The sequence below is a fragment of the Vitis riparia genome, chromosome 15 (genome assembly GCF_004353265.1).
Source record: "Vitis riparia cultivar Riparia Gloire de Montpellier isolate 1030 chromosome 15, EGFV_Vit.rip_1.0, whole genome shotgun sequence".
Lineage (NCBI taxonomy): Eukaryota > Viridiplantae > Streptophyta > Magnoliopsida > Vitales > Vitaceae > Vitis > Vitis riparia.
This window is the reverse complement of record NC_048445.1, coordinates 3149020-3256347: the sequence shown is the minus strand read 5'-3', so window position 1 is coordinate 3256347 and position 107328 is coordinate 3149020. Positions and strand designations below refer to the sequence as shown.

At 31.5% G+C, this 107328-nt stretch overlaps 6 protein-coding genes across 9 annotated transcripts; all 6 read left to right on the top strand.

Moving 5' to 3' along the window:
* Window positions 1-1416: 1416 nt before the first annotated feature.
* Window positions 1417-4832, top strand: LOC117932332 (O-acyltransferase WSD1-like). Its single transcript, XM_034853545.1, has 7 exons — window positions 1417-1740; window positions 1946-2512; window positions 2626-2692; window positions 2790-2899; window positions 3822-4031; window positions 4219-4356; window positions 4494-4832. Exons 1-7 carry the CDS (start codon window positions 1462-1464, stop codon window positions 4650-4652), a joined length of 1530 nt encoding a protein of 509 aa, XP_034709436.1. The 5' UTR covers window positions 1417-1461; the 3' UTR covers window positions 4653-4832.
* A 6761-nt stretch (window positions 4833-11593) lies between these two features.
* On the top strand, window positions 11594-15875 carry LOC117932328 (O-acyltransferase WSD1-like). Its single transcript, XM_034853535.1, has 7 exons — window positions 11594-11926; window positions 12830-13393; window positions 13561-13627; window positions 13801-13910; window positions 14026-14235; window positions 14419-14556; window positions 15521-15875. The coding sequence occupies exons 1-7, from the start codon at window positions 11636-11638 to the stop codon at window positions 15692-15694; spliced, it is 1554 nt and encodes a 517-aa protein (XP_034709426.1). The 5' UTR covers window positions 11594-11635; the 3' UTR covers window positions 15695-15875.
* Window positions 15876-36289: 20414 nt separating this feature from the next.
* LOC117932331 (O-acyltransferase WSD1-like) lies at window positions 36290-86897 on the top strand. Of its 4 annotated transcripts, none has more exons than XM_034853543.1 (7): window positions 36290-36618; window positions 36795-37361; window positions 37733-37799; window positions 37987-38096; window positions 38896-39105; window positions 39283-39420; window positions 86627-86897. In XM_034853543.1, exons 1-7 carry the CDS (start codon window positions 36340-36342, stop codon window positions 86780-86782), a joined length of 1527 nt encoding a protein of 508 aa, XP_034709434.1. In that variant the 5' UTR covers window positions 36290-36339; the 3' UTR covers window positions 86783-86897. The 4 variants fall into 4 exon arrangements, with proteins under 4 accessions (XP_034709434.1, XP_034709433.1, XP_034709432.1 ...); XM_034853542.1 differs by lacking the exon at window positions 86627-86897 and adding an exon at window positions 39930-40244; XM_034853541.1 differs by lacking the exons at window positions 36290-36618; window positions 36795-37361; window positions 37733-37799; ... (1 more) ...; window positions 38896-39105; window positions 39283-39420 and adding exons at window positions 78585-78901; window positions 79078-79644; window positions 80016-80082; ... (1 more) ...; window positions 85506-85715; window positions 85902-86039.
* LOC117932333 (O-acyltransferase WSD1-like) lies at window positions 56991-61054 on the top strand. The gene is made up of 7 exons (XM_034853546.1): window positions 56991-57309; window positions 57486-58052; window positions 58424-58490; window positions 58678-58787; window positions 59580-59789; window positions 59975-60112; window positions 60681-61054. Exons 1-7 carry the CDS (start codon window positions 57031-57033, stop codon window positions 60834-60836), a joined length of 1527 nt encoding a protein of 508 aa, XP_034709437.1. The 5' UTR covers window positions 56991-57030; the 3' UTR covers window positions 60837-61054.
* Window positions 86898-90550: 3653 nt separating the features above from the next.
* On the top strand, window positions 90551-91597 carry LOC117932734 (O-acyltransferase WSD1-like). The gene is made up of 3 exons (XM_034854027.1): window positions 90551-90619; window positions 90749-90886; window positions 91421-91597. Exons 1-3 carry the CDS (start codon window positions 90584-90586, stop codon window positions 91568-91570), a joined length of 324 nt encoding a protein of 107 aa, XP_034709918.1. The 5' UTR covers window positions 90551-90583; the 3' UTR covers window positions 91571-91597.
* Window positions 91598-102903: 11306 nt separating this feature from the next.
* Window positions 102904-106702, top strand: LOC117931731 (O-acyltransferase WSD1-like). Its single transcript, XM_034852772.1, has 7 exons — window positions 102904-103386; window positions 103542-104102; window positions 104661-104727; window positions 104853-104962; window positions 105326-105535; window positions 105665-105802; window positions 106361-106702. The coding sequence occupies exons 1-7, from the start codon at window positions 103054-103056 to the stop codon at window positions 106508-106510; spliced, it is 1569 nt and encodes a 522-aa protein (XP_034708663.1). The 5' UTR covers window positions 102904-103053; the 3' UTR covers window positions 106511-106702.
* Window positions 106703-107328: the final 626 nt, after the last annotated feature.

Sequence of the window (107328 nt, the reverse complement as noted above, 5' to 3'; positions counted from 1 at the left end):
GTAATTCAAACGTAATCGGAGCGTAATCATTTTCTTTCGTTCCTCCCCAGGTGCAACGTTTCTGAAAGAGTATTGATATTGATATACGAGAAGCATGGTGTGAAGACATACAGCTGGGCGGCAGACGATTAATTAAATGCAGGTCTAGATGGTCTCAATATTCAACCGACTGAGAATGAATGAATGATTAAGCATATTGAATTTGAATTCATATTTGGTACATAAACAGTCTGCACGGCAGCCAGCCTGCCACATGCTCTGTGTGGCTACCTTCCACTCCATGTGTGTGTCTGCCGAACTTCATTAATTGGATTCAAATCTATTCCCTCGTCATCAAATCAATCTTTTTATATGAAAATAGACTATTATTATACTCGATGCACAGGCCAATAATATTTTGACGGGTGGCAATCAAGAGTTATTTCTAGATGACGAGGCCTCCATGGAAGAAGCCGTAACCTTGAAGGGCGAAAACAGTGATTAACAATGGTTTTAATGACTTGAAAGGGCTACCTACCTACATAATTAACAAATGGCTTCTTTTGTTTTTTGGGAGGAATGATTTGATTTTCTTAATATTTATCATTAAGCCTTTTAGGGATTATAAGGATTGGTCAGGATGGTGATTAATAAAAAGTTAAGGCAAATTTTGAATCTAAGCATACTAGTTATTTATTTTATTTTGTTTATATCATAGGTAATCTCACGAATCTCGGTATATTCCTTAAACCAAGTGTACGTCTTGTTTGTCTTTTTCTGATTCTACTATTTTGTTTGTTAAATTAAAAGAACCTTCATACATCAAAACCTACATCATTTACGCATGGCTGATAGTAAAAAAGATGATGTACCAAGCTATTTGTAAAAGCTAACTTGGACAACTTTCCCAAAGATCCCAGATGAGAGAACCTTGATCGGGAGGATAAATGACTCCAAGTAGCATTCATGTACGATTTATATTTGATCCCATTGATGATACCTATCATTCTTCATCGGCAGTCTTTGTTACTCAAGTACAAGATGTCTATTAGACAAATAAATGACCCACCTACAAAAGTGAAGCTCTATCAAATGAACCATATCACCTTGAGCCAAATGAAGCATGCATGAATGAATCAGATGATTAATATACAACACATAAATATCACTTGTAGAAGCCTTGGTGAAATTAGTTGAAATAATACCAGCCACCCTCCAATTAATTTATATAGCCTTTTGGACTTCTATGCCTTTCACACATTCTTAAGGTAAAATATTTCAACAGCTGAACTACATCAGACCATTAAAAATCCTATCAAAATTGATGTAAATCATGTCACGGGTGTCCCACATGAAAGACGTGTCCTAGCACTCCAATGACCAGCAATAACCTCCCTATCAATTCATTTAAGTATGTTATGGACTACAATACTTGACATTCCAATATAATTTCAGTCTCATCTACATGCTGAGCTGAGTATCATGGAGCCTGTAGGTGATCTGGATTCAAGACAGCAGGCTCTCAAGCCTATTCAAACAAAGAGATCAGCAGGAAGAGAAGTAGAAGGAGATGGCGAAAAACCCGAGGATATCGAAGAAGAAGAAGAACCTCTGAGTCCAGCTGCTCGAATATTTCATGAACCTTGCTTCAATGTCTATGTCATAGCCATTGTTGGGTGCAAAACCAGAATCAATGTTGATGTTGTTAAAGCCAATTTGGGGCACACTCTCCTTAAGCACCCTCGTTTCTCTAGCTTGCAGGTATGAAAAATATATATAGGATGACTAAATTAATGTTGGTGATGTAGCCATAATTATCAAACAGGTTAAACTTTTTGCTAAATTAATATCTTAGCATGATACTAATCTAAGCTTGTTTTACATAAGGCCTTAATTAGAATTATCCTAATTACCACACCATAATTTGGTTTATTGGTTTGTTTTTTGATACTATTATCTTGATTAGGTGAAGGATATGAAAAAAGATGGAGACATGAAATGGGTTCGAACAAAGGTGGACTTGGACAAGCACGTTATAGTACCAAGACTCCACAACACCATTGATTCACCGGACAAGACGGTGGAAGACTATATTTCAAATCTCAGCAAAACCTCCATAGACTTCTCTAAGCCTCTCTGGGAGCTCCATATTCTCAACCTCAAGACCTCGGATGCCGAGTCCATCGCCGTTTTTCGAATCCACCACTCCCTCGGCGACGGCATGTCCCTCATGTCTCTTGTCCTCGCTTGTACTCGTCAAATCTCCAACCCGGAGGCTCTCCCAACTTTGCCGGTGAAGAAGAGTTCGAATCCTGATCCGGTAAACTCCGGTGGGATTTGGTGGACAATTCAGTTGGTTTGGAATACCATTGTGGATGTTTTGATGTTTGTGGCCACCGCGCTCTTCTTGAAGGACACAGTGACGCCGCTCAGCGGTGGCCAGAAAAAAGGAGATGGGCTTGGGTCCAGAAGGTTTGTTTATCGGACCGTTAGTCTTGATGATATTAAACTGATCAAGAATGGGATGAAAACCGTAAGTTTATTTTGGAAACTGGCATGACCCAATTTTAAAAATACAAAAAACATTATTTAGATAATATCAAATTACATTTTTTTAATAAGTCATGGTGTTTTTGGGCATTGCAGACTATTAACGATGTTGTAATGGGAGTGTCACTTGCTGGTCTTTCTCGATATCTCAATAGAAGATATGGTAAGCTTCCATTGATTCTCTCTTCAATTTCTCTGCCTACCATGCCGTTAAACTTTATGAGTTGAAACTCTCTTAACATGCTTTCCATTAATCGCAGGTGAGGCCAAGGAAGATAAAGGAGCCACCGAAAAGAAAAATAATCTTCCTAAGAATATCCGCCTTAGGGCAACTCTTCTCATGAATATAAGACCATCACCTGGGATTCATGTGAGTGATTTTCTTATTTATTAATTGGTTTAAAAGAATGAAATAGTTCTCATATTTGTAAATTTATTAAATTATTTTTGACATAAATATTATTAACTATTTTAAGTATTTACGATATGTTTTAAAATAAAATTATTTTTATAAGAAAATAATAAGGATATTTTTGTCAAAATGAGACAAAAAAAGTTGAAAAGTTAGATTTCAAAAATTGAGTTTTTAATGAGCTTTTTAATCAACTAATCATTTTTTTTTATTGGATTTGAAAGAAAAATTTGGTTGTTGTGTGGCTAACTTAAAATTTTCAAAGAAATATAAAAAAAGAAAAGAAATAAAGTAGAAGTAGAAGAACAAACAATAGAAAGTTAGATATCAAATATAGGTAAAAAATATAAGTGTATATCTTGTACACTTGAAAATAATTTGTTTAATTTTAAGAAATTTTCAATTCATCAAATTTTTAAAATTTTGATATTTTTTAATACAAGGTAAATATAGGTATACTTTTTGTTCTACCTTTTAAAATCCTAATACATTACTTTGAAGGGCTAGAAACATTTTTTAAACGCTTGAAAAAGTTTTTTTAATACAAAAATTAGACATTTAACAAAGTTACCAGAATTATTTCTAAAAATTTAAAGAATTGCTTGAAGTGGTTTTTGGAGTAACACTTTAGACATTTTTTTTTTCCAAAATTACATTTTTATTATGTATCTTATTATAGAAAATACTTTCAAAACACATTTTCTTTTTAAATTAAAATATTAATTAATTTTCTATAAAAATATCTTCGACATAAGTGTTGCGTCAATGATAAAAATAACCTAAAAATATTTTAACAAGAAGCATTGTTAAATAGATCTTTCATGTGCTAGCTACAAAACAAATTGATTAATTATTCATAATGAAATTTGATGGTAGCTAGGCTTTAGCTGACATGATGGAGAAGGGGTCGAAAGCGAAGTGGGGAAATTGGATTGGATCTGTGCTTCTCCCTTTTGTTATTGCCTTACGCGATGATCCTTTAGACTATGTTCGTCAAGCTAAAGCCATAATCGATCGAAAGAAGCATTCTCGTGAAGCTATATTCACTTTTTTCATTATTAAGATGGTTCTCAAATTATTTGGCATTAAGGTATGAATTTCCTTTTCTTTAATATTGAAATAGATCACATAGAAAATTATTCATTTTCAAACTCATATTCTTTGAAAAGCAACCAAACAATAAAATTATGTAACAATTGTTTTTGTTTCCTTTATACTTCATTTTCTTTGATGCTTATGATCTTACCTTGGAGATCATTTTTTTGCATGACAAGTAGGCTGCAGCATTTTTATACCATAGAGTTCCGAATCACACAACAATGTGCTTCTCAAATATTGTTGGACCTGTAGAAGAAATCGGGTTTTATGGTCATCCAATGGTTTTCCTTGCTCCTAGTGTTTATGGCCAACCCCATGTAAGTACATATATATATTCCTAACAAACCAAAGAAGCTCCTTTGATTTGTTGGCTAAAGATCAAGAACAATAGCATTGATTATACTCGAACTAATTTTTAATTCAATATGCATAATGATCATGGGTCTTGTTGCAGGGATTGATGATTCATTTCCAAAGTTACATCAATAAAATGACACTTGTTCTTTCGGTTAAAGAAGAAATTGTTCCTGATCCTCACCAGCTATGCAATGATCTTGAAGAGTCACTCAAACTCATCAAGGATGCTGTTATAGCAAAAGGGCTTGTCAAATAAAATTCCACAAAATGAGCATGATTATATATGAATATGTACAAATAAACACACAACATGTTACATATTTATGAACTATGAAGATTTGTACTTATATGGTATTGTAGTTTTGTGATTATATGTGTTCTATAGATCTAAAGGAGATCAATTTGAAATAAAGGGTAAATGTGAGTTGTAGTGAAATGGGGTGTTTTTTTTTTTTTTTTTTTAAATATATTTATTTTTTAATAAATTTTGAACTCTCTAATTTTACATATTGTCAAATGCATGTATTGAGAGGCTTGGACATTTTTATATAATAGTAAGACATGTGGGCCAGTCTTGGGCTTGAGCCTAATTGGTTCTTAAATTGGGTTAATTCAAATGCTATGAAAACAATATTATAACAAATATATAGTTGAATGTATTTAAGGATATAAAAAATATGATGGTACACATGTGACTATTTTTTGTTTTAAAATATTTACAAGTTTATACTCTTTTTTTTTTGTTTAATATTAAAAATGTTAATTACAAAAATTATCAAATGGTTTGATAAATTTAGAACATAATTAAAATTTATTTATTTATTTATTAAATTTCGTTAAATCCATTTTTTTCTTCACTTTATTTATTTATTTATTTTTTACTTCTACTTTTACTCTTTATTACAATAAAACCTCTATAAAATAATATTCTTAAGATTAAGAGAAATTATTATCTTAGTGAAATTAAATTATAAAAAATAAAAATAAAAATCCTAAAATGAGAGATGTAATGTTAAAATTTAATACTTTAAAAGATAAAAAGATTCTAAGTTAGTGATAGTTCAAAGAAGTGATCCAGAAAAACAGAAATTAGAAAAAATAACACAATACTATATATATACTTGATGACTTATTAATTTATATTTGCTTAACCTTTTAAGGATTTCTATCTTTTGTATCTAGCGATGTTTTTAATTAAATACACTAGTATGTGTTGATATATAAATATATCCTTCATTGATTATTCATTTATATTTGCTTAGTGTCTAAGGATTTCTAAAAATATTATTGTCTTCTACATGTAGTGAGGTTCTTAATTAAATACACTAGCCTGTGTTGAGATTTAAAAATTTTATTATTTAAAGAAAAATATTAATTTATTAAATATTCTTTTATTGAGGCTTTACCATGTCTTTCCCTCATATTTTTTTTGGGGAAACTTGTGTTTGGGCTGGTAATATTATTAGATTGAAAACCCAACTTTTCATTTTTTAATATAACTATTCTAATCCCAAAAATAATATAGCCTTCATGCACTTTGGCTGAACTATTTTTTAATACCTAATATGCCCTCCTCTTTCTGCCGGGTACCCTCCATGTGGAAAAGAAAAAACAAAAACCAAAAATAAAAAAAACAACTTAATAGCAGCTAGACCTTCTTCCACCTTCTTCCATCTGAGCGTGCTCTAGCACCACCTCCACCATAACTCCTCCCAAACTTCTTCACCTCCATCCGCGGACTCCCCATTGTCGGGTGAACTGCTCTTCTCCCACCACGTGCCGCCAGATCCTCCGCCCACCTCACCATCCTCTCAATGTGCCGTGTCATGCTCCGATGCTACAGCCTCGTCGGCGTCACTATCAACGACGTCGTTTCATCGCAATCACCGCCGCGACTCATCACCAGCGGCGGCCGAGGGAGCCTCGACTCTATGTATTGCATCAGCGTCTCCCCCGAGTCGAGGTTCCCTCGGTCGCGGCGGTGACTGCTATGAAACGACGTCGTTGATAGTGACGCCGACGAGGCTGCAGCACCGGAGCATGACGCCACACATTAAGAGGATGATGAGGTGGACGGAGGATCTGGCGGCACTTGGTGGGAGAGGAGCAGTTCACCCGACAGTGGGGAGTCCGCGGATGGAGGTGAAGAAGTTTGGGAGGAATTATGGTGGAGGTGATGCTGGAGCACGCTCAGATGGAAGAAGGTGGAAGAAGGTCCGGCTTCTATTAAGTTGTTGTTTTTATTTTTGGTTTTTGTTTTTTTTCCACGTGGAGGTTGACCTGGTAGAAAGAGGAGGGCATATTGGGTATTAAAAAACAACTCAATCAAAGTGCATGAAGGCTATATTATTTTTGGGATTAGAATAGTTATATTAAAAAAAGAAAAATTGGGTTTTGAATCTAATAATATTGTGATATTACCAGCCCAAACACAAGTTTCTCCTATTTTTTGGCCAACCAAACTTATCATAAATAATTCATCATGTTCCTTTCCAATCTTTGGCTCTCGTAACAAGTCAGGTCATTTTTCTCAAGTCTTAAAGATGGACACAAGGACAGACAAAAATATGTGGACGCTAACACGAAGAAACCTGATAAAGATCAAGAAACTAACAACATCAACAGCTCCTCAACAAACTGATGTATTGATGAGTTAGATATGATACGTATCCCAATAATGGAGGGGGCAAGTCTCTTCTTACACTGTTCATTTGTTGACATTAAAAAAATATTGCATAAGAAAAATGGTGATGGTGGGACTAAAGGCCATCTTCCTTTATCAAAAATTTAATTTATGTATCATTTAATTGGCATTAAAATTAATCATTTCTCAAAAAACCAATAGAAAAATTTTCAAACAAGAGAAAAATACGAAAAAATATATTAAAAAAAATATTTTTTTCATATTTAGTTTTATTGTAAAAATATAAAAAAAAAGTCAAATATAATTAAAATTTATAAAAAAAACTTTTATATTTGAAATTAATTAATCTTTATATAAAAAAATTCAAATTAGTGAAATAAATTTGAAATAGGATATGAAAATAATTTCTTATTTTTTTAATTTTCTTAACTCTTTTACTTCAACTTTTCATTATTATTTTTGTTCTCCCTCATTTTCTCCTTAACTTTATCCCGAATTTTATGAAACCAAACATAACTTAATAATGATTTTTTTAATTTATTTATTTTTGCCTTCTTCTCAATTTATATCAGTGTGGACCCTGTAATTTGCTCGATGTGTTCCCACTCGATTGCGAAACTCGCCTTTTATTTTATTTGATGAAAATTTGATTTTTAGAAAAAAAACTTGGAGTCGTCACTTATTTTTGTTTTATTTTTTTAAGGAAAAAATCAAATAAGAAAGAAAACTCTAAGTGTGACTCCTGAAGGAAAAAAACGGGTCTATGAAAAACCAAGTCTATGTCCGAGGGTCAGGTTACTTATTAGGAAGGTAAGGTGGTGAACCGTAATACCTCTCTAAGCCCACATACGTACGACCTCTACTAAATGAATTGAGGAAATTGTGGCAATTAATTAATTAATTATGGATACCAAGAAAAATAATCAATATACAAGTCATGGTGATAATTAATATGCACAAAAACAATGATGAAATCTAATTATAAAAATACACAAAATAAATCATAAGAGAATTATGCAAAATGATTTATTGAATTAAATAAATAAAAGATATTAAAAAAAAGTTTTAAAGAAATTTCAAAGGATTTTATTAAAAATGATTTTGAATTAATGATTTCCATTTATTTACTTATAAAAAGAAACAATTTATTTTCTCAATTTCAGTTGTATTTAATTTTTTTTTTTTAAAAAACTATTTACACTTATTGTATCAAAAGAATTCATTACAAAATTTCAATTTGAGCAAAAAAATTATTTTTTACTTGCTTTTACTAAAAAATAATGAATTTTTACAATTTTATTTACAAAAGTATTTACATTCATTTTCATTTAAAAGAGTGATTTTTATAAATTATTTAAAATGATATAACTTTATTTGCAAAAGAAATTTTAATTAAAAAGAAAAACAAAGATTTAAATTCTCTATTTCTAAAACACCTTTAATCTCATTTTAATTAAGGAAAAAAAAAAATTCATTTGAAAAAAATATTTTTAGACAATTTTATTAAAAATTAATTTTTGAAACAACTTTATTTACAAAACAATTTTTGGACAATTTTTATTAAACAAAGAAATTTTTTTAATAACATCATTAAAAACAATTTTTCGAATTCTATTAAAAACAATTTTTTTGGATTTTTCTAATGCATTTTTCTGAATTTTTATAAATAATGAAAAAAAACTTTCTTTTATTAAAAAGAATATTTTAAAATTAGTATTTTATTAGAACATATTTATTGAATTCTTCCTTTCATTTAAATAAAATTTCTAATTTGTTCGATGTTCAATTCTGTACACACTCAATAAATACATACGAAGGAATATTTACACAAACTAATAAAAATAAAATCAAATATAAGTGGGAAATAAAATATGTGCCCAAATAAACTTACAACAAGCTCTACGTGTCATCAATTCGTATTCAGCCAACGAGATTGCAGAGTGGGTCCATGTAAAAACAAGAATAACATAAATGTAAATATCTAGATATGTATAAAATCCCAAACAAATATTCAAACCCAAATTTCAATTTCAAATTAGTCTGATAAATTTCGTCAATTAAAATGAGCTCAAATTACTATAGGTCTTAACTCAGAACATCCTAATTAATAACAAAAAATACAAACACAATCAACAAAACCTAAAATTGGATAAATTAAAATAAATTCTACTAGACCTAAATTTAATATTTCATAATCTGAGCCTAGTTTAATATACATTCAAATAATTCAACAAATCCCACCCACATTATGGGTCCCAAAATTCACATCAATTAACAAGATCACATAAAAAAAAGAAAAAAAAATACATGGTCAAGAGAAATAATATTTCAAGTCCAATTCAATAAGCCCAAACAAATAACAACTTGACAATAGACCCAAGTCCAAATAAACAATATGCAATTAATATAATCCAAATATCCCCAAATTAATCACCAAATACAATATACCCACAAACCCAAATTAACAAATTTCAAATTAATTCACTAACAATAAATTAAATCAAATTACGTATTAATCTACCCACAACAAATTAACCCAAAATTTCATATTAATTCAACAATCCAAATTTCACAAACAATAATTACTATTAAAATAAAATAAAATAACAATAATAACAATAATAATAATAACAATAATAATAATAATAATAATAATAATAATAATGGAAAATGAGTGATACTGGAAGTGAGATAATGAGAGAAAAGGGAGGAGGTCGCCAGCCGACGGCGCCCGGTCGGTGATCTCGTTGGCAATAGTGGATGGTTTTTTTGGGAATCACAAATAAAATAAAATAAAATAAATTGAAATAAAAATAATAAAATAAAAAATAAAAATGGAAGAGGAATGGGGGAGCTGGCTGTTGGGTGTTTTTGGGGGAAGAAGAAAAAGGAAAAAATAAAAAATAAAAATGGGGGTCGGCTCTCTTGGGAAAACAGGAGGAGAAAAACTAAAAAAGAAAAAAGAATGGAGAATGAAGGAGAAAGGGAAGAAAATTACAACATATACAAAAAATAAAAACAGTTAAATTATTTGGTAAACTAATATCTTAACATGATAATTCTTATGTAAAATGTAAAAAATTTTGTACAAAAACTATAAACTTAGTTTATATCATTAAAAATTAATTTTTTATAAACTTAGTTAATCTACTTAAAAATTATTTTCAAAACTTATAAAATTAAGGAAATAATTAGTATTTAAAAATGGTTACATTTTCAAACTAAAGCTGTATTTTTATATAAAAATTATTATTATTTTTGATTTAAAAAATAAAAAACAAAGAAAAACCAAATTTATTTATTTATTTAGGTGTATTAGAGCTATAGTCAATGCTTTTAAAAGAGTTGATAAATTAACTCTAAAAGTGATTGTCGTTAATGAAAATGTAAGACAAATAAGTTTCGAACTTTTGTAAAAAAATAATTTTACTTGATATAATAATAGATCCATGAAGAATTTATTAAAAAGATTTGTTAGAATAAATATATAAAGAGTTAATTAAATAGATTAGTTAGAGGACATCAATAAATAAAAGCAATGTTACGAGGGTATTATGGGAAAAAAGTCTACAAATATTTATACTTTCATATATACTAACTATAGTAAGAGGACTATGCATGTGAGGGAGGAGTGCAGATAAGTGATGTTTTTCTAAAATTACTTTAATTTTTTTTATTTCAATACGTTTTTTTAATCATTTAAATTATTAATTTTCTATTAATCAATACTTCAAATAAACCCTTTAAATAAAAATTTATTATGATAACCCTAGAAATTGGATTTGAACAATATAAATAATTTAATGTTTGAAAATGATTTTTAATAATAACTAACTAGGTTATCATTAAGGTAAAAGTTGAACCAACGTATGAATTTATTTTTATAGTATTTTTAATTTTTTTAATAATTATTATTTTAAATAAATTCTTTAAATTGAATAAAAGATGAAACAATATATGTATTTGTTATTTTATAGTTACCTAGACGGTTAGTTTTCTGCTAACTACTGCTTTAAATAATTTTCCAATGTAATAATAATTATTAAGAATAAATAAAATGATATTTTAAAGCTTATATTTTACAAAGTCAAGAATGACACTAATACAAAGTAATACGGTACAAATAATTATTAAATATTTAAAATTAATAAATTAATTTTTAGACATTACATTATTAATATTTTATGAATATCATCTTTACTTTTATTATAATTAATTTGATGTAATGATCTACCAACCAACAACCCTCTGATTAATCCATACAGCCTACCAATAACCCCACAATTAATTCATACAGCCTATCAACAACCCCCGAACTGATTCAGACAGCCTTATTTATTTCTACATGTCTTTCACACAACAGCTGGGAGGTCAAATATTTCAATATCTCAAGTTCTCAACCATAAAGCCGGTCGAAAAAATCTTATCAAAATGAATTTAAATCATATCACTGGACGCATGCCATGAATAGTAAAGTAATTAGCAACAACCTTCTTATTCATTCAAGTATGTAGGACAACTACTATATATGTACTTACACAATGCTTTACGTTCCAATATAATTTCAGTCTCATCTACAAGCTAAGCTGAGTGTCATGGAGCCTGTCGATGATCTGGAATCGAGACAGCAAGCTCTCGAGCCTATTCAAACAAAGAGGTCCGCAGCAAGAGAAGTAGAAGGAAATGGCGAAAAACCTGAGGATATAGAAGAATTATTATTAGAAGAAGAAGAAGCTCTGAGTCCAGTTGCTCGAATTTTTCATGAACCTTGCTTGAATGTCTATGTCTTAGCCATTTCTGGGTTCAAAACCAGAATCGATGTTGATGTTGTTAAAGCCAATTTGGGACACACTCTACTTAAGCACCCTCGTTTCTCTAGCTTGCAGGTATGAAAAATAGATATAGGATGACTCAGTTAAGCTTTTGGGTAAATTAATATCATGGCATTATATATATAAAATCGAAGCTTGTTTTACATAAGGTTTTATTTGAATAAATTTCTTATATTTTGCTTTTAAAAAATAAAACCCTCACCTCTTGTACAAAAAAAGTTAAAAAATTTAAGATAGTAAAAAAATTTTAACTTAAAAACTAATACATTTCCGACATAATCATATGAGAGTATGTCTTGTTTTCATGTGTAAAAAAATTACTATTATTTTCTATTTCTATAATAGAAGATAGAAAGTGCATCCAAGAAGATTTTAAAGTTTTTATTTATTCATCCAATCTACAATTCGAAAGAAGGTTCAACATTAGATTAAGGTGATGCTTGTTTTTTTGTTGAATAAAAAAAACTAAAATATTTTATTTTTTTTGTTCAACTAAAAGTAACATATTGATATCAATCAATATAACTAAAATGAACTTGTTATTAATAAGTTTAGTTTAATCATATTGATTGACATCAATAAGTTACTTTCAATTGAATAGAAAAAAATAAAAATATTTTATTTTTTTATTTAGTAAAAAAACAAAAACTACGAGATCTATTAAAGTTATAGTTTGTATGTGTTACTATCTTAAAACTTGTAAATTAATTGGTAACTTAACTCTAAAAGTCATTGTACCTATTTCTTAACTTTTATAGATTTTTTATTTATTAAAAATATAGGCATTGTTATCAAATTAAATTGGAAATTTTTAATATTATTTCATATAAAACTTTAGTAAGTTACAATATCATCAATAATTCTCTACAAATTAGTATTCTTTTGCAACTCATTATATTTTACGAATTTTAGAAGTACGTTTATCAGTTTATTCTTTTATATTATTATCTCGATTAGGTAAAGGACATGAAAAAAGATGGAGAGATGAAATGGGTTCATACAAAGGTGGACTTGGACAAGCATGTGATAGTACCAAGACTCCACACCATTGATTCACCAGACAAGACTGTGGAAGACTACATCTCCAATCTCAGTATAACCTCCATAGACTTCTCTAAGCCTCTTTGGGAGCTTCATATTCTCAACATCAAGACCTCGGATGCCGAGTCTATCATTGTTCTCCGAATCCACCACTCCCTGGGTGACGGCATGTCCCTCATGTCTCTTGTCCTCGCTTGCACCCGTCAAATCTCAAACCCGGAGGCTCTCCCAACTTTGCCAGTAAAGAAGACCTCGAATCCTGATCCGGTAAACTCTGGCAGGATTTGGTGGACAATTCAACTGATTTGGAATACTATTATAGATGTTTTGATGTTTGTGGCCACAACGCTCTTCCTGAAGGATACCAAGACGCCACTCAACAGTGGCCAGAAAAAGGGAGGTGTGGTTGGGCCAAGGAGGTTTGTTTATCGAACCGTTAGCCTTGATGATATTAGACTAATCAAGAATGGGATGAAAACTGTAAGTTGATTCCATAAACTGGTTCGACCCTTTAACTTTCCTTGTATACTTGTGCTTTAATTAGAAATTTGATACAAGATTTATTTTTTAAAAATAAGACATGGAAATATATAACAATGTAAATTTATGTTTTAATAAAGAAGGTTGTGTGTTTTGGGGCATTGCAGACTATTAACGATGTTGTAATGGGAGTGTCACTGGCTGGTCTTTCTCGATATCTCAATAGAAGATATGGTAAGCTTCCATTAATTCTCTGTTCAATTTCCTTGCCTATCGAGCCATTGTATGCAAGCTTACAAGTTTCAGCCAACTATGTATATAATTTTGTACCAATTGGGAATTTTGGAAGAAAGCTATATAAATAATTTTTAAACTATATGAGTAGAAATATTTTCTATTCATTGCAGGTGAGGCCAAGGAAGATAAAGGAGCCACAGAAAAGAAAAATAATCTTCCTAAGAATATTCGCCTTAGGGCAACTCTTATCATGAATGTAAGACCATCATCAGGGATCCATGTGAGTGACTTTCTTATTGAATTTGAAAGAATATTTGTAGGAAAATCTGGCTGTTGTGTAGCCAACTGAAAGATATATTATCGATTTATTCATCATGAAATTTCATGGTAACTAGGGTTTAGCTGAGATGATGGAGAAGGGGTCCAAAGCGAAATGGGGAAATAAGATTGGATTTGTGCTCCTCCCCTTCAACATTGCCTTACGGGATGACCCTTTAGATTATGTTCGCCAAATAAAAGCCACAATCGATCGAAAGAAGCATTCTCATGAAGCTATGCTCACATTTTTCATTATTAAGATGGTTCTCAAATTATTTGGCACTAAGGTATGAATTTCCTTATCATTAATATTGAAATAGATCACCTAGGAAAATATACATTTTCAAACTCTTCTTTGAAAAAAAAAATCAATAAAATCTAACATCTACTTTTTGTTTCCTTTCTTTTCTATTTTCTTCAATGCTTATGATCTTACCTTGGAGATCATTTTTTTTTTGCATGGCAAATAGACTGCAGCATTTTTACTCCACAGAGTTGTGAATCACACAACAACATGCTTCTCAAACATAGTTGGACCTGTTGAAGAAATTAGTTTTTTTGGTTATCCAATGGTTTTCATTGCTCCAACTGTTTATGGTCAACCCCATGTAAGTATACATACATACATAATTCATATATATATATATATATATATATATATATATATATATATATATATATATATATATATATATATATATAGTTATTTGATTAAAAAGATAATTGAAAACCCAAATTCTGAAAAATGACCTTTGTGATTTGAAAACATGAAACATAAACAAAAAATTATATTTGCATTCACCAAATTTTTCTTTACATCCATCTCATTTACACATTTACTTTAAAATACTAACCTTATTAATGCATTGCCTACAAATTTCTAATATCACAAGAATACCCTTCCCATTCTTCTCTTCCACACCTATCTTTTTTTTTTTTTTTCTCTCTCAACTTTATTTTTTTCCCTCTACAATAAACCATAAGAGAAACTATCATTTAAGGCTTATTCTTTATGTAAATTTCGATTAAAAAACTTGTTGTAAAAATAGTTGAAAAACAATTAGGAAGAATTCATAAACGATTGGAAGTGAGAAATTGTGAAAAAGTGCATGAGAAATGAAAAAAAAACTCATTCCAAGGTGTTTAGACCCGAAAGACTGAATACTATGCAACTGTTTACGCTTCGTGTGTTGGACATTGAAGAGGAATTCGAACCTAGAAGGTTGGACACTAAAGAGGGTTATAGACCTGAAAAGTCAAACACCATGTAAATGTTCAACCTTTATGTGCCGAACACGAAGGAGGAAAATGTATGTGTATTTCTCCTTCAGAGTAGTTTGATTATTTTATCAACGGACATTTTTGTTCTAAAAAGTTCATTATTTAGATGGATGTAAGGAGAAATTGAGTGGATGCAAATATAATTTCCCAATATAATCCCCTATATATATAAAACTTATAAACTAAAGAAGTTGCTTTGATTTGTTGGATAACGATCAAGAACTATGGCATTGATCATACTTAGATTGATTTTTGATTCAGAATGCATAATCATCATGTGTTTTGCTGCAGGGATTGATGATTCATTTCCTAAGCTATAACAACAAAATGACACTTGTTTTTTCAATTGATGAAGACACTATTCCTAATCCTCACCAGCTATGCGATGATTTTGAAGCTTCAATTAAGCTCATCAAGGATGTTGTCATAGCAAGAGGGCTTGTTAAGGAAAATTCCACCAAATGAGAATGATTATATATAAATATATAGAAATACACCAAAAACACAATTAAAATTATGTTACATCTGTATGAGTTGTGAAGGTGTGTGTTTCTATGGTCATTTGCGCATTTATGATTACATGTGTTTTATAGATCTAAAGTAGATCAATTTGAAAGAAGACATCTAAATGTAAATTAAGGGTAAATTGTGATTTTTAGTTAATAAGCATAATTTTTTTTTACTAATTAGCAATGTAAACCATACAAACTCACAACATTTCATACATAAGAGTCCTACAGTTTTCATATATTATCAATAAAAGGTGTCTTGACCATTTTATGAGTTTTGCAAGAAAAACAAGGGCAAAAGGTGACTAAAATGAGACACTTTGGAAGGGTTAATAACCTAGAAGGAAAATGGATTAATACCCTATTGATTTCCCTTCAAAAGCCATCAAGAAAATGTAAGAAATATTTGTCTGCTGGGCTACCACTAGCCTAGCCTAGCAAACACTAAGTTCACTAGGGTAAGGGCTTAGCACCATAACAACCTTTTTTTTTTTGTTTTGTTTTGTTTTTTTTTTGTTTGTTTGTTTGTTTTTTTTTTTTTTTTTGCAATTTTATGTTTTTTCATGTTTTTTCAAGCCCAAGTAGCCTTGTAACCTTCCTAAATTTCTCCCTCTTCATTTCTCACTCTCAATTCTTCTCTTTAGTGGAGATTTGAACTTTAAATCTCCAAATCTCACTCACTTCTTGTCATCCTTACCTTTCATCTCTCATTTCTCTTTAAGCAAAGCTCACTAGGACCATTGTCAACGCCTCATGGGTGAATCAAAGTTGTCACACAAGCTCCAACTACCATGGCATGCATAGCTTTTGACAAGCATGGAAGGTCACCTCATTGTTCAATTGTTCAAGATTGGCAAGGTGAAGAGACATTCCATCCGCATTCCCAAATGACTACCTTCTCACATTAGACATTTCATACGAACATGAGGAAAGGTAAGATGAAAATGCCATGAGCTTGAAAGATGAAAAATGGTCGCTATGGAGTAAGGAAGAAAACATACAATCATGGGAAAGAAGGCATGAAGGAAAATTCAACTAATTCACATGACAATTTGGAACTTGGAATTTGACAACAACATATACTCTAGCTTTAAGGTAAAATCTACAGCATTTCTCAAAATCAATTTTGGGTAAGCTATATATTGTTTCAAAGATCAAGAAGTTGAAAGTCCAATGCTTCAAATGGTGTGCGAATTGGAGCTAAAACATGGAAGTTATGCATGTTTTTAAAAGCAAACTAGGCAGAAAAGAATGATGAGTTCAAAATTGATAACTTAAATTTGAAATCGTTTTTGGCCATTTAGTATATGGAATCCCGAATCTCTCTGTTCCCTATCTTGGGACCAAGTTAGAAGAATGAAAATCTTCCTAAGCCTTTAGATCTTATGAAAAGGAAGCAAAAATAACAAATTTAAACATCAAGGATCTAGTATAGTGCTTTAGACAATTCTACCTTTGATTTGGAAGTTCCCAAATCAATTCTATTTGGAGAAAACAAGATTGGCAACCTCTGGAAGTCTTGTATACCCACAATATTCCACCTGATAACTCTCCCTTATTCCTTAGCATATAACTAGTAGGGAAGTTTGTGAAATAAGGGGCTTCATCCAAATGAGGAAGCTTCCTCCTTAAAAGCATGACGTGATGTAATAAATTTTGGAATTTATTATTTATTAATAAAGTTTATATTTCACTTTTATATATCCTCATTTCATGCATTATACTTTGTGATCATTCTAGCATACGTTTCTTATATTGTACGTGACTTGGGTGCACTAAGAGTTGCATGGAAGATTCAAGTTACGGGTTCCTTATAAGTAGATGACTTGTTTACAACCAATTAATTATTAGAGGTTGTAGTACACTACCTCCTAATTGGATGACCGGTCTTGGGCATTAAGATAGATTTTTCATAGTGAGTGCACTATTGTATATGGTTACACATCGAATAGGATCAACGATAATTCATGACATAAGACTATCAAGTAGTCATAACTTTATCAAGTTGTTTCATTGTGTTATCTCTCAACCTTGAGAAAATATTGAACTTGTGTTAAAATTATCAGTGACTATAACTTACGGGTAAGATCCTAAAATGATCATATATTTTCCATGGATTGGGTCATTATTGATGGACGCTAGTAGCAATAAGTATTCTCAATATAGGCACATTGATATTTTATGAGATAGAGACAGTGTTTCCTCTTAGGTGATCCTAAGAAAGTGTGTTTATATAAACTATGACTATAGTAGTTTCTTAAATGGAATTTGAGATAAGCTCTTTGTAAGCTAAGACATGTCAATTGATAATACAATATGAGGATTGTAACTCAAGGATAGTAGTGGTAGTCTTGAACTGTTACTACTTTTCACTTTGTTAAACTACATATACTAATTTATAAGGAGAATAAACGCAATGGATAATAAGTCATGAACCCAAGAACAAAGTATCTTATTATTATTTACATATGATATTGGAGTGTAATTGATTTTTTGTAGTGAAATATTGAATCAACTTCATAATTAGATTTTAAGGGAGCCAATACTGTCTTATGGGTCCTAATAGTCCCCGCTCGAGCTTATATTCCTTGATGATATGCTTTATAAGGGTTTGATGAGTTTTTAATTATCATGTCATTTGCATAATAACTAAATAAAAAATAAATATAAATTAATAAATAAAATTATCAACATTTTAATAAAAAATACTTATGTATGTAACATCATTTCTTCTATGTCATTGAATACATTCAAATTAGATAAATATATATAAAATATGCTTTCAAGTTATAAACATCATTGCTAAATATCATAAATTATATTATACATATATTAACTTCTTCAACAAAACAACCCCACTAAGCCTATCATTATTTCTTGTATCATTTTTGAAGTTTTTCCTAATATTTCCACAAATTTTCATCAATTTTTGCTTTACCAATATTTTGTTTTAAAATTTTCATCGATATTTCTCGATATATTCGTAAAATCAAATGATCGATATATCTATAAAAACTGATATTTTCATCCTTGCACTAAACATCTTCCAAGTTCCCAATTCTTAAGCTTTCGTACGAAACTTTCCATTATTCCAAGACCTATGAGCTTGTGGGAGATGATAGACAGCAAGACCACGTAACAAGTTGCAATTAAAACTTAAATTAAGTTGTTATGTTTTAGTTAGGTTTGTAAGGACTTGTTACTGCAGTTAATCTATTGTACAGAATACTATAAAACAAATAATTGAATGAAAGAGAAGGGCTGGAGGGCAGATTCCACCGATGAAAGAAGCCAGGCCACATAAGACTCTCTAGGAATGGACAGAAGAGGCTACGGGAATGCTTCCACAACCGGAAAGACAGAAACTAGCTTTGGAGAGCTAAGAGACTAGATGGAATGCTTACGATTGATTCCCTTAGGGGCCACTGGGGGAGTTTGAAAAAGCCCTACTAGGACTGGAAAGCTGACAAGGCGGGAAGACTGATAACTAGCCAAAACTCAAGGAAAGCAAATGCGCCAAGCTAGAAAGAAGCATAGGACTACTATCGGTAATGGTCCTCCGAAAGGAAACCCGGCCCCTCGCTTAGAAAGACATAAGAAATGGACTGGTTACGGAATATCAGACTAGACGGAATAGAGAGCTTGTAATGTAGTTTTTCCTGTAGTCAACTTCTTTCTTTTTCGCGATTATTGACATAGGGAATAGAAGCTTGGAGGCGCTGAAGGATCCTCTTCAGATTATTAAGAATTTAGCTGATGAGCAGGGAATCTCAGCAGGGGAGAAGGCTAGGATGTTGGCACTCGAAGAGGAGATTAAGATGATAGTGGGGCAGGTACTTAGTGCGGCGGAAAGCAAAAATGAAATGGATTCTAAGATCCAAACCTTCCTTCAGCAGTCAACCAAGGCCAGGGAGTCCGTTGCGGTATGTGAGAAGATAGAGAATGATCTAGACTCGATGGAGGCCGAGGTTGAGGATTTGAAAAAGCCAAATTATGAAGTTCCAGGAACAGTTGGCAGCCGTTGAGAAGAGGCAGAGTGATGTCACTCGGGACTATGACTCCTTAATGACCGAGTTAGAGCCACTCCATGCCGAGCTTCAGAGCCTGAAAGACACCAACTTAGAGGAGCAGAAGGCCAGGATCGAAGAATCTGAGCAAGCTGCGCTGAAAGCCTGGGAAGATACTAAGAAGGCAGTCGCTGAAATCTTCTGGAAAATGGAAATGATTTAAATTAGACCAGTCTGTACGGCCTTTGATGACGTAGTAGAAAGAAGCACTGTGCGTTAGCACAGGGCTATATAAGGGCATAACCAATATAGCACCGAAGCGAACTAGAACTGGAACGAGAACCTCCATCTAGACCTAAACCTGACACCCGCATACCGCATATGCCAGTGGTTGTGGTACAGGTCGTTCTGTCTGGAATCTGCAGGAGAACTAAATCATGCCGACTTATGGTCAGCAATGTACCGGTCAAATTGATTGTATAGACCCATTTTGCTCGCTTGTTCCCGGTCTGATCAACTTCCTTTTGGCTGTCGTAGAGGTCTTTTTTTTTAGTAAGACCACGGGCAGTACCCGCAGGACAAGCATGCTGCGGTAAGGTAATCCGGCCAACTTATAGATGCAGGGCTCGCTCCCTCCGCAACTAAAGAATGCTCTGCCATTTCTGAGTTTCCTGGAAACCGAAAGCTTAACAACTTTCTTTTGAGGATTAACTAAACCCACCTTTCGACGTCGCTCGAAGGTCTAGTATCTACTCTTATATATAGTAGCCGTCCAATCAACTAATTTCACAGCAAGAAAGCTCTTACCTAGTCAGATAGGTAGGGAAGAACGAAGACAAAAATTTAGCGATAAATCTTGGCTTGTTTAAAAAAAACCTAGATTATGGATAGCTCGGAATTTAGGGAAGACGGACGAATGGTGTTAAAGGGCTTAGAGGGGGCGGTGGAAATGAGAACGGGGAGAAGATTCTTATCAAACCGGGCAGGGAAGCAACCAGCGAAGAGAGCATTGGAGAGGGCGGTAGGCTGGGAGAAGGAAAGGTTTTAATAAAAAGAGTTTGCCTAGCGTCTTTCGCTGTCTGTTATTAGAAGAAGGAAGGGATAGGTGGAGGGCCGGGATGCAGAGAATGACGCTATCCGGAAGAGGAGGCATGCATCGTATAAGAATATGGCATCGAAAGTAAGGATATCCACGCACACAAGAGAATCGCTTGGGAAAAAAGGGCATCGTTCTCAAGCGAGATGGGGGACTTTCGGATATGCCTTCCCTGTCTTATGTTATCGCCGCTGTTGATGGGCTAAAGGAGCTGACATACTTAATTTCTTAATCTACGAACGGGATTTCACCTTACCTTCCTTTCCCAGGACTGAAAGCTGCCTAAACTAGATCAATGTTAATGTCCGAGGAGGTTGAATGCGAGGTTCCATAAAAGAAATAGTCAGGGGGGGGAAGCCTTCTCCCTCTCAGGCTAAAGAGTAAAGATAGCCCTTGCCCTCTAATACATGTCACATTGGATTTGCTAGTATTCCTACGGGGCTTAGTCTTCCGAAGAGTCATCCTAATCCATGTTGCTATGTTGCTATGGAACTTACCTGAGTGTCCATATATTGTCGCGGGAAAAAGGCGCTCAGATGCGCTTACAGTCTTATTACTCTATCCTACCAGAGGACTCGAGGGGCCTTTCGGCGCCAGAGCCATAGCAAGACCAGAGCACTCTTCCAGAGTTTTCTTTCAATCTTATCTAACCATTGATAAGATCTAGACCAAATACGAGATGACACGACGTCGAAAGTAAACCTGACCGGTTTCTCTCCGAAAGGAATCGGAGATACTTTCTTCTTGTCTTGACTTTTCTCTATTTTTTAAGTGAGGTACTTATAAATCTTTTGAGGATGTAACAAGTCCTTCTTTCCAGTCCGCTAGCAGTCCATGCCTAACAGTCTTCGAAGCCGTATCAGGGCCAATTCCCTTTCTTTGAGATTAAGACTCAGGTGAGAAGGAAGGAATTAGGTTGCAGGGGAGCCCCATTCCCGAGCTTCCTCGGTCTTCCTCGTTTTCTAACTGTCCTAGAGGGTTGCGGCTGCTTCTCACTCATCTTACCTGCTCTTCCAGTCATGGAACCCGATGCTGCATGACCAGAATGTTGGAGATCAATAACAGGGCCTGTCATGAAATTTGTCCCCACAATTTCAGTAATCTCCTCTGAATCTGAATCAGCAATGCTTTAATCTGCATCTCCCTTAGTCTTTTCACTTCTACCTAGGATAGTAACAGGTTTAGGATCAAGCCCAACCTCAGCTATGGTCTCCCTGCACACTAGAGACTGTTCTCGATGAGCCGCAACCTCAGCATCAAAGAGGTTCTCACTCCCTTCCAACAAAGTTCAGCTTGATCAGAAATAGACCAAGAATGACCCAAGGGTCCGCCCATAACTTTAAGATATCTTGCTGGCCGACAACCTTTCATCCACAGCATTCACCACCAAAGGTTCAGCAAGAACAGTCCCAGAGTTTACATGGGTCTGCCTAGAGCTGGGATAAGAAAGAGACCCAACAAGATCACCTTGGGACTGCCCAGACCGAGAAGAGATCAAATGCTGTCCAACAATCTAACAGCAGCACTTTCCTCCTCAACTTTATTTTCAGGACTAGAAACTGGAATCTCAGTTGCAGTAATTGGATCAAGCAACCCAGAACCGCAATTTCTACCCCCCCCCCATTATCCTCCTCTTCTAAGCTTTCCAGGACAGCAAACTTATTGGCACCTGATTTCTGCACTTTATCACGATTCCCCGGAAGAATATCAAGGTTGTGAACAACATTAATCTCAGCAAAACTGTTAGGGGAGTCCCCATTACCATTTGGCCTTGTCCGTCCCAACAAGCAAGAAAGAGAAAGAACACCCATAACACTGTGTAATAACTCTGGAAGCAAGCTGTCCGATAGACCTTGACGTGACGCTGTCCTTTATGTAGGGACGGCTTGGACTAACCAGGGTTGTAGACCCTGTGTAGGGCTATATTATAAATAAATAAGAACTAATGAACCTTCCTTTAATGATAGTGATAAGAACTCCCTCCCCATAAGGACTAATATCAAAGACTTAGACCATTAAGCACACCTTAATAAAGACTTTAGTCAGATAAGTTAAGTCAGTCATAAGTAGAAGTAGAAGTCAGACAAGTAAGACAAGCAAGCAACCATGCCCGAAAAAACGGAACCATCAGCCATGAATCAAAGAAGGTATTCTCGACCGCTCACCGATAAAGGGTGGATGAACTTATTCAAGACCAATAAAATAAAGCCGGGATCCTGTGCCGGCATTGCGAATGAATTGACGACCAAATACCAAAAAGGGAGAACCTACCTTGGTGTCATTTCATCCATCCCCTCGTTGTTCCCCGAGACCTTCAAATTCGAATAAGAGCTCGATCAATAGTTAGTGCCCACGGATTAACCCACTAGCCTTTACTTCTCTCCATGGCGAGATGGACTGGAAATGGATATGAAGCGACTAGTACTGCAGCTGGCGCATTTACTGGTTCGACTGAAACGGATTACAGGTAAAAACAGTTTAACCCCCAGCATCTTCATGGGAATGGGTGCTTCAACAGGCTCTGTAATTGAAAGCCAGAACTAGTGAAACTGGTTCACAAGCAACAAGGTTATTGGCTCGGTCAACCGAATCGACGGGTGAAGCTAGCTACCTCAAATAAAGGGTGCTTTTTGTGCTGACCCAAGTCTAGCGATGATAATGCGATGTAATTGAATGAAAGAAACATATATGTTTTAGTTAGTGTTTGGATTATGGACAATGATGTTGTCTTAGAGTTCTAATGAATTTTAGGAGGTCGAATTTGCCAATGAGATTTCTAGGAAAGGGTTTTATTATGGATTTTTGATATTTTTATAGTATATTAAAAATATTATTTGTAAAAATGGTAGTTTTGAAAATATAGAGAGAATTCTGTGATTTGTATAAGCACCACACAACAATTTTAGTATATTTTCTTGAATTGTGTCTTGAAAAGATGATTTCAATGTATTAACGTAAAATCATGTTTTTAACACGTGATTATAATTCAATTATTTTTTAATTGTTATTCACATTTTTTCCTCTTATATATTTTTTTTTATGTATTTATAATTTTAATTTTGTTCTTATCATGTCTTTCAACTTTTATTGTTTTTTATTTTATTTTATTTTTAAAATAATCATTTTATATGGATGAAGTGTAAAAGGTAGTATAAAGGTTGCAATTCGCTTGTAGAAGTTTATTTTAAGGGAATGTTATGTGTTGGATTTAGGTTTTCATAGGATTTAGGTATTCATATATATATATATATATATATATATATATATATAGAGAGAGAGAGAGAGAGAGAGAGAGAGAGAGAGAGAGAGAGAGAGAGAGAGGGTGCATGTTATCTACATTAGGTTTCTCTAGATCTAATGCAATGGAAAAACATGGCGTTAAAACAAAAAAAATAGAGTGGATTTAGAAAGTACAGAAATCATACCTGCAATCTGAATATTCCTAAGTTGATTTCAAGTTGGTGAAGATGTTGGAAACACAGTAGAACTCGTCTACTTGGTATTCTTCAACCTGATCTCTTCTCATGCGGGTCTAAACATGAGAAAAATGTGGACTTTTTTCTTCTTCTTTGAAGGTGGATAGAGTTTCTCTTTGGAGGCTCTTCGGAAGAAAATAGACAAAAATCTAAAACTTTTATAATGCTCTTTGTGCATTTAAGTAATTTGAGTTCTTAGCCTCCCAAGGAACTTCATATTCTCAACATTAAGACTTCGGATGCCGGATTAGTCGTGTTTTCCAAATCCACCACTCCTTTAGCAATGGTATGTCCCTCATGTTTCTTGTCCTCACTTGCACCCACCAAATCTCCAGTCCAAAGGCTCTCCCAACTTTCTTAATGAAGAAAACTTTGAATCCTGATCCGATAAACTCCAGCAAGATTTGGTGGATATTTCAATTGGTTTGGAATATTATTATAGATTTTTGATGTTTGTAGCCACAACGCCTTTCCTAGAGGATACTAAGACGTCACTCAGCAGTGGTCAGAAAAAGGGAGATGGGCTTGTGCCAAGGAGGTTTGTTCACCGAACCATTAATATTGATGATATTAAACTAATTAAGAATGGGATGAAAACTGTAAGTTGATTCCACAAGTTACAGCCAAGCTATGTATATAATATGATTGATCAGTTGGGAAATTTGGAAAAAAAACTAGATAAAATCTTTAAACTATATGAGTGGAAACACTTTAACATATTTTCCATTAATTGCAGGTGAGGCCCAGGAAGATAAAAGGAGCCACCGAAAAGAGAAATAATCTCCCTAAGAATATTCACCTTAGGGCAACTCTTCTCATTGATAGCCAAACAGAATACACTCAAGCTTCAGCTCTTCCAAACCAAATTGATCAAGAACTCAGCTCCCAATTAGTTACAACAACCCAAGGAAGTTAGAACAGCTGTACAGTAGAGTAGTTAGTGTAATAGTTGAATAAACCTTTATAAAAACCATGATGCTGCTATTATATTCAAGATATGAAATGAAAAACACAGTTTCAGTTCAATTTCTAACATGGTATCAGAGCAGAACGATCTCTTGAAAGAAGTCTTCTTGAAAAGATAAGCTTCAAGCTGCACAATATGCTCGTCTCCCAAAATATCATCTGTCTCACTAATGGCAAATTCAACTCAGTATTTTGATTTGCAAACTAGAGTGGCGCCTGTGTCTTCTTCCTCAAATGACATTCTTCCACAAACACAGGTACTTAATCATACACTCTCGATCAAACTTGATAGAAATAACTACATTTTGTGGAAAACCCAAATTGAAAACGTAATATTTGCCAATGGCTTTGAAGACTACATTGATGGTTTGAAGGTGTGTCCTTCAAAAGAAACAAGCACTGGTGTCTTAAACCTAAAATTCATTTTGTGGAGACGTTTTGATCGTATAATCTTGAGTTGGATCTACTCCACTCTTACTCTTGAAATTATGAGACAGATTGTTGGGTTTCAGACTTCTCATGGACTGCATTAGAGAAGATATTCTCAACTTCATCAAAGGCTCGAGTAATGCAACTCCGATTAGAGTTCCAAACAATAAGAAAAGGGTCTTTGTCAATGATGGAATATATCCTCGGGATCAAGAACATTTCTAATAACCTAGCAACAATTGGAGAATCAGTGTCTGAAAGGGACCAAATTCTTTATCTTCTTGCGGGTCTTGGAGCTTATTACAACTCCATAGTAGCTTCCTTATCATCACCAGAAGATGACCTCTCTCTTCACTCAGTTCATAGTATTCTTCTTACTCACGAGCAACGATTATGTCTCCAAAATACAGTACCTAAAAGTGATATTGTTAATGCAAATATTGCAACCACTCAACACAAAAATAATAACAACAAAAGACACAACAACAAATTCAGTTTCTCTCAAAACAAAAATGGCCCTAGACTAGGAAGATATCCATCTGGTGGCAGAGGACAAGGAAACCACATTATCTTTACTGATCGTCCACAATGCCAATTGTGTGGAAAATATGGTCACACCATTCACAAGTGCTATCACAGATTTTATATTAATTTTCAAGGCTATACATTTGCAAATAGTCCTTCTATACATAATACATCTAGTGGCAACAACCAAATGCAAGCTATGGTTGCATCTCCAACTTCGGAAAATAGTGAGACATGGTTCTTTAACATTGGGGTTACTCATCATCGGGCTCAAGATATTGAGACTCTCTCTAATGTTCAAGCATACAAAGGAAATGAGCAAGTTATTGTTGGAAATGGTAAGAAACTTCCAATCCTCCACAGTGATTCAAAATTCTTTCGGTCCACCTTCAAAAAAATTCATTTAAAGAAAGTCTACCATGTTTCCCACCTCACTACTAATCTAATTAGTGTTTTCAAATTCTATACCGATAATAATGTCTTTTTTGAGTTTCATCCAAAGTTCTTTTTTGTTAAAAATAGAGTCTCAAGACAAGTTCTTATTCAAGGACAACTTAAGAATGACTTATATGAATTCCCTCCTTTGACTGATGATGCCCCTGCAGTCTTCTACACTCCTACAACGTCAAACATCACCTCTAGCCTCTGGCATTCCAGGCTTGGTTATCCAGTTGATGAAAGCTCTTAATCTTGTAATATTGCTTATCAAAGAAATAAAACGTGATGTTTGTTCTGCTTGTCCAGTTGCAAAAAGTCACAAATTATCATTTTCTTTGTCAAATTCCAGAGTTTCTCATCCTCTTGCTTTAATTCACACTGATCTATGAGGATCTGCCCCAACTCCATCTACAATTGGTGCTCAATATTTTCTTCTATTTATTGATGACTTTTCCCGATTTTCTTGGATATATTCTCTACATACAAAAGATCAAGCCTTACCGACCTTCATCAAATTTAAAATAATGGTTGAAAATCAATTTTTTTTTTTTTTTCTGTATTCAATGTTTTCAATATGATAATGGTGGAGAATTCAAAACTTTCACTCCTTATCTTACCACTCATGGGATTACACATAGATGTTCTTATCCCTATACTCCTGAACAAAATGACCAAGTTGAACGAAAGACGAGACATTTAGTTGATACTGGTCTTGCCTTATTAGCCACAACTTCTTTACCATTACACTATGGAAACAGGATGCACCTCAGTTAGCACAAATATGTTCAGGATCTTCTTGCACGTACAAATATGTTGGATTCCAAGCTAGCACACACACCTGGAATTCTGGGCAGAACTCTTTCACAACATGATGGTCCTCCATTTTTGGATATCAAGCTCTATCATAGCACCGTCGGTGCTCTTCAATATATCACCTTAACTTGGCCCGACATTGCATTTGTTGTTAACAAAGCGCTTGCCAATTCATGACCAATCCCACAGAAACTCATTGGCTTGTAGTTAAACAGATCCTTTGTTATTTAAAAGTCACCTCCAGTTATGGTCTACAACTACACCAAGCTAAATCTCTTGATCTTTACGGGTATACAAATACAGATTGGGCCTCTTGCCTAGATGACTGTCGGAGTACCAACGAGTATTGTCTCTTTCTTGGACCCAACCTGATATCTTGGTCATCGACCAAACAAAGGTTGGTATCCCGCAACAGTGCAAAATCTGAATATCGGGGTCTAGCTTCTCTAACCTCATAAATCATATGGGTCCAGTCTGTGCTCTAAGAGTTGTCTCTCTCTCTCTTTGCTTCTCCTTCTGTCTGGTGTGATAATCAAAGTGCAGCTTATCTGGCTGCTAATCGAGTTTTTCATGCTCGATCCAAGCACATTAAACTAGATCTTCACTTCATCCGAGATCATGTTCTTCACAAAAATCTCACCTGCCACTACATTCCAACCTATGATCAAATTGCTAACATTTTTACCATGCACTTACCAAACTCTCAGTATCTTGGATTTAGAACAAAGCTCTCCATTGTTCCTCGCCCTGTGAGCTTGAGGAGGGATGATAACCAAACAGAATACACTCAAGCTTCAGCTCTCCCAAACCAAACTAACCAAGAACTTAGCTCCTAGTTAGTTACAACAACCTAGGGAAGTTAGAACAGTTGTACAGTAGAGTAGTTAGTTTAACAGTTGAATAAACTTGTATAAAAACCATGATGATGCTATTATATCCAAGATATGAAATGAAAAACACAGTTTCAATTCAATTTCTAATGAATATAAGACCATTACCAAAGATTCATGTGAGTGATTTTCTTATTGAATTTGAAAGAATATTTGTAGGAAAATCTAGCTACTGTATAGATAACTTAAAGATATATTATAGATTTATTCATCATGAAATTTCATGATAACAAGGCTTTAGTTGAGATGATAGAGAAGGGGTATGTCCAAAGTGAAATGGGGAAATTGGATTGGATTTGAGCTCCTCTCCTTTACCATTGGCTTATACAATGACCCTTTAAACTATATTCGCCAACTAAAGCCACAATTGATGGAAAAAAGTGTTATCATGAAGCTATATTCATATTTTTCATTATTAAGATGGTTCTCAAATTATTTAGCTCTAAGGTATGAATTTCCTTATCCTTAATACTCAAATAGATCATCTAGGATATTATACATTTTCAAACTCCTCTTCTTTGGAAAAAAAAAATCGATAAAATCTAACATCTATTTTTTGTTTCATTTCCTTTCTATTTTCTTCAATGCTCATGATCAGAGATCATTCTTTTTTTCTTTTTGCATGGCAAACAGACTACAATATTTTTATTCCATAGAGTTCTGAATCACACAACAATGTTGTAATGTCCCACATCGGATAGGGGAGAATGTTCCTGGCGCTATATATGTAGAGACTCCTCTTAACCAAGTAGACACGTTTTAAAGCCGTGAGGGCCCCCTTGGGCCCAAAGCGGACAATATCTACATGGTTGGGTGCGGGTCGTTACAAATGGTATCAGAGCCGATCCCCGACCCCGGTGTGGGGGTTTGTTTGGCTCCGTAAGGGGTGTTTGTCTGTTTGGCCCCGCAATCCCATGAGACACAACGAGGACGTTGTGTCTGCATGGGGGGGTGTTTGTAATGTCCCGCATCGGATAGGGGAGAATGTTCCTGGCGCTATATATGTAGAGACTCCTCTTAACCAAGTAGACGCGTTTTAAAGCCGTGAGGGCCCCCTTGGGCCCAAAGCGGACAATATCTACATGGTTGGGTGCGGGTCGTTACAAATGTACTTCTCAAACATGGTTGGACATCTTGAAGAAATAAGTTTTTATGATCATCCAATGGTTTTCCTTACTCCAAGAGTTTTTTACTAACCCCACGTAGGTATGTCTTTGCAGTTAGAAAGCATGAAACGTAATTAGGAAATTATACTTGCATTCACCAAATTTTTCTTTACATCAATCCTATTTACACATTCACTTTAAAATACTAACCTAATTAACACATTACCTACAAAGTTCCAATATCACAAGAACACCATACCCATTCTTCTCTTTTATGTCTATCATCTTTTTTATTTTTCTCTCAACTTTTTTCTTCTCAACAACCAATCCTAAAAAAAACTATCTTTTAAGGCTTAGTCTTTGTGTAAATTTTGATTTAAAAAAAGTTGTTATAAAAAATAACTAGAAAGAATTTATAAATGATTTCAAAGTGAGAAATCATAAACAAAAAAAAAAAAAAATGCAAGAGAAATGAGAAAATAACTCATTTCATGGTGTTTATACCTAAAAAACTGAATTCCATGCAAATGTTTAGGCTTCAACCTAGACATTGAAAAGGAGTCCAAACCTAGAAGGTTGGACACTAAAGAGGGATCCAAACCTAAAAGGCAAACACCGTGCAAATGTTCAACCTTAGTGTGTTGGACACTAAAAAGGAAAATATGTGTATTTCTCCTTCAATGTAGTTCAATTATTTCCCAATATAATCCTTTTAGGTTAAAAATACCCTTTAACAATTTTTTTTTAATCTCTATCTCGCATCAAACTTTTTTTGGATAAAAAAATTATATATATATATATATATATATATATATATATATATATATATATATATATAAAATAACACTTATAAATGAAAGAAGCTACTTTGGTTTGTTGGATAAAACTTAGGAAATATGACAATGATCATACTTAGACTAATTTTTTATTCGAAATGGATAATCATCGTGTGTTTTTCTACAGGGATTGATAATTCATTTTCAAAGTTACATCAACAAAATGAGATTTGTTCTTTCAGTTGATAAAGAAATTGTTCTTGATTCTCACCAGCTATGTGATGATTTTGAAGTGTCAGTCAAGCTCATCAAGGATGTTGTCATAACAAGAGGAAAATTCCACAAGATGAGAATGATTATATGTAAATATACACAAATACATCCACAACACAATTAAAATTATGTTGCATTTGTATGAATTGTGAAGGTGTGTGTGCTTCTATGGTCATTTGTAGTTTTATGATTATATGCGTTTTATAGATTTAAAGTAGATCAATTTAAAAGAAGACATCTAAATGGAAATTAACGACAAATTATGATTTTTAGTTGATAAGCATAAAATTGTTTACAACATATATTTACATATTTAGGCTATTCTTTACCAAATTTATTACATATTTAGGTTTTACTATTTTATTTGCAACATAGATTTGCAGTTAACAAGCCTTTAGATAGCTATACCCAAGCCTCCTTTAGAACCGTTTGGATGAATTGATGGATGAAAACCCTTCTAGTGACACTGGTCATTATCATGGGTCACAATATTTGCACTACAAGGAGACAAGGTAATGAAAGCAATAACTTTTTTTTTTTTAAATTTTCTATTTGATTGAATTTTAGTCTATTGATTACTTATTTTCGCCACTAAGATTTAGATAATCTTGTCCTTTGATTTTTTTTTTTTTTTCAACACACCATAATTTTACTGTTCTTTCTTAAGAATCAACAATAGTATTTCAAATCGCCAAAAGCAGCTCACTATCCACGTGGAAATGATACTCAGATCTCTTTCCAATCGTATTGTAATCATGATTCTTATGCTTCGGAACTTGACTTGTAAACGTTTAATACTTTTTTAGGAAAATACAATGAAATTAATAAACTTTCACTCTCACGCATAACACTTAAAAAAAATCAACAAGCATTATTAAAATGGTTTATATATATATATATATATATATATATATATTTTATTTATTAAATTTTGAACTCTCTAATGTTATAGATATATTATATTGTCACATGCATGTATCAAGAGGCTTGGAAAATTTTATATGATGGTAAGACATGTGGGTCATGCCTTGTTTTGGGCATGGACCCAGCTTGGGCCAGTCTTGGGCTTGAGCCTGATTGGGTCTTAAGTTGGCGTTAATTAGTATTATGAAGTCAAAGATTTACAAAATTGATTGGGCTCCATGATATCTCACATTTTCAAAAGAGAAGTTCCTAACACTTCAAAATTTTTAAACAACAAAGATAAGGAGGCAAGAGGGTAAAATATCTACATAGGTTGTTTGAGAAAAAGTAAGGGATTTTCACAACTCAAATGCTATCAAAATAATATTTTAATCAGGGATGATAATAAGATGGGTTTGGAACGGGTCACCCTAATCCCAATCCTGTCTTGTTTATTTAAACTAATCTCATTCCCATCCCATTAAAAAAATTAAATAGGACGGGGTGGGAAAGAGCAGATGGGACGAGACGGGTATGTGAATTTCCCATACACGCCTGCCCCACTCCATTTAACTTTCTTTTTAAAAATTGTTTTTAACTTTTTTTTTTAAATTTTTTTAATTACATTAAAATAAATATATTTTATAAATAATTAAAATATTATAACTTATTTTATTGAAAAATATTCATTATTATTATTATTATTAAAAATAGGAAAATAAAAATTAAATTAAATTAATTTTATATATAATCGGGGTGGGGTGAGACAAGACAATACCGAAACCCACCTTGAATCCCTTTCGGGTTTTAAAAAAAAATTCTCAAACCCGCTCCTAACCTATTTATTTAAATTTCAAACTCATCATATTAGGAGTCGGGCATGATGAGTACTAAAAAAAACTCGTCCTATTATCATCCCTAATTCTACACTTTTTTTAAAAAAACAAAAACTTAATAATGTTGAAGCTCTTATATAAAAAGTATATGTTTACCTTGTGTCCCTAATTTTTTTAAAAAAATAAAAAAAATTTGAGGTAATAATTTTTTTATTATTATTTTAAGTTTTTCAGTTAGGTTTTAAAAGTTATTATTCCTTTTAATACAAATTTTTTTATTTAAAATAAAATTATTACTATTTACTACTTTAAAAAATAAAGGAATACTAAGATATTTATTATGAAACAAAAATTACTAAAAGATGCATTTATTTTTTGTGGGCGAATGTTATGACTTATATTATTTGTAAGGATAAAAATATTGGAAATATGTATAAAAATATTGTGATTGGATTTTACGAAAATATTGAAAAACCAAAGGAATAAATAAAATGATGAATGTATTTAAGGATATAAAAAATGGTGATTCGGATGTGACTATTTTTTGTTTAAAAATATTTAAAATTTTATTTAGAAGCTTATACTTTTCTTATATTTAATATTGAAAATGCTAATTACAAAAATTATCATGTAGTTTGATAAATTTAAAAAAAAATAATTAAAATTTATTATTCATTAGTTTTTAATATTTCATATCATAATAAATCTATTTTATATCTTTTGTAAATATCAATCAAGTTTGGCTTTGTGCTTTGTGGTTAAGTCACACGGTAGAAGTTAAGAATAAAAGTAAATGATAAATTTCATCCAATTTTTCAAGTATTTAATCATCATTAATTTCAAATTTCATCAAATCAATATTTTCTTTCATTTTCTTTTATTACTTCTACTTCTACTCATTTATTTCCCCAACTCTTATCATCAACCGAACTTATCATAAATATTCCTTCCCAATCTCTATCTCTCTCCTGAAAAGTTTCATCAACCGAACTTATCATAAATATTCCTTCCCAATCTCTATCTCTCTCCTGAAAAGTCTCAAATGGATCCTAAACAAAGGTCATTTTCTCAAGTCTTGAAAATTGACACAAGAACTAACAAAATGTGTGGAAACTAACCTTCGAAATTATGATCAATGGTCAACCACTTACCTTCCCAATATTAAATATTAATGTATGTCAAACACACACGCACACATAAACACACATAAGGTTCATGCTATCACAAAATTGTTTCTAATCTGACTACTTTGACACATATCACAACAATGGAGGGGACAAGTCTCTTCTTATCTTTCACTCTTCATTTGTTGGCACTCAAAAAATGCACATAATACTGTCTCCATGGTTATCGGGATTTTTTCATGCTTAACGTTAAAAAAAGGTGGTGATGTTGCAACTAAAGTTATTAATGTCACATTTTTTTTTTTCATACACTAGGTGCTAAGAATGGTTCTAGGAATGTCACATTTATTTTATCTCAAATCGATCTTATTAGGAGCACATATCTAAAAAAAATATGGACAAAATAAACTAGTAAAAAATCAAAGAATAAAATTTGAAATAAAATAAAAAATATAAAAAAACTGAAAATGAATTTGGAAAAAACTTAAAACAAAATATAAAACTCTTTGCGACTCTTTAATGCAATTTTATGCCCTATACACATAGATCAAGTAGTTTTTATAATTCTATAAAAACATACTACTCCTCTAGAAGGAAGGGCTCTATATAAAGAGACGTGATATTAGATATTAGATCAAAGTCAATTGATCTCACAAAAACATAAATCAATGGGATTTCCTCAACCAAAGATGGTCCAGTTCAATTTTCTTAAAGTATGATCATGAGGCGGTGCATAAATATATTCTTAAAAGATAAGTGGATGTAAAAAGACGTTCCACAAAATCTGTCTAGTTCGAAATAAGTTAGGATAACAAAACTAAGAAATAAAGAAAAATTGAAAGTAAATAAACTCAATGTATTTACAACTAAGTTATGTTTTTTACTCATTTATATTTTTATACATAATCAAGATTATTAAACCAAAAGGTTGAAAACAAATTGAGAAAAATTAAAAAAAAATTAATAAACTTTATTTATTTACATAAAATCATGGCTTTTATCCATTTATAATTTTTTTTTAAATTAGGATAATTAAAAAAGTTTGAAAAAAAATAACTGAAAATAATAAATAAACTCCATAAATTTACAATTAAAATTGTGTGTTTGATCCATTTATAATTTTATGCTAATCATGATAAGTGAACAAAACTTTTAGAAATCACAAAAAGGGAAAATAAATAAACTTCATGTAAAAAAATACATAAAAAAAAAAAAAAAATTGTATCTTGAAAATATGACACTAACATAATATAAAAAAATTTGTGTCTCCAAAACATAATTTTAAAAAACAAAGAAATCATGTATTTTAAGACAAGACTTTAAAGCTTGTTTAGGAACTGTTTTTTTATAAGAAAACAACTTTTTGAGAATTTGTTTGATGTTTTTTAAGAATATATTTTAATTATTTTCAATTCCTTTTATTTATCTTCCATAAGCTATTTAAAAAATAATTGTATAAATAAGAAAAATGATTAAAAATAAAGCATTGAAATAAAAATAATAATTCTTATATTAAAAATATAAAAAATAGTTTGATAACATTCTAAATTTTCAAAAAAAGAAAAACAAATATTCCAAAAAACAAAAAGTAATTTTGAAAACTATTCCCAAAATATAATTTTTTTTAGAATGGGTTTCTAAAATATTCCTAAATATGTCCTTAATATTCTATTAAAACGTCCCCGTAGCAACTATGTGATATAACAGCATAAATTTAGAAATATTTTAAAGTATCATATTTTAAAAAGTATTTTTAAAATTTTCTATATTTGTTTATATTATAAGATCCTTGTATTTATATCTCAAATTACTCAAATATCCTTGGATGGTTTCTATATATTTTAAAAAGTAGTATAACAATTTATTTCTTCTGACAGTGTCTGTCGCTTTGGGCACTTTTTACAATTAAAACATGGCATGAAAGTTTGGTATGGTTGTTGAAATTATCATAAATTTGAAAGGGATGCCCAAGTTCCATCCAAATCTCAAAAACGGCAGTTGGTTCAATTACTATCCATGTGCAAGCCAAATTCTTTCCTGGCAAAACCCTCAAATTCATTTCATGGAAATAAAATTTGTACCGTCTCTATCATTAATCCTAAATTCAATTTGAAATTCCAAACTTCGATATTATGAGTTCGAAATTAATTTCCAATGTGGTCTTATAACTCATATGCCACTGGATTCCAGATAGGAGCAGAACCAACAAGGGTGGAGGCACGCCATCTTTCCATTTCCATTGATGACTTGAAGGGGGCCCTACCTACCTACATACCTATTAGTAAGTGGCTTCGGTTTATTTAGATAATGAACATATACCCAAAAAAAAGACTTTATTAAGAGAAGTATATAAAAAAGATAGAACATTAAGCTATTCGTAAAGACCGATTTGATCGACTTTTCTTGAGATCCTAAATGAGGAAACCTTAGGAAGGGTAAAAGACTCCAAGTAACAGTCACGTACGATATCAGCTTTTCCCCTTTCCTTTGACAGATAAGAGTTACCTACTCAATTGCAGGATGTTTATTAGACAAATAAATGCCCCAGCTACAAAAGTGAAGCTCTATCATGTGAGCTATGTCACCTTGAGCCAAATGAAGCATGCATAAAAAAGAATTAGATGCTTCTTTATATATGTTTGTATATGTATAACACATGATAAGATCATTCATGCATCCTTTTGTATTTCTAAATGTCTTTTACACATCAGTTGAAGGTCAAACATTTCAATATCTCAACTATATCATGCGATTAAAAATCTTATCAAAATTGATGTAAATCATGTTACTGGTGCCCCACACGAAAGACGTGTCCTAGCGCTCCAATAACTAGCAACAACCTTCCTGTCATATCATTTAAGTACGTGGGACTACTACTACATATATGTGTTTGCCCAGTACCCGATACAGTTTCAGTCTCATCCAAAAGCTGAGCTGCCTGTCATGGATCCAGTAGGTGATCTGGATTCAAGACAGCAAGCTCTCAAACCTATTCAAACAAAGAGATCAGGGGCAAGAGAAGTAGGAGATGGCAAAAAACCCGAGGATATCAAAGAAGAAGAAGGAGAAGCTTTGAGTCCAGTTGGTCGAATTTTTCATGAAACTTGCTTCAATGTCTATGTCATAGCCATTGCTGGGTGCAAAACCAGAATCAATGTTGATGTTGTTAAAGCCAATTTGGAGCACAGTCTGCTTAAGCACCCTCGTTTCTCTAGCTTGCAGGTATGAAAAAAGCTTTTTGGTAAATTAATTAATATCTTAGCATGACATATATCTAAACCAAGCTTCTTTTACGTAAGGCTTTATTTGAATGCATGTCCTATTTTTTTGTTTTTAAAAGATAAAAACCTCATCTCCTCTTGGCTTATCAATTCATTTTTTTATATTATCTCGATTAGGTGAAGGACGTGAAAAAGGATGGAGGGATGAAATGGGTTCCAACAAAGGTGGACTTGGACAAGCACATAATAATACCAAGCCTCCACCACACCATTTCTTCACCAGACAAGATGGTGGAAGACTACATCTCCAATCTCAGTAAAACCTACATAGACTACTCTAAGCCTCTTTGGGAGCTCCATATTCTCAACATTAAGACCTCGGATGCCGAGTCTGTCGCCGTTTTCCGAATCCATCATTCCCTGGGTGACGGCATGTCCCTCATGTCTCTTGTCCTTGCTTGCTCCCGTCAAATCTCCAACCCGAAAGCTCTCCCAACTTTGCCAGCGAAAAAGACTTCGAATCCTGATCCGGTAAAGTCCGGCAGGATTTGGTGGACAATTCGACTGGTTTGGAATACTATTATAGATGTTTTGATGTTTCTTGCTACAACTCTCTTCTTAAAGGATACCATGACACCACTCAGCAATGGTTGGAAAAAGGGAGGTGGGCATGTGCCAAGGAGGTTTGTTTACCGAACCGTTAGTCTTGATGATATTAAACAAATCAAGAATGGGATGAAAACAGTAAGTTGATTCCAAAAACTGGCTTGACCCTTTTAAGTTTCCTTGTATACTTGTGATTTAAATAGAAACATAATACAACATTTTTATTTTTAAAAATAAGACAAATTTCAATTAAAAAAATAATAATGATTATTTTTAAAAATAATTTAAAATAAATATAAATTGATTACCTAATTAATGTTTTTCATAAAATTTATTATTACTTTTTTAAAATTTTTATTTAAAAATGAAAAAGCCTACACGTGAAATAACAATGTAAACTTACGGGTTTAATAAATAAGGTTGTTTGAGTTCATTTTTTTTTGTTCAAATTGATAAATAATATAACATTATTTAGACTTAATAAATCTTATTGTTTTGGGGCATTGCAGACTATTAACGATGTTGTAATGGGAGTGTCATTGGCTGGTCTTTCTCGATATCTCAATAGAAGATATGGTAAGCTTTCATTAATTCTCAGTTCAATTTCTCTACCTGCCCAACCATTGTATTCAAGCTTACAAGTCACATTGAAGCTATGTATATAATATGATCAATTGGGAAATTTGGAAGAGAGCTAGATAAAATAATCTTTAAACTATATGAGTAGAAACTCTTTAACATATGTTCCATTTATTAATTGCAGGTGAGACCAAGGAAGATAAAGGAGCCACCGAAAAGAAAAATAATCTTCCGAAGAATATTCGCCTGAGGGCAACTCTTATGATGAATATAAGACCATCACCAGGGCTTCATGTGAGTGATTTTCATATTCAATTTGAAAGAATATTTGTAGGAAAATGTGGCTGCTGTGTGGCCAACTTTAAGATATAATAGGGATTTTGTTTTCAACAGCTTTTAACCTCTGTTTTCAAAGTGTATAGAACAACAACGGTTAAGGTCATGTTTGGATGCATTTCTTACTTTTTATTTTTAAACATAAAAAATAGTATATAAAACATAGGAATTATTAAAGAAAATAAAATAGGAAAAAAAATGAAGGAAAATAAAATTTAGATTCAAAATCAATAATTTATTTTTATACGTTTCTTCAAACTCATTCTACTTAGTTCTTCTATCATATAAAGATCAAATAATTTTTAAATGTATAAATTTTTAACTAATTTTAATTATATTTAATTTTCTTTAAAAAATTTTATGGTGAAGTCAAATATAAGAAAACTATTTTTTTTAGCATTTTTTTTATTTTCTTATTACTTCCCGAAAACCAAACAACCAATATATTACTTTGAAAGGTGTATAAGAGTATGAAGTTATGTTTTAATAGTAACTTTAATGTTTAAAAAGTTCTCTCAACAAGAAGATTATAATATCCATTAAACTCGATACTCTAATTATTAATTGATATAACTATCAAAATGCTTTCAAAACACATTTGCCATTTAAATTAAAATATTAATTAATTTTCTATAGAAATATCTTCAATAAATTGTTAGTGAAAAGAAAATGTTTTAACAACAATCACCTTAAAATCCTTCATGTGCTACAAAACAAATCGATTGGTTTATTCATTATGAAATTTCATGGTAATTAGGCTTTAGCGGAGATGATGGAGAAGGGGTCCAAAGCGAAATGGGGAAATTGGATTGGATCTATGCTCCTCCCTTTTGCTATTGCCTTATATGATGACCCTTTAGACTATGTTCGCCAAACTAAAGCCACAATCGATCGAAAGAAGCATTCTCATGAAGCTATATTTACATGTTTCATTATTAAGACAGTTCTCAAATTATTTGGTGCTAAGGTATGAATTTCCTTATCCTTAATATTGAAATAGATCACCTAGGAAATTATACATTTTCAAACTCCTCCTCTTCCAACAAAAAAAATAAAAATCTAACATCTATTTTTTGTTTTCTTTCCTTTCTATTTTCTTCTTGTGATCTTACCTTGGAGATCTTTTTTTTGGCATGGAAAATAGGTTGCAGCATTTTTATACCGTAGAGTTATGAATCACACAACAATATGCTTCTCAAATGTAGTTGGACCTATGGAAGAAATCGGTTTTTATGGCCATCCAATGGCTTTCCTTGCTCCAAGCGTTTACGGCCAACCACAAGTAAGTATATATATATATATATATATATATATATATATATATATATATATATATATATATATATATATGGTTATTTGATTAAATGGGTCATTGAAAACTCAAATATGAAAAAATGACCTTTGTGGTTTGAAAGTATGAACCATAATTGAAAAATAATATTTGTATTCATCAATTTTTTCTTTACATTTATCATATTTACACATCCACTTTAAAATACTAACCGTATTAATACATCACCTACAAATTTCCAATATCCTAAAACCATCCTTCCCATTCTTCTCTTTTATACCTATCTTTTTTTTTCTTTTTTTTTTCTCTTAACTTTTTTTCTTCTCAATAATAAATTCTAAGAGAAACTATCTTTTAGGGCTTATTCTTCATGTAAATTTTGATTAAAAAAATGTTTTGTAAAAATAGCTGAAAAAAATAAAAATCTTTTTATAAAAATCATGAAAAAATGCAAAAGAAATTATATTATGACTCACTTTTTATTCTGTGTTTTGTCGTAGGGATTGATGATTCATTTCCAAAGTTACATCAATAAAATGACATTTGTTCTTTCAATTGATGAAGAAATAATTCCTGATCCTAATCGATTATGTGATGATCTTGAAGAGTCACTCAAATTTATCAAGGATGCTGTCATTGCAAGAGGTCTTGTCTAGAAAAATTCCATAAAATAAGAAGATTATTACATGTTACATCCATACATGAACTATGGAGATTTATGCTTTTATGGTCATTTGTGGTTTTCATCGTATGTGTTTTATAAATCTAAAGTGAAATGTTTTACTTTCGAATAAATTTTGAGCTTTATAATGTTATATATATGTCACATGCATGTATGCCTGGAAATTTTTATATGAGAATAAGATGTGGGTAATGCCTTGTTTTGGGAATGGGCTGGGCCAGCCTTGGGCTTGAGCCTAATTGGGTCTTAGGTTGGGCTAATTAGTCCGATGAAGTCAAAGACTGCAAAATTTTGGGCTCCATGATATCTCAAATTTTAAAATTGATTAAAGCCACTAATATCGGGCCACAGCAACGGCTAAAGTTACAAGGCGACAACTGCCATCACTTGGCAACTCCCAACCTCTGTTGCTCTAATGGCTAGAGACATTAATCCGCCTGAACCCTAGAAAAAACTCATAGATATATATAGAGAGAGAAAATATATTATACCCAAAAACAAATTTAAAATAATGATTTATATACTCAAAAACAGTTTAATATAATGATTTATTTAGCTAAATATATTTAAGGATATAAAAAAATCATGATACAGATATCACTACTTTTTAATTAGTTAAAAATATTTAAAATTTTATTTTCCAGTTTATACTTTTCTTATATTTAATATTAAAAATGTTAATTTAATTACAAAATAGATTATGTAGTTTGATAACTACCTTTTAATTAGTTAAAAATATTTAAAATTTTATTTTCCAGTTTATACTTTTCTTATATTTAATATTAAAAATGTGAATTTAATTACAAAATAGATTATGTAGTTTGATAAATTTTAAAAAATACTTAAATTTTTTTTATTAGGCTTAATATTTTAGATTATAATAAATCAATTTTATGTGCTTTTATAAATATCAATCAAGTTTAGTTTGGTGTTAATTTTTTTCTTTAGTGATTTTTAAAAATTCTATATTTATTTTTTATTTTCTTTCTCTTGCATTTACTGTGGACCAAACTTGTCCTAAAATACTTTGTCAAGTTCCTTTCTAATCTCTCTCCCCTCTAGCAATCTCAAATGGACCTATGGACTAACAAAATGTATGACATAACATCCCCAATCATGAATAATCAATTGCATGCCTTCCTAATATTAAATATTGGATGTCATGTTAGAAAATTCTTAAAATTGAAAATAATAAAAGTGAAAATTCAACATCATACCTCTAGCTATGATAATCAGATTCACAATTTATGAGAGTAAATAAAAAATAGAAGAAAATTAGGGATTCATGGACTAGTTCTTCCAAAATCTTATGTCCATGCACCCATGAAAACTCATAAACTACTTATTGTGAGTAGAGATTCTCATCGCTAGGAAGTTTTAACGTATAATATAATATTTCTTGATATCTTCTTCCCATAAAAAAAAAAAAAAAAAGATAAAACAGATAATGATGGATAGTTACCATTAAAAAATGTGTCACCATGGTAGTTAGATGTGTCCCACATTTTAGGGAAAATAATGTTTCAAGGGATTTAAATTTAAATGGATCATAAAAATTAAAACATTTATTAAAGTGACATTTTTTATTTTTTATTTCTTTCTTTGTGTATGGACTTTTAAGGTTGAAAATCAAGTGGGAAAGAGACAGCCCGCACCCTCAACTTTGCATTGAGTTGGATCTACTAATTAATTGGTAGCCAATAATCCTTTTTTTCTTCCCTTCTGATCATACATATCCATTTAGAATTGATATTCATGAGGATGTCTAAGACTCAGATTTGTTTTTCTTTTCAGATTTTCTTGGCAACCAATCATCATATCAAGAATTTTACATGAAAAAAATAAAATTAAAAAATAGCGATAATTTACTTTTTTTTTTATCTATATTTCTATCCCTTGAATTGAAAGTGGAGCTAAGAAGAAAGAAAATGTCTCAAACAACTAAAGTCCTTGAAATTAACCTCAACTTGATCTTTAAAAAATAAATAAATAAATAAATAAAATCCTAATGAAACCTAATATGGTGGAAGAAAACCATAAACCTTATTCCTACAAGATTCAAACCCATCTATGTTCCACATATTTCATAATAATAATAATAATAATAAACATGTTAAAAAGAACAGTAACATTTAAGTAGAAGAGTTATATTAATTGGTGTTGTTGATATGACAAGTGAAATGGTCATTTTGAAGAATATTCATATGACTCACCAAAAAAGTGCATGTATTTAAAAAAATTGTAGTCCTTTTCTCTATATTTTTTTCAAAGTAAGAATTGAAAACCCACTTTCCCCGTTATTTTTACTTGTTTTTGTGGGTTGTTTTAAAAATAATTATAAAAGTAAAGAGAATGATTTTTTACTTTGTGTTTTGTGGTAGGGATTGATGATTAATTTCCAAAGTTACATCAATAAAATGACATTTGTTCTTTCGATTGATGAAGAAATAATTCCCGACCCTCACCGACTATGTGATGATCTTGAAGAGTCACTCAAGTTTATCAAAGATGTTGTCATTGCAAGAGGGTTTATCCATAAAATTTCCATAAAATAAGAATGATTAGTACATGTTACATTTATGTGAACTATGAAGATCTGTGTGCTCTTATGGTCATTTGCAGTTTTAATCGTATGTGTTTTAAGTGAAATGTTTTATTTTCGAATAAATTTTGAACTTTCTAATGTTATATATATGTCACATGCATGTATGCTTTGAAATTTTTATATGAGAATAAGACATGTGGGTCATGCCTTGTTCTGGGAATGGGCCTAACTTGGGCCAGGCTTGGGCTTGACCCTAACTGGGTCTTAAGTTGGGTTAATTAGAACGATGAAGTCAAAGAATTGCAAAATTTTGGGTTCCATGATATCTCAAAATTTCAAGATAGTTTTTTCCTTATTCTTACAAAATTGGGTACATATCTACATAGGTTGTTAGAGATGCTGTGAGGGATTTGCACCACCTCAAACAATATTCTAACTAAAAATGTCTCCTTCGGATACACTTTTTCATTTTTCTTTTTTAGAAACAAAAAGTTTTAATAATTTCTATATGAAAATAGAAGCTCTTATAAAAAAAAAAAGGTACATGTTTACCCTGCGTCCTTATAATTTATTTTAAATATTTTAAAATTTTAGATGATAATTTTTTTTAAAATTTTTTAGTTTTTAGAAGTCATTGTTTTTTGGTGTAAGTCTCTAAGATTTTTTATATTTAAAAGAAATAATAAATGATAAAACTTGTGGTATATATATAGAGAGAGAGAAAAATATATATATATTATGCTCAACAACCCATTTAAAATAATGATTTATATACTCAAAAATAGTTTAATATAATGATTTATTTAGCTAAATATATTTAAGAATATAAAAAAATCATGATACAGATGTGACTACTTTTTAATTATTTAAAATTTTATTTACAAGTTTATACTTTTCTTATATTTAATATTAAAATGTTAATTTAATGACAAAAATGATTATGTAGTTTGATAAATTAAAAAAAAAATTATTAGTTTTAATATTTTAGATTATAATAAATCAATTTTATGTGCTTTTATAAATATTAATGAAGTTTAGCTTGGTGGTGAAATGACATGATAAAAGTTGTTTTCCTTTATTTTTCAAATTATAAAGAATAAAATAATATATATATATATATATATATATATATATATATATATATATATATATATATATATATATATATATATATATAAAAGATAAATTTCACCCAACATTAAAATTTGAAATTTCATTAAATCTAAACTTTTTCTTTAATAATTTTTTAAAACTTCCATATTTACCCTTCATTTTCTTTCTCTTGTATTTATTGCGGACCAAACTTGTCATAAAATAAGTCAAATTCGTTTTTGATCTCTCTATTCTCTAGCAATCTCAAATGGACCCAAGATTGAGGTCATTCTATCAAGACTTAAAAATCAACACAAGGATCAACAAAATGTGTGGACATTAACATCGGAATCATAAATAATCAACTACGTACCTTTCTGATATTAAATATTAAATGTCATATTAGAACATTATTAAAATTGAAAATAATAAAAGTAGAAATTCAACATCATACCTCTAGCTATGGCCATCAAATTCACAATTTTTGGGAGTAAATAAAAAACAAAATAAAATTAGAGATTTGTTTGGCTAGTTTTTCTAAGACCTTATATCTGATGGAAACTCACAAACTTCCTATAAACTAGAGACTCTTATCCATATAAAGTTTTAATATAAAATATAATATTTTTTTATATTTTCTTTCCATCAAGGGAGACAAAATAAATACTGAGTAGTAGTTACCACTAAAAGTGTGTCATGACTATAAATGATTGTTACAACACTAAGAGATGTGTTTGTATTCAATGTGTCACATGTTTTAGGGAAAATAATGTATTTAAATTTAAATAGAACACAAAACTTAAAATATTTATCTTATTTTATTTAAAATAAAAAATGTTTCCAACATGTCACACACATGAGATCCATGCTGCCATAAATTCATTTCCAAACTAGTTACGAACCATAAATGACAAGCCCTAACTTCATCTCCACTTGATATGACAAGTCCTAACATGACTTCAACTATTAAACATTGAAAAAGGATGTTGACGTTGCGTCTAAAGGCATCTTGTTTTATCAAATATTTAATTTATGTATTATCATTCTGATTGGCATTAAAATTAATTATTTCTAAAAAAAAAAATCATTAGAAAATTTCCCAAACCATAGAAAAGTATTTAGCATTAAACTCAATAGAGTTACACCACATATTTGTAGCTTAGGACCACAAGGTTCTTAGAAAACACTTCAAAGTACATTCTTAGAGTGTGTTTGATAATATTTTTACTCAAAATATTTTTAATGAAAGTATATTCTTTAAAAATGTTTTAAGATAATTGTCTATCAAATATTTCTTTAAAAAAAAATATAAGTGATTTTTTAACACTATAAATAATTTTTCACATTTGTAAAAGCATTTCTCAAATTTTATCAAATAGTTAAGATAAAATTAAATGCTTCTTAAAATCATTGTCTCACTCTTATTCATGACACAAACTAAAAAGATCATTGTGGTTTTGTGCATTGCAGACTATCAACGATGTGGTTATGGGGGTGTCATTGGCTGGTCTTTCTCAATATCTCAACAGAAAGATATGGTGAGCTTGCAACTTTATACCTAAACAACTAGAATACTTCATCTAATGTAAGGTGAGATTCTTAACATATCTCCTTAATGGCAGGTGAGGCTAAGGGAGAGGCAGTAGCTACACAGAAGAAAAATAATCTTCCTGAGAACATTCGCCTCAAGGCCACTCGATCTCGTTAATATAAGACCTTCCCCAGGGATTCATGTGAGCCATTTTCCTGTTGAATTCAAAAGATTTATATGAGAATATGGTCGTTAAGATAGTAAAAATGATGGTGCAACTAACATTTTTTGTATGCATCAAATCTGAATTTTCAAATTTTTAAATGAACTTGAGTAAATTAATTATCCATGTACTGTAAATTTGATTGATTATATCGTATCCTATCAACAAAATGCTAGGCTTTAGCTGATATGATGGAGAAGGGGACCAAAGCAAAATAGGGTAACTGCATTGGATCTATGCTTCTCCCCTTCACTATTGCGTTACAAGATGACCTGTTAGACTATGTTTGCCAAGCTAAGGCTACCATTGACAGAAGAAGCAGTCTCAAGAAGCTGCATACACATTTCTCACTGTTAAGTTAGTCCTCAAGTTATTTGGAATTAAGGTGCGTATGAACTTCTTTGCAATTTTTTGGAACCAAATACACAAAAAATTGGACACATATATGTATATATGCTTGCAATTCCCCCTTGGTTGTTTAATTTCACTGTTTCTAGTCTAAATTAATCATTCTACTTCGGAAATCATTTGGTAAAACAGGCTGCAGCATTTCTATTCCACAGAGTTCCAAATCACACCACATTGTGCTTCTCAAACATAGTTGGACCTATAGAAGAAATCGGTTTTTATGGTCAGGCTTTCATTGCTCCAAGTTGCTGTGGGCAAGCAACCCCATGTAAGTATATATACACATCTCATTAAGCCAAAATATGCCTTTTGTTTAATTGCATTTGGCTATGAAAATATTATAATTTATAACATAGAGTTGAGTTTGGTTAGTCTTAATAAGCATAATAATTGTGCTTTGGTGTAGGGATTGATGGTTCACTTTCGAAGTTACACAAATAAAATGACATTTATTCTATCGGTTGATGAAGCGATCATTCCTGACCCTCACCAGCTATGTGATGATATTGAAGAAACACTCAAGCTCATGAAGGATGTTGTTATAGCAAGAGGGATTATTAAGGAAAATCTCATTTAATAAAGAGTGATTACACACAAAAAAGACCGATCACCATATTACATTATGCTCGAATTATGTTAATTGTGAAAATGTTGTGTACTCATCTTTGCTTTCATATATACTAATAATGTTGATTGCTACCAAATAGGGACTATAAACCTTTGCTTAGTGTATCTTATAAATTTGTTTCTCAATTGGATAAGTTGGAATTTGGATTAAATTTGTTATCGAGCATCATCATAATTAGCTAGGTTGATTAGGATGTGCTTGCATTTTGTGGTTTTTTGTGGTTGGTTGATGATAATTTGCATTGTTTTAAAAACAAGACGAGTTGGACCACCAGCCGGAGGGCTTTCCTATATGGTTCCCCTTTTTGGACCATCTATCAATTGGATTGGTCTCGAACCAATTAAATCGGTGGTTGGATCGATGACCCGGATAGTTCTTTAAGAACCGAATGGGTCAAACTCCACCACCTCTTTTTCTTTTTGCCAAGCCCACATTTCCTTTGGCCTAGTGTCCACTCCTATGATGAGTTTTCTTGGCAAAATGGCCTATTAAATTAGGCAATGAGCTCTGTGGCTTGACCCAACAATCTACTAATTTGCAAGGAATGGAAAGAGGTTTATAAATCTATTTATGTTTCATCTACTTTCGATATGGGATCAAGAAATTTAAGGAAAAACTCAACTCTTTTTATTGCAACCAGGAGAGCTTGAACCATAGACCTTGAGGTTTCCTAATACAATATTATTCACTCTACTTCAACCATCCTTATGTTGAAATTTAACAAGGAACAAATATATAGGTTATTTTAAAAAAATAATATATATATATATATATATATATAAAATTACATAATACATTTTTTTTTCATTTTCAATATGTTTAATATCTAAATATGATTTTTACCATTTTCTTTTCATATTTAAATATTGTATATATTTTGTTTAATAAATTAAAAATGTTAATACATTTATATAAAAATGAATAAATAATATTACAAATATTATTAATTTTTAATTATATGTATTTAAAATTATTTTTAATTTTAATAAAATATATATTATATATTTATGACGTCACCGATTCGACCGTGGTTTGACCACTAGTCCGACCAATGAACCGTGAACCAATAACTTTTCTGGTTCAATGTCTTGTCCGGTTATGAAAACATTTATAATTTGTCTCGACTAGCGATAGGCTGGACTTTTTATTCAAATCAACATTACATGACTTAACTTTACATCGACCTCGAATTAGGATTGTTTCCTATAATCATCAATAAAGAAGTAAAACGTTGAAGAAATATCAAAGAGTTGAAAATATAGTTGATAAAATTACCCATACTAATTTTGCATATGAATACTATTCATTTTTTAAAAGAAATATTTAATGATAAAAATTTTCAAAAAATTAAAAGAAACATATAACTTTCAAATATTGAAAATCTTTAAAAAAATATTGTAATGGTGATGTGAATTGAAATATAAGGAAAGTTGAAATTTGAAATACAGGTTATACATGTGACTGATTGGAAGAAAAGAAAAACTTTAGAGTACGTTAGATAACTATTTTCAAGAACAATTTTCTATTTTTTAGAACAAAAATTAAGAAAACATGCTTAGTAATCAGAAACTGTTTTTTATTTTTAAAAAATATTTTTTAGTTGTTTCCTATCATTTTTACTTTTTTGTCATGACCGTTTTAAAAAATAATTATGTAAGCATATAGAATTATTAAAAATAAAGTATTAGATATAAAAATTATTTTTAAAACATATTTAAAAATAGGTTAAAAGCATTTTAAGTTTTCAAATTGACTTTTATTTAATTTATAAAATAGTAGAGAACAATTTTTAAAAACTATTCTTAAAAAAAAAATTCAAAATTGTTTTCGAAAACAGTTACCAAACAAAACCTAAAATTTTGAGTTAGAATTTTTTATTATTTTTATACTTGAATAAATACTTTCCCCAAATCATTTACAATTTTTGAACTCAAATTTAAGTCTTAAGATAGATAGGAAGATATATTAAAACTAAAGATTTTTTCATTACATGTGGAGAGTATGTCTAGGTTGAATATTATTCATCAACTCATGAAATTTCAATTTTAAATTAAACTCTCGTCATTATTATGGTTTGGAAAAATATTTGAGGTGGTTTCTACCATCTTAAAGCATCAATAAGATGAAATTTTGAGTATGTTATTTAAGCTTCTTCTGAACTTAGAAAATCGAGGAGAGAATGAAGGTGGAAAATAAAACAGAAAAAAAAAATACAGAAATGAAAAAAAGATTTGAACTTGATATGTATACATATATTTTCTATATAGCTTTTTAAATAATCTCCTAGTATAAAATTTGAAAATACACATGAATTTTTGAATAATTTTTTATATTTTTTATTATTGTTGTAGTATATGGCTCATATTAATTGAAAAAGACATATGAAGAAAAATGGGCAAATGTCAAAGCGAAGCAGAGTGAAAGTCTTCTTCCCTATTCCCGTGGACGTAGGCAATTTGTCGAACCACGTTAAATCTATGTGTCTTTCTTCTTTTTCGTTTTCTTTAATTTTCACCATAAATCGTTGCATATAAATCAACAATTGGTATCAGAGCGTGAGGTTCGATGTCTGAGATTTCTTATGCGAAGTTCGACGTGGTCAAGTTCGATGGATATGGGAATTTCGGTCTATAGCAGAGGAGGGTTAAGGATTTGTTAGTGCAACAAGGTATGGTGAAGGCGTTATACAAAAAGCAACCAGAAGGAATGAACAACATGGATCGAAGGATTTGGAAGCGAAGGCTGCGACAATTATCAGGCTTTGTTTGGCTAATGACGTGATGTACCATGTCATGGATGAGGAATCACTAGCGGCAATTTGGTTGAAATTGGAAAGTCGGTATATGTCTAAGTCGTTGACGAACAAGTTGTATCTTAAGCAGAAACTATATGATCTTAAGATGGCAGAGGGCTCATATCTAAGCCGACATATCAACTTGTTCAATCATATCATCAGTGATTTGAAGCGAATTGATGTGAAGTTCGAAGACGAAGACAAGGCGTTGATGTTACTGAATTCCCTTCCTGCTTCTTCTATGTATGAAAATCTGGTTACAACTCTAATGTGGGGGAAAGAAACTCTTGATTTGGAGGAGATCACAAATGTTCTTTTAGGATTCAATTAAAGGAAGAAAGTCAATGATGAGAGTTCTCGTGGTGAAGGGCTTGTGGCAAAGAGTAATTCGAAACATGGGATAAACAAGTCCCAGAGCTAATCAAGTAACAATAAATCTCGATCTAAATCTAGGAAGAGAAATGACATGCAATGTTATAAGTGCAGAAAAATGGGGCACATGAAACGAGATTGTCTAGAGAAAAAAAAAAGGGGGCTCGATATCGAAAAATAAAGAGGGTTCATCAAAATCTACGAATGTAGTGGCATAAGAAGACTCAAAGAGTGGTGATGGTGATATGTTATCGGTTTCATCCAGTTTAGATCATCTTACAGATTCTTGGATCTTGGATTCAGCATGCTCTTATCATATGACACCCAATAAAGATTGGTTTAACACTTATAGGTTAGTAAATTCTGGTTCTGTTCTGATGGGTAATGACGTTTCATGTAAGGTTGTTAGAATAGGGAATATCAGAATTAAAATGTTTGATGGTGTTGTTAGAACATTGTGTGATGTTAGACATGTACCTGATTTAAGGAAGAATCTTATTTCCTTAGGGACTTTAAACTGTAACGGGTTTAGTTACAAGTCTACAAGTGGAGTAATGAAGGTGAGTAAAGGTGCTATGAGAGTGATGAAAGGTAGAAACTAGTAGGAAATATTTATAAACTGTTAGGTACCACAATTGTAGGTGGAATTGCAACCACAGAGTCTGAGTCAGATAGTACAGTCTTGTGGCATATACGGTTAGGGCATATGGGTGAGCGTGGGATGATGGAGCTTCATAAGAGAAATCTGTTGAAGGGTATCAAAACATGTAATCTTGATTTCTACAAGTATTGTGTTTTTGGGAAACATAATAAAGTGTAGTTCAAGACAGCCACACACAAGACAGAGGGGTTTATTGACTATGTTCATACAGGCGTTTGGGAACCAGTAAGGGTAGCATCATTGGGAGGAAATATGTATTTTGTGAGTTTTATTGAAGATTGCTCATGAAAGGTTTGGGTGTACTTCATGCGGCACAAGTCAAAAATGTTTGACAATTTTAAGTTGTGGAAAGCTGAAGTAGAAAACCAGATAGGAAGAAAGATAAAATGCCTCAGGCCAGATAATGGTACTAAGTATATAGATTGAAAGTTCACGGAATTGTGTGAGCAGCATGGGATTAAGAGACACTTCACAGTACGCAAGACACCACAGCAGAATGGTGTAGTAGAAATGATGAATAAAATAATAACTGAAAGAGCTCGATGTCTCAGATTGAATGCAGGCCTTGAAAAGAAATTTTGGGTAGAAGCAATGAACATGGCATGTTACTTGATCAACAGGTCACCTAGAGCAACATTAGATGGGAAAGTAGCAAAGAAGGTATGAATAGGCAATCCGATATATTACTCTGGTTTGAGAGTATTTGGGAGCCCAGCCTATGTGCACATTCCTAATGAGGAGATATCAAAGTTTCATGCGAAGTCTAGACAATGTATTTTTCTGGGGTATTAGAAATGGGTGAAAAGTTTCAAGCTCTGGGATCCAAAGGCAAACAAGGTGGTGATTAGTAGAGATGTGGTTTTTGATGAGAAAGGCATGTTATAATGTACTAAAAAATGAGAGAAACAGGAACAAAAAAATTACAACAGTAATAAGCAGCTGATACATGTGGGATTAGAGACCCATGATATAGAGGATCATGCTCGGAATATGGGGAAGTCTAGTTCAGAAGATCAGCAGCATCACAATATAGTCATAGATAAACACAGACGCACTATTAGGCCACCTACCAGGTATGGTTTTGAAGATTTGGTTTCTTATGCATTGATTACTAGTAGCGGGGATTCTACTACTTTTCAAGAGACAATACACAGCCAAGAGAAAAGTAGATGGATGGGTGCTATGGTGGAAGAGATTCAATCTTTGCATAAAAACTAGACATGGGATTTGGTGGAGCTTCCCAAGGAAAAGAAAGTAATAAGATGTAAATAGGTGTACAAGAATAAAGAAGCAGTTTCAGGAAAAAAAAAATTGGTGAAAATTTCAAAGCTTGTTTAGTAGCAAAAGGTTACTCACAGAGGAAAGGGGTTGACTATGATGAGATCTTCTCTCCCATGGTCAGACACACTTCCATCAGGACAGCGTTGGGTTTAGTAGCCCATTTTGACATGCAGTTGGAGCAAATGGATGTAAAGATAGCTTTTCTTCATGGTGATTTGGAGGAGTTGGTCTATATGGTACAACCAGTAGGGCTTATTCAACCTAGACAAGAACACTTGGTCTGTAAATTGAGTAAATCACTTCATAGGTTGAAGCAATCCCCAAGGCAGTGGTACAAACGATTTGACTCCTACATGATTAGGATTGGCTACAAGATATGTGCATATGATAGTTGTGTTTATGTAAAAAGCCTAGATGATGAGTTATTTATTTTCTCATTAATCTATGTGGATGACATGTTAATTGCTACAAAGAGTATGTTTGAGGTCAATAAGTTGAAGTCTTTGTTGAGCAAGGCGTTTGACATGAAGGATTTAGGTGCAGCCAAGAAGATCCTTGGGATGGAGATTCATAGGGATAGAACTTCAGGGAGATTATGGTTATCTCAGCATAACTATGTCAAGAGAGTGTTGGAGAGGTTCAATATGGATAATGCAAAACCAGTAAGTACACCTTTGGCAAATCATTTTAGATTGTCTACTAATCAATGCCCAAAGACAGATGATGAAGTGAAAGACATGTCAAAGGTTCCATATGCAAGTGTAGTGGGATGCTTGATGTATGTTATGGTTTGTACAAGACCAGATTTGGCACATGTTGTTAGTGTGGTGAGCAAGTTTCTATCAAATTCGAGAAGAATGCATTGGGATGCAGTCAAGTGGATTTTTAGATACTTAAAGGGTACTATATACTATGGCATCATGTTTAGCAAACAACAGAGTGATCCTTCAGTTAGGGGATATGTAGATGCAAACTATGTAAGAGACTTGGATGATAGAAGGTCTACCATAGGTTATGTATTCACCCTTGGTGGGAGACCTATTTGTTGGAAGTCTATGATATAGTCTTTAGTTGCATTATCTACTACTGAATCAGAATATATGGCAATAGCTAAGGCTGCAAAAGAATCATTATGGCCTACAGGTTTGGTCAAGGAGTTGGGTATTTAGCAAGATGGAGTTCAATTATATTATGACGGTTAGAGTGCAATTTATTTGGCAAAGAACCAGGTGTATCATGCAAGGACCAAACACATAGATGTGAGGTTTCACAATATCAGGGAATTGGTTTCTTCTGGTGAATTGTTACTTGAGAAGGTTCACATCTTTGAGAATGCAACAAACATGTTAACAAAGCATGATACCATAGAAAAGTTCAAGCATTGCTTGAACTTGATTACTGTCTCCAGATGCTAGATATGAGATGCCCAAACCTATTGTCCCAGGTGGAGTTACAAGCTATGTTTTTGTCTCTTAAGGGAGGAGTGAATATTCGCCAAGGTGGAGATTGTTGTAGTATGTGGCTCATATTAAGTGAAAAAGACATATGAAGAAAAATAAGCAAATGCCAGAGTGAAGTGGAGTGGAGCGACGACATTTTCCATTCAAACTTGTATTTTTATTGTTGTGAGCAAACGATGGGTTGGGAGGGTTGTTTTTGGAATTTCATTACGTGAGGGTTAGTATAAATATCCTTTTATGTAACCCTAATTTGATACAGTGAAAGTCTTCTTCCTTGTTCCCGTGGACGTAAGCAATCTGTCGAACCACGTTAAATCTGTGTGTTTTTCTTCTTTTTTGTTTTCTTTAATTTTCACCATAAATCGTTGCATGTAAATCAACAATTATTATAAACCATAGAAAAGATTCAAAGTGTTTGATAACTATTTTTTTAGAAAAAAAAAACAAAAAAGGACACTTGATAATAAAAAATAGGAAATATGATATTTTCTAAAAACATCTTTTAGTTATTTTTATTTATGTTTTAAATTTTATTTTAAAAAATAATTATTAAAAAATATGGTATTTTTAGTTGTTTTTATTTTTTATAAATATTTTTAAAAATAATTATATAAATATGAAGAATGATTAAAAATAAAATATAATATATAAAAATTATATTTAAAAATATATTAATATTTTAGGCTCTCAAATAAATTTTTGTTTTATAAAATATCTTAAACTGTTATCAACAAACTGTTCTCAAAATTGTTTTTAAAAACACATTTCCAAACATAACTCATGAGCCAAAATTTTCCTTTTGTAATTCAAACGTAATCGGAGCGCAATCATTTTCTTTCGTTCCTCACCAGGTACAACGTTTCTGAAATAGTATTGATATTGATATATCATGCGAATCAAAATCCTCTCATGGTGTGAAGGCATGCAGCTGGGCGGCAGACAATTAATTAAATGCAGGTCTAGAATGATCTCAACATTCAACCGACTGAGAATGATTGAAGCATATTGAATTTGAAATTATAATTGGTGCAGAAACAGTCTGCATGGCTACCAGCCTGCCACATGCTCTGTGTGGCTACCTTCCACGCCGTGTGTTTGTCGGTCCAACTTTATTAATTGGATTCAAACCTATTCCCTCGTCGTCAAATCAATCTTTTTGTACGAAAATAGACTATTATTATACTCGATGCGCATGCCAATAAAATTTTGACGGGTTACAATCAAAAGTTATTTCTAGATGACGAGGCCTCCATGGAAGAAGCTGTAACCTTGATGGGTGAAAACAGTGGTTATCAAGGGTGAAAGGGCTACCTACCTACATAATTAACAAATGGCTTCTTTTGGTTTTTGGGAGGAATGATTTGATTTTCTTAATATTATCATTAAGCCCTTTAGGGATTATAAGGATTGGTAAGAATGATGATTAATTAAAAGTTATGGCAAATTTTGAAGCTAAGCATATCAGCTATTTATTTTATTTTGTTTGTATCATAGGTAATCTCACGAACCTTGATATATTCCTTAACCCAAGTTTACATCTTGTTTGTCTGTTTGTCTGTTTGTCTTTTTCTAATTCTATTATTCTGTTTGTTAAATTAGAAGAACCTTCATACATCAAAACCTACATCATTTATGCACGACTGATAGTAAAAAAGATGATGTATCAAGCTATTTGTAAAAGTTAACTTGAACAATTTTCCCAAAGATCTCGAATGAGAGAAGCTTTGATCGGGAGGATAAATGACTCCAAGTAGCATTCATGTACGATTTATATTTGATCCCATTGATGATACCTATCATTCTTCATCGGCTATCTTTGTTACTCTTCTCCTTTACTTTGAAAAAATAGAGTTGCTTACTCAAGTACAAGATGTCTATTGGACAAATAAATGACCCACCTGCAAAAGTGAAGCTCTATCAAATGAACTATATCACCTTGAGCCAAATGAAGCATGCATGAATGAATCAGATGATTAATATACAACACATAAATATCACTTGTAGCCTTTTGGACTTCTATGCCTTTCACACATCATTTTAAGGTCAAATATTTCAACATCTGAACTACATCTCAGACCATTAAAAATCTTATCAAAATTGATGTAAAGTCCCACATGAAAGACGACCAGCGACAACCTCCCTAGCTAGCTATCAATTCATTTAAGTATGTTATGGACTACAATACTTGACATTCCAATATAATTTCAGCCTCATCTACATGCTGAGCTGAGTATCATGGAGCCTGTAGGTGATCTGGATTCAAGACAGCAGGCTCTCAAGCCTATTCAAACAAAGAGGTCAGCAGGAAGAGAAGTAGAAGGAGATGGCGAAAAACCCGAGGATATCGAAGAAGAAGAAGAAGAACCTCTGAGTCCAGCTGCTCGAATATTTCATGAACCTTGCTTCAATGCTAATGTCATAGCCATTGCTGGGTGCAAAACCAGAATCAATGTTGATCTTTGCCAGTAAAGAAGACCTCGAATCCTGATCCGGTAAACTCTGGCAGGATTTGGTGGACAATTCTAAATTTTAAATAGTTTGATAACATTCTAAATTTTCAAAAAAAAACCTTCTATTCCAAAAAAACAAAAACTAATTTAGATAACCATTCCCAAAAAATAACTTTTTTAGAATGGGTATCTAAAATATTTCTAACGTTCCACATAGCAACTATGTGACATAAAGTACCATAAATTTAGAAATATTTTAAGGTATCATATTTTAAAAAAATATTTTTAAAAAATATTTTTAAAAATTTCTATATTTGTTTATATTATAAGATCCTTGTATTTATATCTCAAATTACTCAAAAATATCCTTGAATGGTTTCTATTTATTTAAAAAGTAGTATAACAACTTATTTCTACTGACAGTGTCGGTCGTTTTGGGCATTTTTTACAATTAAAACATGGCATGAAAGTTTGGTACGGTGGTTGAAATTATCATAAATTTGAAAGGAATGCCCAAGTTCCGTCCAAATCTCAAAAACGATAGTTGGTTCAATTACTCTCCATGTGCAAGCCAAATTCTTTCCTGGCAAAACCCTCAAATCCATTTCTTGGAACTAAAATTTGTACCGTCTCTATCATTAATCCTAAATTCAATTTGAAATTCCAAACTTCAATATTATGAGTTCGAAATTAATTTCCAATGTGGTCTTATAACTCATATGCCACTGGATTCTAGATAGGAGCAGAACCAACAATGGTGGAGGCACGCCATCTTTCCATTTCCATTGATGACTTGAAGGGGGGCCTACCTACCTACATACCTATTAATAAGTGGCTTCGGTTTATTTAGATAATGAACATATACCCAAAAAAAGACTTTATTAAGAGAAGTATATAAAAAAGATAGTACATTAAGCTATTCGTAAAGACCAATTTGATCGACTTTTCTTGAGATCCTAAATGAGGAAACCTTAGGAAGGGTAAAAGACTCCAAGTAACATTCACGTACGTACGATATCAGCTTTTCACCTTTCCTTTGACAGATAAGAGCTACCTACTCAATTGCAGGATGTTTATTAGACAAATAAATGCCCCAGCTACAAAAGTGAAGCTCTATCATGTGAGCTATATCACCTTGAGCCAAATGAAGCATGCATAAAAATGAATTAGATGCTTCTTTATATATGTTTGTATTTGTATAACACGTGATAAGATCATTCATGCATCCTTTTGTATTTCTAAATGTCTTTTACACATTTCAATATCTCAACTATATCATGCGATTAAAAATCTTATCAAAATTGATGTAAATCATGTTACTGGTGCCCCACACGAAAGACGTGTCCTAGCGCTCCAATAACTAGCAACAACCTTCCTGTCATATCATTTAAGTACGTGGGACTACTACTACATATATGTGTTTGCCCAGTACCCGATACAGTTTCAGTCTCATCCAAAAGCTGAGCTGCCTGTCATGGATCCAGTAGGTGATCTGGATTCAAGACAGCAAGCTCTCAAACCTATTCAAACAAAGAGATCAGGGGCAAGAGAAGTAGGAGATGGCAAAAAACCCGAGGATATCAAAGAAGAAGAAGGAGAAGCTTTGAGTCCAGTTGGTCGAATTTTTCATGAAACTTGCTTCAATGTCTATGTCATAGCCATTGCTGGGTGCAAAACCAGAATCAATGTTGATGTTGTTAAAGCCAGTTTGGAGCACAGTCTGCTTAAGCACCCTCGTTTCTCTAGCTTGCAGGTATGAAAAAAGCTTTTTGGTAAATTAATTAATATCTTATCATGACATATATCTAAACCAAGCTTCTTTTACGTAAGGCTTTATTTGAATGCATGTCCTATTTTTTTGTTTTTAAAAGATAAAAACCTCATCTCCTCTTGGCTTATCAATTCATTTTTTTATATTATCTCGATTAGGTGAAGGACGTGAAAAAGGATGGAGGGATGAAATGGGTTCCAACAAAGGTGGACTTGGACAAGCACATAATAATACCAAGCCTCCACCACACCATTTCTTCACCAGACAAGATGGTGGAAGACTACATCTCCAATCTCAGTAAAACCTACATAGACTACTCTAAGCCTCTTTGGGAGCTCCATATTCTCAACATTAAGACCTCGGATGCCGAGTCTGTCGCCGTTTTCCGAATCCATCATTCCCTGGGTGACGGCATGTCCCTCATGTCTCTTGTCCTTGCTTGCTCCCGTCAAATCTCCAACCCGAAAGCTCTCCCAACTTTGCCAGCGAAAAAGACTTCGAATCCTGATCCGGTAAAGTCCGGCAGGATTTGGTGGACAATTCGACTGGTTTGGAATACTATTATAGATGTTTTGATGTTTCTTGCTACAACTCTCTTCTTAAAGGATACCATGACACCACTCAGCAATGGTTGGAAAAAGGGAGGTGGGCATGTGCCAAGGAGGTTTGTTTACCGAACCGTTAGTCTTGATGATATTAAACAAATCAAGAATGGGATGAAAACAGTAAGTTGATTCCAAAAACTGGCTTGACCCTTTTAAGTTTCCTTGTATACTTGTGATTTAAATAGAAACATAATACAACATTTTTATTTTTAAAAATAAGACAAATTTCAATTAAAAAAATAATAATGATTATTTTTAAAAATAATTTAAAATAAATATAAATTGATTACCTAATTAATGTTTTTCATAAAATTTATTATTACTTTTTTAAAATTTTTATTTAAAAATGAAAAAGCCTACACGTGAAATAACAATGTAAACTTACGGGTTTAATAAATAAGGTTGTTTGAGTTCTTTTTTTTTTGTTCAAATTGATAAATAATATAACATTATTTAGACTTAATAAATCTTATTGTTTTGGGGCATTGCAGACTATTAACGATGTTGTAATGGGAGTGTCATTGGCTGGTCTTTCCCGATATCTCAATAGAAGATATGGTAAGCTTTCATTAATTCTCAGTTCAATTTCTCTACCTGCCCAACCATTGTATTCAAGCTTACAAGTCACATTGAAGCTATGTATATAATATGATCAATTGGGAAATTTGGAAGAGAGCTAGATAAAATAATCTTTAAACTATATGAGTAGAAACTCTTTAACATATGTTCCATTTATTAATTGCAGGTGAGACCAAGGAAGATAAAGGAGCCACCCAAAAGAAAAATAATCTTCCGAAGAATATTCGCCTGAGGGCAACTCTTATGATGAATATAAGACCATCACCAGGGCTTCATGTGAGTGATTTTCATATTCAATTTGAAAGAATATTTGTAGGAAAATGTGGCTGCTGTGTGGCCAACTTTAAGATATAACAGGGATTTTGTTTTCAACAGCTTTTAACCTCTGTTTTCAAAGTGTATAGAACAACAACGGTTAAGGTCATGCATTTCTTACTTTTTATTTTTAAACATAAAAAATAGTATATAAAACATAGGAATTATTAAAGAAAAAAAATAGAAAAAAAAAATGAAGGAAAATAAAATTTAGATTCAAAATCAATAATTTATTTTTATATGTTTCTTCAAACTCATTCTACTTAGTTCTTCTATCATATAAAGATCAAATAATTTTTAAATGTATACATTTTTAACTAATTTTAATTATATTTAATTTTCTTTAACAAAAATTTATGGTGAAGTCAAATATGAGAAAACTATTTTTTTTAGCATTTTTTTTATTTTCTTATTACTTCCCAAAAACCAAACAACCAATATATTACTTTGAAAGATGTATAAGAGTATGAAGTTATGTTTTAATAGTAACTTTAATGTTTAAAAAGTTCTCTCAATAAGAGGATTATAATATACATTAAACTCGATACTCTGATTATTAGTGGATATAACTATCAAAATGCCTTCAAAACATATTTGCCATTTAAATTAAAATATTAATTAATTTTCTATAGAAATATCTTCAATAAATTGTTAGTGAAAAAAAAATGTTTTAACAACAATCACCTTAAAATCCTTCATGTGCTACAAAACAAATTGATTGGTTTATTCATCATGAAATTTCATGGTAATTAGGCTTTAGCGGAGATGATGGAGAAGGGGTCTAAAGCGAAATGGGGAAATTGGATTGGATCTGTGCTCCTCCCTTTTGCCATTACCTTATATAATGACCCTTTAGACTATGTTCGTCAAACTAGAGCCACAATCGATCGAAAGAAGCATTCTCATGAAGCTATATTTACATGTTTCATTATTAAGACAGTTCTCAAATTATTTGGTGCTAAGGTATGAATTTCCTTATCCTTAATATTGAAATAAATCACCTAGGAAATTATACATTTTCAAGCTCCTCTTCTTCCAAAAAAAATAATAATAATAATAAAATCTAACTTCTATTTTTTATTTTCTTTCCTTTCTACTTTCTTCTTGTGATCTTACCTTGGAGATCTTTTTTTTGGCATGGCAAATAGGCTGCAGCATTTTTATACCATAGAATTATGAATCACACGACAATGTGCTTCTCAAATGTGGTTGGACCTATGGAAGAAATCGGTTTTTATGGCCATCCAATGGCTTTCCTTGCTCCAGGCATTTACGGCCAACCACAAGTAAGTCTATATATATATATATATATATATATATATATATATATATGTGTGTGTGTGTGTGTGTGTGTGTGTGTGTGTGTGTGTGTGTGTGTGTGTGTGTGTGTGTGTGTGTGTGTGGGGTTATTTGATTAAATGGGTCATTGAAAACTCAAATATGAAAAAATGACCTTTGTGGTTTGAAAGTATGAACCATAATCGAGAAATTATATTTGTATTCATCAATTTTTTCTTTACATTTATCATATTTACACATTCACTTTAAAATACTAACCGTATTAATACATCACCTACAAATTTCCAATATCCTAAAAACACCCTTCCCATTCTTCTCTTTCATACCTATCTTTTTTTTTTTTTTCTCTTAACTTATTTTCTTCTCAATAATAAATTCTAAGAGAAACTATCTTTTAGGGCTTATTCTTCATGTAAATTTTGATTAAAAAAATGTTTTGTAAAAATAGCTGAAAAAAACAGAAATCTTTTTATAAATAATTAGAAGTGAGAAATCATGAAAAAATGCAAAAGAAATGATATTATGACTGACTTTTTGTTATGTGTTTTGTTGTAGGGATTGTCGATTCATTTCCAAAGTTACATCAATAAAATGACATTTGCTCTTTCAGTTGATGAAGAAATAATTCCTGATCCTAATCGATTATGTGATGATCTTGAAGAGTCACTCAAGTTTATCAAGGATGCTGTCATTGCAAGAGGTCTTGTCTAGAAAAATTCCATAAAATAAGAAGATTATTACATGTTACATCCATACATGAACTATGGAGATTTATGCTTTTATGGTCATTTGTGGTTTTCACCGTATGTGTTTTATAAATCTAAAGTGAAATGTTTTACTTTCGAATAAATTTTGAGCTTTATAATGTTATATATATGTCACATGCATGTATGCTTGGAAATTTTTATATGAGAATAAGATGTGGGTAATGCCTTGTTTTGGGAATGGGCTGGGCCAGCCTTGGGCTTGAGCCTAATTGGGTCTTAAGTTGGGCTAATCAGTCCGATGAAGTCAAAGACTTGCAAAATTTTGGGCTCCATGATATCTCAAATTTTAAAATTGATTAAAGCCATTAATATCGGGCCACAGCAACGGCTAAAGTTACAAGGCGACAACTGCCATCACTTGGCAACTCCCAAGCTCTGTTGCTCTAATGGCTAGAGACATTAATCCGCCTGAACCCTAGAAAAAACTCATAGATATATATAGAGAGAGAAAATATATTACACCCAAAAACAAATTTAAAATAATGATTTATATACTCAAAAACAGTTTAATATAATGATTTATTTAGCTAAATATATTTAAGGATATAAAAAAATCATGATACAGATATCACTACTTTTAATTAGTTAAAAATATTTAAAACTTTATTTTCCAGTTTATACTTTTCTTATATTTAATATTAAAAATGTTAATTTAATTACAAAATAGATTATGTAGTTTGATAAATTTTAAAAAAATAATTAAATTTTTTTTTATTAGGCTTAATATTTTAGATTATAATAAATCGATTTTATGTGCTTTTATAAATATCAATCAAGTTTAGTTTGGTGTTAATTTTTTTTTTTAGTAATTTTTAAAAATTCTATATTTATTTTTTATTTTCTTTCTCTTGCATTTATTGTGGACCAAACTTGTCCTAAAATACTTTGTCAAGTTCCTTTCTAATCTCTCTCCCCTCTAGCAATCTCAAATGGACCTATGGACTAACAAAATGTATGACATAACATCCCCAATCATGAATAATCAATTGCATGCCTTCCAGATATTATATATTGAATGTCATGTTAGAAAATTCTTAAAATTGAAAATAATAAAAGTGAAAATTCAACATCATACCTCTAGCTATGATAATCAGATTCACAATTTATGAGAGTAAATAAAAAATAGAAGAAAATTAGGGATTCATTGACTAGTTCTTCCAAAATCTTATGTCCATGCACCCATGAAAACTCATAAACTACTTATTGTGAGTAGAGATTCTCATCGCTAGGAAGTTTTAACGTATAATATAATATTTCTTGATATCTTCTTCCCATAAAAAAAAAAAAGATAAAATAAATAATGATGGATAGTTACCACTAAAAGATGTGTCACCATGGTAGTTAGATGTGTCCCACATTTTAGGGAAAATAATGTTTCAAGGGATTTAAATTTAAATGGATCATAAAAATTGAAACATTTATTTTATTTTATTTAAAATAAAAAATGTTTCCAACATGTTAGGCATACGCGCACACTAGATCCATGCTGCCACAAATTTATTTTCAAACTAGTTATGAACCAAAACCTAATTCATTTCCAAACTAGTTATGAACTAGAACTTAACTTCACCTCCCCTTACTGTGATACATTATCTTTATGATTAATGTGTCATCCACATGCTAAACATTGAAAAAAGATGTTGGGGCAACTTACTTTATGGAATATTTGATTTATGTACTATCATTTTGATAGACATTAAAATTAATTATTTTTCAAAAAAAAAAAATCAGTAGAAAAAAATCTCAAACCAAAGAAAATTACTTAGCATTAAACTCGAGAAAGTTGCACCACATATTTGTAGGTTAGGACTACGGGGTTCTCACATCCATAAAGTTTTCGTACTTGATTTGTGTATTTGGCCGCCAAACATGCAGAAATTGTAGCTCAAAATCTACTGGTTTAATTAAAGTGGCATTTTTTATTTTTTATTTCTTTCTTTGTGTATGGACTTTTAAGGTTGAAAATCAAGTGGGAAAGAGACAGCCCGCACCCTCAACTTTGCATTGAGTTGGATCTACTAATTAATTGGTAGCCAATAATCCTTTTTTTCTTCCCTTCTTATCATACATATCCATTTAGAATTGATATTCATGACGATGTCTAAGACTCAGATTTGTTTTTCTTTTCAGATTTTCTTGGCTACCAATCATCATATCAAGAATTTTACACGAAAAAAACAAAATTAAAAAATAGCGATAATTTACTTTTTTTTATCTATATGTCTATCCCTTGAATTGAAAGTGGAGCTAAGAAGAAAGAAAATGTCTCAAACAACTAAAGTCCTTGAAATTAACCTCAACTTGATCTTAAAAAAATAAATAAATAAATAAAATCCTAATGAAACCTAATATGGTGGAAGAAAACCATAAACCTTATTCCTGCAAGATTCAACCCCATCTATGATCCACATATTTCATAATAATAATAATAATAAAGAACATGTTAAAAGGAACATAAACATTTAAGTAGAAGAGTCATATTAATTGGTGTTGTTGATATGACAAGTGAAATGGTCATTTTGAAGAATATTCATATGACTCACCAAAAAAGTGCATGTATTTAAAAAAATTGTAGTCCTTTTCTCTATATTTTTTTCAAAGTAAGAATTGAAAACCCACTTTCCCCGTTATTTTTACTTGTTTTTGTGGGTTGTTTTAAAAATAATTATAAAAGTAAAGAGAATGATTTTTTACTTTGTGTTTTGTGGTAGGGATTGATGATTGATTTTCAAAGTTACATCAATAAAATGACATTTGTTCTTTCGATTGATGAAGAAATAATTCCCGACCCTCACCGACTATGTGATGATCTTGAAGAGTCACTCAAGTTTATCAAAGATGTTGTCATTGCAAGAGGGTTTGCCCATAAAATTTCCATAAAATAAGAATGATTAGTACATGTTACATTTATGTGAACTATGAAGATCTGTGTGCTCTTATGGTCATTTGCAGTTTTAATCGTATGTGTTTTAAGTGAAATGTTTTATTTTCGAATAAATTTTGAACTTTCTAATGTTATATATATGTCACATGCATGTATGCTTTGAAATTTTTATATGAGAATAAGACATGTGGGTCATGCCTTGTTCTGGGAATGGGCCTAACTTGGGCCAGGCTTGGGCTTGACCCTAACTGGGTCTTAAGTTGGGTTAATTAGAACGATGAAGTCAAAGAATTGCAAAATTTTGGGTTCCATGATATCTCAAAATTTCAAGATAGTTTTTTCCTGATTCTTACAAAATTGGGTACATATCTACATAGGTTGTTAGAGATACTGTGAGGGATTTGCACCACCTCAAACAATATTCTAACTAAAAATGTCTCCTTCGGATACACTTTTTCATTTTTCTTTTTTAGAAACAAAAAGTTTTAATAATTTCTATATGAAAATAGAAGTTCTTATATAAAAAAAGGTACATGTTTACCCAGTGTCCTTATAATTTATTTTAAATATTTTAAAATTTTAGATGATAATTTTTTTTTAAATTTTTTAGTTTTTAGAAGTCATTGTTTTTTGGTGTAAGTCTCTAAGATTTTTTATATTTAAAAGAAATAATAAATGATAAAAATTGTGGTATATATATAGAGAGAGAGAAAAAATATATATATTATGCTCAACAACCCATTTAAAATAATGATTTATATACTCAAAAACAGTTTAATATAATGATTTATTTAGCTAAATATATTTAAGAATATAAAAAAATCATGATACAGATGTGACTACTTTTTAATTATTTAAAATTTTATTTACAAGTTTATACTTTTCTTATATTTAATATTAAAATGTTAATTTAATGACAAAAATGATTATGTAGTTTGATAAATTAAAAAAAAATTATTAGTTTTAATATTTTAGATTATAATAAATCGATTTTATGTGCTTTTATAAATATTAATGAAGTTTAGCTTGGTGGTGAAATGACATGATAAAAGTTGTTTTCCTTTATTTTTCAAATATAAAGAATAAAATAATATATATATATATATATATATATATATATATATATATATATATATATATATATATATATATATAAAAGATAAATTTCACCCAACATTAAAATTTGAAATTTCATTAAATCTAAACTTTTTCTTTAATAATTTTTTAAAACTTCCATATTTACCGTTCATTTTCTTTCTCTTGTATTTATTGCGGACCAAACTTGTCATAAAATAAGTCAAATTCCTTTTTGATCTCTCTATTCTCTAGCAATCTCAAATGGACCCAAGATTGAGGTCATTCTATCAAGACTTAAAAATCAACACAAGGATCAACAAAATGTGTGGACATTAACATCGGAATCATAAATAATCAACTACGTACCTTTCTGATATTAAATATTAAATGTCATATTAGAACATTCTTAAAATTGAAAATAATAAAAGTAGAAATTCAACATCATACCTCTAGCTATGGCCATCAAATTCACAATTTTTGGGAATAAATAAAAAACAGAATAAAATTAGGGATTTGTTTGGCTAGTTTTTCTAAGACCTTATATATGATGGAAACTCACAAACTTCCTATAAACTAGAGACTCTTATCCATATAAAGTTTTAATATAAAATATGATATTTTCTTATATTTTCTTTCCATCAAAGGAGACAAAATAAATACGGAGTAGTAGTTACCACTAAAAGTGTGTCATAACTATAAATGATGGTTACAACACTAAGAGATGTGTTTGTATTTAATGTGTCACATGTTTTAGGGAAAATAATGTATTTAAATTTAAATTTAAATAGAACACAAAACTTAAAACATTTATCTTATTTTATTTAAAATAAAAAATGTTTCCAACATGTCACACACATGAAATCCATGCTGCCATAAATTCATTTCCAAACTAGTTATGAACCATAAATGACAAGCCCTAACTTCACCTCCACTTGATATGACAAGTCCTAACATGACTTTAACCGTTAAACATTAAAAAAGGATGTTGACGTTGCGTCTAAAGGCATCTTGCTTTATCAAATATTTAATTTATGTACTATCATTATGATTGGCATTAAAATTAATTATTTCTATAAAATAAAAAAAAAAGCAGTAGAAAATTTCCCAAACCATAGAAAAGTATTTAGCATTAAACTCCATAGAGTTACACCACATATTTGTAGCTTAGGACCACAAGGTTCTCATAAAAACATTTCAAAGTACAGTTTTAGAGTATGTTTGATAATATTTTTACTCAAAATATTTTTAATGAAAGTATATTCTTTAAAAATGTTTTAAGATAATTGTCTATCAAATATTTCTTCAAAAAACAATATAAGTGATTTTTTAACACTATAAATAATTTTTCACATTTGTAGAAGTGTTTCTCAAATTTTATCAAATACTTAAGATAAAATTAAATGCTTCTTAAAATCATTGTCTCACTCTTATTCATGACACAAACTAAAAAGATCATTGTGGTTTTGTGCATTGTAGACTATCAACGATGTGGTTATGGGGGTGTCATTGGCTGGTCTTTCTCAATATCTCAACAGAAAGATATGGTGAGCTTGCAACTTTATACCTAAACAACTAGAATACTTCATCTAATGTAAGGTGAGATTCTTAACATATCTCCTTAATGGCAGGTGAGGCTAAGGGAGAGGCAGTAGCTACACAGAAGAAAAATAATCTTCCTGAGAACATTCGCCTCAGGGCCACTCGATCTCGTTAATATAAGACCTTCCCCAGGGATTCATGTGAGTCATTTTCCTGTTGAATTCAAAAGATTTATATGAAAATATGGTCGTTAAGATAGTAAAAATGATGGTGCAACTAACATTTTTTGTATGCATCAAATCTGAATTTTCAAATTTATAAATGAACTTGAGTAAATTAATTATCCATGTACTGTAAATTTGATTGATTATATCGTATCCTATCATCAAAATGCTAGGCTTTAGCTGATATGATGGAGAAGGGGACCAAAACAAAATGGGGTAACTGCATTGGATCTGTGCTTCTCCCCTTCACTATTGCGTTACAAGATGACCTGTTAGACTATGTTTACCAAGCTAAGGCTACCATTGACAGAAAGAAGCAGTCTCAAGAAGCTGCATACACATTTCTCACTATTAAGTTAGTCCTCAAGTTATTTGGAATTAAGGTGCGTATGAACTTCTTTGCAATTTTTTGGAACCAAATACACAAAAAATTGGACACATATATGTATATATGCTTGCAATTCCCCCTTGGTTGTTTAATTTCACTGTTTCTAGTCTAAATTAATCATTCTACTTCGGAAATCATTTGGTAAAACAGGCTGCAGCATTTCTATTCCACAGAGTTCCAAATCACACCACATTGTGCTTCTCAAACATAGTTGGACCTATAGAAGAAATCGGTTTTTATGGTCAGGCTTTCATTGCTCCAAGTTGCTGTGGGCAAGCAACCCCATGTAAGTATATATACACATCTCATTAAGCCAAAATATGCCTTTTGTTTAATTGCATTTGGCTATGAAAATATTATAATTTATAACATAGAGTTGAGTTTAGTTAGTCTTAATAAGCATAATAATTGTGCTTTGGTGTAGGGATTGATGGTTCACTTTCAAAGTTACACGAATAAAATGACATTTATTCTATCGGTTGATGAAGCGATCATTCCTGACCCTCACCAACTATGTGATGATATTGAAGAAAACACTCAAGCTCATGAAGGATGTTGTTATAGCAAGAGGGATTGTTAAGGAAAATCTCATTTAATGAAGAGTGATTACACACAAAAAATACCGATCACCATATTACATTATGCTTGAATTATGTTAATTGTGAAAATGTTGTGTACTCATCTTTGCTTTCATATATACTAATAATGCTGATTGCTACCAAATAGGGACTATAAACCTTTGGTTAGTGTATCTTATAAATTTGTTTCTCAATTGGATAAGTTGGAATTTGGATTAAATTCGTTATCGAGCATCATCCTAATTAGCTAGGTTGATTGATGTGCTTGCATTTTGTGGTTTTTTGTGGTTGGTTGATGATAATTTGCATTGTTTTAAAAACAAGACGAGTTGGACCACCAGTCGGAGGGCTTTCCTATATAGTTCCCCTTTTTGGACCATCTATCAATTGGACTGGTCTCGAACCGATTAAATCAACAGTTGGATTGATGACCCGAATGGTTCTTTAAGAACCGAATGGGTCAAACTCCACCACCTCTTTTTCTTTTTGCCAAGCTCACATTTCCTTTGGCCTAGTGTCCACTCCTATGATGAGTTTTCTTGGCAAAATGACCTATTAAATTAGGCAATGAGCTCTGTGGCCTGACCCAACAATCTTCTAATTTGCAAGGAATGGAAAAAGGTTTATAAATCTATTTATGTTTCATCTACTTTCGATATGGGATCAAGAAATTTAAGGAAAAACTCAACTCTTTTTATTGCAACCAGGAGAGCATGAACCATAGACCTTGAGGTTTCCTAATACAATATTATTCACTCTACTACAACCATCCTTATGTTGAAATTTAACAATGAACAAATATATAGGTTATTTTAAAAAAATAATATATATATATATATATATATAATTACATAATACATTTTTTTTTTCATTTTCAATATGTTTAATATCTAAATATGATTTTTACCATTTTCTTTTCATATTTAAATATTGTATATATTTTGTTTAATAAATTAAAAATGTTAATACATTTATATAAAAATGAATAAATAATATTACAAATATTATTAATTTTTAATTATATGTATTTAAAATTATTTTTAATTTTAATAAAATATAAATTATATATTTATGACGTCACCGATTCGACCGTGGTTCGACCACCAGTCCGACCAGTGAACCGTGAACCGATAACTTTTCCGGTTCAATGTCTTGTCCGGTTCTGAAAACATTTATAATTTGTCTCGACTAGCAATAGGCTAGACTTTTCATTCAAATCAACATTACATGACATAACTTTACATCGACGTTGGATTAGGATTGTTTCCTATAATCATCAATAAAGGAGTAAAACGTTGAAGAAATATCAAAGAGTTGAAAATATAGTTGATAAAATTACCCATACTAATTTTGCATATGAATACTATTCATTTTTTAAAAGAAATATTTAATGATAAAAATTTTCAAAAAATTAAAAGAAAAATATAATTTTCAAATATTGAAAATCTTTAAAAAAATATTGTAATGGTGATGTGAATTGAAATATAAGGAAAGTTGAAATTTGAAATACAGGTTATACATGTGACTGATTGGAAGAAAAGAAAAACTTTAGAGTACGTTAGATAACTATTTTCAAGAACAATTTTCTATTTTTTAGAACAAAAATTAAGAAAACATGCTTAGTAATTAGAAACTGTTTTTTATTTTAAAAAAATATTTTTTAGTTGTTTCCTATTATTTTTACTTTTTTGTCAGGACCGTTTAAAAAAATAATTATGTAAGCATATAGAATGATTAAAAATAAAGTATTAGATATAAAATTATTTTTAAAACATATTTAAAAATAGGTTAAAAGCATTTTAAGTTTTCAAATTGACTTTTATTTAATTTATAAAACAGTAGAGAACAATTTTTAAAAACTGTTCTTAAAAAAAAAAATTCAAAATTGTTTTCGAAAATAGTTACCAAACAAAACCTAAAATTTTGAGTTAGAATTTTTTTTATATATATATACTTGAATAAATACTTTCCCCAAATCATTTACAATTTTTGAACTCAAATTTAAGTCTTAAGATAGATAGGAAGATATATTAAAACTAAAGATTTTTTCATTACATGTGGACAGTATGTCTAGGTTGAATATTATTCATCAGCTCATGAAATTTCAATTTTAAATTAAACTCTCGTCATTATTATGGTTTGGAAAAATATTTGAGGTGGTTTCTACCATCTTAAAGCATCAATAAGATGAAATTTTGAGTATGTTATTTAAGCTTCTTCTGAACTTAGAAAATCGAGGAGAGAGTGAAGGTGGAAAATAAAACAGAGAAAAAAAAAATTCAGAAATGAAAAAAAAAGATTTGAACTTGATATGTATACATATATTTTCTATATAGCTTTTTAAATAATCTCCTAATATAAAATTTGAAAATACACATGAATTTTTGAATAATTTTTTATATTTTTTTATTATTGTTGTAGTATATGGCTCATATTAATTGAAAAAGACATATGAAGAAAAATGGGCAAATGTCAGAGCGAAGCGGAGTGAAAGTCTTCTTCCCTGTTCCCGTGGATGTAGGCAATTTGTCGAACCACGTTAAATCTATGTGTCTTTCTTCTTTTTCGTTTTCTTTAATTTTCACCATAAATCGTTGCATATAAATCAACAATTGGTATCAGAGCGTGAGGTTCGATGTCTGAGATTTCTTATGCGATCAAGTTTGACGTGGTCAAGTTCGATGGATATGGGAATTTCGGTCTATAGCAGAGGAGGGTTAAGGATTTGTTAGTGCAACAAGGTATGGTGAAGGCGTTATACAAAAAGCAACCAGAAGGAATGAACAACATGGATCGAAGGATTTGGAAGCGAAGGCTGCGACAATTATCAGGCTTTGTTTGGCTAATGACGTGATGTACCATGTCATGGATGAGGAATCACTAGCGGCAATTTGGTTGAAATTGGAAAGTCGGTATATGTCTAAGTCGTTGACGAACAAGTTGTATCTTAAGCAGAAACTATATGATCTTAAGATGGCAGAGGGCTCATATCTAAGCCGACATATCAACTTGTTCAATCATATCATCAGTGATTTGAAGCGAATTGATGTGAAGTTCGAAGACGAAGACAAGGCGTTGATGTTACTGAATTCCCTTCCTGCTTCTTCTATGTATGAAAATCTGGTTACAACTCTGATGTGGGGGAAAGAAACTCTTGATTTGGAGGAGATCACAAATGTTCTTTTAGGATTCAATTAAAGGAAGAAAGTCAATGATGAGAGTTCTCGTGGTGAAGGGCTTGTGGCAAAGAGTAATTCGAAACATGGGATAAACAAGTCCCAGAGCTAATCAAGTAACAATAAATCTCGATCTAAATCTAGGAAGAGAAATGACATGCAATGTTATAAGTGAAGAAAAATGGGGCACATGAAACGAGATTGTCTAGAGAAAAAAAAAAAGGGGGCTCGATATCGAAAAATAAAGAGGGTTCATCAAAGTCTACGAATGTAGTGGCATAAGAAGACTCAAAGAGTGGTGATGGTGATATGCTATCGGTTTCATCCAGTTTAGATCATCTTACAGATTCTTGGATCTTGGATTCAGCATGCTCTTATCATATGACACCCAATAAAGATTGGTTTAACACTTATAGGTTAGTAAATTCTGGTTCTGTTCTGATGGGTAATGACGTTTCATGTAAGGTTGTTAGAATAGGGAATATCAGAATTAAAATGTTTGATGGTGTTGTTAGAACATTGTGTGATGTTAGACATGTACCTGATTTAAGGAAGAATCTTATTTCCTTAGGGACTTTAAACTGTAACGGGTTTAGTTACAAGTCTACAAGTGGAGTAATGAAGGTGAGTAAAGGTGCTATGAGAGTGATGAAAGGTAGAAACTAGTAGGAAATATTTATAAACTGTTAGGTACCACAATTGTAGGTGGAATTGCAACCACAGAGTCTGAGTCAGATAGTACAGTCTTGTGGCATATGCGGTTAGGGCATATGGGTGAGCGTGGAATGATGGAGCTTCATAAGAGAAATCTGTTGAAGGGTATCAAAACATGTAATCTTGATTTCTACAAGCATTGTGTTTTTGGGAAACATAATAAAGTGTAGTTCAAGACAGCCACACACAAGACAGAGGAGTTTATTGACTATGTTCATACAGGCGTTTGGGAACCAGTAAGGGTAGCATCATTGGGAGGAAATATGTATTTTGTGAGTTTTATTGAAGATTGCTCATGAAAGGTTTGGGTGTACTTCATGCGGCACAAGTCAAAAATGTTTGACAATTTTAAGTTGTGGAAAGCTGAAGTAGAAAACCAGATAGGAAGAAAGATAAAATGCCTCAGGCCAGATAATGGTACTAAGTATATAGATTGAAAGTTCACGGAATTGTGTGAGCAGCATGGGATTAAGAGACACTTCACAGTACGCAAGACACCACAGCAGAATGGTGTAGCAGAAATGATGAATAAAACAATAATTGAAAGAGCTCGATGTCTCAGATTGAATGCAGGCCTTGAAAAGAAATTTTGGGTAGAAGCAATGAACATGGCATGTTACTTGATCAACAGGTCACCTAGAGCAACATTAGATGGGAAAGTAGCAAAGAAGGTATGAATAGGCAGTCCGATATATTACTCTGGTTTGAGAGTATTTGGGAGCCCAGCCTATGTGCACATTCCTAATGAGGAGATATCAAAGCTTCATGCGAAGTCTAGACAATGTATTTTTCTGGGGTATTAGAAATGGGTGAAAAGTTTCAAGCTCTGGGATCCAAAGGCAAACAAGGTGGTGATCAGTAGAGATGTGGTTTTTGATGAGAAAGGCATGTTATAATGTACTAAAAAATGAGAGAAACAGGAACAAAAAAATTACAACAGTAATAAGCAGCTGATACATGTGGGATTAAAGACCCATGATATAGAGGATCATGCTCGGAATATGGGGAAGTCTAGTTCAGAATATCAGCAGCATCACAATATAGTCATAGATAAACACAGACGCACTATTAGGCCACCTACCAGGTATGGTTTTGAAGATTTGGTTTCTTATGCATTGATTACTAGTAGCGGGGATTCTACTACTTTTCAAGAGACAATACACAGCCAAGAGAAAAGTAGATGGATGGGTGCTATGGTGGAAGAGATTCAATCTTTGCATAAAAACTAGACATGGGATTTGGTGGAGCTTCCCAAGGAAAAGAAAGTAATAAGATGTAAATAGGTGTACAAGAATAAAGAAGCAGTTTCAGGAAAAAAAAAATTGGTGAAAATTTCAAAGCTTGTTTAGTAGCAAAAGGTTACTCACAGAGGAAAGGGGTTGACTATGATGAGATCTCCTCTCCCATGGTCAGACACACTTCCATCAGGACAGTGTTGGGTTTTGTAGCCCATTTTGACATGCAGTTGGAGCAAATGGATGTAAAGATAGCTTTTCTTCATGGTGATTTGGAGGAGTTGGTCTATATGGTACAACCAGTAGGGTTTATTCAACCTGGACAAGAACACTTGGTCTGTAAATTGAGTAAATCACTTCATAGGTTGAAGCAGTCACCAAGGCAGTGGTACAAACGATTTGACTCCTACATGATTAGGATTGGCTACAAGAGATGTGCATATGATTGTTGTGTTTATGTAAAAAGCCTAGATGATGAGTTATTTATTTTCTCATTAGTCTATGTGGATGACATGTTAATTGCTACAAAGAGTATGTTTGAGGTCAATAAGTTGAAGTCTTTGTTGAGCAAGGCGTTTGACATGAAGGATTTAGGTGCAGCCAAGAAGATCCTTGGGATGGAGATTCATAGGGATGGAACTTCAGGGAGATTATGGTCATCTCAGCATAACTATGTCAAGAGAGTGTTGGAGATGTTCAATATGGATAACGCAAAACCAGTAAGTACACCTTTGGCAAATCATTTTAGATTGTCTACTAATCAATGCCCCAAGACAGATGATGAAGTGAAAGACATGTCAAAGGTTCCATATGCAAGTGTAGTGGGATGCTTGATGTATGTTATGGTTTGTACAAGACTATATTTGGCACATGCTGTTAGTGTGGTGAGCAAGTTTCTATCAAATTCGAGAAGAATGCATTAGGATGTAGTCAAGTGGATTTTTAGATACTTAAGGGGTACTATATACTATGGCATCATGTTTAGCAAACAACAGAGTGATCCTTTAGTTAGGGGATATGTAGATGCAGACTATGTAGGAGACTTGAATGATAGAAGGTCTACCACAGGTTATGTATTCACCCTCGGTGGGAGACCTATCTGTTGGAAGTCTATGATATAGTCTTTAGTTGCATTATCTACTACTGAATCAGAATATATGGCAATAGCTAAGGCTGCAAAAGAATCATTATGGCCTACAGGTTTGGTCAAGGAGTTGGGTATTCAGCAAGATGGAGTTCAATTATATTATGACGGTTAGAGTGCAATTTATTTGGCAAAGAACCAGGTGTATCATGCAAGGACCAAACACATAGATGTGAGGTTTCACAATATCAGGGAATTGGTTTCTTCTGGTGAATTGTTACTTGAGAAGGTTCACATCTTTGAGAATGCAACAAACATGTTAACAAAGCCTGTTACCATAGAAAAGTTCAAGCATTGCTTGAACTTGATTAATGTCTCCAGATGCTAGATAGGAGATGCCTAAACCTATTGTCCCAGGTGGAGTTACAAGCTATGTTTTTGTCTCTTAAGGGAGGAGTGAATATTCGCCAAGATGGAGATTGTTGTAGTATGTGGCTCATATTAAGTGAAAAAGACATATGAAGAAAAATAAGCAAATGCCAGAGTGAAGTGGAGTGGAGCGACGACATTTTCCATTCAAGCTTATATTTTTATTGTTGTGAGCAAACGATAGGTTGGGGGGGGTTGTTTTTGGAATTTCATTACCTGAGGGTTAGTATAAATATCCTTTTATATAACCCTAATTTGATACATAGTGAAAGTCTTCTTCCTTATTCCCGTGGACGTAAGCAATCTGCCGAACCACGTTAAATCTGTGTGTTTTTCTTCTTTTTCATTTTCTTTAATTTTCACCATAAATCGTTGCACGTAAATCAACAATTATTATAAACCATAGAAAAGATTCAAAGTGTTTGATAACTATTTTTTTAGAAAAAAAAAACAAAAAAAAAAACAAAAAAGGACAATTGATAATAAAAAATAGGAAATATGATATTTTCAAAAAACATCTTTTAGTTATTTTTATTTATGTTTTAAATTTTATTTTAAAAAATAATTATTAAAAAATATGGTATTTTTAGAGAAGATATTTTTAGTTGTTTTTATTTTTTATAACTATTTAAAAAAATAATTATATAAATATGAAGAATGATTAAAAATAAAATATAATATATAAAAATTATTTTTGAAAATATATTAATATTTTAGGCTCTCAAATAAATTTTTGATTTATAAAATATCTTAAACTGTTATCAACAAACTGTTCTCAAAATTGTTTTTAAAAACACATTTCCAAACATAACTCATGAGCCAAAATTTTCCTTTTGTAATTCAAACGTAATCGGAGCGCAATCATTTTCTTTCGTTCCTCACCAGGTACAACGTTTCTGAAATAGTATTGATATTGATATATCATGCGAATCAAAATCATCTCATGGTGTGAAGGCATGCAGCTGGGCGGCAGACAATTAATTAAATGCAGGCCTAGAATGATCTCAACATTCAACCGACTGAGAATGATTGAAGCATATTGAATTTGAAATTATAATTGGTGCAGAAACAGTCTGCATGGCTACCAGCCTGTCACATGCTCTGTGTGGCTACCTTCCACGCCATGTGTTTGTCGGTCGAACTTTATTAATTGGATTCAAACCTACTCCCTCGTCGTCAAATCAATCTTTTTGTACGAAAATAGACTATTATTATACTCGATGCGCATGCCAATAAAATTTTGACGGGTGACAATCAAAAGTCATTTCTAGATGACGAGGCCTCCATGGAAGAAGCTGTAACCTTGAAGGGTGAAAACAGTGGTTATCAAGGGTGAAAGGGCTACCTACCTACATAATTAACAAATGGCGTTTTTGGGAGGAATGATTTGATTTTCTTAATATTATCATTAAGCCCTTTAGGGATTATAAGGATTGGTCAGGATGATGATTAATTAAAAGTTATGGCAAATTTTGAAGCTAAGCATACCAGCCATTTATTTTATTTTGTTTATATCATAAGTAATCTCACGAACCTCAGTATATTCCTTAACCCAAGTTTACGTCTTGTTTGTCTGTTTGTCTGTTTGTCTTTTTCTAATTCTACCATTCTGTTTGTCAAATTAGAAGAACCTTCATACATCAAAACCTACATCATTTACACATGACTGATAGTAAAAAAGATGATGTATCAAGCTATTTGTAAAAACTAACTTGAACAATTTTCCCAAAGATCTCGGATGAGAGAAGCTTTGATCGGGAGGATAAATGACTCCAAGTAGCATTCATGTACGATTTATATTTGATCCCATTGATGATACCTATCATTCTTCATCGGCTATCTTTGTTACTCTTCTCCTTTACTTTGAAAAAATAGAGTTGCTTACTCAAGTACAAGATGTCTATTGGACAAATAAATGACCCACCTGCAAAAGTGAAGTTCTATCAAATGAACTATATCACCTTGAGCCAAATGAAGCATGCATGAATGAATCAGATGATTAATATACAACACATAAATATCACTTGTAGCCTTTTGGACTTCTATGCCTTTCCCACATCATTTTAAGGTCAAATATTTCAACATCTGAACTACATCAGACCATTAAAAATCTTATCAAAATTGATGTAAATCATGTCATTGGTGTCCCACATGAAAGACGACCAGCGACAACCTCCCTAGCTATCAATTCATTTAAGTATGTTGTGAACTACAATACTTGACATTCCAATATAATTTCAGCCTCATCTACATGCTGAGCTGAGTATCATGGAGCCTGTAGGTGATCTGGATTCAAGACAGCAGGCTCTCAAGCCTATTCAAACAAAGAGATCAGCAGGAAGAGAAGTAGAAGGAGATGGCGAAAAACCCGAGGATATCGAAGAAGAAGAAGAAGAACCTCTGGGTCCAGCTGCTCGAATATTTCATGAACCTTGCTTCAATGCTAATGTCATAGCCATTGCTGGGTGCAAAACCAGAATCAATGTTGATCTTTGCCAGTAAAGAAGACCTCGAATCCTGATCCGGTAAACTCTGGCAGGATTTGGTGGACAATTCTAAATTTTAAATAGTTTGATAACATTCTAAATTTTCAAAAAAAAACCTTCTATTCCAAAAAAACAAAAACTAATTTAGAAAACCATTCCCAAAAAATAACTTTTTTAGAATGGGTATCTAAAATATTCCTAACGTTCCACATAGCAACTATGTGACATAAAGTACCATAAATTTAGAAATATTTTAAGGTATCATATTTTAAAAAAAATATTTTAAAAATTTTCTATATTTGTTTATATTATAAGATCCTTGTATTTATATCTCAAATTACTCAAAAATATCCTTGAATGGTTTCTATTTATTTAAAAAGTAGTATAACAACTTATTTCTACTGACAGTGTCGGTCGTTTTGGGCATTTTTTACAATTAAAACATGGCATGAAAGTTTGGTACGGTGGTTGAAATTATCATAAATTTGAAAGGAATGCCCAAGTTCCGTCCAAATCTCAAAAACGATAGTTGGTTCAATTACTCTCCATGTGCAAGCCAAATTCTTTCCTGGCAAAACCCTCAAATCCATTTCTTGGAACTAAAATTTGTACCGTCTCTATCATTAATCCTAAATTCAATTTGAAATTCCAAACTTCAATATTATGAGTTCGAAATTAATTTCCAATGTGGTCTTATAACTCATATGCCACTGGATTCTAGATAGGAGCAGAACCAACAATGGTGGAGGCACGCCATCTTTCCATTTCCATTGATGACTTGAAGGGGGGCCTACCTACCTACATACCTATTAATAAGTGGCTTCGGTTTATTTAGATAATGAAGAAGAAACTAAAAACATATACCCGGCCAAAAAAAGACTTTAGTAAGAGAAGTATATAAAAAGGATAGTACATTAAGCTATTCGTAAAGACCGATTTGATCGACTTTTCTTGAGATCCCAAATGAGAAAACCTTAGGAAGGGTAAAAGACTCCAAGTAACATTCACTTACGATATCAGCTTTTCCCCTTTACTTTGGCAGGTAAGAGTTACCTACTTAATTGCAGGATGTTTATTAGACAAATAAATGCCCCAGCTACAAAAGTGAAGCTCTATCATGTGAGCTATATCACCTTGAGCCAAATGAAGCATGCATAAAAGAATTAGATGCTTCTTTTTATATGTTTATATATGTATAACACATGGTAAGATCATTCATGCAGCCTGTTGATTTGGCAACGATTCTTGCAACGATTCTTAGTGAAAAAATTAGAAAAAAAACAAAAGAAAACACACAAATTTAACATGGTTTGGCAAATTGCTTATATCCACAAGAACAAAGAGGAAAACTTTCATTATATCCAAAATTAAGGTTATATAAAAGGATATTTATATTAACCATCAGATATTAAAATTCTAAAAATACCCTTAAACCGTATTATGAGGGGGCGTTGCCCCTCGCACCCCCAACATATCGTTCACCCTCAATAATAAAAATATAAATTTGCATGGCAAATGTCATCATTCCAGTATGTTTTACTTCAATATTTAACCATTTTTCTCCATATATATATATATATATATATATATATATATATATATATATATATATATATATAAGCCACATAATACAACACAGCCCTTTTAAATGTGTTTCACACATCAGTTGAAGGTCAAACATTTCAATATCTCAACCATATGATGCGCGATTAAAAATCTTATCAAAATTGATGTAAATCATGTTACTGGTGTCCCACATGAAAGACTTATGTGTCCTAACGCTCCAACTAGCAACAACCTTCCTGTCGTTTCATTTAAGTACGTTGGACTACTGCTATATATGTGTTTGCACAATACTTGACATTCCGATATAGTTTCAGTCTCATCCAAAAGCTGAGCTGCGTGTCATGGAGCCAGTAGGTGATCTGGATTCAAAACAGCAAGCTCTCAAGCCTATTCAAACAAAGAGATCAGCAGCAAGAGAAGTTGAAGGAGATGGCAAAAAACCCGAGGATATCAAAGAAGAAGAAGAAGAAGGAGAAGCTTTGAGTCCAGTTGGTCGAATTTTTCATGAAACTTGCTTCAATGTCTATGTCATAGCCATTGCTGGGTTCAAAATCAGAATCAATGTGGATGTTGTTAAAGCCAATTTGGAGCACAGTCTGCTTAAGCACCCTCGTTTCTCTAGCTTGCAGGTATGAAAAAAGCTTTTTGGTAAATTAATTAATATCTTAGCATGATATATATCTAAACCAAGCTTCTTTTACGTAAGGCTTTATTTGAATGCATGTCCTATTTTTTTGTTTTTAAAAGATAAAAACCTCATCTCCTCTTGGCTTATCAATTCATTTTTTTATATTATCTCGATTAGGTGAAGGACGTGAAAAAGGATGGAGGGATGAAATGGGTTCCAACAAAGGTGGACTTGGACAAGCACATAATAATACCAAGCCTCCACCACACCATTTCTTCACCAGACAAGATGGTGGAAGACTACATCTCCAATCTCAGTAAAACCTACATAGACTACTCTAAGCCTCTTTGGGAGCTCCATATTCTCAACATTAAGACCTCGGATGCCGAGTCTGTCGCCGTTTTCCGAATCCATCATTCCCTGGGTGACGGCATGTCCCTCATGTCTCTTGTCCTTGCTTGCTCCCGTCAAATCTCCAACCCGAAAGCTCTCCCAACTTTGCCAGCGAAAAAGACTTCGAATCCTGATCCGGTAAAGTCCGGCAGGATTTGGTGGACAATTCGACTGGTTTGGAATACTATTATAGATGTTTTGATGTTTCTTGCTACAACTCTCTTCTTAAAGGATACCATGACACCACTCAGCAATGGTTGGAAAAAGGGAGGTGGGCATGTGCCAAGGAGGTTTGTTTACCGAACCGTTAGTCTTGATGATATTAAACAAATCAAGAATGGGATGAAAACAGTAAGTTGATTCCAAAAACTGGCTTGACCCTTTTAAGTTTCCTTGTATACTTGTGATTTAAATAGAAACATAATACAACATTTTTATTTTTAAAAATAAGACAAATTTCAATTAAAAAAATAATAATGATTATTTTTAAAAATAATTTAAAATAAATATAAATTGATTACCTAATTAATGTTTTTCATAAAATTTATTATTACTTTTTTAAAATTTTTATTTAAAAATGAAAAAGCCTACACGTGAAATAACAATGTAAACTTACGGGTTTAATAAATAAGGTTGTTTGAGTTCATTTTTTTTTGTTCAAATTGATAAATAATATAACATTATTTAGACTTAATAAATCTTATTGTTTTGGGGCATTGCAGACTATTAACGATGTTGTAATGGGAGTGTCATTGGCTGGTCTTTCTCGATATCTCAATAGAAGATATGGTAAGCTTTCATTAATTCTCAGTTCAATTTCTCTACCTTCTTCAAATTGATAAATTGTAGTTTTTTCATTCATACTTTCATTCGTTCATGTACAGAGTATATATAGAGGGTAATCACCATTCTAAGAATGGGAAAGAATGATACAAGGAAAGAATGATATAAGGAAATAACAACTAATATCCTAATATCTCAACTTTCCTAATATCTCAATATTCCTAATATCTTAATATTCATAGTATCTCAATATTCCTAATATCTCAATATTCATAATATCTCAACTTTCCTAATATCTAAACATTCCTAATATCTCAACACTAAATGATATAAGGAAATAATGATATAAGGAAAGTATTCCTAATATCTCAACACTCCCCCTCAAGTTGGTGCATAGATGTCACACATGCCCAACTTGTCTAAAAATTTTGAGAACACTTGACTTGAGACAGCTTTGGTAAGGATATCGGCCAATTGATCTTCTGATCGAATCTTAGGCAATTCCATAATCTTATCATCCAACTTTTCCTTAATGAAGAATCTATCCACCTCGACATGCTTTGTACGATCATGTTGTACTGGATTATGAGCAATATCACATGCGGCTTTATTGTCACAAAACAATCGGATTGGTTGCCTAGATAGGTAACCTAAATCTTGTAAGAGGAGTCTTAGCCATAATGCCTCACAAAGTCCAAGAGCCATACCTCTAAATTCCGCTTCTGCACTTGAACGAGCGACGACATTCTGTTTCTTACTTTTCCATGTCACAAGATTACCACCTACAAAGGTAAAGTAACCAGATGTAGATCGCCTATCATCCACTGCACCAGCCCAATCAGCATCAGTATATACTTCTATACTCTGATGATCAACATTTTTTTGCGAATAAAATTCCCTTCCCAGGAGCATTCTTCAAATACCTCAAAATACGCATGACTGCATTCATATGTTGTTCTCCAGGATTATGCATGTATTGACTCACTACACTCAATGCATAAGCAAGATCTGGTCTTGTATGAGCTAAGTACATTAATCTCCCCACAAGTCTTTGGTATCTTCCCTTATCGGTTGATACTTGATTAGGCTCAACACACAATTTCAGACCTTCTTCTATTGGTGTATTAATAGGTTGACATCCCGACATTCCAGTCTCCTGTAAAAGATCTAAGGCATACTTTCTTTGAGACAGAAAAATTCCTTCACTTGATCGAGAAACTTCAATCCCAAGAAAGTATTTCAGAGGACCTAGATCTTTCATTTCGAATTCTCTAGATAGATAATTTTGTAGAGCTTTTCTTTCTTCAGGATCATTTCCTGTAACTACCATGTCATCCACATATACGATGAGTGTCGTAATCTTACCATGTTGCTTTTTTAGGAACAAAGTGTGATCTGAATTACTTTGACGATAGCCAAAAGCTCTCATTGACTTTGTGAACCTTCCAAACCATGCTCTCGGGGATTGCTTCAACCCATACAATGACTTCTTCAATCTGCACACCTTCTGACATTGCTTTTCTGACACCATGCATCCTGGTGGAAGATCCATATATACTTCTTCAGATAACTCGCCATGCAAAAAGGCATTTTTCACATCAAATTGTTGTAATGGCCAATCTAGGTTTGCAGCTAAAGACAGTAATACTCGAATTGTGTTGATCTTAGCTACAGGTGCAAATGTCTCTGTGTAGTCAATTCCATAAGTTTGAGTGTACCCTTTTGCTACCAGTCTTGCTTTAAATCGTTCAATACTACCATCTGCCTTGTACTTCACAGTATAGATCCAACGACACCCAACTGGCTTCTTTCCTGGTGGACATTCTACGAGTTCCCATGTTTCATTCTTCTGCAATGATTTCATCTCTTCATTCATGGCTGTTTTCCATCTTGGATTAGCTAAAGCTTCCTGCACACTGTTAGGAATAGCTACAGTAGATAATTGATTTACAAATGACTTATTTGATTCAGACAAACGATGGGTAGACACATAGTTGCTCATGGGATATTTGACTTTAGTAGACAATTCAGGTTCATATGTGGGTTTAGGAATACCTCTATTATGACGATGTGGTAACCGTTTCATGAATGGATCAGGCTCCAAATTAAGAACACCCTCAACAGACGACGATTGGTTTGGTATTTCAATGAAGACATCTTCGGACCCAAATTGTTGACCACTCATATCCAACTCACCCACTTCCTGGTTCACTAGTTCAGATTGTCCAGATTCATCTTCCTCAGAAATATGATAATCATAATCGAGAGTCTGAATTTCCTTATGGTACTCCCCCTGAAGTTCAAACTCAGATGAAAAATACATTGAATCTTCATGAAACACCACATCCATTGTAATATACATTTGTCGAGTTGGAGGATGGTAACATCGATATCCCTTTTTGTGCAATGCATATCCAACAAACACACATTGCAATGCATGGGAAGTTAACTTGGTGCGTTGGTGCTTGTGTAGATGCACAAATGCTACGCAACCAAAAACACGAGGAGGTAGATTTGGGACGGTTGGGGCAACAACGACATTAGTAAGAGCTTGGAGAGGTGTTTGAAAGTTAATTGAGCTAGAAGGTACCCGATTGATCAAGTATGCGGCAGATGTGATTGCTTCTCCCCAATAAGATATTGGTGTTTTTGCTGCTATCAAGGAAGCACGAACAACCTCTAACAAGTGTCGATTTTTTCGTTCAGCGACTCCATTTTGCTGGGGTGTATTGGAACAAGTAGTTTGATGAATGATGCCATGTCCTTCCAAATACTTTTGAAGATCAGAACTTTGATATTCTCCACCATTATCACTACGCAAAACCCGAACCTTTGCATTGTATTGAGTTTCAATCATTTTATGAAATTTTTGAAACAACAAGTTCACTTCATCTTTGGTCTTCATCAAGCATAACCATGTCATTCTGGTACAATCATCAATAAAAGTAACAAACCAACGTGAGCCACTCAAAGTTGGGACTTTGGATGGGCCCCAAACATCAGAATGTATAACCATAAAAGGAAACGGACTTTTATTCAAAATTAACGGAAACGAAGCACGATGACTTTTAGCCAATTCACAAATATCACAACGGAAACCAGAAATATCACTCTTTGCAAACAAACTAGGAAACAATTTTTTTAAATAACCAAAGGAAGCATGTCCCAGACGTCGATGCCACAACCAAATTTCAGACTTTTTCTTCTCCCCCTCAGATCCATCTGCCATCAAGGCTTGTTGCAACTTATTTGAATCCTTTGACTGCAAGTCCAAGTAATAGAGTTTTCCCCGTTTAATACCACAACCAATCGTCTGTCTTGTTTGGATGTCCTTAATCACACAAAATTCAGGCCAAAAAATGACAATACAAGATAAGGCTGTAGTGATTTGAGAAACTGACAAAAGATTGTAATCTAAAGATGGAACAACTAAAACAAAATCCAAATTCAAAGTATCAGTAAGAGTTAAGGATCCTTCCCCAATAACTGGGGTTGTGTTACCATTGGCTGTGGAAACAATTTTTTGTGAGGAAGGTCTAAGGGGTGAAACCTGTCTAGAATCAAAAGTCATATGATCTGTAGCACCAGAATCAATTATCCATGTACTATTAATAACAGGTGTAAAAGTATTTAAAAACTTACCACCATGATCAGTAGCGGCTACCAATGCAGAGGCTTTCTCAACAACATTAGCCTCTGTTTTTATTTCGGCAACAATTGCAGTCGAGGTTTTCTTGGAATCCTTCTTCCGTTGATCACGATTATTATAAGTAATAACAAAGTTGCAAGTTGATAGCCTAAACATGATCTAAAGGTCCATGGTTCAAACCCTCGGTTCCTTATTGTTTTCCTGGTCATACCAAGAGTCGTTGCTTTGAAATTGTGGGATATCCAGACTGGTGGGATCAGTCTTATTGCAGTGAGTGCATTTGAAGGTTGACTTATCAATATTAGGGCTTGTCTTAGGATGGTTGATCGCTGTCGGACCACCATAGCGACAAAATATCCAGGATTTCAGTTCCATGGCTCTGATACCATCTTCAAATTGATAAATTGTAGTTTTTTCATTCATACTTTCATTCGTTCATGTACAGAGTATATATAGAGGGTAATCACCATTCTAAGAATGGGAAAGAATGATACAAGGAAAGAATGATATAAGGAAATAACAACTAATATCCTAATATCTCAACTTTCCTAATATCTCAATATTCCTAATATCTTGATATTCATAGTATCTCAATATTCCTAATATCTCAATATTCATAATATCTCAACTTTCCTAATATCTAAACATTCCTAATATCTCAACACTAAATGATATAAGGAAATAATGATATAAGGAAAGTATTCCTAATATCTCAACATACCTGCCCAACCATTGTATTCAAGCTTACAAGTCACATTGAAGCTATGTATATAATATGATCAATTGGGAAATTTGGAAGAGAGCTAGATAAAATAATCTTTAAACTATATGAGTAGAAACTCTTTAACATATGTTCCATTTATTAATTGCAGGTGAGACCAAGGAAGATAAAGGAGCCATCGAAAAGAAAAATAATCTTCCGAAGAATATTCGCCTGAGGGCAACTCTTATGATGAATATAAGACCATCACCAGGGCTTCATGTGAGTGATTTTCATATTCAATTTGAAAGAATATTTGTAGGAAAATGTGGCTGCTGTGTGGCCAACTTTAAGATATAATAGGGATTTTGTTTTCAACAGCTTTTAACCTCTGTTTTCAAAGTGTATAGAACAACAACGGTTAAGGTCATGTTTGGATGCATTTCTTACTTTTTATTTTTAAACATAAAAAATAGTATATAAAACATAGGAATTATTAAAGAAAATAAAATAGGAAAAAAAATGAAGGAAAATAAAATTTAGATTCAAAATCAATAATTTATTTTTATACGTTTCTTCAAACTCATTCTACTTAGTTCTTCTATCATATAAAGATCAAATAATTTTTAAATGTATAAATTTTTAACGAATTTTAATTATATTTAATTTTAAAAAAAAAATTATGGTGAAGTCAAATATAAGAAAACTATTTTTTTTAGCATTTTTTTTATTTTCTTATTACTTCCCAAAAACCAAACAACCAATATATTACTTTGAAAGGTGTATAAGAGTATGAAGTTATGTTTTAATAGTAACTTTAATGTTTAAAAAGTTCTCTCAATAAGAGGATTATAATATACATTAAACTTGATACTTTGATTATTAATAGATATAACTATCAAAATGCTTTCAAAACACATTTGCCATTTAAATTAAAATATTAATTAATTTTCTATAGAAATATCTTCAATAAATTGTTAGTGAAAAAAAAAATGTTTTAACAACAATCACCTTAAAATCCTTCATGTGCTACAAAACAAATCGATTGGTTTATTCATTATGAAATTTCATGGTAATTAGGCTTTAGCGGAGATGATGGAGAAGGGGTCCAAAGCGAAATGGGGAAATTGGATTGGATCTATGCTCCTCCCTTTTGCCATTGCCTTATATGATGACCCTTTAGACTATGTTCGCCAAACTAAAGCCACAATCGATCGAAAGAAGCATTCTCATGAAGCTATATTTACATGTTTCATTATGAAGACAATTCTCAAATTATTTGGTGTTAAGGTATGAATTTCCTTATCCTTAATATTGAAATAGATCACCTAGGAAATTATACATTTTCAAACTCCTCTTCTTCCAAAAATAATAATAATAATAATAAAATCTAACTTCTATTTTTTTGTTTTCTTTCCTTTCTATTTTCTTCTTGTGATTTTACCTTGGAGATCTTTTTTTTGGCATGGCAAATAGGTTGCAGCATTTTTATACCATAGAGTTATGAATCACACGACAATATGCTTCTCAAATGTGGTTGGACCTATGGAAGAAATCGGTTTTTATGGTCATCCAATGGCTTTCCTTGCTCCAAGCATTTACGGCCAAGCACAAGTAAGTCTATATATATATGTGTGTGTGTGTGTGTGTGTGTGGTTATTTGATTAAATGGGTCATTGAAAACTCAAATATAAAAAATTGACCTTTGTGGTTTGAAAGTATGAACCATAATCGAGAAATTATATTTGCATTCATCAATTTTTTAATTACATTTATCATATTTATACATTCACTTTAAAATACTAACCGTATTAATACATCACCTACAAATTTCCAATATCATAAAAACACCCTTCCTATTCTTCTCTTCTTTTACACATTCACTTTAAAATACTAACCATATTAATACATTACCTACTAATTTCCAATATCATAAAAACACCGTTCCCATTCTTCTCTTCTATACCTATCTTTTTTTTCTTTTTTTTTCTATTAACTTTTTTTCTTCTCAATAATAAATCCTAAGAGAAACTATCTTTTAGGGTTTATTCTTCATGTAAATTTTGATTAAAAAAACATTTTGTAAAAATAGTTGAAAAACAAATAGAATTTTTTTTATAAATAATTAGAAGTGAGAAATCATGAAAAAGTTCAAAAGAAATAATATTAGGACTAACTTTTTATTCTGTGTTTTATCGTAGGGATTGATGATTCATTTCCAAAGTTACATCAATAAAATGACATTTGTTCTTTCAGTTGATGAAGAAATAATTCCTGATCCTAATCAATTATGTGATGATCTTGAAGAGTCACTCAAGTTTATCAAGGATGCTGTCATTGCAAGAGGTCTTGTCTAGAAAAATTGCATAAAATAAGAATAATTATTACATGTTACATCCATATATGAACTTTGAAGATTTGTGCTTTTATGGTCATTTGTGGTTTTAATCGAATGTGTTTTATAAATCTAAAGTGAAATGTTTTATTTTCGAATAAATTTTGAGCTTTATAATGTTATATATATGTCACATGCATGTATGCTTGGAAATTTTTATATGAGAATAAGACATGTGGGTCATGCCTTGTTTTGGGAATGGGCCTAACTTGGGCCAGCCTTGGGCTTGAGCCTAATTGGGTCTTAAGTTGGGCTGATTAGTACGATGAAGTCAAAGACTAGCAAAATTTTGGGCTCCATGATATCTCAAAATTTAAAATTGATTAAAGCCATTAATATCGGGCCACATCAACGGCTAAAGTTGCAAGGCGACAACTGCCATCACTTGGCAACTCCCAAGCTCTGTTGCTCTAATGGCTAGAGATATTAATCCGCCTGAACCCTAGAAAAAACTCATAGATATATATATATATATAGAGAAAATATATTATACTTAAAAACAAATTTAAAATAATGATTTATATACTCAAAAACAGTTTAATATATGATTTATTTAGTTAAATATATTTAAGGATATAAAAAAATCATGATACAGATATGATTACTTTTTAATTATTTAAAAATATTTAAAATATTATTTTCCAGTTTATACTTTTCTTATATTTAATATTAAAATTTTTAATTTAATTACAAAATAGATGATGTAGTTTGATAAATTTAAAAAAATAATTAAAATTTATTTTTTTATTAGGTTTAATATTTTAGATTATAATAAGTCGATTTTATGTGCTTTTATAAATATCAATCAAGTTTAGCTTGGTGGTGAAGTGGCCTGATAAAAGTTGTTTTCCCTTTATTAAATCCAACCTTTTTCTTTAATAATTTTAAAAACTTCAATGTTTATTTTTTATTTCGTTTCTCTTGCATTTATTGCTGGCCAAACTTGTCACAAAATACTTTGTCAAGTTCCTTTCTAATCTCTCTCCCCTGTAGCAATCTCCAATGGACCCAGTCATTCTCTCAAGCCTTCAAAATCGACACAAGGACTAACAAAATGTGTGGACAGTAACATCACGAATCATGAATAATCAATTGCATGCCTTCCTGATATTAAATATTGAATGTGATGTTAGAAAATTCTTAAAATTACAAATAATAAAATTGAAAATTTAACATCATACCTCTAGGGGATTCATTGGATAGTTCTTCCAAAACCTTATGTCGATGCACCAATGGAAACTTAAGTATAAACTTCTTATTGTGAATAGAGATTTTTATCCCTATGAAGTTTTAACGTATAATATAATATTTCTTGATATCTTCTTCCCATAAAAAAAGATAAAATAAATACTGATGGGTAGTTACCATTAAAAGATGAGTCACATGGTAGCTAGATGTGTCTCACATTTTAGGGAAAATAATGTCAGAATGGATTTAATTTTAAATGGATCATAAAAATTGAAACATTTATTTTATTTTATTTAAAATAGAAAATGTTTCCAACATGTCAGGCACATGCGCACACACGAGATCCATACTGTCACAAATTCATTTCCAAACTAGTTATGAACCAGAACTTAATTCATTTCCAAACTAGTTGTGAACTAGAACCTAACTTCACCTCCATTTGCTGTGATATGTTGTCTTCATGGTTAATGTGTCATCCCTATGCTAAACATTGAAAAAAGGGCAACTTACTTTACCAAATATTTGATTTATGTACTATCATTTTGATAGACATTAAAATTAATTATTTCTCAAAAAAAAAAATTCAGTAGAAAAAATCTCAAACCAAAGAAAAGTACTTAGCATTAAACTCGAGAGAGTTGCACCACATATTTGTAGCTTAGGACCACGGGGTTCTCACATCCATCAAGTTTTCGTACTTGATTTGTGTATTTGGCCGCCAAACATACAGAAATTGTAGCTCAAAATCCACTGGTTTGATTAAAGTGGCAGATTTTAAATTTTTATTTATTTCTGTGTATGGACTTTTAAGGTTCAAAATCAAGTGGGAAAGAGACAGCCCGCACCCTCAACTTTGCATTGAGTTGGATCTACTAATTAATTGGTAGCCAATAATCCTTTTTTTCCTTTCCTTCTGATCATACATATCCATTTAGAATTGATATTCAAGAGGATGTCAAGACTCAGATTTGTTTTTCTTTTCAGATTTTCTTGGCTACCAATCATCATATCAAGAATTTTACATGAAAAAAAAAAATAAAAAATATCAATAATTTACTCTTTTTTTATCTGTATTTCTATCCCTTGAATTGAAAGTGGAGCTAAGAAGAAAGAAAATATCCTAAACAACTAAAGTCCTTGAAATTAATCTCAATTTGATCTTAAAAAAATAAATAAGTGGAAGAAAACCATAAACCTTATTTCTGCAAGATTCAAACCCATCTATAATCCACATATTTCACCACTCCTAATGTCCACACTCTTTAAACCACCTCACTTTTTATACGAGATGTTTGTTTATAAAAGAAAAAACTGTAAAATAAAAAATAAATAAATAATAATAATAAAGAACATGTTAAAAGGAAAAGAAACATTTATGTAGAAGAGTCGTTGTTGATATGACAAGTGAAATGGTCATTTTGAGGAATAATTATATGACTAGTGCATGTACTTAGAAAAATTGTGGTCTTTTTCTTTATATTTTTTCAAAGTAAGAATTGAAAACCCACTTTCCCTGTTATTTATACTTGTGTTTGTGGGCCGTTTTAAAAATAATTATAAAAGTAAGGAGAATGATTGATTAAAAATAAAGCATAAAAAAATTTATTTTTAATAAATATTTAGAAACATAAAAAACAAGTTAAGAATATTCTAAACCCTCATACGAAGTTTTGTTCTAACAATTTTTTAGAACAAGTTTCAAAAACATTGTCAAATATATCTTTAATTTTCTATTGAAATGCCCATGGTTTGTCTCGGTACCTCAATAGGCGATATGGTGAGCTCCTATTTTAATTTTCAAAATTCATATATTAAGTGGTGAATAGTAACTATAATACACCACCTAGCTACTCTCTCTATGTATAAAAGGATGTTATAAAGCTTGTATGCTCTACATGGTAGCTGAAGGCAAGAAGAATAAAGGGGCAACAGAGAAGAAAAATAATCTTCCCAAGAACCTTTCTATCAGAGCAACTCACTTCATTAACATAAGACCATCTGCAGGGATCCATGTGGATGTTTCTACTTTCTTTATCAAGCCCTCGTGAAGGAATTAGTTAATTTCTCTTTGGGAAGTGTTTTCAAAAAATGAAACACAGTTTTTGAAAACTGTTATTTGATATTTTATGAAATAAAAGTTTGTTTAAAAATCTGAAATTAATGTTATTCACGTTTTCTATATTTTTAAATATGTTTTATTATTAATTGATCTCCATATTTTTATAATTATTTATTAAATAGTTCTTAAAAAATAATCAAAAAATATTTTTTGAAAACACTTCATTTTTAAATAATTATTTTATTTAAATTTGTTTTCAAAATTTAAAAATTATTTTAAAATCAATTATCAAATAAGTCTTTAATTTCTTGTCTCATGCATGTATATATTCATATAGTACAAACCTTAGCTGAAATGATGGAGAAAGACTCTGAAGCGAAATGGGGCAACTGGATTGGCTATGTCCTTCTCCCTTTATCCATTGTATTATGAGACAATCCTTTAGATTACATTCAAAAAGCTAAGGAAGCATTGGAAAGAAAAAAAGCCTCTCTTGAAGCTCTCTACATACATTCCATGGCTAAGTCAATTCCCAACTTATTTGGCACTAAGGTATGAATTAATATCACTCAACCCTAGCTTGTTTCCTCAAAATTAAGTACTTCTAGCTTAATTAATATCACTGTCTAATAAACAATTAAAAGTGGTATATATAGGCTCACTTCTTTCATTGGTAAACAGACAGGAAGCGTTCTATGCCTCAAAGTCCCCTCTCGTATGACAATATGGTTCTCAAATGTAGTTGGACCCCAAGAAGAAATTGCCTTCTTTGGCCATCCAATAGCCTACATTGCTCCAAGTTGTTTTGGTCAACCCAACGTAAGTCTTCTTAAAGTTTGTTTGGCAGTGTTTTAAAAAACGTTTTTAGCCTATAAAATGTTTTACAAAAAAAAAATTAAAATTTAGAAATCACTTTCAAAAAGTTAAAAAGCCACTTATAGATGTTTTCAAAGAAACATTTGATAGATAATTCTCTTAATACTTTTAAGTAAAACACTCTCAAGAAAAACACTTCATACGTTCTTAAAATGCGTTTGATAATATTTTTATTCAAAATATTTTTAATGAAAGTATATTTTCTGAAAATGTTTTAAGATAATTGTTTATCAAATATTTCTTCAAAAAACACTATAAGTGATTTTTCAATATTATAAATAATTTTTCATATTTATAAAAGCGTTTCCCAGATTTTATCAAATACTTAAAGATAAAAATATTTCTTAAAATCATTGTCTAACTCTTATTCATGAAACATAAACTTTTCTCTTCCTTATAAATTATTAGCCATTTTTAGTACAGTAAAAATGGTGGTTGATTCAATCTGAATTCGAGTCTCTTGAATATCTATTGCAGGCATTGATGATTCATGTGGTGAGCTATGTGGATAAAATGAATATCATTCTATCAGTTGATGAAAGTACAGTCCCTGATCCTCACCAGCTTTTTGATGACCTTGAAGAGTCTTTCAACCTCATCAAGAATGCCGTGATGGCTAGAGACTAAACTCCACAGATTGTCATATAGCAAGGGCCAGGGTCAAAGTAATTAATATATATAATGTTCTGAAATAATTGTCTTAAGGTTCCTGCAATAATGATGTTGTATTAGATGGATCTCTACTAAATAAAAATGCCTCTCTACTATATTTTTATCTTAATTCAAGTTCATATTTTTTGGACTTTATTTCATTTTTATTTACTGTATTTTGATGACGAATTATGGGTTCTTTCTAATTTCATCTTTTAATTTTTTATTCTTTTTTTTTTTTTTTTTTGACTCCTCAAATCTTTTGCAGTATCCATTTTTAATTTTAAGGCTTAAATTTCTACTTCATTTCATTAATTTCTTCCATAATTTTTTATTTTTATTATTTTTAAATAATTGTAATAGCATTAATATGAAGTTCTGAGCTAAGGGTCTCCAACGGGCTGGGCTGGGCGGCCCGGCCCGGAGGAGTAAGGCCCATGGCCCAGCCCGAGGTGGGCCACTGAGCCTGTTGACTGGTCAACGGGCCGAGCCCTTGATATATCTAAGGCCCGTGGGCCCTCAAGCTGGGCGGGCTGGCGGGCCGCCGGGCCGGGGTAAAAATTAAAATAATTTTTAATTTTGAAGGGAAGGGGTTCGAAACCATAAGGGAGCTAGCCACCAACTGAGCTGACCCTCTTTTGTGTAACTATTTTGCATTAATTATATATATATTAGAAATGTTGTATGATTTTTGAAAAAAAATAAAAGTGAGTTGGTTGTTCAACGGTTACATGACCGTTGAACATGCCACTCATAATTCAATTTCAAATATATGACCGTTGAACGGTCTTGAAATTTAAAAAAAAAAAAAATTAAATCCTAATATTTAAATCCCTATAAATATTAAATACCCTCAATTTTTTTCTATTCTCTCAACTCTTAAGCTCTCTCCCATTCCACAATATTTCCAATTATTGCATTTTGTCTCAAATTATTCAATATTATTGGTGGTGAAAAACAAGCATTGGTGGTTCAAAGAGTTCAAATTTGAAGGAATTTCTGCTTCGGTTCTCCAATTTAGTAACATACTTCACCTTTTCTTTTATTTATTTATTACATTTTAATTTTACATTTATTATTTTTAGCATAATATTTTATCAATAATTATAATTATGGCAAGTGGTTCTTGTTCTTCATCTAATGCATGTGATAGCAAAAAATTTACTTCAAATATATGGAATTTTTTTGATAGAATAGAAATAAATTTTGAAAATAATAAAAAAAAAATAAAAGCAAAATGTAAAATTTGTAACAAACTTCTTAGTGGTGGCTCAAATGCAGGTACAAATCATTTAAAAAGGCATCATGAAAATTGTAAAACTAAAAATAATGTAGATATTAGAAATTATATGCAATTAGGTAAAAATGAAAGTGGAAATTTAAAAACATTTTCTTATGATGAATCTTATTGTCATGAAGAAATGATTGGTCATATAATAAGAGCAGAACAACCTTTCAATTTCACTAGTTCGCCATCACCGCCAAGAGATAATGATTAATATATTTTACTAAATGTATGTCATATTTTTATTTTTATTTTTATGGTTGAAAAGTACAAATGATTGACAAATAAGTAAGTATCAACCTAGTTGGGATGTATTTATTTTGTAGTAATGTAAACTTTTCCCACATTTTCAAATGTAATATATACATTCAATGAATAAAATAGTTAACAATGAATATTTTTATTAATGTAACATTTTCTATTTCTTGAATTTTTTTTTTAATATATATATATATTTTTTAAAGTGGCGGGCCTACGGGGGGGCCTATGGGCGGGCCTACGGGCCGAGCTCGGGCCTGCCGGGCTCGAGTCGGGTCGGGCCGCGGGCCGCGGGCTTTTTGGAGACCCTTATTCTGGGCTGGCTTACATAAGAACCCATCTCCTAGTTTATATTGATCCCTGCCATTTTATTAATGGATATAACTATCAAAATGCTTTCAAAACACATTTTCTATTTAAATTAAAATATTAATTAATTTTCTATAGAAATATCTTCAATAGAGTGTTAGTGACAAAATGGTAAAAAAAGAAAAAGAATGTTTTAACAACAATCACCTTAAAATCCTTCATGTGCTACAAAACAAATTGATTGGTTTCTTCATCATGAAATTTCATGGTAATTAGGATTTAGCTGAGATGATGGAGAAGGGGTCTTAAGTGAAAGGGGGAAATTGGATTGGATCTATGCTCCTCCCTTTTGCCATTGCCTTATACGATGACCCTTTAAATTATGTTCATCAAACTAAAGCCACAATTGATCAAAAGAAGCATTATCATGAAGTTATATTAACATTTTTCATTATTAAGATGGTTAACAAATTATTTGGTGCCAAGGTATGAATTTCCTTATCCTTAATATTGAAATAGATGACCTAGGAAGTTATAGATTTTCAAACTCCTGTTCTTAAATAATAATAATAAAATCTAACATCTAATTTTTATTTCTTTCCTTTCTATTTTCTTCTTGTGATCTTACTCAGAATATCTTTTTTTTTTTTTTTGCGTGGCAAATAGGTTGCACCGTTTTTATACCATAGAGTTATAAATCACACAACTATGTGCTTCTCAAATGTAGTTGGACCTATGGAATAAATCGGTTTTTATGGCCATCCAATGGCTTTCCTTGCTCCAAGCGTTTACGGCTAACCTCATGTAAGTCTATATATATATAGTTATTTGATTAAATGGGTTATTGAAAACTCAGATTTGGAAAAATGACCTTCATGGTTTGAAAGTATGAACTATGATCAAGAAATTATATTTGTATTCATCAAATTTTTCTTTACATTTATCATATTTACACATTCACTTTAAAATACTAACTATATTAACACATCACCTACAAATTTCCAATATCATAAAAACACTCTTCGCATTCTTCTCTTCTATACCTATCTTCTTCTTTTTCTCTATTAACTTTTTCCTTATCAATAATAAATCCTAAAAGAAACTATCTTTTAGGGCTTATTCTTCATGTAAATTTTGACTAAAAAAATTTGTGGTAAAAACAATTAGAAAGAATTTATAAAAAATTAGAAATGAGAAATCATGAAAAAGTGCAAAAAAAATTATATTTGGACTGATTTTTTACTCTGTGTTTTGTGGTAGGGATTGATGATTGATTTTCAAAGTTACATCAATAAAATGACATTTGTTCTTTCGGTTGATGAAGAAATAATTCTCGATCCTCACCGATTACGTGATGATCTTGAAGAGTCACTCAAGTTTATCAAAGATGTCATTGTAAGAGGGTTTGTCCAGAAAAATTCCATAAAATAAGAATGATTAGTACATGTTACATCTATGTGAACTATGAAGATTTGTGTGCTCTTATGGTCATTTGCAGTTTTAATCGTATGTGTTTTATAAATCTAAAGTGAAACGTTTTATTTTCGAATAAATTTTGAACTTTCTAATGTTATATATATATGTCACATGCATGTATGCTTTGAAATTTTTATATGAGTATAAGACATGTGGGTCATGCCTTGTTCTGGGAATGGGCCTAACTTGGGCCAGGCTTGGGCTTGACCCTAACTGGGTCTTAAGTTGGGTTAATTAGAACGATGAAGTCAAAGAATTGCAAAATTTAGGGTTCCATGATATCTCAAAATTTCAAGATAGCTTTTTCCTGATTCTTACAAAATTGGGTACATATCTACATAGGTTGTTAGAGATACTGTGAGGGATTTGCACCACCTCAAACAATATTCTAACTAAAAATGTCTCCTTCGGATACACTTTTTCATTTTTCTTTTTTAGAAACAAAAAGTTCTAATAATTTCTATATGAAAATAGAAGTTCTTATATAAAAAAGGTATATGTTTACCCTGTGTCCTTATAATTTATTTTAAATATTTTAAAATTTTAGATGATAATTTTTTTAAAAAAAATTAGTTTTTAATTAGTTTTTAAAAGTCATTGTTTTTTGGTGTAAGTCTCTAAGATTTTTTATATTTAAAAGAAATAATAAATGATAAAAATTATGGTATATATATAGAGACAGAGAGAGAAAATATATTATGCTCAACAACCCATTTAAAATAATGATTTATATACTCAAAAACAGTTTAATATAATGATTTATTTAGCTAAATATATTTAAGAATATAAAAAAATCATGATACAAATATGACTACTTTTTAATTATTTAAAAATATTTAAAATTTTATTTACAAGTTTATACTTTTCTTATATTTAATATTAAAATGTTAATTTAATTACAAAAATGATTATGTAGTTTGATAAATTTAAAAAAATAATAATAATTTTTTTATTAGTTTTAATATTTTAGATTATAATAAATCAATTTTATGTGCTTTTATAAATATCAATGAAGTTTAGCTTGGTGGTGAAGTGGCATGATAAAAGTTGTTTTCCTTTATTTTTCAAATTATAAAGAATAAAATAATATATAGATATAAGATAAATTTCACCCAACTTTAAAATTTGAAATTTCATTAAATCCAACCTTTTTTTTAATAATTTTTTAAAACTTCAATATTTACCATTCATTTTCTTTCTCTTGCATTTATTGCGGACCAAACTTGTCATAAAATAAGTCAAATTCGTTTTGATCTCTCTATCCTCTAGCAATCTCAAATGGACCCAAGATTAAAAATCAAGGCTTAAAAATCAACACAAGGACTGACAAAATGTGTGGACACTAACATCGGAATCATAAATAATCAACTACCTACCTTTCGATATTAAATATTGAATGTCATATTAGAAAATTCTTAAAATTGAAAAAATAAAAGTAAAAATTCAACATCATACCTCAAGCTATGGCCATCAAATTCACAATTTTTGGGAGTAAATAAAAAACAAAATAAAATTAGGGTTTTATTTGGCTAGTTCTTCTAAGATCCTATATCTGATGAAAACTCACAAACTTCTTAAAAACTAGAGACTCTTGTCCATATAAAGTTTTAATATAAATATGATATTTTCTTATATTTTCTTTCCATCAAAGTAAACAAAATAAATACCGAGTAATAGTTACCACTAAAAGTGTGTCATGACTATAAATGACGGTTACAATAGTAAGAGATGTGTTTGTATTCAATGTCACATGTTTTAGAGAAAATAATGTATTTAAATTTAGAACACAAAACTTAAAACATTTATTTATTTTATTTAAAATAAAAAATGTTTCCAACATGTCACGCACATGAGATCCATGCTGCCATAAATTCATTTTTAAACTAGTTATGAACCATGAATAACAAGTCCTAACTTCACCTCCACCTCCACTTGCTATGATACGTTGTCTTCATGGTAAACATGATTACTTCGACAGCTAAACATTGAAAAAGGATGTTGACGTTGCGTCTCAAGGGCATCTTGCTTTATCAAATATTTAATTTATGTACTATCATTTTGATAGACATTAAAATTAATTATTTCTATAAATAAAAAATCAGTAGAAAATTTCCCAAACCATAGAAAAGTATTTAGCATTAAACTCGAGAGAGTTACACCACATATTTGTAGCTTAGGACCACGGGGTTCTCACATCCATAAAGTTTTTGTACTTGATTTGTCTATTTGGCCACCAGAAATTGTAGCTCATATTTACTAGTTTAATTGAAGTGGCATTTATTTTTTATTTTTGTCATGGACTATGTACTAGGAATCGATGCTGGATTCCTACTGCATCATTTCTTAAGTATGATGCTTGGGCCATGGACAACAACTTTGTTTTAGAGTTCTAATGAGTTAGAAGCCCATTTAACAAGTCGGATTAATTTCCCATACGATTTATAAGTAATCTATTACTTGAAAATTATCGACTTATTTTGTTCTTGAGTAATTACTCAAGGGTACATTAAGTGGTAGATTTAACATTACGCTTGAGAGAAAATATGTCGATGGCTTCTATATAGGATGAGAACAAAACAAGTTTGGGATGAGTCATCCCATCTCAACTTGGTTTTAATCATTTAAATTTATTCTTGTCCTCCTCCCTAAAAATAAATTAAATAAAGCACCTTAAGGCCATTTACCCTTTTTCAATTTTGTAATTTTAATTACATTAAAATAAATATAATTCATAACTAAATAGTATAATTTTTACAATTTATGTGAATTTTTTGTTTTAATTGTGATAAAAAGAGGGAAAATGAAAAAAAATTAATAGTTTTTATTTAGTTATATATATATATATATATAAACTAGGTGGAACGAGACAATGCAATATCTAAACCCATACAAATCCAATTTAAAAAAAAAAAAAAGTCTTAAAGCCCCTATCCAATGACATTTATCTTTATCTCAAATTGATCCTATTAAGAGTGGATACCTGAAATAAAACCCGCTTCATTGACATTCATAACGCAAATCTAGTTATATATATATATATATATATATATATATATATATATATATATATATATATATATATATATATATAAGGAAAATAAAAAATAAATTAAAAAATATATATTTAGCTATATATATATAAACAAAGTGAAGCGAGGTGAAACAATGCAATATCATCCGAACCCACACCAAATGGAGTAAAAAAAAAAAAATCTCAAAACTTCTACCCAAGGCATTTATCTTTATCTCGAATTGATCCTATCAGGATGGATGCCTGAAATAAAACATGTCTCATTGACATCAATTTTTCCACTATAATGTATCTCTTTGGATATTTTAAAATAAAATAAAAGACAAAAAATTGGAAAAGTAAATTAAGAGAAAAATTAAAATAAATATCAAGAAAATAAACTAGTAAAAAAATAAAAAATAAACCGAAAAAGAAGTTGGAAAAAAAATTTAAAACAAAAGATAAGACTCTTTGCAACTCCTTAATGCATTTTTATGTTTTATACATATAGACCAATTTGTTTTATAATTTTATACAAACTTGAAAGGGACCACTCTAGAAGGAAGGACACTCGATTAAAATCAATACATCCCACCAAGACAGAAATCAAAATGGAGCCGGATTCACCCAATCAAAGACAATTTAATTCGATCCATTTAACCATGGTCATGAGAAAGTCATAGACATACTCCTAAAAAATAAGTGGATACTAACTCCTCATGTCCACATCTATCTAGTTGTAATTAAGTTAAGGTAACTCATTGAAAAAATAAATAAACTTAGGAGTGTTTGATATAAGGGAATAAGGAATGAAAATGAATATTTTATTTATATTTCTATTTTCTGGTAAATGGAAATAAATTTAGTGATTGCATTTTTAGTGTTTATACGAACTTAGGAATTCAATATTTAAATTATTATTTGTTTCCATTCTAATGAAAATTAAAAAAAATTAACAATAATACCCTTATATAGTTTAAAATAATTTTTTTTTCATTTTTTTTAAAATAAATTTTGAGAGTTCTTTTTTCTTAATAATAAAACTAAAAAAAAAAAGTCTTATTATGGGATAAAGAAACATTGCAACTTGATGAATGAAATGCAAGGATAAAATAGTAATATTAGACTATGTTATATTTTTTTTATGTGATGAATGAATCAGAATACCACCTATTTATGGTGAATTGAAATCTCACTTATAAATTAGATTTGATTTCGACCACAATTATTTTTTATTCAATTCTTACTTCATAAAATTTATCCAAACATGGGAATGAGAAAGAGAAGGAATGAAATGTATATTCTCACTCATCATTCCCACATATCAAACATTAAAGCATTTACACGATGTTAGAGTTTACCTGGATGTTAGAGTTTATATGGGAGTCAATTTCAAAAACAATTTTATCTTTTAAAAAACAAAAAACCATTTTCAAACCTAAAATAGTTTTTTGAGAACTTGTTTTAAAAGTATAGTATTTTTTGAAAATATATATTTATCATTTTCGATTATTTTTAGGAAAAATGGATTTGACTCACTAATTTGAAGAAATATAGAAAAATAAACCTCATGATTTTTTAAATTAATATTATCTTCGTCCATTAAAAAATTATTTAACTTTTTATAAATTGTATAATTTTTCTCAAAATGACTATTTTATTTACCATATCAATAATACCAATTGAAATGTAGACTACTCTATTTAAGTATTTCCCTTCCCTTTAGATTTATTATTATTATTATTATTATTATTATTATTATTATTATTTAGTATTTATTCTTTCTTTAACAACAAACATCCGAAAAGTTGGGACTTTCAATTTTTCCTTTTGGTGCGGTAACGAGAGAAGCAAACGGAATAGGGAAAAGAAAATGAATTCCCTTTATTATGAACAGTACTACATGTAGTGTAGATTCGACATTATTGGAAGGATGTGTGGGTGTAGTAAATATCCAAATGAAAAAATAGAATAGGGATGGACCAACCAGGCTATGAAGTATGAAGTGAATTATTTTTATTAATGTCTGTAGGGTTGTCTTGTGCCCTAAAATCGTAGGAGAAACAATGAATCTCGTACAATGGTGGGTTTGAACTTTGAACTCTTGACTTAGTATTTTGCCTTGTGTGTGCGCGTGTGTGTTTTTTTTATGGAATTCAACGAACACGCCAATAGAGTTTCCCTAAACCCGAATTGGATCCAAGGGCATCCCTCCAAATTCATAGGGATCTGCCCTACAGGGGCACCCACCATTTCTAGGGCATCCCAATCACGTGACCTAGGTTTTTCTTGCTTTTAGTTTTGAGCTATAGTTTTGAAGACTTTAAATCGTCAACTCTTCGTTAGGCAGCATCAGGGTCTCCACTGATTTCTGATGTCCATGTTTTTGAATGAAGTCAATGATGCCCATGTTTTTTTTTAGGTGGAAACAAGCATCCACTTTTACGGGGTGAAAGCAACACAATTCAGCCAAGTTCATGAGCTCTAGGGCACATAATGTGAACATCTTTAATAACCTATACCTAAAAATTAAATTGAATTTTCAGGTCAATCTCCCCACCTTCATCAAATTGGCCCCTACTTTTTAGGCCTACATTTACTTCTTTTAAAAAATAAGGCATGGTTGAACTCCACAACAGGGACCTAGCAAACGGTGACCAATTTGGTAGAATCTAGTCATAGATTTTAGATAAAGATGAAAAAGGGGTAGAAGATACTTTTCTAGACCCTAGTTATCAATGAGGTACCACTATGAAAGAGCTAGAATTCTAACCTTATGGGGACATGCACGTAGGATGTAGGGATGGGGTTTGATTTTGAAATGGAACAAATTGTTGGCCAATTCAGCTGTACCCAAAAAATCCTAACATCACCAAAAGTGAAGGTCTAATGGGAATTAAAACCAACCATGCTCTTCTATTTGATTCTCCACATTTTGTGTGTGACCTCTATGCTGATGATGGGTGCTTTTATCCAACATGCACATGGGTGAGGGCCCAAAGTTAGGTGAGAGATCTTTTGCCTAAAAAGCGAAATGGGGGTTTTCAACTTTCCTAGAAGAGAATGAAAAGGGAATCCCCCACCCTTTTGTTTATGGACTTTTAAGGTTGAAAATCAAGTGGGAGTGAGGCACTCGAACCAGTGAAAGTGTCTTTTCTTTGAGGCATACGATCGGTCTATGCCAATTACAGTTGGAGGCCTCCCGCACCCTCAACTTTGCGTTGAGTTGGATCTACTAATTAATTGGTAGCCAATAATCCTTTTTTTTTTTTTTTGCTTTTCTTTTCCTCTGATCATACATACCCATTTAGAATTGATATTCTTGAGGATGTCAAGACTCAGATTTGTTTTTCTTTTCAGATTTTCTTGGCTACCAATCATCACATCCAGAATTTTACATGAAAAAAAATTAAAAAAAATAACAATATATTACTTTTTATCTATGTTTCTCTCCCTTAGATTGAAAATAAAGCCAAAAACAAAGAGAATGTCTCAAACAACTAAAGTCCTTGAAATTAACCTTATCTTAATCTAAAAATAAAAAAAATCCTAAAAGTCCTAATATGGTGAACCAAAACTATAAACCTTATTTCCAGTCAAATCCAAACTCATTCATAATCCATGAACTTCACCATTTCTGAACTTCACCATTTCTAAAGCCTACGCTCTTTAAACCACCTCACTTTTTCTACAAGAGGTTTGTTTATAGGCACAAAAAAAAAAGGTCTCAACTTTTCCTACAAGATGCTTGTCTCCGGAGGGAAAAAAAACTCTCAAATAATAATAATAATAATAATAAACATGTTAAAAAAAAAAAAAGAAACATTTACGAAGCCGAATCATATCAATTAGTGTTATTAACATAACAAGTGAAATGATCATTTTGGGAATAATTATATAACTCACAAAACAATACATATATTTAAAAAATTTGTTGTTCTTTTCTCCATATTTTTTCAAATTAGTAATTAAAGACCCACTTTTCCCATTATTTATTCTTGTCTTTGTGGATTGTTTTAAAAATAATTGTAAAAATAAGGAGAATGATTGATTAAAAATAAAGCATTAGAAATAAAATTTATTTTTAATAAATATTTGGAAACATAAAAAACAAAAAACAAGTTGAGAATATTCTAAACTCCCAAACATATTTTTGTTCTAGAAAAAAAAATCATAAAACTATTTTTAAAATTGAACTTATAAACCAGTTTTTTAGAACAAGTTTCTAAAACACTACCAAATATATCCTTAATTTTCCTATTGAAATGCCCACGTCCCAACTCAACTCTGTGACATAAAGTATAATAAATTTAGAAATATTTTTTAAAGTATTATATTTTAAGAAGCATTTTTAAGATTTGCTATATTTGTTTATACTATAATTTATATCTCAAATTACTCACACTTTCTTGAATGCTTTCCATATATTTATTTAGAAAGCATTATAACTTTAGTTCTTTTAACAATGTGTATCGCTAATATTGTAATCATATACTTGAAGATATTATTATCTAATAAAATTTTAAAGGATATAATATATATATATATAAGGACTTGAAAGAATATTCTTGAGAAGTTTGCATGTATCTAATTTGAAATGAAAATGAAACTCACTTAACAACTTTGAATCAAATCATCCTCAAATGAGAAAAGTTAATTCCGGGAATTGATGACTCATTACCCATTCCCTTCATTTCATTATATTAATCAACAAACCCTACGTAAACAAATTCATGCCCTCATGTGGTTTTGGGCATTTTTTATAATTAAAACGTGGCATGAAAGTTTGGTATGGTGGTTGGAGGTTATCATAAATTTGAAAAGGATGCCCAGGTTCCGTCCAAAACTTAGACGACTTGTTCAATGACCGTCCACGTATAACTCAAAAATTCCATCACTAATCTTTTGTGGCAAAACCCTCAAATCCTTTCTTTTTTTTAATAAATTTATATGGCCTCTATCATTAATCCAAAATTCAATTTGAAATTTGATTCTAGAAAAAAGTAATATGACTTCTCGTCCTTAATCCTAAATTCAATGTGAAATTCGATTCTGGAAAAAGGCAATATGACTTCTAGTCCTAAACCCAGGTTGATCCTATAAATAGGAGCACAGCCAACGATGGTGGAGGCACGCCATCTTTCGATTTCTATTCTTCTGTTGTTTTTCATTCTGAAATCAGCTAGCACCATGGAAACCCTAGAAGGTTTGAAGCACGCACTTAAGCCTATTAGAATTGTGCCTAAAGAAGGTGATGAAAAGGGAATGGTGGTTAAGCGTCATGATCAGGAAGATCATCAGCCATTGAGTCCAATGGCTCGTTTGTTTCATGAACCTGACTGCAATCTCTATGTTATCGCCATGATCGGCTCGAAAACTCGCATCGACCCTGACGTGGTTAAAGCCAACCTGGTGCATAGTCTCCTTAAACACCCTCGTTTCTCTAGTCTGCAGGTAAGGAATGAACTTTCCATTTAGTAATTTAAAGCTACATTGAACATTTTTGAACTAAAATGCAGCGGTATTATTCCAAAAGGCATTGTGAATTTTTTCAGTGTTATTAATCTATTTCCATTGTTTGCTAACCATTAAATCATCTTCAAAATCAGGTTATGGAGGAGGAAAAGGGAGGAGAGATGAAATGGGTTCCCACAAAAGTTGATTTGGAAAAGCACGTTATAGTTCCAGACATGTGTTCCGACATGGAAACATCATCAGACAAGTACGTGGAAGACTACATTTGCAACCTCACTAAAACAACCCTAGACTTTTCCAAGCCATTATGGGACCTTCATCTCCTCAACGTGAAAACCTCCGACGCCGAGGCCGTCGGCGTTTTCAGGATTCACCACTCCCTCGGCGATGGCACGTCTCTCATGTCTCTTTTACTTGCATGCACACGGAAAGCCTCGGATCCCACGGCTCTGCCTTCGGTTCCCATGATGAAGAAACCAAAATCATCGGCTGGGTCTGGAAAGTGGTGGAAGGCTTTCAGACTGGTTTGGAATACGATCATCGATGTTTTGATGGTGATCGCCACAGTGTTGTTCTTGAAGGACAGAGACACGCCTCTTAGGGGTCCGCCCAATGTTGGATCCACAGGACGGAGAATTATTCACAGGACGATTAGTCTGGAGGATGTTGTGATGATTAAAAATTCATTGGGCACTGTAAGTCAACTTGTTGCATGAATGGAAAACAAATACATGTTTTGCAACTGTTTTAAAAAAAAAAAACAATTTTCTGTTTTTCAAATAAAATAAATAGAAAAACACTTTAGATAATAATAAAAAAAAAATAGAAAATGAGGTATTTTCAAGAAACAACTTTTAATTATTTGTATTTATATTTTCATTTGTTTTTGAGATAATTGTTTTAAAAAATAATTATGTAAATATAAATAATAATTAAAAATTAAAAGCACAAATTATTTTCAAAAATATATAGAAATCAAGTTAAGAATATTCTAGAGTCATTCCCGAATAAAAATTATTTTCCATTAAATGTTTATGAAAAACACTTATCAAACAAAGCTATGATTTTTTCTTTTTTCCACTATGCCCCATAATTTTTTTATTTTTTTAAAGCAAAGAAATACAAAGCTTTTTTGCTTTACGATCACTTCAATGAAAGAGTGGGTAATCATATATTTGAAGAAGTTTATAACTCCTCTCTCAATCATTAGTGGAGAGATTAAAAACTAAAATTTTTGTGGCTCTCATGTGCAGACTGTTAATGACGTTATGGTGGGAATCACACAGGCTGGTTTGTCTCGGTACCTCAATAGGCGATATGGTGAGCTCCTATTTTAATTTTCAAAATTCATATATTAAGTGGTGAAGAGTAATTATAATACACCACCTAGCTACTCTCTCTATGTATAAAAGGATGTTATAAAGCTTGTATGCTCTACATGGTAGCTGAAGGCAAGAAGAATAAAGGGGCAACAGAGAAGAAAAATAATCTTCCCAAGAACCTTTCTATCAGAGCAACTCACTTCATTAACATAAGACCATCTGCAGGGATCCATGTGGGTGTTTCTACTTTCTTTATCAAGCCCTCGTGAAGGAATTAGTTAATTTCTCTTTGGGAAGTGTTTTCAAAAAATGAAACAGTTATTTGATACTTTATAAAATAAAAGTTTGTTTAAAAATCTGAAATTAATGTTATTTACGTTTTCTATATTTTTAAATATGTTTTATTATTAATCGATCTCCATATTTTTATAATTATTTATTAAATAGTTCTTAAAAAATATTTTTTGAAAACACTTCATTTTTAAATAATTATTTTATTTAAATTTGTTTTCAAATTTTAAAAATTATTTTAAAATCAATTATCAAACAAGTCTTTAATTTCTTGTCTCATGTATGTATACATTCATATCGTACAGACCTTAGCTGAAATGATGGAGAAAGGCTCTGAAGCGAAATGGGGCAACTGGATTGGCTATGTCCTTCTCCCTTTATCCATTGTATTACGTGACAATCCTTTAGATTACATTCAAAAAGCTAAGGAAGCTATGGATAGAAAAAAAGCCTCTCTTGAAGCTCTCTACATACATTCCATGGCTAAGTCAATTCCCAACTTATTTGGCACTAAGGTATGAATTAATATCACTCAACCCTACCTTGTTTCCTCAAAATTAAGTACTTCTAGCTTAATTAATATCACTATCTAATAAACAATTAAAAGTGGTATATATAGGCTCACTTCTTTCATTGGTAAACAGACCGGAAGTGTTCTATGCCTCAAAGTCCCCTCTCGTACCACAATATGGTTCTCAAATGTTGTTGGACCCCAAGAAGAAATTGCCTTCTTTGGCCATCCAATAGCCTACATTGCTCCAAGTTGTTTCGGTCAACCCAATGTAAGTCTTCTTAAACTTTATTTGACAATGTTTTAAAAAATGTTTTACCCTATAAAATGTTTTACAAAAAAAAAATTAAAATTTAGAAATCACTTTCAAAAAGTTAAAAAGTCACTTATAGATATTTTCGAAGAAATATTTGATAGATAATTCTCTTAATACCTTTTTAAAAAATTAATTAATGTTTCATGTAAAACACTCTCAAGAAAAACACTTTAAAGTACATTCTTAGATTGTGTTTGATAATATTTTTACTCAGAATGTTTTTAATGAAAACATATTCTCTAAAAGTATTTTAAGTTAATTATCTATCAAATATTTCTCCAAAAAATATTATAAGTGATTTTTTAATAATATAAATAATTTTTCATATTTTTAAAAGTATTTCCTAAATTTTATCAAATACTTAAAGACAAAAATGCTTCTTAAAATTATTGTCTAACTCTTATTCATGAAACATAAACTTTTCTCTTTCTTATAAATTATTAGCCATTTTTAGTACAGTAAAAATGGTGGTTGATTCAATCTGAATTTGAGTCTCTTGAATATCTATTGCAGGCATTGATGATTCATGTGGTGAGCTATGTGGATAAAATGAATATCATTCTATCAGTTGATGAAAGTACAGTCCCTGATCCTCACCAACTGTTTGATGACCTTGAAGAGTCTTTCAACCTCATCAAGAATGCTGTGATGGCTAGAGACTAAACTCCACAGAATGTCACATGGCAAGGGCCAGGGTTAATGTAATTAATATTTATAATGTTCTGAAATAATTTTCTTAGGGTTCCTGCAATAATGATGTTGTATTAGATGACTAATTATTTATAATGTACTAAATAAAAAATGCCTCTCTACTATATCTTTATCTTAATCCAAGTTCATATTTTTTGGACTTTATTTCATTTTTAATTACTGTATTTTGATGACTAATTATGGGTTCTCTCTAATTTCATCTTTTAATTTTTTATTCTTTTTTTTATTTTATTTTTTATTCCTCATATCTTTTGCAGTATCCATTTTTAATTTTAGGGCTTGAATTTCTACTTCATTTCATTAATTTCTTCCATAATTTTTAATTTTTATTATTATTAAATAATTGTAATACTATTAAATATGAAGTTCTTGGCTGGCTTACATAAGAACCCATCTCCTGGTTTATATTGATCCCTACCATTTTAGACTTTGAAGAGGGTCCACTTTTTACATCTAATAACAAAGCGTGGGTCCACAAGAGTGGGACTACAGACAGCAAGGAGGCCATTGTCAATCATTCTCCAATCTTGAGAAAATGAGAAACACATGTTTAAGGTGGGCTGCCACTTCAAAAAACAACATTATCTAATTAATGATCCATGCATGCATGGATGGGACCCATTTAAAAACAACAAAGAAAATAAATAAATAATTAAATAAAAACGATGAGAAAATGAGAAACCCTTGTTGATGACATAATTTTAAAAGGACGCGTAAAAGTCTCTTACAATTTGAGTGCAAAGTATAACCCAAGGGACTTAAAATCCTTT

Coding starts and splice junctions, on each gene's coding strand:
- LOC117932332 (XM_034853545.1), top strand. CDS start 1,462: ATGGAGCCTGTAGGTGATCTGGATTCAAGACAGCAGGCTCTCAAGCCT. Junction 1,741..1,945: donor CTCGTTTCTCTAGCTTGCAG/GTATGAAAAATA, acceptor TATCTTGATTAG/GTGAAGGATATGAAAAAAGA. Junction 2,693..2,789: donor ATATCTCAATAGAAGATATG/GTAAGCTTCCAT, acceptor CATTAATCGCAG/GTGAGGCCAAGGAAGATAAA.
- LOC117931731 (XM_034852772.1), top strand. CDS start 103,054: ATGGTGGAGGCACGCCATCTTTCGATTTCTATTCTTCTGTTGTTTTTC. Junction 104,103..104,660: donor TTAAAAATTCATTGGGCACT/GTAAGTCAACTT, acceptor TCTCATGTGCAG/ACTGTTAATGACGTTATGGT. Junction 105,536..105,664: donor CCAACTTATTTGGCACTAAG/GTATGAATTAAT, acceptor ATTGGTAAACAG/ACCGGAAGTGTTCTATGCCT.
- LOC117932331 (XM_034853541.1), top strand. CDS start 78,614: ATGGAGCCAGTAGGTGATCTGGATTCAAAACAGCAAGCTCTCAAGCCT. Junction 78,902..79,077: donor CTCGTTTCTCTAGCTTGCAG/GTATGAAAAAAG, acceptor TATCTCGATTAG/GTGAAGGACGTGAAAAAGGA. Junction 79,645..80,015: donor TCAAGAATGGGATGAAAACA/GTAAGTTGATTC, acceptor GGGGCATTGCAG/ACTATTAACGATGTTGTAAT.
- LOC117932333 (XM_034853546.1), top strand. CDS start 57,031: ATGGATCCAGTAGGTGATCTGGATTCAAGACAGCAAGCTCTCAAACCT. Junction 59,790..59,974: donor TCAAATTATTTGGTGCTAAG/GTATGAATTTCC, acceptor CATGGCAAATAG/GCTGCAGCATTTTTATACCA. Junction 60,113..60,680: donor GCATTTACGGCCAACCACAA/GTAAGTCTATAT, acceptor GTTTTGTTGTAG/GGATTGTCGATTCATTTCCA.
- LOC117932328 (XM_034853535.1), top strand. CDS start 11,636: ATGGAGCCTGTCGATGATCTGGAATCGAGACAGCAAGCTCTCGAGCCT. Junction 11,927..12,829: donor CTCGTTTCTCTAGCTTGCAG/GTATGAAAAATA, acceptor TATCTCGATTAG/GTAAAGGACATGAAAAAAGA. Junction 14,236..14,418: donor TCAAATTATTTGGCACTAAG/GTATGAATTTCC, acceptor CATGGCAAATAG/ACTGCAGCATTTTTACTCCA.
- LOC117932734 (XM_034854027.1), top strand. CDS start 90,584: ATGGCTAAGTCAATTCCCAACTTATTTGGCACTAAG. Junction 90,620..90,748: donor CCAACTTATTTGGCACTAAG/GTATGAATTAAT, acceptor ATTGGTAAACAG/ACAGGAAGCGTTCTATGCCT. Junction 90,887..91,420: donor GTTGTTTTGGTCAACCCAAC/GTAAGTCTTCTT, acceptor TATCTATTGCAG/GCATTGATGATTCATGTGGT.